Here is a 126,289-nt window from a genome sequence, read left to right as displayed (position 1 = left end):
AAATTGTTGCTGGTACTATGTAGTTCCAGCAAGAGTCCCAGCAATCTGCCATGGAAAAACTTGCTGTAACTACATGACAGCTGCAATAAATTTGAATTTTTGTCAACCAGGTTGTTATCATACTTCATACTTTACTTTCTTGGCTTATTGGATTGCCTACGTATGGATATAGAGTGTGTTGACGGATCCCATCGAATTCTTTACTATCACTGGTAGTATGAGTAAGATTTGAAAATGAAACAGCATTTAACGAATTATGAGTCGTAGATGACTTTTGCTGGGCTATATACAAATTCTTTGGTCTACGAATTTTGTTTTCTACCGTCAAGGTACTTGTATGTGGTTGCATTTTAAACGGGGAAGATATCGATCCTGCCCACGCAACATTTCAATTAATTACATGTTCTTTTGTATTTTGCTTACTATCGTAAAATCGATTAAAATACGAAAAACTCGCTGATTTGTTTGATCAGTGTGAGCAACTAACTTTTTCATCAAATCGTTATTTTGCTATTTATTTATCAAATTTACATTATTATTTTTAGAAGATATACAAAACGTGTCCCAGATGAGCCGTTCCAAATAGGTCATTTTGAATGAACATGCTTTGTCATCCTTGGCTGTGTAGTTCTGCATTATTGCCGCCTTTGTTTTAACAGCTGAACGCATATAGTTCCACTCCCGGTTGACAGAAATTGACATTGTTGCTGGTACTATGTAGTTCCAGCAAGAGTCCCAGCAATCTGCCATGGAAAAACTTGCTGGTACTACATGACAGCTGCAAAAAATTTGAATTTTTGTCAACCGGGCTGCTATCAGAAAACGTAAAGAAACGTATTAATTTATTAACGAACATATCGAAAAATCATTAAATTACCTACTTTCTGCCATAAAGCTGCTGACTGCATTGGAGGGCCCAGACGGTATATCGAAGAAGCTATTATTTCCCACACATCTGATCGCCTCCTGTTGTACTTAGGCACAGAACTTTTGCCCTTAATGAACAAAAAGTTAGTTTTCACGAGACGACCTAACTCACATTTTTGAATGTTTTTTATTCGAATCTTAAAACTTTTCCGATTGCTTTTGGTAAACTTTTTAGTATCTACACTTGGTTCAGTGGAATCTACTATTTGCACCGAGCTGTTCATGTTAGAATTAGAATTTGAAATAACCATTTAGTAGTAGCTGTTCCTGAATCAGATGCTTTGAACGTTAACAAAAGACTGACTAGGTTTTCATGGTCTACTTATACTTAAATCAATATACGAGGAAGTTGCAAAAATACAAAAGGAACAAAAATCACGCATCAGCAATCCGTTGTTTTCTACAGATTGGCAACTGGTTTGTTTTTGCCATGCATATCAACATTTATATACAATTGCCCATTTTTTGTGAACGTAATTATAAATACAGACATTTCTTAGGATTAGACAGGAAATGGTCACATTATCACATTTGAAAAACCATTCAAATTCTACATCAACAATCCACCCTTTTGTATTATTTTAGTTAACCATCCATGATTTATACTAGTTAAACCCGGTCCACATGCTCCGCTTTTTTATGTGGCACGACATCCCCTAGTGGGACAAGGCCTCTCTTTGAAGAGAATTTCGGAGACCGAAAGACGATATATTATAGATCGATGGTCAGCCGTTCATAATACCGGAAGGTGCCAGACTCGATCCAACACCTGTGGCTCGGTTGTGTATTATCTCAGTTGGTAAAAGAGTAAATGAGGCCCCGGTCTTCGTTTGTTCGGTCGTGGCTACACCTCTTGTGCGGCGATATACCTAAACGTATGCAATTGGTGATAAATAAATTCGTTAAATTCAACCTACGAGTATTTGAACCGTAGTGTACAGGAACTTTATTTTACATATTTTTAATTCAAAACATCAATATTCAAGAAGACGAAATAGAAAATGTTTTCAACGGGACGGCTTTGTTAGGTAAAAAAAGCTGTTGTGGTTATCTGCCGACAGTAAAAATAAATAAAATGCATTTCGGAAAAATGTTTTGTTTTTCCAACAAAAGTTCCAATATATGATGCTGGTGGCTCTCCAATCCCAGTTGCGCGAAGCCACCGGCCCATTTTGCCGGTCACACTCCACAGCATTTACCGCTGCATCGCGAACCAGCTTTTGCCCAACAGTCGTCATACACTTTTACTTTGGCTTGTGGATTCTGTCAACCCAGTATATATTTTTTGTAAATATTGTTTCATCTAAAAGATGTTTCGTAATTTGCTGATAAAAATACTTCAACTGATGATATTTTTATTTCAAAACATCAGTATTCAAGGAGGCGATGCGTCCAAAAAGTAAGGTGACTTTGGTGCTCAAACTGGGCGCGTCAAAGGTATTGGTGGATTGTTATTTTTTTTATTGTTAATATAATTATATTATAATTATATAATTATATTAACAATAAAAAAAATAACAATAATTATATAATTCAAACGGTGGATCGTCTCATAAAAATAGATATACAAAAGTGTTTCAGCTTCAATTTTCTCCCATATCACAGAATAAATAGACCTACATGAACTTTTGCAAAGTACCTGGGACTTCTTTGTAGAAATATTGAATATAAATACCGTAAAACCGGTTATACATTGGTGTTGAAAAATAAAAAACCACACCCGAGCATGCGCTCATAGAAGTCACGGAAAATATTCAAGGTTTCAGATTATTCAAGGTTCAAAACAGCAAAAGCAATCGTTGACCCTCATACAATTAAAAAAAACATCTCAAAGGCGAAAACATGTTAAAGCATGTGTTAATGTGACGTAAAGCGTATTAAATTTTGTCTGGAGCTGATTGTGTATGGATTATGATTATAAAAAGTGTCTTTGAAGTTCCAGAAAAGGCCGGTTTGAGCACGACCAGTGACACGTCGATTTGCAGAGCTGTCAATCATGGAGCCACTTTTGGTGCATGCAATAAAATACAGAATTAGTATCAGCACTTTAGAACCAACTGTGGCGTGCAAATGTTGTTGATGGATTCAACTGTGCGAAGCGTTAATGCTGGTGTTCAAAGTGACATTGGTGAAAGACGTACTAAAAACCGTACCAGACATGTTCAGAAAATTAAACTAGTTAGTCTAATCCGCTATACAAACTCCAGTAACTGAGTGGTTCCATTAGACAGTACGATTGAGTGAAGCGAGCACGTAAGCGAGATGTAGACAATTTCGACAATTTCTACCTTGAGCTTAGATAGCAATAGCGAAGGTGAACGAGCGAAGCGAGCGTGAAAGTGAGATGCACAATTTCTACGCTCCGGTTTTCCCACACACTTTACGGTTTCCCCAGGCGCTATGCTGATGCTAAGGATGCTAGGATGCACGATGGAAGGGGAAATTTTTCTTGCGCTGAACGAGTTTTTTGGTAATCGATGGTTACTTCGCCGAAATAAAATAAAGTAAAGCATGAACGTGCTACGCAGTTTCATTAAAAGTTTGCAGTACGAAGGAAATGAAACGTTTTCGAGATTTAAGGGACAATTTTTTCGAAAATTGCATTTACTCTTGGGAAAAGTGGTGCTGCAACGTGATGGAAATAACCAACGCAGAATAAAATTAAGTATAAAACTAAATCCATAAGATTAGGCCCTATAAACGGGTCCTGTAACCGGGAGCTGTCAACAGGCCTACTTACCGGGCCTTAAAAACGGGCCGTATTACCGGGCCATGTAAATTGGCCGTGCTATCGGGCCCTGTAACCTGGCCCTATAAACGGGCACTGTAACCGGGTACTGTAAAATGGGTCCTGTAACTGGGCCGTGTAACCGGGCCGTTTTACCTAGTCCGGTATACAAACTCCAGTAACTGAGTGGTTCCATTAGACAGTACGATTGAGTGAAGCGAGCACGTAAGCGAGATGTAGACAATTTCGACAATTTCTACCTTGAGCTTAGATAGCAATAGCGAAGGTGAACGAGCGAAGCGAGCGTGAAAGTGAGATGCACAATTTCGACGCTCCGGTTTTCCCACGCACTTTACGGTTTCCCCAGGCGCTATACTTTTGCTAAGGATACTATAGATGCAGGATGGTAGGGAAAATCTTTCTTGCGCTGAACGAGTTTTTGGCAGTCTATGGTTACTTTGGCGAAATAAAACAAATCAACACGTGAACGTGCTACATAGTTTCATTCAAAGTTTGCAGTACGAAGGAAATGAAACGATTTCGAGATTTAAGGGACAATTTTTTCGAAAATTGCATTTACTCTTGGGAAAAGTGGTGCTGCAACGTGATGGAAATAACCAACGCAGAATAAAATTAAGTATAAAACTAAATCAATAAGGTTAGGCCCTGTAAACGAGTCCTGTAACCGGGACCTGTCAACGGACCTGCTTACCGGGCCCTAAAAACGGGCTGTATTACCGGGCCATGTAAACGGGTCCTGTAACTGGGCCATGTAAATTGGTCGTGTTACAGGGCCCTGTATCCGGGATCTGTCAATGGGACCACTTACCGGGACCTGTAAATTGGCCGTGTTACCGGGCCCTGTAACCGGGACCACTCAACGGGTCCTGTAACCGGGACCTGTAAACGGGTCCACTTACCGGGCCCTGTAAATTGGCCGTGTTGCCGGGCCCTGTAAACAGGCACTGTAACCTGGCCCTGTAAACGGATCCTATAAACGGGCCCTGTAATGGCCTTAAAAGGGCCATCGATGTAATGTAATGGCCCATCGATGGGTAGCACGTTCATGAATCCCTGTACCGGTTGGGTCCTGCCATTGTATGGCTGCAGACTCTGTAAGTGCAACACGACGATTTTTGATCAGCGGTAGCTCATATCAAATTTACATTTTGAAACGGCTATATCCCAACCCTTCTGTTGTGAAATAGTTCCAGAAACATGCCAGGCGATTATGAACGTGCTCAAAAGATACATTAAAATAAAGTGCACACGAATTTAAATGTTCAACTATTCCTTGTTGACATGTACGCATTAATATTTTATCTTTAATTTGAGGATTGTAACAAATCATTCCCACCAGCGTACAACGTATTTTCAAGGAATGAAATAAATTTATTCTGTATGCACCTACATTTTCAATACGAATTACGATCATTACAGATAACATCATACATTTTATGCAACCGTTGAAATATTTCTTCGTTTTGTTTCAATGCCAAGTCCGAATGGTTTTGTATTTCTTGCACTAGGCTATTATCAGCTATCATATCAAATGAGAAAGTTAGCTGTAATGGTAAAAAACAGTTATAATTAGAAAGAAACATATATTGTTTAGTAATATGTAAAGAATAGCCATAAACTACTTACCTCACTTTTTGGATACATTATTGTACCAAACTCCTTGTAAACATTGCAATATATACACTCTTTACGGTCTGAAGTTGAACTTGAATTAGACGCAAAAACATTTTGCGAATTCGTATTTAGAGTATTAAACGTCAAACCACCTTGCCAATGAAAATCAACAGAAGAAGGGAGTGACATTGCTGCGGTATTTGAAAGGAACGACGTTGATTCTGCATAAGTTTGTTGATGACCAAAGTCATTCACAAGCGAAAAATTGTTAATTTTCTGCATATGACGATCCAACAGTTTCGTAATGTTCTTCGAATTCGCACGAAATGTGTCCCAGATGAGCTGTTCAACCAAACTCATCTTGTGCGGGCACTCCTCTCCATGCTCATTAATGTAGTTTTGAATTTTTGCCGCCTTTTTTTTAGTAGCGAAGCGCATATCGTTCCAACGCTGAAACAAACAAAAGAGATCACAAAAAATAAGATAAACTTTTAAATATTTAACCGTCTAAACTTACTTTTTGCCAAGTATCTGCTGTCTGCACCGGAGGTCCTAATTTGTTCAACTGGGAGGCAATTATTTCCCAAACCTCTGATCGTTTCTTCTCATACTTAGGAATAGAATGTTTACCATGAAGGAAGATAAAATTCGTCTTAATGAGACTAATTAATTTAAATTTCTGTACATGTCTCATACGTTTTTTGGTACGCTTTTCACCAATTTCACTTTGAATGCTTGCATCAATGCTTCGCACAGCTAAATCCATCGACAACAGTTGCACGCCACAGTTCGTTGTAAAGTGCTGATACTAATGCGGTATTTTGTTGCATTCACTGAAAGTGGTTCCATAACTGATAGCTCTGCAAACCAACGTACCCGCTGCCCTATGCAAATCCGCCTTTTCTGGATCTTTTTAGCTTTTTTTATATATTTTAATCCATGATTATCAGAAAAGGCCAGACAAATTTGAAAACGCTTCACTGCCGATTAGCGCATGCTTAAAAAAATTGCCCCTTTTGTGTAGCAGCTTCCTTCTTTTTTGCTACTTTCTTGTACCAATTGCATACTTGCGTAAAGATTGCATATGTTATTTCAAACCATGAATAATCGAATGTTTTCCGTGAACTCTATGACTGCGTGCACGGGTATGTTTTTCGTTTGTCGAACCCAATGTATAGAACCGATAAGCTAACCCAACGAACATCAGCTCGTTCCATATTAATTATACGCTAATATTGAAAAAACAAAGCATTATAACTGAAGGGCTGCCCCATAGATTCGGTGCATGACGATGTCGACACATATCTATAACATCTTTAAGTCGCAGCATATCAGGAAAATCCAAAGAATTTTGAAATTCCCCTAAACAATTCACGGCTTAGTCGTCATTTTAAACACAATAAAATAATTTATAAGAACGCAATGATCCAATGATTAACATCGATATTTTAGGCAGCTAAATTTGTACGTGCACTCTACCAATCGTTGTTTCGATACTATAGATTAACATATGTGATGTATTCAATTTTCGTTGAAGCGCATTGCAAATAGCATGAAAAATTTGGCCATTTCTAATTCTTAGCTGTTCATTAGAAAAAAACTGTTACGACTCCGAGGAATACTCTGAAATAGTCTATTTTTCAATATTTCAAAAGCTCACGCTACAATTCACGACCAGCACAGCTCTAAATCGACAATACGGTACTGGATTATGATTTTAAGTCAAGCGATGAAGAGAAACCGAGTGGCCAGGCTGAATGGCTTCCTACCGATTAACTTAAAGTTAACTGTTACGAACGAAGAGAACTTCCAAACGGCGGACAACGGACTTTCAAATTAAACTCAACAACGATCTGTTCTTGATGTTCCTGGCACATTCAGGTCAAAACTGCCGGCCAAACTCAAAGCCAGACTGCAAGCCAAACTGAGCCGAACTGGGAGCCAAACTCCCTTTATTCCAACGTAACGGATCCTTACATAATATGTTGCTAATCCCGCTGGGCCGATACCCTTCGTCAATCTCCCGTTGTTGCCGACGCAACACGCCACGCGCAAGCGAAGATCGCGATCGACCAGAAAGTCTCATATTTGCGCCTCCACGCGCAACGGCGGACCAGAACGAAGGGCTGCGATCGGCCAACACATGATGCCTCCACGCGCAACGGCCGCGATCATCGAGCGCGTGGAGCTACGCGCATGTAACGAATGGCAGCTGCCACTGCCCCATTCGGAATTCCATCCAGACCCGGAGCATTCCGTGGGTTCAGCCGTGACGCGGTAGCAAACAGCTCCTCATTGGTGATGGGGTGAACCGTTTCTTCGTTGGCCTCCTCTGGTTCGAGCCATTCCATGGGGGGGTGGAGGGGGGGGGGGGGGGAAGAGCTAGTCCACGATGCCTCCCCAGAGCTCGGGGTCACGCTCCTGTGGCAACCGGTCTCCCTTCACCCACGTTTGGACGATTTTGTAAGTGTTCCCCCACGGATTATCCTCGATGGAGCCTGCCCACACAACACGAAGTCGTATTAAGTTGAATAAATTGAATCTGATATTAGTATATTTCAAATCGGAATCGCATTATGCATAGACAATGTACGAGCAATGTATATTCTTTGTTGCATATGATGCCGATTAACAATGTAATACGATTTTCTTTATGCATACGTATAGATATACGAGCAATGTACGGCTGATGTATATCGTAAGTCGTATATGATGCCGACTTAGAAAATATATGACTAAACATATACATTTTGAACAATGTACGGTTAGCGCCTCCACTTTTGTCCGTATAGGCATTATTTTAGCATCATTTACGATTCAATCATATTGCATAGAAGTACGATTATTTCAAGTTGATATTCGATTTACATGCATATGTGTTGTGTGGGTGCCAGCTCTTCGGCAATGTGTCGGCGCGCAGAGATCGTAGTGTCCGATCCCGGGTCCGACGAAGCACCGCTTGGGCGCGCTTACACGCCGCTCGCAACCCCACGATCTCGTCGGTCCACCAGTACACATGCGTCCTGTTTATAGCACCGGTCAGCCGTGGCATGGTCTCGTCACACGCGCGCCGCATCGTCGAGACCAATGAAGCCGGGTCCAGCGCCACCTCCTCGAACCGAAGCACTCGCAGAGCTGTGACATACAGCTCCGCGGAGAACAGCGTTGTGTCCCACCGACGACCCGACGGTGGTGGCCTCCTTGCTGTCCTTAGCACCTGCTGTGACGTGGTTCGCACCTGGTTGACGGTCGCTCGTTGGATTCTCTTCGGAGATTCTTCCTCCGACCCATTCTTACTCATCATAGCGCGGGTTGGGGGCGGGAGGTGGATCTATCAGCGTCTCCAGGATGTGCGTCAACGTCACTACCCACTAGCTAATCCTAGCGCTCCCTGGATATTGGCTCCTGCGGTTACCGTTGAATCCCTACATGTTTCGGCCCGCAAGACTCCGTTTACCCACGACAATGCCCCTGGAAGTTGATTGCACGCAGTGCCTTCCGGCGCCACGCCTGTGGGGCAGGCAGTAGAACTCGCAGCAGCAGCGCTCGCTCAGACGTCGGACCTCCCCGCGGGAAATTGCGCTCACCTCCCCTTAATTTCCACCCGTTTCACCTACCTCTACCATTTCTTTAACCACTCTGACGTTTTTTACGTTTTTAATTTACGTTTGGCTGACAAAATTTAGGTAAAATCCCAAATGAAGCCCCCCCGGCGCCGCATCGTCATCATTTTTTCCACGTTTACGCCTGAAAGTTATGCAATAGGTGGCACATCAATTCAGTTTGAATATTTGAACCGTTGATTTTCCGTTAGAAGCTGTAATGATTTGAACTAATCGGTTAAACTGAGCAAGATGGACATCATAAACCAATGAGTTACTGAAGAAATGAGTTTGAAACGGCGGCGCGCCCGCAGCGAGCGCAGCGAGCGGACTGCGCTAGGTCTACCGAAAAAGGGAGTTTGTTATAAATTTGTGAAATAAGGGGGGCCCATGGGCCATCATACCGCACCCCTAGGTTGATTGCGTAGCCGAATTTTCATAAACTCATGCAAGTAATGCATGAGGGAGTTTATGTTGTACATCCTTTCCAGTATAATCATCATCTTTAATTTAACAAGAATTCAATTCAAACGGTTCACAACGGCATTTGTTTCACCAATTGCATACCTTTAAGGTACATCCGCTCACAAATGGTGCAGCCACGACAGCGATTTTGGCTGGGAGGGCTTCATTTGGGATTTTACCAAAATTTATACTTTTTGCACTTTTTCGATCATTGCGCCGCTTGATGACCGATTTTTACTCTCTCTTCATGCATATGCTTCGTAGAAAGATAGACAAAGAAGATGTGATAAGCGAAATTCATTGTTATCAATTCTAAGTACCCTAAAATTGATCGCAAAACCAGACAAGTGTTCTTTTTTCGACCGTCCCACTTACCGATTGGCACACTGTAATTGTATATAATCCCCAGCAAATTTTGATAACATGCATGAATAGTAGAGTTGTGTAAATCGGATTCAGATTCATGAATCTGAATGAATCTCTGCCTTATAAGGGATTCATGAATCTTTCGCCGCGAGATTCATGAATCCCAAAGACACACCAAATGATGTAAAGTCACCAACCAAAAGTCGGTTGAGGGACCACCTTTTTTTTTTTTTTTGGTCTCATTGTCCACGCCTATGACAGAATCGGGGAGATTCATGACAGAACCATGAAAGATTCATGAAGATTCATTAAGGTTTCGAAAAATTCATTAAGCTTTGAATATTCGAATCCGCAAAGATTCATGAATCCATCTGAATGAATCTTAGGTAAAAGATTCATATGAATGAATCTCGCCAAAAGATTCATTAAGCACAACACTAATGAATAGGTCTTTCAATTGGTAGGTGCATAGTTCCATAATAGCAGTCGTAATGGATGTTGCTTCACAGCTCCTTTGTTCGTTGATCAAAAATAATACCCTGGATTTTTCAGTATTTTGTTCGTGTTCGTTCGTCTACAGTTCTGGGAAGTTTTGAGATAAAATAATTTGTAACATGTACAGAATATGCTCCTCTAGAGAGGGAGCTAAAATTATTCACCATGTTCACATTTATGCTACAGTCTGCTCGGACGTGCATTGCATAAAGTGAATTGTGTTAGAAACTTATGATAAAAAATCATTTTCAACTAAATTTTAACCAAAACATTACAAATAATCCACAGTGAAATAGTAACAATCTTTGCTTGCATTCTCGTCAGCTTATCGTTTTTTTAGGGTTTTTTTTATGATAATTTGGGTACCTATAAATCTAGTACAAAGAACAATAGTGGCCAACTAATAAATGTGCAGGTACAACGACATGCGGCCACTTGAAGTGCGCCAAACGGCAAAGAAACCTACCTGTCCGATTTTACTTGCGTGTCCGCTTTTCGGGTCTTCGCGCACATTTTGAGCCGTATCTCAGTAAAACAATCGATTTCGTTTTCAATTTTCTTACATAGTGAAAGAGTTAATGAAAAGAAATGTATACGTTGAAGGCCAATATTCGGTTCCGGGAATGCTGTAGGCTTGCGGAAAGACAGCAGACCGGCTCATTTTTTGAGCGTCCGATTTTACTTGCAGCAGACTGTATATTGCTATTCCTGCCGTACTACTTGGATTGGATTTGCCGATCAACTGACACGCCCAAAATGCGCTAAAAACCGCCCGCCATTTTTTTGGCATATCGCAATTCAATCGCGGTAATTCTATCGCCATTGCTTTCTGATGATAAGGCCCCCCCCCCCCTCCTCACCCCCCCCCCCTCCTCACCCCCCCCCCCCCCCACCACCGGTTACAGCATCCCATGATCGTGCCAAATGTTATCGCCCTGTCGATCACAAGTCAAACTTCTCATCTAAAGTTCACCCATTGGGAACGGTAGCGGAATGGTGGTTGAATTAATTAGTAACCGATAACCCGGCGGAGCGGTCAGCAATCAACGTCAGCCGCTCGGGCGACAGTTCCAAGCGGTGGCCGATTTCATTCAATCCCTGACCGTCGTCGGGTGAAACGTTCGCCTCTCGGCCTACTGCGGTACCGCTTATCGGGTTCAGTGATTGTGTGAACGTCCGCCGCAGCGGATACGGTAGATTTGCGCGCGAAAACAAGCGAAGAACCGGCTCACGGGGGTCGGCCGAGTACGAGTGGATTAAGTCGGTGCAATTGCTCGTTGGACGAACTCGATGTTGTCACCGATGGACTCGACGGTGAACAGCAGTGGGGTCGGTGCCGGCAGCACCAGCCCCGGCAGTGCCGAGTATCGTAAGAAGCGCATAAAGAACGTCCAGAAGCTCGAGCTGGTGCGGCTGATGAAGGCCAACTTCCTGTTTATTCGCGGCAAGCACGCGGTGGCGCGCTGCGAGAAGAGCCGAGGGGATGTCTGGAAGATGATTACGGCACGGCTAAACAACCTGGGACCCCCGGTACAGTCGGCGGAAGCGTGGCAGCGGGTGAGTGAGTGTTCCATGTGTGGCTTTACAGGGCTAAAGCTGGTGTCCTTTCTGCTGACCTGACTATTTCCCCGACAGCGGTGGAACGATATGCGCTCGGCGACCAAAAGCAAGATGGCCAAGATCCAGAACTACATCCGCGAGCACGGCGACGAGTGCCCGTACAAGCTGAACCTGGTGGAGCGGCTCATCTGGGACACGTTCAGCGTCAAGCCGGAGGAGTACATAAAGGATCTGAATATGAAGTTGTGGCGCGAGAAACATCAGCTGGGGCTCGGTCAACCTTCCCCTATGATGGCGATCGATAGTGAATCGGGAAGCTCGGCGGACGTGTCTCTTGTGCATGGGTTTGAGCCGACGGGCAGGAGTAGCAACGCCTTGGAGTCCATCACGAGCAGCGCGGCCAGCTCCCCGTGGCAAGATTCGATGTCGTTCGCAACGGGACCCATGTCGAATCAGACCTGCTCGAGGGTGGACGCTAATCAACCGATGGAACCGATCAATCCATCGCTCCCAGGCTGTAGTGTCAACCAGGACAGCTTTTACCCTCAATCTACATCCGGAATGAGTTACGGCACGTACCTGGGAGTGAGTGCCAATACCCAAACGTCCACGCTCGGCCGAAATACGAACGAGGCTGGCCAGTGGCATAATTCCGTCTCTTCTTCAGAATTACGGGTGGATGGTGCTGCGACCCAGAGCAAGGTAACGACTGATCGTTGATAGTATAAACATGTCGATAATCACCTAACCGGTTCTCTCTTCCCCAACAGACGTCCGTGCCACCGGATATGGTGTCCGCAAATAAAGTGTTGCGAGATTTGAACAAACTGTTCGACTTGGTCCTGAGGCAAAATGAAGAAATTTTGAATCTTTTACGCCAATCGTGTAGTGAAAATTGAGTGGATTTAAATCGTGGCTCCAGTTAATTTAACAGTTAATTCAACGCCATTAGTTTTCGGAGTTGTTTCTAAATCAGTGAACGTGCCGCAGTAATGTATCGCATTGATTAAAGAGGTATTACATGAAGCAGTGAATGTTATAAGTGTGAATTAATAATTTATAATGTATCTACAAAAATAAATGTTTAATCGAAATATTTTAATAACCTTATAAAGTTGAGTAATTTGTGGGAGTACTTAATGGATGAATGTTCAAAACGGATATTTTTGTATAAGGATTAACTAAACGTAACTGAAATCTCAGTGGCGCCTTACAAGTAATATGTTGAAACAAATATTGATTTTACAAAACAAATGTCAGGTTCTTTGTGGGAAGGATAGACGGTAAAAAATGTACAAAATTAACTTAACGCCCATAAATTCTTCTTCCAATATTACATTCGATGTCATATTCATACTGAGAAACTACCCGTTGTTGATGTTCTAGAAAGCTTAGGTTACGACGTGGCAAGTTATATAACTAGGGACTGCTTAACAAATGGTTCATTCGTCATTAAAAAAGTAAAAGGATTAGTGGATAATTGATAACCCTTTGTGAGTTATCAGTGGATAATTGATAACCCTTTGTGGGTATATCAGTGGAAATTATTGAGCTGTCTATTGTTTTTTTAAACTACCGCCATCTTCAGGTTTTGAGTTTCTTGAATATGCAGATTCTAAAACTTTAATGTCGTTTAACTCAATTCTATTTTTCTTTTTCTGTGGTATTACAACTGCCTTCGATCATGTTTGACCATTAAAAGAGCACTGTCGAGTTTTTCTTTTTGCGTTTGATGATAGTCAGTCTTCTCGGTCAGATTCGAACCTACGACACAGAGGAGGCGCCTTAGTGCTAATGGCGTTACCGCACGATCTTCCCGGATCCTTTTACTCATCGCAATTATAATCATCTCATTTTATTGCTTATGGCCTCCAATTGAGTCCTTACATTTATGTTTATAAGCATTCAGATTCTTTAAAAGCTTTTTAATTCGATAAGATTCGGGGGTCCGCGTATCGTAGGATGCAAATGCAAATTTTTATTGAACAATACTAGTATGGCTAGCCCATTTTAACCAAAAAATATATTTAAAAAATGAATGAACATTTCAAATAGTTCTTTGATACATTTTTCATTAAATAAAATCAATAATAAAAAAAAATAAATTTCAAATCAAGGTATCGAAAAATTAAACTTAATTAAACTATTAATATTGCATCAAACCTTTCTAAATTGTTTAATTGAGTTTGACAAACAGATCGGATGCTCTTAGGCAGCGGTCGGCAAAGTTCGACCCGCGGGCCAAATCAGGCCCGCCAACAAATTTTATCCGGCCAGCTAGAAAATGTTTGCATAACTTAGAAGAAATCCCAAAGATATTGGAAGAGAAAATAGTAGCAAACAAGAAATGCTAGTACATTTCCGTTACATCTGTAGTATACCGTAGATGTACCATATTTGGCGCAGTTAAGGAAATTCTGCATAAAAAGTTGAATAACAAAATCAATGTTCGGTCAAATCATACCATTTTTTGCACAGTGCTAGCCTAACTACCATAGAATATAAGAAAAATAAGTGAGAAACTCTTAAATTGCTATTTCTTCAAGTTTCAGAAACTCTTTGTGTGGCACATTATGTTCCTAACTTGGCGCATGGTTTTTGCAATGTTCCTTACTTGGCGCGATGTGTTCCTAATTTGGCGCACTTAAAACAAAATGGATGTTGTTCATTGAATTCAACAGCTATATTCAAAAGTCAACTTAAAACAATAGAAACACTTTTCAACAGCAATTCAAAAAACAATTTAGCTTCTCTCGTGGAAATAAAACTATCTCATCGCTAACTTTTATAATCTCATTCATCAAAGCCTTCTATGATTCAAAAATATCTAGCAGCGCAAACAGTCATATTCTCCACGGTGAATAATTAGGAACACTGTGAGCCAAACTTGGCGCGAAATTGTTCGCTTCAAAATTAGCATAAAAATCTCAAAAAGCGCCGACCACGATTCATTGAAAATACTTACTTTTTAACAGTTTCTGATAAATAAAATCCCTAATAATTTTTCCTTTGCGTATAAATTATTGGAAACAGTTGAACCCACTCCTTAGCAGCGTTGCTAATGCGAGTAAAAATTGGCGCACTTGTGAGATGGAATTTTTCATTTAATTATATATACATTCAATAACTAAAAACCAATAACATGTTTTGATGCGGATGTATTGTACAAGCATAAACAAATATTTACCTCCATATTTTAGGATTAAATTATTTGGAAATAGTCTAATAGCCAAGAAAATATTAGAAAGTGCGCCAAGTTTGGACCCGCGCCAAGTATGGTGCTTCTACGGTATCTGTTTAAAAGATTATTCTTGGCTTTCGAGAAATGTGTGCTCTAAGGTGACAATCCTTAACAAATAAAATATTATAATTACAAGCTGAAACTTTTGCAATTGTTTAAAACAGCTACATTCTTGATCTGCAGCATTGGAGCCCTGAAATCCAAACTATTCTTTTGTTATTTGCACCGGCTACAAAAAGATCGTCTCTTTCCGCGCTTCAAGGTTTCAACATTAAAATTGGTACCATTCGGTCCGCGTCACATAATTTCCTTCAAATGTCTTCCGTTTGAGAGAAACAAAACAGAAAAAGTAACAGACGACCTATTTGTGAGGAATCTATAAATCATCTCGCGTAGAATGCGTGTTGATACAATCAATAAGAAGCGGCACTCTTTGACACCATTTAAATTTAACATCACTTATGCACTAACGACAAAAAATCTGCTTGAGAGATAATTCATGGTTCACTGATGACTCAAATGCACTCACGTTAGTAAAAAAAAGTTAAACTAAGCCATTCCATATGGTAGATTGAGCAATGAACGCATAGGCAGCAAGAACTATGTTGCTGTATGTAATGATAGGAGCATTTACACGGATCAGTCTTATTTTAGACAAAAAATCAACGATTTTTGTTAAATGAAGTTAATTTTTAAACTCCATAGGCTGGGTATGTTAAATTCGATGCAATTTATATATGTAAATTATACATAATTTTGGGTTCCCTCCAGAATTCATTCACTTTGTCCCTGTACATCACTAATTCGATCATAATTTAATTACTGTTCTTTCCCACATGCGGAACACTGATAGGGTGGTTTGCTTTCGGGTTGAAATGTTTATTGTTTATTGCTTGTTGTGTACTCGATTTACATGATCACACAAAAAAGCACACAATAGTAACACTAAAAAGATTTGTAGCATTTTGTCCCAACCGTAATCGGGCGGCGTGGCAAAGTAGGCGGTAAGCAAACACTTCAAAGGCACCACATTGGTTGATTTGTCAAACGGAAGGGAAAAAAACGTGATTGTTCCGGGGTTTTTTTTTTGTATAATTAATATTAGTATTATTGCCCCCGTTTTCGAGCACCGAATCGCCATGATGTAACCTGTCATCATTGCTTAAAGTGTCGGCTGCAGCTGTGGCGTCTTTGAAGTGTTTTATGCCGTCCGTTTAATCACGTTGACCGAGTTGGTAGTAGAAAAAAAATCACTTAAAATGTCGTTCAAAAAATAACACCGCTAAACGGTAGCGGAAGCCGCTCGGTCTACGGTTGCTGGTGATTTTTCATAAATCGTTCTCAAATAGTTATGCCCGTAACGGTTGCGATAAGAAAGGTTTAGTTGTTGTTTTATTTCAATAAACGCATGGCCACGCAGCTCGTGATGCTCGTGTGCACGAAGCAATCGTAACTCAAACCAATGATTGAAATTATAATTTGCTCACGAAAACAACTGCCCAGTATCCTGCCGGTTATGGTTTTGAATATGAAATATATAACGAAGATTCGCATGGCTGACTTATTAGTTTTATTTATATGCTCATGATGACGAGGCCATTGCGGTTCTGGCGTATAAACGTAAAAAGGATTCCTCCACCGGCCATTGATTGCGATGAAGTTTTGGTTATTTTTTGCACCACAAGGAAATAGATTGGATCACTCAGGGGCCAGTTGGCATGCTGCGAACCAGAACTGTATGAGCTAGCTCGGTAGATGAGCACAGAAGAGTGATCTGGCCACCACTACTCGACCAGGCCTACTTTCGGCCTGCCAAAACGGGCGTATCAAAACGTTGTAGTTTTGTTCCTTTTTGTTTTTGTTTTCCTCGTGGATCGTTACGTTCTGGCAAAAAAAAAGAGGAAAAAACCAGTTCAAGGAGTTCGCCTGGTAATTGGATGCGCTTGGACATCGCAAAGTGGCAACATTTTGACAACCCGGCTCGGGTCACCTGGCTAGGCTGCTGGCATTGTTTCGCAACCCATCGTTGGCCCTGTTTTTTGTTGAACCCATAATTAAATGATCTCCGAGGGCTAGGGAGTTATGGCACAACTGAAATATTTCATGCCCACAAGACCATCGCGAAGCGAAGAAGTTCAAGTGTCTGATGGCACACTTATGATTAATGTTAACGTCCATTAACGTCCTTTCCAGTTGTGAAGGAGACCATAAAAATTCACTGGTTCTGTAAATCTTGATCTAACGACGAATTAATATTAATTTTCCCAGCTTTGGCCAACAGAGTACGTACAGAGAATCAATCGAACCAGCCTCAATGCATAGCGACGCAAAACTTTTTACTCTTCAATTTATGTTTCAACGAGCTGACCCAACGAATTTTGCCTCGTCCAATATTAATAATACGCTAATTTTGACATATTTATACTAGTATGAGTGCAATGGTCCAATGGAATCAGTTTTTTAAGGCAGAAATTTTAAAAAAGGCATTTAAATTTAAAATTTTAAAGGCAGAACCACCACCAGAACCACCAGAAAACTTCATTGGGATAAGTTTAGTCGTTTTTTAGTTTTCGTTAAAGATGGTAAATTAAATTGTCTTTTTTATAAGGAAAAGAGTCGTTGTTACGAATTTTCGGGCTTTTCCTTGGAAATTTTCAAATTCTCTTTTTTCCTAAACTAGTTAAAAAGGAACAAATCATACGAAGACATCATCAAGATTAGTCCAACCAGTTTTTAGTTTTAGCATCACAAACAAACAAACATTCCTTTTTATAGATATAGATTTCAGTTGTGATTCTTATTCCTGTGGAATTCTTTGGGAAATGTAAGGGTTAATAATAATTTACAAAGAACTACATTTCTTAATTTATATATTTGTTTAAGGTTAACCAAGCTGAAGTGAATTGTATTGTGAAGTTAGCCGGCCTTACGGTGCTTGGCCGAAACTTTAGCCATAATCGATAAAACAAATCGTATAACGATGTTTTTCAGTTGTGTGGCATTCATGACCAAATGCTACTCCGTCTGGATTTCCCACCATGTTTTCGCTTTTTTCAAAGTGTTCTTTACCTTTTGTATGGGATAGCGTCGAGTAAACTTACAGGTACCCTTATATGTAAGTACTTCTGGCGAGGATAAGTATATTATAATAGTGAAATCGTGATCAAATCAGACAAGTATAGAGTCATTTTTATACGGGCGGAATAAAATTAGCCAGATTTGACCCACGGGTCAAACTCTGCCGACCTCTGATCTAGGTGATTGCTTTCTAAAATTTCATATCAAACCACGACGCAGGGAATACAATTTGTTTAATTATGTTTTTTTCTTGTCAACCAGAAAACAACAAATAAAAAAGGACTTTGTCAGCGAAAACAAACGGCAACACCGAGTGATTTCACCACAATGTTAAACCCCGGGGCTACTTCCGATCGCATATCAACACTTCCGTGGCTCGATGCGTCGTCGTTCCCGTGATGGCGTGTCCCCTGGCAGAAATGGCCCTGACGGCCTTTCTCGTACGGTTCGCCGAGGCCGATAAGTTTCAGGAATGTGTCCGGTGTGGCGAAGGCCCTCCCCGATCGAATGTACGTACCACGCGGCAATGGTCCCATGTTTGGCAGCCTCCCGAACCCGACCGGTTGACGTAGGACAGGATGCGGGCTGGGCAATAAAACAAGCGGCATAATTCGACACGGCAGCTCCACTTGGCGGATGCCTGTGCAATAGCAGCGATCCGTGTGGCGATCTCAAGAGCGTGAGCCATTGTAAAATTGATGCTGATGATCACGAAGCCATATGCAAGCTATAGCAAGCGCAACCATTTGTTATCACCTCAGCGAAGCGCAACGCACTGTTTACGGAACGGAGCGTTTGACGACGTCCTGCAATCGGTGGGGCTTCGGTGCGTTCAGCGATAGGAGGAGCGTTGACGTTATACTATCGGTCCACGATCGTGCGCTCGGATCAGCGCCATTTTGTTCGGATTCACCGCCGCCTTCGGTAACCGACAGGGTTCGGGCACAGATAAAGGGTTCAGGCGATCGTTTAGTCACTCCGTTGCAACGTCTCAGATCGGTTGACATTCGGTGGAGCATTTTGCCGCATCCTGTAGGACAGTAGTGCGTTCTAGTGCAGGGATCGTGACGTAAAAGATGGCGAGCTGGCAGGCCGGTGGTGAAGATTATGGTGGTGGTGCTTACGGTTACCAACCCTACGGTGGAATTTCGGCCTCGTCTCACGGTTCACTCACGGACGGAACGCCACGGATGCATCCGTCGTACGAAACCCAGCAACAGCTTCAGCAACAGCAGCAACAACAGCACGTGGCCTGGAGCGGGCCCGAGACGGGTAGTTCCGAAATTCCGCTCCTGAACGACGACCACGAGAAGGCGATCCTCAGCGACCTGTGCGATCAGGCCGTCGGCGAGAGTACGCCACTGTCCACGTTCAGCTACATCAGCGAGTACATCTGCTCGAACAACATCGACATTTGGCCAGGCGAGACGCCCGGGATGGGCTGTGGTGTGCCGTCGGCGTTAGGCAACTCCACCGGCGATCCGAAAATATCCGACGATCAGGTGCGGTGCTCGAAGCTTATAAGTGCAATGGTGTGCAATTTGTCCAATATGTTGTTGTGTTTCTCCGCAGCGATCGTCGGCAGCGATGTCGAGTTGCATGCACCAGCAGTTGTTTACCCGTTGCAAGAGTGTCCTCGAGTCGATCATCGCCCGGAACGAGCAGATACTGGAGCTGCTGCGTCAGAGACAGCATCAGCAACAGGGTGCGTGCAAACCAAGGCGACAGTAGATGTGTGGTGGGTTGTTTGGTAACGTTACGCTAATTGTACCTTATCCATTTCTAGTAGTTTCATGAGGTTAACTTGTTGTTGTTTCGAAACAAGATGTTGACCAAATAAAGTTAGGGGTTTCTCGTTTGTTTGTCACCCAACCTAAATAATTACTAACATGTCCTGTACGATTTCATACTTTAGCTTAAAACGTAAAGTTAACATATGTTTTGGAAATTTAAATCTAAATAAGACATCATAATTAACTAGACAACGGATTAGACATGTTCTATTTACTGTCGGCTAAACTTACTTCATTAGACGAGTTATTGACACACTTAATGAAACATGTTGCGAAGGATAAAAATAGACATCATTAATAAATCTTACAAAGTCAACAAGGGTAGGGTTTGGTCAACATGGTGTGTAGTGACTTAAGTACATCTTTCGTATCCTTCAAGTTAGTAGTAATATAGGCTAATAATGGTAAAGATGGAATGGAACGCACACCTAGGCAGGGGCATGAAATAAGGTTATGTTTCCAGATAGCAGACTAAGTTAATCGTTAAGGAAAGCGGATCATTTCATTCATATGACACCATAACGCTCCACCGTATTCTGAAGAAGCTCTAAATTAGAAACGGCGGTATGGTCACGATATTCAGTAAACATTCATTAATAAAGAAACGAATATTATTAAAATAAAACGATAATGTGTGATTCAAACAGTGAACTTTCTAAAAGGTAGTGGACAACCATTTTTAAGTTACAGATTTAACCGTTCCATGCAATTAAGTTGTCTTGTAATTAAAAAATCAGCTTTATTACAAATGCTTCGGGTTGACTGGTTGCTCAACAACTAACTAACATATTCGAGGTGTGCTTCTTTTATATGCGCTATCTAGACTACTTCGTTACTCTTGTAACGTCATCTTATGTTCATCCGTTTCAACGCCATCAAAATCTTCATTTGATACTGGTTCGACAACTGTAATCGCTTCTTCATCCGGTATCGGTCCCACAACTGAAACCCCTCTTGCTTCGATGATGTTGGGTTTCTTCCGGCAACTATATTTGGCTTATCTCGGAACCAGCTTTGTTTCTTCCGGTAAAGCTATTAAACTACAGTTCATTAAATATAACGCCGTTGCTGCTGCTTAATAGCACATTAATTTAGCCATCGAAGCATCAATCATCATCACTTTTTCCAATGTTCGATTGAATCGCTCAGGTGTATATGCAACGGTGGACTCAACTTCTGTCTGTCCTTTTGCTTATAACATTTCCTTTGCGCAATTGAACCATATTCACCTTTTCCGGGTTCAAATTTTACACCTGTTGCCAAATGCTTGCGTAAAATTTTCTTCGTTCTATCTTGGCTTAGATGCCCAAGATGACGATGACATACATTAATTTCTGGTTTGTTACATATTTTTGCAGTATGGCTATCCACTTCGATTATCAATTCAAACATATTTACTTTTACTGGTGCTGTAGCGATAATTTCACCACTCATCATGAGTACAGCATACTTTTTGAGGAACCAAACCTGTGCTCCTGCATCTGTAAACTTTTTTACTGATATTAAATTCTCTCGAAGGTTTTTTACATACAGCACTTCTCGTAAGTACAATGGTATACCTTTGTTACTGATTCCGTTGTTTTCGCCTATTTCATCTGCTATTATTTCTGTTTTCTCCTTTGCTACACTCAGAAATATTGGCGACGACAACTTCTTTATCACGTCGAAGAATATCTTTCGGTTCACCAAATGGTCACTCACTCCGTCCAATTTGAATCTGATAAAGTTCTTTCCTTTCGACTGAGTAGGCAAATCTTTTTCTACTTTGAAGCTGTAACCTGTCTGACGAGAAGCAGCATGGCTTTCATTCTTTCGGCAATCCTTTTTCAAATGTCCAACTTGACCACAATTGTGACATTTTCCGCTAAATTTTCCAGCACGTTTGCTTCTAAACACGATTGGTTTAACCTCGTCCACATCCATCTAACGATCCGAACGTTTCTGTTCTTCAGCTAGCAGGCGTTGCTTCACCATATCCAAATTCAGATTCTCTTCTGATTCAGATTTCGTATGAGTCTGGCAGACTCAAAAAAAGCTGAGACACTAGATCGCATTGTTCTAAATTCGCACCGGTCGTTTTAAGTTGCGTGACTAGGTCATCAAGCGCCAACAAATGAGACCGCATCGACGTTTCCTCCTTCATGCGCAGAATTACAAGCTGTTTTCGCAAAAGCGTTTGACTAGCCACAGATTTTCTAGCAAATGTATAGCTTTTTTTTGCGGTGCTCTGGTCCTGGGCCACTTCTATAACTTCATCCGCGAGAAAACCGACGATGTAATTTTTGGCTTTACGATCCGCTTCGGTGAACGATTTCGCACCAGCCGCCTCTGATGGGACATCATTATGATGGGACTCGCCGAAGTGAGTGTGACCAGCCGCATCCAAAAACATTTTTACTCGGAAACTCCAGTTTCCAAACCCGGGTCCACCGGAATACTGTGGAATCCCGTGCGCAGCTTCCTTTCCTTCTTCCCATAACCTCTTGTAATTAAGGAATCTGCTTTATTACAAATGCTTCGGGTTGATTGGTTGCTCAACAACTAACTAACTTATTCGAGGTGTGCTTCTTTTTTATGCGCTTTATAGACTACTTCGATATCAAGTTGTTAAGAGAAAATGGAGGAGTATCTGTACCTTAAATAAATTCAGTTCGGTGCAATCACAAATAATATCACCATTTTTCCCATCTGTCTTGCAAAGTTAATTATTCCAAACTATCACCTTCGATCATCAAATCAATGTTACCGAGGTCAAAGGATATAGAAAGAATGAAAAGAATGTTCCAGCTAATATTGGCGTATCCTGTTAACCCTTGATTGCGTTGTTGCATTTTTATATATTTATGGGGCAATAACTTTTTAAAACTTATGACAGCTTCTATGCAATGATAGCCATGATAGGCAACAATTTAAGAAAAATTAAAAACGCTACAAACATTTCGCGCATTTTGTTGATAAAACTGATCTCTCGCTTGCTACGATACCAGGCACCTATCGGATGATGGATACAATAGAAGATGTCCCAAGCCGCCGGGGGACAACACCAACCAATCGGCTTCGATCGACGCTAGCAACTTTCTGTTAACAACAAAATAAAGAGTAGTATTTCTTTTAAATTTAGAACAAGTTTGACAACTGTATCATTTAAATGGAATCCGCCGTGGCCAAAACATCAAACCATCTACGTTTGATTGTGTGTTAAAACATCTAGCTTTATCGCGGACTATACGACCAAAGATTATTTAAAGCCAGACGGCGACAAGTAGTAAAAAAATCCTGATACTTTGTGTTGCTTTTGAAGCTTGTTATAATATATTTAAAATGTGTTGGGGTGCCTTAACTCCCCTAGAATCGTGGCTGAAACCCAGCGAGAAGGATTTGCACAAAGCAAAGAAGCAAAGAAGTGTATAGTGTGCAGTGTCTGCAGTGACAACAGCTGAAAAACATCGTTATATGGTTGGTTTTGTCGGCTATGGCTGAAGTTTCGGCCAATGCCGGCTTATTGGCCGTCGGAATATGTTTAAAAGATGTAACTTTATAATACAATTTACTGCATTCAATTAGCTTGGTTAGCATTTTTCTTAACACCGGTGAAAATTTGTCTATTTTTAGTAATGCAAACGTTACTGAATTTATGAGAAATGATTAAATATTCCTTACGTTTAAACCACTAACCATTACAGAAAAAATTAACAACAAAATTGAATTACTTCAAGTTGATAGGTTCAACAGATGAAAAATTCTATCCACTCGTCTGGATTTGGAAGCTTCAATCACCCATTTTCTCCATAGTTCGCACGATGTCATCATCATAGATTGCTCGAATATATTCCATAGGTTAACAAACGCATTGTCAGAATAAAATATTCATTTCTACATCGATTCCTATTAAAATATTTATTTTATTCTCTTTAAAACGTACACTACTAAAAGGCGATAGTAAAGCCACTACAATAATCACTACATTTGTTCGAAGAATGTAACAGTAAGGGCGTTTCACGGCGAAACCGAATGTTATAAAACCATTAAAATGCACTAATTCTGACTAAGCTCTTCGTTTAACGTCTATTCTCCCTCTTGTCTCTCCCTTTTTTTCCCTCATTGCTTGTCCGGAATTATTATTTGCGTGGTCGAAACGGAAAGTGGATCGATTGAGCCGTCCTGGTCGTCCTCGTCTTCGCTGCTGCTGACCGCACTATCGTCATGGCCGTACGCTCCGTCCTCCTCGTTGGTTTGCACGCGATCGTATCGAATCCTGGCATGGCCAACCGCATCGCCTCCGCCCACCGATCCACCCAACTCATCCATGCCGGGCGTGCCCTGAAAGCAGCGCAACCACAGCACGTAGATTACACCGAACGCGCCCACCAGGACGAGCCCGAGGAAGAACAGGGGCAGCAGGTAGTCCGACCAGGTGGAATGGCCCGCTGGAAGTGCCGGCGCTGCGGGTGGCATCTTCGGACTGGGTCGGCCTGTCACTTTAGCGTCCGCTAGCGAGCCCTTCGTCGTCTGCTGCTGCTGACGTTTGTCGTTGATGGACACGCAGATGCGTTGGCGGCCGCCGGCACTCGCCTCGGATGCGGTTGGTAGTAATGGTTCGAAGCGAAACGCGGCCTGACACTGGGTACAGTCGGTTGGCTCGGGACCGGTACAGCGCAGGCAGGTCGTATGGCACTGAAGACAGCGCGGACGCTGGTCCGGTTCGGTGCCGTTCTCCGGCTGACGTCGTCGCCGAAGCGATGACGCCGGAAGTGGCTTCTGGTCGACCGACGCGATGTCGTCCAGATCGGCCTGCGGGCCTTTGACGTCCGACGCAAGCGGTGTGGATGGATATGTCCCCGGCGGGCATTGTAGGTAGCAGCGTCCCTTGTAGAAGTACGACGTGGGTTTGCAGACTGAAAGTACAAAAATACGTACGAATAAGCGAACAAGTTTTACTGACACGAACGTGAGCATATTTAATATTGTTTATCATGCGCTAAGTAGGTATTAAAAAACATGCTTATATTTTGAGATTCACTTTAAATAAACACCAGATGAAGTTTCGTTCGTGCTGATTACCAATTGAGTGAATGAATAAAATAATATATGTACAATTGTAGTCGGTAAATCGGGGTGTTAACGCGACTGTGTGCAGAATTGTTAAAACGATATCAAGCGATGATTAATTTTTAAATATCGGGGAATAACTTTAATTCGATTTGTAGCCACTTCATGCATTTATTTTTTTTGTTATTTACGATCCAATCCAGCGAGGTTAAAAAGACACTCATATTTGGTGTTTGTTTCAATGTTTCTTATGTTTCCGATGTTAGCATATATTTTTGTTTAGGTTAATAAACATACCATTTACCAACTACCTCTAAATGAGTGATAAAAAGGTAAAATCAGTTAGCGAAACAAAAAAAAACAAAAAAAAACAAAGTAAACAATCTTAACCTAAGAAGTTAATTCAACTCTGACGACAAGTAAGGTTCAATCTCTGTGTCAAAAGTAGGAGGAACAAAGAAACTCAATATAACATAAGGAGCAGTCAAAACTTGTTGTGCTAAATTTCGAAACGAATAGTTAGGAGGGGGTGTTCTACACAAGTATCAACGCAAGTTGTTACAAAACATAAAAACCAAGGGCATAATCAAAGGTTTCGACGTTTGTTCCGAAGTTGTGTGCCTGGCCGGATGGTGGGCCGGCTGGAGGTTTCTTATGTTGTTTTGTACGTTTGTTTTTTGTGGGTGTATGTGTGTGTTGAACATTCTAAGTTTCCTTGAGGTCGTTAGCTTTCGTTCGTGTGTTAAGCGATTGGAAGTAGTGAAACAAACGGAAAAGAAAGATCATTCCTGTTATACATACTGAAAAACCAACATAAATATGGGTAGGATTCAGAAAAAAAAATTGTTTACTAAACTATTGCGCTAATCATAACGTTATAATCGAACGGTCCAAAGATGAACAATAAAATACAAATAGATGCTTGATTACCAGCTAAAAAGTAATATTTGATGTATTATAACCTTTGCCGGACGAAGCGCGCAGTGTACCGATGTGATGCCGCGGTGCCATTTTATCTGTCCCTTTGGCCGATTTGAAGACACCTGTTTCCGTGCCCCCTTTGCGGAACAGCAGTCCCACAAAACATGGACGACGCCTGTGAAATGCTAAAAGAACGAAACAAACGAAACAAGCCCTCGACCCACCGACCGCAAACTCGGATACCTCGGATTTCAAACTACGCTCGCGTTTAGTTTTGCACAAAAATATGATGTCGAATAATGGGTGGACCAAATATGAAACGTGGGATATGTTGTTGTTGTTTTGAGTTTTTTTCGTTTTCTTCTTTTTGTCAGTTTTGTTCTGAAGTTTCATCCGCGATTTATTTCGCAATCGTAGCCTGTGTTGTTGTGCACTTTTGCCTTTCGCTACAACACATTTGCCCCCATCGATGCTTTCCTTTAATGTTGGTTTTGTGCCTTTTCTCGTAGCGCATCTCGTGAACGCTAAAAGAATCGAAACAAAAACCGAAATCGAACCGAGAAAACGGTGGATTTTTTGTTGGCGCGTCAAATGGTGTTCTCTTTGGGGGTTTAAATATATTGTGCTGTACGGACGATTAGGTTCCTTGGTGCGGGATCGATTTTTTATTATCAATTGGCGATCAAGTCTAACGACGCTCTACAAGTCCGTAGGCTCGGAGAAGGCAACCGAACCGAAACAAAAACTTCCTGAAACTGTTATAAATACACCCTTTTTTGTTTGTTTGTTTGTTTGTTTGTTTCTAAACCCCTCACTTTGCTTCTCTTTTACACCTATCTACGTTGGATGCAGCGTGTGCAGCGAAAAGGGGGTGTTGTGTGTGGCACCCCACCAGCGAACACACACCGGAACTGAACATTTGGGTGACTTCTGGCATGCTTGTTTTGCTCGCAAGCCGGCTCGCTTCGACCGGCCAATATTTTGTTGCTGTTTCCTAATGATTTTGGTTTTTGTTATTAAAAAGTTCGCAATTTGTTAGTTTGTTCCTAATTTTCGCATTTTCAAATGTGTGTGTGTGTTCCTTTGTTTTTTCTCTAACTCGTCCGCTCAAGATTAAGATTTTGTTCTATTTGGTTTATGTTCGTTTTTGCTCTCGTGTTTATGAGTTTATTTTTATCTTTTTTCTATCTCTTAATTTATCTATTGTTTTTTTTACCGTTTTGCTTCTTCCCTTTTTTTTTTGCTTACGGCCTCTGTTGGCCAAGATCACCTATTTATTTTCTTATTATTATAGTACTCGATTCGCTATTTAGCCCTTCGGTCCTACCAACCTACCATATTTACTCCTTCCCGCGGGCTACACATCGGGCTCGTGCCGCATCGGGTGGAAAACAGCGGGGGGTTTTCGAACGTCACAATTACACGTTTGACCGACTGCTTGCATAAACCCACCACTTCTTCTTCCTTCGCGCTTACCCTTTACGCTTTATGATACAAAAATTATTTTACGTGTATTTGGATTTAATTTTTAAATAGCTTCTGATGTTTTGCGTCCGCTGTGCACGCCATTTCAGCTCGACCGATTAAATGGGAAATGTCCAGCGACGGATTGAGTTTGTTTAGGTTTTTTGTTTTTTTTTTTGTATCTCTAATCCTACCTTTAAACTTATCAAAGAATGTTGCGCCCTGTCCGTCAATTGCGGCGCTCACAATTTCAAATGTTTGCTACTAAATGTTCGATTCCGAGTCATATGCAGGAGCACAGTCGTTCCGATCAGATCGCGCGGGTTTTTTTTCCTTTATCGCATCCTTTTTTTTCCCCCGCATATCATACGTATTTAGAACGATACTTTCACTTTACTTACCCTCTCTGGCTAATTAATAATTTGTATTTATACATATAGTCCGTCGAATAATTGCTCCAGGATAATCGAAACGCTTGCCGGCTATTTCTACGTTCCGTACGTGTAGTAAACCACTCGGATCATTTTGCTATAGCGTTTTACTCTAACATAAGGTGTGAATGTGTGTTCCAGGATCCTGTTTTCACTCTCGCTGAGCTAGGACTTTCGTTTATTTCCGTTCCAAAGTGCACGCCACAAGGCAATGCCTTTCGCATGAGGACATGCTTTTGGGAAAGTATTTATCCTGCAGCAGTAGGATGATGTATAACCGCCTTCCTCGCATCGATTTGGCTCAAGTTTCAACACAATTAACTCGAACCGCACTCCGCTAAAGCCTCTTATATCTTTTCTCCTACACTTTCAGTGCCACCTCTTGAGGCAGTGTGTGATGCTACCCTGGCGAATGATTTATAAGCTTAACGGCGAGTGTTGGGTGGGCGTTGAGCATTCATTTTTTTTTGTTTTTTACATTTAATACAAATTTAGGATATTCCACGCTACCGCTAAGTACACAACATTTTGGCAAAGTGGCGGGGTAGCTGGAGATTGCCGTGAATGAGAAGAGAGAGTTTCCTACTAGCAAACCCTGCAGTTAAACACAGTTGAAGCGATATGTTGAGAGTGAAGAAAAATCGAAGAGAGTTACAATAGAAAAGGGGCGCGCGGAGCGTACGAAAATAAACCGATGCGCAACACGAGCATTAACGGCAAAAAGTTTCACTAAGTTATACGCTAACGATTGCTGATTGTGGTAAATATTTGGCAGATATGTGAGTATATGTCGAGAAAACTTAATATAACAAGTGCCCTCCTGCGAGAGGCGGGACGCGGCTATGCTAAACGCTTAAAAGAATGATATGAATTGTTCTGAGCGATTGAGCAAACGAAGGTATAGAGAAGGGTACATACAATGTTGGTACATTTGATGTTTCCGAACACACTTTGTAGTTTTTCGCTGGTGATTGCACAAACAAGAAAGGTATGATTTTTTTTGTTAAGTTGAAGAACACAAGATATTTTGTGTAGTAAATCATTGACATTCGTGAAGAACTTTTTTCAAAGTAACAAAATAAAATTAAAAAAACACTCGAACGTGACCGAGAGCTGAAGATACACACTCAGAAAATATTGAAAATGAAAATTATAAGCCACTTGCGAGTTGCAACGGTCAAATACAACACTTGATAAGTGACCACATAAAATGTAAATTTTTTGTAACCCTTGCCCAGCCACATGCACAGCCGAACTGAACGGATCAAAACAGGCACCACATCCGCAGAAAAACGACCACTGTAAAAATGTCCGTGGATAAGTGGTGCTCAGTAATCAGTTAAATTAACACGTAATGCGCTAACATTCCCAGTGTGGTTTGGAAATAGCAATCGAATTGCTCGGATTTCCCATTGGAGGGTGACAGGGGAAAAACCACAGAAGTCGGCCGCAAACCAGCATCGATCGTGGAATATCGACCGTGAAACGATTGGTACACTCAATCGAAAATGTCGACAAATCGGTTAACGCTGACGGTCAATTTATGTTGATAGAGTAATTATTTCACGCGTTACTACTTCCCTAGCAGCGCTCCAGTGGGTTTTTTCTCGTGTCCTTATGTCTCTCTTTAGGCATTCGTAGTTCCATATCTAACGTTAATTTTCCTTTGGAAATTACTCTCTCACGTCTTGATCTTTTCCGTTCTTGTCACTAGCAAAACATTTCCTTTCCCGATCACACGACTGTGACGGTAATCTTTAATCTTTCGATCCTGAAGCTTACTTTGCCACCAATTAGCCTAATGGAACCTTGGCGCTGCACTCGCTTCGCTCGACATTTGCCTTTTATTAGCACTTAACTGTATCTTTGTACTGCAACTTCAGCGGCCCGTTTCGGGTTGTCCTTTATACGCGGTGCCGGCAAAGCAAGTGACCGACAATCGAGGACCTTCGGCATCCCCCACCATCATCATCAAGTGTCAACTTATCGTTGCGTTTTCGCTTCGTCGCACAATCGTTGCCCCGTTCGACACCCCCATTCCTTTTTATACGCCGATCGAAGGGCCGAGAAAGAGTCGAATCCGGCACTGTACCGGATCCGCTACCAACCAGCCAGCCAGCATTTGCATAATGGAGGAGCGGCCTCGATATTGCTTGCGATTAAAAGCTCGGCGAGAGGGAATAAATTGGTGTCCTGCTTTCAATTGACTGCACAAGCACGAGGGTTGCGACGGTCCGGCGCGACTAAACGGGGGGGGGTAGGAAAGGGTCTGTGCAAGACCATTATCCGGTCTTTTTCCCCCAACATTGATTGCAAAAAAGAAAAGGAAAATAGTTGTGTACCGTTTTGTTTTGCCTCATAGGACGAATTCGTGAGCGCGAGCGCTCGACACAAATGGTTGTGGCGTTCGAAATAGCTGCCCGAAGGGCAAACCAATTGAGCTTGCGGGTGTTAAATTTTCCTCCCAAGATGGGAGGATTTGTAAAACAGAGAAGGAACCATTTTCTTTTTTATTCGCCCCGTGTCGAACAATCTATTTCCCTTTCGTCCCGGTTGGGTGTTCCGTTGACTGATTGAAGGAGGGAAGTTAATAAATGGTTTTTGCTGTCAAGGAATTTCCCGATCATCAATCCGGGACGTTGCCGGGAGACGGAAAACGCTTCTCAGCCAGGGTACTGCAGTTGGTGCAATATAGCTCCGTCCGACATTAATTGGACGATGAATCTTTTATTGCCCGGCTGATTGTTCCGAACCGACTCGCCGAAGATGCAGCTGGAGAGGTGTGGTTTTCTTGGTCCGAAACGAGAAGCATAAAAGATATCCTCTATCTTTTCGACCGTGCATCCGTGTAGCGTAGTCGATTGAGCTGATCCGTGGTGGTTTATTTTCCTGGTTCCCTTGGTTTCAGACGAAACCCGAACTTTACTGGAATCCATCGATATTGAACCGGGGACTAGATGGATTGATTTTTGGAAGGAAGTTTGTTTTTGTTCTACAGTCGCTCGGGTCAGCAACTAGAAAACCTTTGTCCGCCACGGAAATTGGGTCAACGTGGGGATGACAGCGTAAGGTTCGCTTCACGCCGTGTTTCCATTCAGCAATCCCGAGCGGTGAAGCTTCACATCCTGCCATCCGTTATTAACTTCCTGTTAACAAAAAAAAAAAAAATGAATAACTTATCAGGGGAGCGATATCTCCCGAAATAGAGGAAGAAGCAAAACACCGGAAGAGAGGTCCAGGAGCTAATATCCAATGGCTCCGGGGAGCACTTTGTGGCCGTCGTCGAGCCATCCATCGGTCGTCCGGATTGAGTTTATTTTTTCCCCCTCATCCATCCGGGGAGGGACGTTTAAAATAAATGTATCCATCAATCTTGCCATCAGTTCGATCCCCCGTTTCGGTTGTACGTGAAAACGACGTACTCTCGAACCCCTCCACAGCGCGCCTCCTCACTTGCCACCGGCGGATGCTATCAATTTCCAAATTACTCCCCTCCCCGTTCCCCACTTGTTCAATAATAAATTATGATGGACAATCGGATCGATTTCCCCCGATCGACACCTTTCGGAAGGTGGGCAACTTTGAGTACGCGGAAGCAGATAATTGAGCCCATAGTCGGTCAACGTGCGGAGGTATAAAGCCCCCAGCCGTTTGATGAGGTGGGTGGGGGGTTTAAGGCTTGGGGGAACGCCGTCCCGGAAAATCCTTCCGAATCGATAATGAGGCACGCTCGGGCAACAACACCACCACCGGGTGCTAGCTTTTGCATAATAATACCAAAAACCCGCCGCCTTACCCATGGACGGGGGTGGCCGACCCCATCCTGTCCCCATCACCGACGCCTGTCGAACGGGGCGGCTCGTTACTCGGCGACCTTTTACTCTGTTTACTTTTGTTAAGTGTCCCGGAGACGGCTCGACCCGCATCACGCTCGTGAAGGAGACTGCGACGACATATTTTCAGAAAACGGTTCGGGAGAAAGGCAAGAAAGACAATAAAGGTGATACCGGTCGGTTTCCGTCACCGGGCCGGGGGTCTTCTGTGTACCGTAGGTCTTACGCAGAGTCTTCATTATTAGTATCCTTTCCGTCATGAGCGTTCGGCGAGGATAGAGCAATCATGGTAAGTAATCACCATTTTATGGCAGTACTTGACGTGACTTCGTTACGAGATAAGTCTTCTGGAAAGAAAGTTGATGATTATAATTTAGGTTAACAGTTGGTGCCGGTTGTTTATTTGCTAAAGCAAAACTCGGTTATTATTAAAAGATGTGCTCCAATTTAAATTTATGTTGAAAAAACAATTTACGATACTGCAATGAATTGTTCTTGTCTGCGTTATCGCTGTGCAATGTGTTCATTATCTCATCGTGTTCTATCGGCGCTTGCGGCCACAATGTTTCACTTATTTTGCAAAATCGAACGCACCAGTCATTCGGAATGGGGAATAGAAGAAGAAATCACTGCGTAAAGCATCGGACAAAAGCATGAAGGGGAGGAAAAGTAAACAACTTTGAACGATTTCAAACCGGCAATAGATTCGTTCTGATCGAACGCTACGCACCCTCATCGGCGCTTTATTTGTGTGCCATTTGCAGTTGAATGCTGCGCAAAAAAAAACAATAACTTTTCACATCGAGTGGCACGAACAAGGCACGGGCTCTCCCCATCAGTCCGTTTGTTTTGCCTCTTGGCAGGAATCAATTTCGCATCACATCTTCTCACGGAATGCAGGCAGATATGGGATAGAAAGAAAAAAAATCAACCCTCACCAACAACCAGTGGATGTGTCGAGTGCAAATCCTTCCGAACTTTGTCGGCAGTCATCCGGAGGTCGACGAGTCGATTTGAAGGCTGGCACTTTTGCTCATTCGTACTCTTCGGCTGGGGATGATATCTTACCGAGCGGTTCAATCGACCATCGCTGGTCGGTAGAGTGAAACAGTTGGCTCGCCGAAGTAAACGATCAATAGTCGATCGATCGATGGAACACACTCCATTCGAGTGAGACCATCGGCAAAGGGCGTTCGTTGGTGATGCCGACTTTCCAAAGGGGAGGGAGTGAAATCTGCCCTTATTACATCCAACAATCGTGCGCAATCAGAAAACAATAGTCGTTAGAGGATGCGAACCGAACCGACACACTGGCAGCAGCATCGTCCAGAGTGTCGTACTTCCTGGCGAGATTGGAATCTGGTGGGATTGATTTACGTCCCCTCACTTTTACGTGGAACTACTTCGACAATTAAATGAAAGGGGGAAAAAAACGGAATTGCAAATCGCAATCACCGATGGATTAAACCCTATGGCGGCGAAGAGTCAATATGAATTTATTTTTAGTTCCACGAATACGCCTCTGCCTCTGCGTTGCAATTTAGTGCAAAAAGTATGTGTCTGTCAACTTTTCTTTTTCACTATCCATTTGCAACATTCACATGCAAATGTACCCTGTCTCTCTCCAACGAGCAACGCCTCCCTTTCCTTGTTGCAAAGCGATATTGTGACCTCTTCATTACAAACAACCAGTTTTTATCGGCTCAACCGAAACACTACCCTTGTCCGTGCCTTACTCTGGTGGTATATTTTTTCGTGTTTTCCCTCACTCGCAATTTACACAGTTTCATTTCTCGTGTCTGTGTGTGTGTGTGTGTGTGTGTGATAGCCCTTCACGTTACCCTTTTCCCTGCGAAAAAGATTACATCGTTGCGCGTCTCACTTCATTTCTGTTTGCTAACGGTTCAGCTTTATGAGGGTCGGAGGGCTATAGCGCGCGCTTTCACATTTCTATTGACTTTCGACAAATGAATTTTAATGAGGGACAACATCGTCCTAGCATCCGTTCCTCCCCCCCACGTTGCCGCTAGTGGACACACCGGGCTAGACAGAGGGAGAAGGAGTGTAGTGGAAAAAGCACACTCGTGGCCGTAGCTTCGTAGCGCGTTGTTTCCCCACGCGCTAGGTTCAGGGCGGTTCTGCAATTGGCGCAGCAATGGATGGAAAATGGAGTGTGACTAGAGGACACACTTGGTGCTCCCCCATCCGAATTTGAGCTGACGATTACGGTCCAGTTTACGGGTAGAAAAAAAAGAAGGGAAACACGAGACCCGGTCGAAAGGCAAGTGAAAGAAGTAGAATCCCCCCATCCCCGTTTCTGATGAAAAAGGCTTCGACGACTCTCCGGGAAATCGAAATCCGTATCAAAAATATTCCTGAGAAAGTGCCGGGTGGAAAGTGCTTGGCATGGAAAAGAAATCGGTAGGAAGGAAAAAGAATAACTAAATGCAACCTAAGGCACAAGACGGAACGTGCCGAGGATGAGCTCCAAATCAGCGCTTGGTAACAGACACGCTTGAGCAAGCCCCCGTTAAGGGGTGGGCGAGACTGGCTTGTGGCAGGAGGGAACCGATAGCGGGGCGCACTATGCAAATTGAGTTCGGGAAAACTGGATCAGTGTGAGTCGTGCCGGCGTGCTGCAAAAGAGCTTAGCCGTTTTGCCACCGATGGAGAAGGGGAGGAGCTGACGGTGGAGGGGTGGTGGATTCACGTGGCCCCAGGGCTGACCCTGTTTGCATATTGAGCAGGGTATACACAGCATAATAATGTCATCGTTCGGGTGTACCAATTTCGCATCCGTGATATTCCGGTAACCCCGGGTACGAATGGTCGGGTCGGCAGCGAATGGAAGGAAATAGAAGGGGGTAAACGTGAGGCAAGTGAGAAGGAAGGACGGCACCGAATTAGGATGTGGCTGCTTGGCGCATGGGGCGCATTTTTCAACCGAACGTTTACCAATAACGCTGGCCGGATTGTGGCCCATTAATTTAGCGACTTTGGGGCTGCTGCTGGCAAATGTTTCAATCGCATCGCAACCGACGGTGCGCCAAGGGAAGGGAAGCGAAGGGCGCCGAAGAGATTCGCAAGATTATTTTGTTACAAATTGAAACTCCAAGTTGCTTCCAATTTGATTACGTCAGAGCAAAATCCAAAGTGATCCGAATGCCAAGCGAAAAGGTGTGAATTGAATGTTTTACATGTTTGAAATGCAACCCGGGGACGGTTGGCAAACGTTCAAAGCCATATGGAGGCGCCCGGTACTTTATAAACGCTACCCGAAGGGTTGGCGACAATTGTGTAAGGCGAAACTTTGAGCAAATAAACGTAATATGAGAGTGGGTCATTTCTAGTAGATTGTGCAATCACCAGCAAGTTTTATAATTGTTCATGTTTGGAAACAGAGTGCCATATTTCGTCCATTGGAAATGTACCTTCAACATAATTTGATATATGAGATTTGACATCTGATATTCTTTGAATAAAAATAGAAATGTTTCAAAGTTCGCAGCAAATGTTATTTTGCAGTTTTTCCCCTCGATTACAAATGAGAAATGAAACTAAAGAATGTAACATTATTTTATAACAGTCGACTGATGGATCGAGTGGCGGCACGCCTTGGAACCATTGGGTATTTTTCTTCGCAGTTTTCATCGGAGCTTAATCGTATAAAAATAATCAAGAACTTATGAGCAATGCGTATATATATGCGTGTACGAAGGTAAAAAATATACTACAACGATGAAAAGTAACGAATGGAAGGATTGATGATTGCTATTTGGGTTTTGATTTCGCGCTCTACTTATCAACTTAACTCCTCTCGCCTTCTCCGTGATGCAATGTTGGTGATTGATTAATTTCGCATTTTCACTAGTGATGTTTTCGTTTCTCTGTTTGTTTTTGTTTTTTTTTGTCTTTACGTTGGAGGATGGAACTGGTTGCTTCTTGCCGCGTATGTGTTTATGGTTGCAGAACAGATCGAAAATAGAAACCTAACAAAATCTGAACCATTTCCGCCGAATACGCAAAACCGCCGAATATGTTTGCCGCGCACGTCACGAGACGAAAAGTTCACCCGTGCGGCTGCCAAAAAGTTTGGACGGAGGAAATAAATTGAACAAAAATAATCCACTCCGCGAAGCCACGGCTCACGGCGTTGCCGAGCGGCTGGTGCTTCCAACATCAATATGCCCCACAACAGATTTGCGGATTAAATTCGCACTAATTACCGCACCAGCAGCTCGAACGTAAAGTAGAACGAACGTTCGCGCGCGCCGGAAAAGCTGCTTTCAATTGTTGTTAATTTGTTGGGCATGTTCGCGCTAACCTACGCACCCAGAGTGCGAGCGTCGGATTGAGTAAGTGGGCGTCCTGTGGCGGTCCATGGTTTATACGCTACAGGGCCCTTTTCACAGGACGTTTCCGATCCATGGTTTTGTGCGAGCCAACGCTCCGTTGTATCGCGCTTCTTCTGTGGGCGCTTATTTTCCTCGTCGATTTGTTCGATTTACGTTACTTGTATGTTTTGGCGTTTGGTTTTTTTTGTTATTTCTTCTCTGACGCTTGTTACGGTTTAGTTTGTTTTTTTTTTTGCATTGTTTAGCTGTCTGTCGGACGACGCTGGTTGGACGATTTGCTTAACGCCTTCTAACGATTACCTTCGACCGATTGAGCTTACTTGTCTGTCGGAGTAAAACTGTGATAGGAACATTACGAGCAAGGACAAACCTATGCAGCTGGCGACATCGAAGCGCGCACAGGAAACTGCCGTCACGTCGTTCGACGCTGTCCGCTGGACCTCACCGTGTCCTTCGCCAATCTGTGGATGGGGGTAGGAAAAACGAAAGAAGAATCAGTCAGTGTCAGCGCGGACAAGGGCGCGGAAGAGAAGAAATGCAAACCAGTGCGCGGAGCCAAAGAAGAGGGGAAAAAAGGAAAAACATTTATCAAACGAATCCTACCACCGTGTGACGGACCAGTAGTGTTGGTGCTGCTGGTGCTGCTTCTTCGTTCGGATAAATCATAATAAAAAATGGCCATTTCGTTTATGGGAAGCATAAAAATTAAGGATCATAAATTGTAGCCCACATCCATTAGGGCGAGTTCGCACGCTCGTCCGAAGATTGTGGAAACCGAGCGAGTGGCGAAAATTTGGAAGACGTGCTAAGCAAAGCACCATTGCCTGGAGGGGCAAAGTGTTGTGGTGCGGTGGAAAAAGGAATGGGAGCGCTTGGACTGGTAATTTAAATTTGTTAGCGTTCCAATGACAAATGCGTGTTGCCTAATGGAATCGCCTAGAGTAAGATCCTAAAAGTCTTTTGTTTTGAATCCATTAACCAGACACACGCCCCATATGTTAGTTGTCCGGTGTTGATTTCTATTCGAAAGGGCGTATGTTTTAATTTAACAAAAAAAAAAAAACAAATTGAAAATTATCTACCTGGGCGCTCCCCTTCGACTCACCTGTTGCATATCGCGCCACTGGTCGCTCGTAACGCCACTGTCAAACTCGAGCGCATTATGTTCCATCTCGCCACCGTAGTTGCTGTCGTAGCCCGGCTTGCCGAAGCGCACCGGATCGTTCGGCTGGGCAGGTGTTTCGGTGCCGTAGAAAATGAGATCCCACTGCGTTATTTGTGCTGTACACGGTGGAGAGAGAGCAAAGTTTCAACACATTTATTAACGATTCTTAAACACGATAAGAAAGGAAGAGCGGAGTCGGGGGGCAGGACGCGGAAGAAATAAAAATAATTCCAATGCACTTGGTGGAAGATAGTAGTAGGGGGTCTGGGGGGAAAATAAACAATCTGAAACAAATGTCGAAGCCAACTGAACTTAAAACAATTAAAATCCAAGACATAAGAGATGGTCTCAGTTACATGGCAATAAGAAAAAATAGTTTAAAAAAATCAAATGTAAAACATAACTGCAAGCGAACAGTTACAACACGTGCGTTGGAAGAAAATTGTACTAGAAACAGTTTAAATATTTGAAAAAATGAAAACTTCATCGCAAAACATTACCCAATGGAGAATATTGTTACGCTGAAGTTAAAAATACATTCACTTTAAATTTGCATGAACAGGAAAAACAGGATTGGAACAAGCGAACTTTAATAAAACCTGCTAATATTATCTAACATACAGTAAGAAATTTAAATAAAGTTCCTCGGCCAAGCTGCTTTCTACTATTTATAAATGGATTACATGAAAGTCGAATAAAAAAGTTAAGTATACATTGAGCGCCACTTTCCTTGCACAACATAAACATAAGCCCAGGGATTCACCATCCGCTTAATGAAATCTCGTTTAGACAGAGAAACACAGAGTAAAACAAACAACAACAACAAAAAACCAAGCACTGAAAACTCTCATTTTATCTATCAACCGAAAGTCTCCATATTACGTACCGCATGACTGTGGTACAGAAAGTTTTTCCGTAAATTTACGACACGGTTTCGCCATCATTCGGCGACCACCCCTCCACCCCACCCCCAACCCGGTGCAGGTGTGATGGTGGGCGTTCGAACGAAAGTATCTCCTAAGCACGCCATAATTAGCTAATTTAGTTAATGTCTTGCGAAAATATGCGAAATCTTTGCCACTGCGAAGAGGCAAGAAATCACACCGCTTTGGTAACGAAAATTTTCCGTCGCTTTCCCGGCGTAACCGAACGAATGAACGAACGAGCGAACGAACGTGGGGCTTCGTAAAACGACCATCATGGCATGGGCGATGGTGCGAGTGGAAGAGTGGAGGCGTTGGACATCGCCCAAGCCACGTGTAAACGCTTGTGTGGGGTGAGGAGGGAGAGGTTTGTACAGGAGATCACGCTAACGTATGAAGGTGTGAGAGTGTCTGTGTTCAGGAAAACTTCATCGTCACCGAGCACTTGGGTGTCCACAGCAATGGCACAAGAGTTATCACCTCCGCACACCTGAGTCGTATGTTTGGGTCTCCTGCACCAGGGAGGATATCTTGCGGTGTGAAGCGGCACCTGATTTGGAATCGTTCGCTGGGATAACATTGTGCGAAGCACTCACACGAATGGAGTTGACCGCATTCTTCATCCTTTTCGTTTTTCTCGATGATGTTTGTTGCGTTGTAAAAAACAAAAGAGACACCAAAACTCAGGAGCATCACCACGACACTACCGGTAGACTACACCGGGCATTAGTCGTTCCTGCAGAGAGTTCAGGAGCGCACGAGTGTTCGTGAAAATATTGCGATGATTTGGGACAGGGTAAGTTGGCCAAAGGTTTGGCCGGTTTGAAGACGGAAGGAACCGCCCCCGCACACGGTACGGAAAACATCCGCTTGTTTGCTCGCTCGCGTCCCGAAAGCGGCTGCTTTCGGCGTCACTAGAGAGTTCCCTACAACGGCACACACCGAGAGCGTGTAGTACCGGGGAAATACGAGAAACTTTCCTCCTACTACCACTGAACCGGGCTTTGGTAGTTGGGACCGGGAAAAGTTTTAACCCACCGGGTGTGTTCTGGGACGGACCCCTCTGTGCGGAATCGAGAGAAAGTTTCCCTTCCTTTCCGGAATGGAATTGGTAGAAGAGAGTGAAAAGCCATGCCACAAAACCGCAGGCCTTCCAACTAGCAAGGGAAGCGAAAATTCAACCGTGGAACGACAAGGGACAATGCGGAGACTCGGTGGTGTTTGGCACGTTCGACTAGTGCTCCCTGTGCGTGGTGCAAAACAAGCAAAGGGCAAACAACCACGCGTCGGTGAGTTGGTACAATGTGTTTACCTGTTGTGCGGCACAACACAACCGTCCGGGAGTTCGGCGGTCCCGGAAGCCAGCGAGCCACGAGTGGCAACGCGCACTCCAGACAGCACCGACTCGTCGTGTCGTGATGACATGGCGAGATAAATTTCCCAGCGGTTTTTCTCGGGCTGGCAGCGGTTTGAGCACGGCCGTCAAAAACTTTATCATTTCCCTCGATGGCGGCTCGCGAACACAATCCATTTTATATGAGCGTATGTGTGTGTGTGTGGCGCGCTTACTCTGACGCGTGTCCCGGGCCACGATTCACCTGCAGGGCAACACCGGGCCCTAGGCTTTCCTTAACCCGATGCGGGTGGATGGCGGGCGCGAAAGATTTATCTTCCATCGGTGGTTCCGGTGTCGGCGTGCCGGCGGAGGAAACTGTCGATAAATCAGTGTTTGATATCGAGCCCGTCGAGGTCCACCGGGCCCCGTAAGAAAAACAAAGCCCGTACCATCGGTAAGTAGATTAAGCGATGAAGTGATGAAGGAGTTTTTACACCTCTTCACCCTATTTAGGAAACTGTCAGCACCGTACGTAAAAGCCATTCGACGGTGGGAAGGAAAATTGGAATTTATTATTCATCGGCGCGCACCTGGGGGGAGGTGGGAGGTGAGGTGGGGCGTGCTTCCGGCTATACTTGTATTGTGATTTACGATCATTTAAAATTATGATGTTCTTCAACACCTTCCCTACTGGTTTATAAGAAAGTAAAATATATTAACATGACAGTATAAATGGTTTACATGCTAAAAGTTCATAATGCAAGTAAATTGTTGATTGAAAAATAAATTCATAAACCCCGGCTCTGGTGAAAAATTGTAAAGCATCGGAAGAAAGTAGAAGGATCAAGTTAAAATGTGCTCAAAGCAATAAATAATAGAACCCGAATGAGAACTCATCCTATGAACAGACTTCGAAGGGAAAAAGTTTTGGGCAAGAACAAAATTGTGAAACATTTTTACTACCAACAGGAATATTCAACCCAGGAATCAAGAAACCGCAAAGTGAAATGTAAAGTTAGCAAAGAAAATTGTATAACAATACGAGGAAATTTGAACATAACGCTGCCAACAAAAGGAAGGAGAAAAACACAGCCATCCTACATGCGCAATGTTTGCCACTAAAACACTATAGAAAAGGACACTGCAAGTACAAATAAACCAACCAAAGGTTTACGGAAGAGAAATAAATCAACTTCTACGAAGCAAAACGAAAGAAAATGCCCGAGCAAACGGGTGGAAATGAGGAGTTCTATGTTTTTGGCTTGGTTTGTGTACCCTTTCCGTGCTTCTGATCGTTGGAAGACGAAATGAAGGAGCTCTGCGTGCGGCTGTAGTACGGCGAGGACACGTACGACGGTGGCATCGGCTGCAGGCTGGACGAGATCTTGCGCGGTATCGCGTCGATGATGTCGGAGTCTGGGAAGAAAATTTTGGCATTTGCACGCGACGGTTTGCCGAGCGAAGGCGCGGCCGATAGGAGGGTGCTACTGCCACCGGCCGTCATTCCGGGTGGGCCGGGCAGTTTGGCGGCCGTTGCAGTCGTTTTGCTACTACCGCTACTGGCGGATTGGGTTTGGAAGGTGGTTCCGGCAGAACCGGAACCGGTGGGAAGCTTCACGACGGGTGGCGGCAAAGGTGGCGACGCTTGGTTGTTGGTGGCACCGGGTGGAAGTTGGGGACCTCCAGCGAGCAGCAGGTGATGATCGTGCTCGTCCCGGATGGACGAGTAGGGCTGCAGTTCCGGGTAGAACTGCTGTATTTTGTCGTACTGCTGAAAGACCTTCGGTATGCGTGCGTTGATGGAGGATGCGGCCGGGTAGCGGTCGTGATAGGTGGGGCTTGCGGTCACTGTGGTACCGCCGTAGCCGGCGAGCGAAACCGTGGATGCTCCCCCGGAACCTATACTGGATGACGATGATGACGACGATGATGAGGAAGATGACGATAATGTCGATACGATCGAGGAAGATGACAGCGTTGTTGATGTACCGAGACCCCCGACGGTGACCGTTGTGCCGGGGGATGCGGTTTTCCGACCACCGGTCATCAGTGAGGTGGACGACGAGGAGGAGGACGCCGAGGTGGACTTCGGAGGCGATTGGAAACCGTTTTGCTTGACCTGCTTGGGTGCCTTTATTGCAATCTGCTTGTCCTGGATGTTCGATGTGGCCGCGTGGTACTTGTCTCCTTTACCGTAATTAATAGTTTGCAGCGGTGGCGGTGGTTTCTGTTTAGAGGAGGGATTTTTTCGACCACCCCCACCACCACCGGAACTGGAGCTTCCGCTACCGTAGTTGCTGAGATACAGGTTCACCGTGGTCTGCGGTGGGCTGTTGAGCGAGGTAGGCCTTGCGGTTGTGGTTTTCGATGAGTTCTTGTTCGGTTTATTTTTGTTGGTTTTGCTCTTCCCTCGCTGCCCGCCGTTGCCGCCCGTGCCACTGGTGTAGGCCGGCGTCATGCCGTACTGCACCGAAACCGACGAGCCGGTCTGGTGGTATTGGGTCTGATACTGGAGCTGTTGTTGCTGTTTGCGGTTCGGTTTCGTACCCGACGACGATGAGGAAGACGGCGACGGAACGGAGGCGACGCCAGTGGAAGAGGCCCCCGCCGCCGACGATGACGACGACGAAGAAGATGCGGGGGAGTAGTAATTCTTTGATCCTCCACTGACCGTGTAGCCGTTGAAGCCGGTAGCCGGCAGGATCGGTGGTAGGGGCGGTGGCGGCGTCGAGAACGTTTTCGGTACGTTTGGCGGATCGTTCGGGTCGGGCGGGATGCTCGTACCGTACAGCAGCAGCGACCAGCCCCGTATCACCGAGTACCCTGGGGTGTTCCAATTCCGAACCGGAAGCAGCGTGCAGATAAATTGATTCGATAGAATGATTGAGGAGTACGCAAACCGAGGCAATACCAGCATCGACACACGGGGACACACGGTACCATGTTAGTTTTAATTAAAATCGACCCAATGCTTATTAACAGACAGCATCAAACAAAAGGGATATGCAGCAATTTACTCTCCCGTCATGTGCACTTACTCGACGACTCGGGTTTCGGACACCAAACGCATCCAAAACGCTGCGAAGAGCGTGCGAGACACGAGGGAACAAAGCAATTTCCGTGCGGACCAATTCATAAGGCATGATATGATTAATAGGCCAACGCAATCAATGGGTCATTATAGCTGTACCCGGTGGACGCATTCCAGTCACGGCAGCATTTCGATTTTCTTGACCTAATTAGGTGCGCACCGGATTCGCTTTAATGTCTACAATTTCTCTACACTCAAAATGTCACCATAAGATTAACTTGTTAATTGCAGAGCAACAGAACGGCATGGGAAGACCACTGTCAGATGAGTTATGATTTCAATTGCGCATGTTGCATAAATCGTTGACCGTCGAACGGAAGACTTCCGTGGACAACAAACCACAACACGGCAGAAATGGATCCCTTTTCGGAAGGAAATGGGTGCACCTGAACGGTCTAAATCAACTCGTGGAACAATTAGGCCGAATTTATGCACACATTATACCCAAACGAAGCGGATACTGTGTCATGACTAAACGGATAGAGTGAGGACCGGCGCACACACTGGGTTCCCGGTTACGTTCCCGGGAAGAAACACATTCGAATGTCCAGGAACAGAGAGTTACTGTTTTTTTTTTGCCTTTTTTTCTGGTGGACCTACGTTGCGCTGAGCCACGCATTTAGAACGACGCTCACCGGAAGCACCGTTACGGACCTGGGTTTTCGCTAGTGTCGTTGAGGTATGTGTGCCGACGGAAACTTACCTAACAAACGGCCTTCATTATGAATCTCCAGCTGCCAGGTACCGTGGGGTGCCTCGCCCCAAGTGTGCACCGACATGAACGGCCACTGATTGAACCCGGAGCGTGACAAATCGTGGGATCTAACGTCGTTCGCGTGCGTGGTCGTACCCCGGAAAAGGAAAAAAAAAGCAAACCGAACATGAAAGTCAACACACAAACGGTGCAAAAATGCTACGGCTATGGCGCGGGAATGGCGAAAGTTTTTGCATTTTTTTTCCTCCATTCCCGGACCGTGCCAAACATTTACCTCGGCGTCAGCAGAGTGACTCGCGTCCCGGATGGCGAGGTTAGGAATATTTTGATGTCCCCCCGGCGCTGCGAGGTGAGGGTGATTTTGGCCTGTACGTGCTCGAGATAGTTCACGCCCATACAGTGCTCCACGTTGAGCTGCAGCGTGACTTTGGTGCGAGGCGGTATTTGTCTGCAAAACGAAAAACAGATTGAAAAATAAGTAAGCTTATGTGGGCGTGCGCAAATGTGAAGAGAAAAGAACAGGGCAAACCAAACAACGCTAACAGCGCGTTTAAACAACACGGGTGCGAGTGCATACGGCACCGGGAAAGTCCATGTTCCGGTGACTTACTTGTCCAGATGACGGCCATTGATTTCGCAGAGCTGCTGCTCCGGGACGGTCTTCCAGGTGCGAGCCAATCGGACCATGGCCGCGGCATCCATTAGGCCGTAGCCGAACGAATGTGACACCTTGCGACCGACGCCGTTTACGGACCAGTTGGGGTCGTTCAGGTTTCCGGGCTTCGCCGTCCGGACGACTGTGTTCGGGAAGGATGAGATCCAGGCGGGAAAAAAATAGAAACGCATGAAAAAAGAAATCGGAATTCGTAAACGAAGGGCGTTGGGAACACAGAATAGAACAGCGTTTCGTTGTGCAACGGTCCTAATGGTAACCACCTGACGGTCCTGAAAGATACCGATTCCGACGGTACTGACTTACCGATATGCTGTAGATCACGCCAGGTTAGATTACGGTTGGCTTCCAGGACAAGGGCCGCAATACCGGCCGCCAGCGGGGCCGAAGCCGAGGTTCCCGTGTGGGACGAGGTGCAGGTGTGATGGAGATCCGTCGTGATTACCTGCTTTTCGTTCGTATTGCCACTGCTGTACGTCGTGGCCAGCGTGGAGCTGCACATCTCCGAAAACCTAAAATGCAGAAAAAACAGGGTGAAAGGTCAACCAAATGTAGAGACGCAAAGTTAAGCTCCACCATTCCAGCTCGCCATTCTCGAAAGCTGAAAAGAGAGCTGGAACGTTAGAACCGCATTGCTTACCAAGGCACTCGGCCCTCCTGCGAAGCGGACGATATCGAAAGCGTCCAGATGGAGTTGGTGTAGCCATCACAGTTACAGTTGTCGTGCTCCCGGCCCCCGTTGCCCGACGCCCAGATGAATATCGAGCCCTTGCCGCCGCGCCCGTTGCGCACACCCTCGATGAAGGCACGCGTCGCCAGCTCGCCCGGCCCGTCCACCGTTTTGCCGTCATCGTCCGGGCCCCAGGACGCACTGTAGATGTCGATGTGCTGCGAGTTGTGACCGAGCGAGCGCGCCTCCACAATGTCCGTCACGTCACCGTCCAGCATCCGTACTCCGCCGACCCGCGCCCCGTACGCGATGCCGACGGCGCACTTGGAGTTGTTGGCCGTGGCCGCGACCTCTCCGGCGCATCGGGTCCCGTGGCGATTGGAATCGGTGAGGTCGTAGTGCGGCATCGGGTCGTTGTCGGAGCTGTTTACGTCGTACGACGCTTTCGGGTCCTGTTAAGTAGATACAAAATCGTTAGTCATCCGAAGGATTAAATGATCGTTCGAACTAAGGAAATTCCTCTGAACCGTGATTAATAACTTGTCTGGTTTTTATTTCATAATATGTGTCTGTGCTATTTAGAGCAAGAGTCCTGGCTATATTTTTTCACGGTACAATAAACAATTATTAGTTCTTAGCTTTCATGAAAGATTTACAGGAGGTCACAACAGCGCCTTGTTGTAGCTCAACATATTTGCGTTGCATTTACCCAACATTGATGGTTCGGATGTTAACGACAACCTCTTCTGAATCGATCATACGACTGTGCATGCAAAAGAATATCATTTCGAGCCTTCCAGAGTGCTTTTGTTACCCTTTCAAACTATTCACGTGCGAGATACTTTTGAAACGTTCTTTTCCATTCGACACGTTTGATCGATGAGAGCTTATTTTTATTCATGCATACCATTCCTTGGCGCTGAAATATTCACAACAAACTACACCGCGCCTCGAAGCAGTTTTGGGGGTTTTACCGTTCCAACCTTGGGCGAGGACAGAACGGGGTTTCACGGTAGGGTCACAACGTATCTACTTAATTGCATTGAAAAGTTGAAAGGATCTTTTAGACTAGATTTGTGTAACCAGCAAAAATGCGCCCGGAAACCATTTTTGAATCGGGTAGAGTGCTACATTTAAACCTTACCAGAAAGGTTTTTAACTAATCCGGACATGGTTTCCCCGTACGGTAGAAGGTATGTAACATGTGGGAAGAACTTCCAAAACTTTAGTTACAGTAAAACCGGATAATCTGCCAGCCAACCAACCGCTCTGTCAAACGAGCCTACACCGCTGAAGAGTAGTATAAATATTCATAGGCACGGAAACATCCCCAGGACGGCCTCCCTACATAGATCCCCATCTCACATACACACACACACACAAATCCATATTGCATCCCCCAAGTGCTGATCAAACAGTGGCTCTTTTGCTCCGGGCGTGCTCACGCTTGGCGCCCAGGTAACAACACCCGGTTTTCCCGGTCCTGGCCACGGGGAAGAGTGTGCAATTAAAAATTCTGCACACGACATGTTACATCGTTCGTTGAGGCTACGGCGCGAACGACCGGATGGGTGCGCTTTGGGCTGTCATGCCATTTACACACACACACACACACAGAGCGGCAGCGTCACCAAAACTCGCATTCAAACTCATCGCAGCTGAAATCCGCTGGGAAAAAAGGCCTTTCAGTTCAGAGACCGCACAAATGAGTACATACAAAAAAAAAACCTTGGTCGAGAGGGGAAAAAAGTGACTAGCACCTCCTACGTGGTGAACAATCGGACCGGAAGTGGTGCAACATTGCTCGGCAGCCATGACAGGTGGGATTTTTTGAGCTCCCCCATTTTAATCCTCTTGTGTCCTGTTTGATTAGAGTTGGGCGATGATTCTAGCGGTGATTCTGGTACGAGGATGATGCTCCAACTGCACCGTTTGGGAGCATCAGCGTAGATGTGTAATTGCATTCATATGCAGGCGGCTGCTACCTTTCGCTTCTCGATGATGCCCTACCGAGAATTATTACGGAACAATTGTGTCACATTAGCGAAGTTAAAGCCCTTTATAAGAGCTACGATAAAGCCTGCAAATATAGTTCAAAATCCTGATCTAGTGTAGGTAAAAAAACAAATTAATTCTTCAATCTGCGGTTATTGAATATGTGTTTATTGCTGCAACCTGATTGTTTATTTTTATGATACTACTTTAAAGCATCAGTATATTTTTCTAACCATCTCAGTTTTTAGGTAAGCATTGCTAAACAAGTATCGTTTCGTATCGTATCGTAAAAAAGTATTTTTAACGTCATAATAAAATTGTCTTCTTCTTCTTCTTTCACTATGCGAGTCGGGGTATAACAAATAAAATTGTCAGACTGAAGACTGGTTTGTTTTGGTATGTTTAAATGGTAATCTGCATTTATAAAAAGGCAAAACAACCCGGTCTTCAATTCGATAATTTGCAGATGAGGTTTAACAATTCCTCATCAGCATCGGCATTTATCGACTCGGCAACGAAGCTTAACGATGCCTCGTTTGCTCTATCCATATAAAAACCCTGTGAACTAATCTTTCCGACACTTTCACCGGTTAAACAAACTTCTATAAACTTGCTTAGGCGTAACATAAAATTACGATGGCCGACTGATTGTGCTCTCTTGATTCGACATCGTCACTTTTTCTACTCCTTTTTTAATTTTTTTATGACAAGAATCTTTCCCTTGCTGTAAGATTTATCCAAACATTGTAACGCAAACATGAGAAATATGTTGTTTTTTAATTTACTGCAAAAATTTATCGCTCATCAAATATTTGTCAGTTCTGTTTTAGCGAGGAGTTCCGTTAGAAAAACAACAAATACAAATATAGGACTACTCTTTACAACATTTTGCACTGCGAGGATGTCAAAAGCAACTTCACTATTACGTGATACTGGTTTTAAATACCCGCGAGCAAATAGATATTCGTTACCGTTCAAGAATCGTACACATTAAGATTTCAGATTTTTAGTTAACCATAACTTACGTAGTTGTGCTCCAGATCGGGATGGTCCGATTCGAGGCCATCGTCGAGAATCGTCACGACTACGCCCGTCCCCGTGACGCCCTCTCTCCACGCCGGAATCACGTTCATGTCGAGCCCGGGGCCACGATTCTGCAAGGCGGAACGAGCAAATACACACATAAATAAACTGTTCATAGTAGTGGGGAGCTGTAGTGGTGCACTTACCAGATACCACATGTCGGGCCATTTGGGATCGTTCAGCTGAATGGGCACCTGATACTTTTCCAGCGGGCGAAAGTCGCGCTTCTGTCGCGATTTCGCGCGCTGCTGCTTGGCCCATCGTACCCGACTGTCCGCCTCCAGCCGTTGCTGGTGCGGATTTGAAGGACTCAGCGACCGCTTGTGCAGACGGCTGTGCTCGAAGTGATAGTGATCGTGGAAAATCTGGAAAAGAAAATAGAGTAAAACGAAATGAGAACATTGAAGTATGACCGCATACAAATACTGAACTATAAAAGATGTATAAAATTTAGACCAAATACCGCATACCATTACTAATCAGAAAAACCTCCCGCATGCGGTTCGAGTACGAAATATAAAAGAAAAAGTCCCATTACAGAGTTTAGAATGATAAAGATAACATCCCATTTAGAAACTTTTCAAATTTCCTCAAGACTAAGTAATTCCAAACACAAGAAAAATAACAGTGGACGGAAATTAGCAGAGGGTCGAAGTAACTTTTACCCAGAACATGAGAAAAACGCCAACACTGCTTTTCTGTTTAATTGTGCTACGTACACCGAAAAGCAAAAAGCAGTTCCATCTAGTCCCATCGGTGCGGTCCGGCGTTGATTCCGAAAAGGTTTACTTTTAATGTTTGTTGTACATTGTCCACATTTTCCACTTCCTAGACATTTCCCAACCGGGCAGATTAAGAAGTAAAGTACTCCTTTTTTGTTGCTTTTGTTGCTCGGCAAGTTTAAATAAACGCACCGATACGGTTCACTTGTCATAATACGACCCGGAGAGTTTTAAAAAATAAATAAAAACATCTGGGACTGGGAGTATTTTTTAATGCCTTATTTCGGTACGCTACGGTAGGTGAAGTTTGAAAGAAAAACAGTCATATGAGTTTGGAGTTTTCAAATTAATTTTTATAATTGAAAAATTCCTCCCAACCCCAATATCAGCAGAAAAACATATTTAATCACCGATACATGTGTTCAAATATAAACATGAATAAACGCAGGTTGGACACGCAAGTTTCATAGGAGTTAGCATTCTATGTACACTAAATGACACACACTAAAAGAATCTCAGCAGCTCCATACAACTTCAAACAAAATTGCGATGAGAAAGCCACATAGAAAACAAATGTAAAAACCTTTTTTTTTGCAAAATAATTTTCAGTACTTTCGAGGACTAAATTCTTCGGTGTGAAAATCATGCAGCACCGTTGCACATTCTTCATTACATTTCCCTACCGCACCTTTCATTCATCCCCACACTTTGTGCCGTGTGCTGCTAATGAATTTAATTTAAAAGCAATGTTTCTAGAATTTGTTTCCTCCCCGGAAATGCTCCACTTCCTCGCCGTAGGGGAGCTTTTTTGATCCCCATGTTTCGTGGTGTATGGAGAAAGTTTGTCGTCCGTCCGGGTGAGAGTCGTTGGTAGCAAGGTGTTGGGGAGGATATTACTACCGGTTTCCCATACAGTCCCGGAGTTATTCGCTGTAACCCTGACGCAGCACCACTTTTGCCGGAAATAAAAAGCTCTCCAGCACTCGATTGGTGAATTTCTCGGAATTTTCACATCACACCCATTTGAACCCTTTAGTCGGCCAGCAAACAACAAATGCGTATTAGAAGGCGGTGGGTGTGGATGTGTTTATGCAAGTTTTGCTGGTGTGTTACCCGTAATGAAGCTCTAACCGTTCGGACGGTCTCGGTAGGGATAAGGGCAGTTAACGTGTACAACACAAGAACAAATTAGATGTTTGGACCCCTTTCAACCGAAGTCATCTCGGAGGCACGTTTGAGCTAACACGGGTTGTACTGTAAGCGTAGTCGTCTTGAACAATAAAGCACTTTGTCATCGAGTAAGCCCTTCACAGGGTAATAAAGTTTGAATAAAAGGGAAAGTGAATTCACAGGGGCGAAATATGTTATCGTAGCCAAACTATGAGTTGAAACATGAACGATGATTAAAGTTGAACAGGATTTTCACACCTCATCGATTACGATATAAGATTCAACAAATTAATGTGTACGTTCCTACTGGTATTTTATTGATGATTTCATTTTCAAGATCGAAGAAAAACTCTTATCTTGGACAGAGTAATCTAGGAAAATTCATTTTTCTCATACAGCAATGCATTCCTTTGGAATGTGCGTACCTGAACTTTTCCAACTTTTGCTATCAAGTGAAAGATGGTTCGTTTCTACCTTCATTTTGCCTTGTTGATCCCATTCCAAGACTGATGAAAAACGTTGCCCGTCTGTCGATGTGAGCTGCAGTTGAAAGGTTTAATACTTCAAAGCATGTAGAAAATATCACACTCTCGTGGTTGTGTCATTTATAAAGACCTTAGAGCTTAGGGCTCCCGGGAATGTTGCGAGGTATGGTAAACAACAACAGATTGAAACAACGATACATGTTCATTCATCTTCATTTCATACGTTCACAGCTGTTGTAAAGTGTAAAATGTCTGACTTTCGAGGGAAAGAGACTGAAAAAAATGGTAAAATAAACACTATCAATAATGTTCTTGATTCTCTGACCAGAGACAACTGCAATTGAAATCAATGTTTTTCCAACACTACAATCTAACGACATGAACTCATTCAATTACAAAACACAAAATCAAGGATACAGACGAGCATGGGATTTTATGTTCCGTTGGTTCAGAAACCACAGCCACTACCCGGCATTCGGGTAGAACTGATGTTAAATAACTCACCCCGGACAAAAATTAGGCAGCACAACGGATGATTGATGCTTAAGGGAAGCATAAAACCAACGCCGGCAGTTAGCATGTGGTCCGGGTAGAAAGGAAAATTAATTACTTCAACTTAAAAAAGTACACTCAGTCTTGAAACAAATAAAAGCCAGCCTCCTAAAGTGAGCACACATGCACACCATTACCCTTACGTTGCTAGGAGACTTCTCTTTGTGGTTTTCCATCAGCCATTTAGCAACACTGCTATTGTGCTCTTTTAGGAGTTTCAAGTCCCAGCTCGGCGGTGGGAGGAAGTCTCAGTGAATACTTTCTTGCTAAAAGAACCCTCTGTTTCGGAAGAGCTGACAGAAGTGTTGAGCATGGAAGTAATTTTGCTCGCCATTTCGGAAGGATGTGATACCTACGGCTCTCCACTTACTACAAGGATGCACATTGCCAGTGCAATGTCGGAGGCGGATGCACGACATGACAAAGATCAAGTTAGGTCGTGTTTGTTGTCTTCTCTTCGAAGATAATCATCATCATTGTCATCATCATCTTCAACGCCCTTTTATATCGTCGCTACATTTGATTGCTCTCGGAGGCATTAAGACGGCGACGTTTTTATGCAGATCGTAACTTGAGAAAGTTTTATGCATTGGGGAGAATATTTTTCCTTTTTTCCAACAGCTCAAGTAGAGAACTTCCCGCCGGATGGAGACGCATGGTGGTTCACACTCGGTGCTAGGTGAATGTATGTGTGCTTCGGTTTTTTGGTGGTGGTTTTTTGCTGCCATTTTCGCCTGTCTCTGCGTCAGTTTCAACATGACTAATGATCGACCGACCCCGGGAGAGAGGTTGGGGTCGCTGTGCGGGTCGGGTTTGGTTTCCAAAAGGTGACACATCTGCAGCAATTGTGTTGCCGGCATCCTTATCATGGCTAAGCAGAAAAGAAATACGACCAAAGGAACGTCTATACGGGGCGACACAGCATCGACGGTGCCATTGTGGATAATGTACACGAATTAACTGCATCGGTAGTGCACGAACGTTGTGTGCAGCCCCCCTTCGCCCGGAGCGTGTGTTTGTAGGAAGATGATTGATTATACGTGCGTTCCTTCCCCCGTTGCCAGCCACCAAAGCAGCAGCTGCTCGTCCAACATCGGGAGCCAAAAAGGTAAGCGGTTATTCAATATTGACTCTGGTAGTATGTGGTGTACCACCATTTGCACACCACATCCGGGTGCTTTCGCAAATTGTTCCTGTTTCTCTGCTCTGCTTTGCAGCCGTACGAGTAGTTTCAATGAAAACGTTAGTCATGAAGGATGAAAGAAGCAATGTGGGATGGTTGTTGCTGTGCGGTTTTCTGATTCGGAAGCATTCGGTGCCTAAATTGTTTGCGTATTTAGCCCTGTCAATTTGCACCACCGCTTGGTTTGTTTATGGAAGAATATTTTAGCGTTGTAATATGTTTGCAAAGCCATGATAAGAGGATGATAATGATTGAAGGATATGAATGAAGCGTATTTTAAGAGGATCATGTTCGCAAAAGATCTTACAAGTGAAAGAGAAATATTTCCATTTCATTTCGGCTTTCAAATAAAACAGGGCTGTTGCCACTTTCAACTCTCTACTTAAACATAAAACACCACAATAAACACATAATAAAACAGAATTCTACCATAAATGCAAGCATTGATCATAGTCTTAGCGAGACGGTAATTTACATTACACCATGACTTGTGCGAGTGGATCTTGTGTTGCTGGGGGTTATATTTTTTTCTTACAAGGCCATCACTAATTAATGCAACATCACGCTTCAACCTTCGCTGGTACTTTCCAAGCAAAATCTGCCAACGAGTAGTTTGATGTTCTCCGCCGGCAACAGGGGCTTTCCCACTGCCCTTTTCGTACCATTTTCTTGCCCAGTAATGGAGCACAAGACAAAGAACTCTCTTTAAACAAGATGCACTTAACAACACATTTGCGTTTTTCCCGAGCTTTTATATACGGTTGCTATAACAAAGTGAAGTTTGATGTAGCTCAACTCATCACAGGAACAACGCCGCTGTTAATGCGTCATGACAGTTTTTAATCCAAGGGCTTCTTTACAGCTTTTAAAAAGAGCACGGCTGAAGAGGCTATCCGAAAATTGCACCATTTAATTTATGCTATCTTGTTGATGGTGTATGCTACCTGATTTTGTAGAGCTTATAATCTTAAGTATTGTTAAAGATCGATTTATTGTTAAACGCAGTGATTATTGTTGACAAGATGAGACCTATACCTAAAATAAATACTAAATATTACGAAGCCACGTTATAGTAACGTTTACCTTAAGAAAAGTATACTATAATAATAATGATACATTTTCTATACGTCTTCTATTTTAGGCCCAACACAACCCCTAATAATAAAACGGAAATGTGTCAAAAATTTGCCAACTTACTGTCCCTATTATTCGCACCGAAGAAGAATATTAACGACATTCATTAATTCCGCTGTCAAGGATCATTATTACCATCGTGACTCCGTTCATTCCAGGAATTTTTTGTGGGACTTATATTTCATCAGCAGCTTTTCCTTTTTATGACGGTGGATTCACCCTGATGAAATATTAAAAAAGGATCACCAAAGGGGTGGGAAAAAATTCACCGTTTTTCTTCCCGAAGGTCAAACTTTTCCAATTAATTAACCATTATGATGTTGGCCAAAGTTGCGCTCGCAAGCAAGCGGATGGATGGTGACTGCAGCTCAATTAATACCCGCTGCTAGATAGTGCCGCCGTTACCATCCCAAAAAACCCACCAGGATCCTTTTCGGAACTGTTCGAACCCGAATTTGAAAGGCTGTCGTCTGAATAGTACTGGCCAAAAGGAATTTAGTCCCCCAAAATGACAATCCTAATGAAGTTTCTCGTTTGTTTTTTCTATGACGCGGCGGGCCTTTGAAGGTTACTATGAAGGGAAAGCAGAATTCTTAGCACACCATAAACATCACCATGACAAGACCCATTATCGAACGAACCACCTTCAACCTTAAGCCCGGGTTTTCGGTTTTTTTCCTTCCGCAGTTTTCCGCAACAGTCGCGTGTCGATCGATCGAGCACTTGCCGGGAGGAATGTTAGCGTTTCGCGTGGTGGAAAAATATTTCCCTTTGCCCATAAATTAAACATACAAAGCTAGATCCGGGATCCATCCATCCAAAGGCAGTCGTAACTAGGTTACTCCAGATAGGATGAACATTCTTTTACTCTAGATTACTCTAGATAGGAGAAAAACACATTCCAAAGGCTGTAGGGAGAGAAGCATAAAGTAATGAACACGGGGGCAGAGAAGGATTGCAATAAAAATGTTTCAAAGAAAATTAAATGGACTGCCGTGCCTCACAAATCATGACCATGGCTGTGGGGGGGGGGGGGGGGGGGGGGAGGAAGTGAAGGGTCATCCAATTCGTGAGCAACTTAATTTTGATGGGTAGCTACGGAATGGAAGCATCCTGGAGGGGAGAGGGTCCTGGTGGAAAACGGTTCAGAAAGTGTTGATGAAATGGAACAGCAAATTTGCTGGCATCGTTATAATTTTTCTCTCGTGCAGCGGAAAAGATAGAGTCGGGTGGTGAAATTATACAATATAAAAAAAGCGAAGTGTGCAATAGTTTGGTTGTCCACACCATTTGCTTTTCAACAACGCACTGGGTCTTCTTCTTGTGGCGAAAACGTTGGGGGGTAAAAAAAAATGGGTAAAATGGTTGAAGCGAATTTTTTGCTGCTGCTCATTCGGAAAATCTTTTTCTCTTCAGGACGTGCAATATAAATGTGGGTTTTTTTAACTGAATCCATTTGTCCCGACGGCTGTAGCTTTTCTACTCAATCCGTTTTTCTCTTTCGACTGCCAGATGGAAAAAGGGAGTGAAAAGAATTTGCAGTTCGCTGACCGCCTGACCGGCCGCCGGCTGGGGTTCGTTGATTGCTGCGTTGCCACTCGCCACTGCTGACGCTGCAGCGTCTCGAGAGGAAAAGACCTTGTGAAAAACAAACGAGAGGCGATTTTCGGCGTCTGGCCGAAACGGGTCCGGCGGTGGTGATGCCGGTCCAATTGGAGTCTGGGAAAAATTTTAAAATAATGACATGATAACAATTTTTGGCAACTGCTTCGCTTGTACGACGACGTTGCGTCGTCTCGGAGCCTCGACTGCCTCTTGGCAGCCGGAGTAGCTTGTTGGTTCGCTGAACGGGTAGCAGGACTATGGGTTTTTTTTTGTGCTTCCCTTTGATAACGTCATCTATGCGGGATAAGGTTCAGACTCTCTACCACTACCAATGGCGCTGCAGCAAAAGGGAGCCAACCAACATTTCCACGGAAGCGGAAGCGGGCTGAACAACGGAACATTTGGTACTTCATCATCGGAGAGGGAAGCAGATATGCTTACCCCCATCCCCATATGCAAGCAAGCCCGGCACTTAATGTGTATCTGTTTCGGGCAGGCCGCAACAACCCTTTCGAAGCAGTGAAATTCTTGGGTCATTGACTCCTGGAGTTGGGAACAACAGAGGGGGGGGGGGGGGGGGGGGACAACGGAGCAATCGGTGCGCAAAGTTACTGCATCTGCAACAGACACCGACGACGAATGGGATGCCCCTTGCCGCGTCTGCTACCTTTCCCCCCATGGCGTGTTTTTCGACGCCGTAACGAAACCGAAAGGGATTTTTCCTTTCCACCTAAAGGACCGCACAGCGAAAAGACATTAAATGCTGCTACCGAGTGCCGTAAGTCGTAAAACTTCACGACGAAACAATCCTCCCTGCCGCAACATCGCCGGCCGGGTATTGTTCCTTGCCACGTGGGTCAGGGGTGGGGGATGGGATAGGAAAATTTACACTCCGGCACCAGCGAGCAAGGTCCGCTGTTTTCCCTCCCGGGAACGGGTTGCGGCGAGGAAAAAAAGGCGCATAATTGTGAGGATTTCTGGCGTTAAGGGTTGATGCTGGAGCCTCGCCGTTTCAGTCGGAGACTGGCTGGTTCGAGAGGGCGCATTAAGACAATCGCAAGTGGGAAGGTTGCCAGCACCAGAAAAACCAAGGCGAGGGAATTGAGTGCGACGGAAAACCAGACGACAAGCAGGATCATACACGCCAGGGGTGGTGGGTTAAACGCATGGTTGCATTATCCCATTTCTTAGCATATCCTTTTCGCCCTCCATGCTGTTGATAGGCCTGTTGCAAATAAAACACAAGCCTACCGCAAAAAGGGTTTATTTTAATCTCCGACCCCTCCGGAGCATGGGATGGAGAAATAAACAGCTCACGTCCTAAACTGCAGTGATTCACGACAATAACTCACAACGCACGATAAAATTATCTGACGATCTCGAATGGTTTTGTGAAGTGAACAGAGAAGGGGATAATTTAAATTTTCCCTATTGCAAAGTAAATTTAAAAAAAAAACCGAATCTCATAAGGTGGCTACAAACTTTAGGTCAAGGAAAAACTCAAATAAATATCTTCAAATCCAATCCATGCGAAATGAACGATTATTTCCTCGTGAGTTAGTTTCCATCAAGTTTCCCAAAACGATAGTATTAAAATATAATCGAAACAATAACCAGCAGTCTTCAAACAATATGGCTTCATCATCAATGGCCCCACTCGTCAAAGATTATTCCTGCTTCAGGCACGAAGAAAAAAAAAACAGAAACACGGTGAAGATAAAACCAAAATCAATAACTCCACCCGGGCATGAGAACGAACGAACGAACCGGGGCTTCCGGGCAGGACGGCAAATTCCCGACCATCTGTGCGCAGCCAAGGAGAACGATTTCCAATCCTCATCATCCACTAAACCGATTCCTATGAATAATTTATGCTTTTTGTCTTTAGTCTCTTCCGGGCCGTCGTCTCCCAGGGGGCGCACCGTTTTATGCTGCCATTTTTGTTTTATCAATCTTCATAAAACTTTCGGCCCGAAGTCGGCATCCGGAGCCTGGAAAAACGCCGCCTGTCGGTCTGTCTGTCTGCCTTGTCTTGGGAGTTCGTACCGTGCACTCCCGGGCGTCAACGTCAATTGAAAACCGATTGATTGGTATCAATCGGCTGTCAAATTCAGGTGTCGTTCTTCCGCAAACCGCAAATTTACATCTTGCTTCACAGCAAACAGGCCACCCTCCGAAGCTCAACGTAGCTTTTCCGAAAAATGTACATGGTGGGGGGACGGCATTAGTAATGGAGGTGGATTCGGTTTGGTGGACTTTATCGAATAAAGAAAGAAACTTGAAATGGGTCAAGCGATGGGAAGCGAAACACTATGCGAAACAATCGGCTCTACCCAAAACGTCCGGAGCAGCCGGTTTTTAGAGTGGCTTGGGACGATCTGGAGAGGGCTACTCATGTGGGTGTTACGAACGCCTGTTGCCAAATCTAGTTAAGATATCGCATCGGAATGCTTTCGAGCGCTTCCGTCCATCATTTATCGGCCATCTGCACTTAACTGGTGGTTAGGCGTTGGGGTGTTTTGGGGAGGAGAGGATTTAAGCCGCCCGGCATCGCCTAATGCCGTTGGGATTTTCAATCCGATCCGAACCGATGAGCCACATCGATAACAGGATCCGGCGCGCCCCCTGCCATGTCGAGCTATTGTCAGTAACAGCATGGGAGTAACTTTCCGGCGGGAAAGTGGAGAGTGGATTTTAAGGAACTTCGAAAGTTTCATCTCCACCATGGGCTAAGGTTCACCGGTGTGGAGCGTTGATGGCATACATCGTTAGGCCATTCCCTGCCTGTTCATTGGGGGTATCTTCGTCGAGGCGTAGGTTAAATCTGAGCCGGAATGTTAATCCTACCGGGAACTGATGGACTTGATATAAACTTTGAACCATTGAGCGAAGGTGCCAAACTAACATTTGAGCTGTTTATCAAGACCGGATCAGGTAGAACATCAATCGACCAGCTCAAGTAGACAATAAATGTTTGGAAAATAGGCTGAATCAGATTATCTTACCACCCGAGAGATAATCGAAACCAAAAAAATAAAGTAATTACATAAGGATTTCTTGGCATTTTTACATCTGGTAGGACATAAAAGACTAAAGCATTTACATTTCAGGCATTTAACAATTCAATTAACACAGGTTGTACTTTTACAACATTCACATTTCATCAGTTCATGTATTTTCAAGAAAAAGATCGAAAATCCAACACGTATCCCTTCTCCTTTAAACTACCTATCATGGTCTATTTCATGGTCTTTAAAACGTCGTTAAAACAAATTGAATTTTACCAGCCCCACTTCCCCCCTCGCCCACTAGGCTGCCAGTTCAAAAGGGAAGAGCTTCGCCGTGTGTTAAGCCGTGCATTACATTCAGATTGAATTTTGTTTTGGTAATACGTTTTTTCCTTCTTGTTGTTCCATCCGCACGGTAACCATTAGCTACAAAAAAACGCAATATGTAAAAAACAAGCTAAACATTAGTCCACGCTACATGGGAGGGAAAGTAACCAAAGGCTGCATTCTGTCGTGCAGAAAAAAAACGGAGGACGCAAAAAAGATTAGTTAAATTCCGGCGCCACAAGCATTTAGTTTGCAATTCATTTTTGTTGCCTCTTTTTGTGAACATGGTAACGCCCGTTCGTTGTCAGAGTTTTACAGGTGAAGCTGTAAAACAAAAAAGAAGAAAACGAGGAGTGCGAACGGAGCGCGCAGAGAAAGATTCTTGACATACAGTTTGAAGAGGAGATGAAAAACAAGCATGCATGAACCGATAAAAGAGCGGAAAAGCAAAGGAACCACCGGTAAGCTTCAGCCTCACCGTATGGTTGTTCACCTGAACACCGAGCCGTACAATGTAACGATGTATGCTGGAGATTGAAAAAAATGGTGAACTTGTGAAAACGGAGCTGGTAGAAGGAAAATTTAATTTTCGCTTTTCACATCGCAACGAGCGAGCCCATCATCACGTTATTCATCATCGCTCGAAGTATCCGGCCGCGGGGCAAATGAATGCTTTCAGAAAGCGTACTCCGGCGGAGGGTTGATTTGTTACTTTGTTGTATGTTTAAAAAAAAATCACAAATATACGCCGAATTTTCCATACCAGTGCTTGCAAGAATTTTTAGTCTATTTTCATGTTTTTTAAGTTGGAGTTCTGTAATACACTTATGTTTTGTGGAATTGTTTTTCATATTAAGATTTATTTTTTATGGTTTCGAAGAGAGCTTTAAACGATATTTAGATTGTTAAATCAGATTATCTCTCAATTTTCATTCAAAAGACTCTTTGGACTGGGAGAAATGATACGTCTTTTGAAAACAATCAATATCATATTATAGATACAATTAGACAATAAAAACAATTTGCTTAGAGGAAAAAATATTTTCCGAATTAGGTTTTCTAAAAACATAAATATTCTCTTCACTTCACTCACGGTTTATGCTTTATTGGTCAAATAATAAAATGAACATTTCATGACAGAGGATGTATATTCATATCATTTTATTGATATATGTACATTTTAATTTGTTACTATCAATAATCCCTAATTTTGTAACACGAGCCAGAGCAAATTGAAGTAAACGTTGCTGCAAGCAAATAAGATTTTGATTTCTACAAGCACAGATTCAAGATCATCTGTGCGAATCGTAGATTTTCAGATGCTCGGTTCCTTATGAGGGTATTCGGAAGTATTTGGAAGGATTAATTTGTTTCTAAGCTGCTTGTCTGTTGCTTTTTATGTCCGGCACGTGCACTACCATGCCTGTTGTCTTGTGACACGCTAAGCTTCTTTCGGTAAACATTTGTCCGAGAGCACAGAAGCCACCGCTTTTCAAAGTTAAAGAATGAAAACAGGGTCTAGCGCTAGGAATTGTAACGTTAACCGGGACGGAAGCTGAAATATTTCGCGCCACAAACCACCAACACACACACACGCTGTTAGTAGCTAGTGGTAGAATTTGACTGTCCAAGAGCCAACGAGATTTATGGGAGGAATATATTCTGGCTGGCATGGTGTTTTTGTTTTTGTTAACTTTTCTTCCGCTTTATTCTTATTTGCACTCTGACTTTTCGTGAGCTTGCGGCTTCGCGCCCGGCTGTGAAAAATGTACCGAGCGAGGCAAATGATGCCTTTATCAAGGCGGCTGCACTACGTTTGAGAGCGCTGGAGCCACAGCGGAGCGAACGTTGATTATGCTTCAGTGCGAGAAATTATGAGACGGATCCATCATTTACGAGACGACCGCCATCAGGGTGGCGTTGTAAAATGGCGCCTGCAGCAGGAGGAGCCCTAGGCTCTCCGTGCACGTAGCAGGATGATGTTACGGCAAAATTATTGCCTATAAATTGGGTCATAATTTGACTTCGTTCTCGGCCACGGGATCCGAACGAAGGTTTAGGTGTGGTGATGCTTCGGTAGTTTTCCTTCGATTTTGGCGGGTTTTTTTTATCGCCGAGGTCAACAACGACGCCATCGAGGTTATCGAGCGAAACGAGAAAATTACTTCGAACGATTGATTTTCCTTGCACATAAATTGCAAGCGATAAACGTAAATAGGGGGAAATAGGTGTAATCGGTTGTGCATCGGAATGGAACACGGCACTGATTGATTTGCGGTTGGATGAATTTATTTTTCATAGTGTGAAGGAATCCAGATGAATTTGCATAAACTAGATTATTTAGCGAATTTTAACTGTTCTTAAAAGCGATAAGAAACTATGCCAACCTATCAGACGGATGCGTTTGGAAGTTGTCGATGAAAAGTTAATTAAATTGAAGTAAATTGGAGAGAAAATCTAATACCAAAGAGGACCTGCAGTATTGATTAATTCAAACACTGGTCTCAACACTGTTGACACTCAATGCCGATCGTTACGTAAGGAAAAAATATATACGTATTTGCACACCAGGTGCCAGATAGTGAAGTGTTTCGTGAAAAGCTTATGCACACCAGGCGCCTCCACCGTGCTGCTGCAGGCGGTAAAAGCTTCCGTGTTGCAAGTAAGACGGGCATGTGTTTTTCCACTTCCGGCCCGGACGGGTGTGTTCGACAAGTATGCCAATGATAATGGATCCTTCATGCCGATCTGCAGCCGCTCACCTTCGCTCCTTATCGAGGCACCATTCGACTGTGGCACAAACGGAGGTGGGAAATCGTTGACTGCGTTGTATCGGAACAACTAATGAAATTAACATTTAATCTGCTCACGGCAGGAGAGATACGGCATACGACCGAGATCTTTCGACATCGAGCGGCTGACAAACAAGAAGCACCGTACCCCGATGCAAGATGCACCACCGCTACATGCAAGCGAGGGGGCAGTTGGTGAGGCAGGCAGGGAAGGAAATGCGCAGATTGAACAGATTTTGCAGGCACTCTCGTGCCGGAAACGGGGTGTCAATACCACTTAAAAGGGCAGTGGTTGAAACGACACACGAAACGAAACATACACGCCAGAGAGTGTGCGGGTGACTCCGAGCCCCCTGGGGGGGAGAGGATGTGGTTTCTTCTGCTAATGCAGAAGACTGCTCGGCGTGTCTAAGAACTTGCCAGAAGATGGCCCATGAAGATGAACTTGCCCGCCCACACGATGTAGAGAAAATGAATCGGTGGCAAACATCATTACCAGCAGCCACTTTGCAGCGGAAACTAGCAGTTCGTACCCGCTTGCATGTTATGTCCTTTTGTACCACACACTAACACACACACACACACATGCTGTCACCGGTGGCGTGTTCTGGGGTGTTCGGTTGATTTGTCTGATAGGTACATTTCCTGGTTTGGAAGGAAGGATATTTACGATGGTTTATTAAAATTGCAGACGTCCTCTAGGAAGGAAAGTGGTCTGAAATGTCCTCTTAACTTGAAATACTGGAGTAGACATTGCTTAAGAGGAGAAATTGCTTTACATAAAAATTTGATTAGCAATTTGATATCACATTTCCTCTGTTATAAATTACTTTAATCAAGTTATTTAAACAGTCGTAAGTTATAGGAGTTTGATATGTTTTATGTTTGAGTGTTAGAAAATAGAACTTTATCGTAATTGGCAACAGTGAGTAAATGTCGGTTGAAAATAACTGATGCATTTAGAACTTGAGATAATCTGTAACCGAATAAACCTTAATGAGCCTCTTGCGCTTCTTTATTATTTTCCCTTCACCCTGTGCAAGCGAGGGCACACTTGAACTAAAGTGAAGTCATTAACATCCTGGTATTTCCAATTGTCTTTCTCCAACGTACGCTGCAAACCAGGCCAGTCGAGGCAGGTTAAAATCGAAGAAACTTTTCCAGAACAAGTTTTTGATGTTGCAACGGCAAGAAGCTTCGCACGTAAAGTTTTCCTATAAATCGGTCACCTGATAAGCTTCCGCAAGAAACTTTACGTCGAACGAAGGAGTTTGCCCTGTCGAGAGAATGACACTGGTCCGTGACGTGCTTGCTTGCTGACCGGTCGGGAGGAAAAGAGAAACAGTGACACTAGAAGCGGCCATCTTATGCAACTTGGTTTAAATTCTTTCATCGCCATTAGCTTGTTTGATGACGTGATGAAAGAGGTGAAAGCTTCGAATTGGCTTTAATAGTTTTACAACCACTGAAAATCGTTTTTAACATGACAAAAAGATTTTAAGAACCTTTAGACAAGTTAAGTTGAAAAAAAAAATACATGTTGACTGGCACGCAATGCTCATCAAACCTTTATGTCTCTTATAAGCCAGAGATTCATTAGTAGTAAGCTATAAAAATAACTAAAATGTGTTCTTTGCGAAACCTAGTTTTCCGAAAACCGTTGGTTCACTAAATTAATTAACCAAATCTTAACAAAACGATTGTACCAAAAACAGTACGAACAAAGCGTGGTAATCAATGTGTTAATCTAAAATTAAGTTAGTTTAAGCTGAATGAAGTTAATAGAAGATGATAACAAACTTTTGTTTCAGTATGAACTTAAAAAATGATGAACATACCGTATGAACTTAAAAGAATAAGTGAATTATTTTCCCAGGAGTGGAGGAAAACAAGCCACCGATTTAAATGGAGGAATAATGATGCTAACACAGAGCAAAATAAAGAAACTACAGAAATGGAAAGAAATCAGGTAAAAAACCGAAAGAAATCACTTTCACTCTTTATCCGGCCTGGGTGTCTTTCCAGTGAAATCAGCGCGCACGCGACAAGTCGCAGGTTCTCCTCCACTTTTCCCACCCGACACATTTCGTTCCTATTTTGCCCATGGCAGATGTTTGCGTAACCGGCACCATAAAATCCAATAATGTTATCGTTAAGGGATGCGACGCCAAGCCGCAACCTAAGTGAACCGTCCCGACGGAACAAGCTGGGAATGCCCTTGCCCGTGATGTGCTGTTGTTTTGGGGGGGGGGGGGGCTCATTTTCCTCCATTCGCTTGCACGGAGAGACAATAATGCGGTGCTTTTCCTTCGGTTGCCGTTATTTTTACAACATTCCTTTTTTCTTTCTGTTGCTTTCCGCAAGGTCGTTAAAAGCATTCAAGGATGGTTTCTTAGTAGCTGCCGAGTGGTGGTGGAACACTAAGGTGCGCCATTGGGGTTAAGTGTGATTCTAATTTCACGACCCAGCGATACGAAAAAAAATTGAAGCGAATATGAGAAAGAAACTTACAACTAAATTGAATAGAATTTTATATAGGGCAGTCCGATCGGAATCGGAATGTTTTTCATTTGGCATTATGATTTGTTGATAAATATAAACAAGATTTCAAACAGGTTCAGGATGGTAGCTAGAAGCTGCTCCAAACACTCTTCATGCAAGCTCTACTTGGGAGGGGAATCGAATTAAGAAAGGAGATTATTCCACCTCCCCTGCCCACGATGAAGTACAATGGAAAACTCTTGATCTTAATTATAATAAAATGACTTTAATGTTCCGCATTTTAATGGGTACTTCGTCATCACCCGAAAACACCAGGAGCCATGATGCCCGAGTCTGACGTCACTAAGCGGGTAATTAATTCTCCATCGTCCACATTCTAATCCGGATCGTAATCTCACGCTACGAGCTACCGCATCCCACCACCACCACCCGCCCAAATCTTGACCAGCAAACGAGAAAAAGAACTTTCCCCTATAGCAAAAGCGAAGCAGCACAACCGGGTGGCGGTTCGCTTAACCTTCCATGACACATTAACGAGTAGCACAAGGTGGATGATGGAACAGCTTCGGGGTGCCGGCCAGGAGTCACCCGGTGCAAAAGTTTCACCTTTTCGTCAGCGCAGGATTACGTGCAACGCCGCTGCTACGATGTGCTGTGGATTAGCATCAACGCAGAACGCTTCCGCTCCGGCAGCCAAACCAGCCAACGGTAAGGTTAGGGTGGCACGGGGAACGTGAGCGAAACGGGCGACCAGACTCCAGACTAGACCGTCGGCAGCTTGCAGCTACCAGCATACTCACTCTCCGCGTGAACTCACTTCCTCCGGCGGCACACTACTCAGGCGAAAGTAATTCCCTATATAATGATCCTTCTTCCAAGCTAATACATTCAGTGGAGCGTCGTTTGCCGTCAGTCCGGCACCTGCTTCCCCCGCTTTCGGTCGCTCCATTCCTGAGCCACACTATGTGTGTGTGTGTGTGTGTGGGTAGCTTTAAACATCCAGAAGAACCAGCGGATATGCAATCGTTTAACGTTTTTCTTCCCGCAAGCCCGCTGGTTGCACAATTTCCCACAGAACTGCATCGGTGCTGGGGAGAAGCAGGGAGGGGGAATGGTGATAAATCTGGTTCAAGAAAGTTTTGCTTGCTCGCACCGTTAACTCGTACGGAATTGGCGAACGAGATCAGCAACGGAATCCCGTCCCACTAGGAAGCTTTTGACAGGTGAATTCATTTCTTTTGCCATCGCCGTCAATTTCGATCCGGCGCCACCGGTTTATGATGGGAAAGACGAGAAGAAAATTGGTTTTTCAGTGAAAATATTATATATGACCGTAACGTTATGAGCTGCCCGGACGAAGAGTTGACATTCATTTTGTTTATTGTAACGTCAAACAATTAGGGTACTTAAGACACATTATTTTACACTATCTTTCTTGAGTCTTGAGTGCGTTTATTAGAATTTCAAATGATAAACAATCGTGTGTCAACATGATGCGCTTCTGGCGGGGTCTAAAAATTTGAAAACGTAAAAATATAATCACTCCAGGTAATGACCGTAGTTCGCTGCAAGGTCTAGATGACCGGCTGCTTCATCCTCGGATTACATTCCTAGAAAATTCAATTACATTAATTTCCCTCACGGAACACAACGATTTCCTTTGTACAAAAATAAGAACCAAATAAAAGCGCGCACATTCCGGGGATCCCAAAGACTGGTCTAATAAATTTACAATTATTTTGATTCGTTTGCGTTTCTGCGAAACCGTCATGTCCGGATGGAGGCCTTCCGGTCTCGCCCTGGTGAAGAGTAGACGAAAGCCACAACACCCATCTCTTCATTCGCAATTCCTTTCGGCCTTCTTATGCTCATTACGCCCGGTAGGGTCGATGAGGGCGAGGGTTGGATGGGCGGGGGTGCGTCGCGGCTCAATTGACATTCCGTTTTACTTAATCTCCCCGAGCCAAGTGATTCCATTTTCAATTTTCAAGAGCTCACTTGACTGTTTATGACATTTGTCTTCCCCGACTTTGCCCCGGTGTGCTTCTTTGCACGAAATATATGCAGAGCGCGTCCTTATTTGGCTTGACTCGGTTGGCACGGTGGGGGGCACTCGCGGTAGGTAGGGAAGGCAGGCCCGATGGCAACCGTACAGCTTTGACTTGACTTTTGCGAACTGAAGCATAAGTTTATGTTTTGCTTTTTTCCTCACGACACTCAAACAACGGCGTCGTGCCGAAGTAACCGGAGGCAGCATAAACGCAAAACGCGGAAGCTCACCCGTAATCTGCGGGGAAAACTCCGGAAACCTTGCCAAAGCAGGTCTGGTGCGTCCTTCGCCAGCTGGCCGGATATTCCCAAAACCCACCAACATACACGACCCGGGCGGGAAGGGCATGTAAGCGTGTGGTTCATTCGTTACGTAACCCATATCCGTGCCTGGTGTCATTGGGAATGGAAAAACTTGTGAAGATTTGCTCTCAAGCTGGAAGGCAACCGGGCTTCCTTGAGGTTGGGAGATTTTTCTCTCTTCTTTAATTGTACCATTTCGTGGCATTTACAGCTTGGCGGAGTTGTCAACGTTCGGCAGGAAATTATTTTGAGCTGGTTGTTTTTTCTTACTTGAGCCAACGTGAAGAAATACGTACGTGCACGTATGGGAATGTTATTCTTGAGAGTTGCGCACTCTTCCGCCTCTCTCTCTTGCTCACTCCAAAAGGGTACGGTTTTACAGGCTTTTGATGGGTTAATTAAGATGCCCTCTTTCCGTGAGGGCGCACTGCATATGGCCGAGATTTCCGTCGCAAACGTTTTAATCGTAGGAGCTGCACGGTTCCTGCACATAATTGCTGCACAGAAAGGCAATCTTCATAAATGTTGACATTAGGGAAGTTAAGTTTGAGTTAAATAAATTAACATGGGAAGGAGTAGATTTCTCTATTTTCCACACCAACGGTGCCCAATTTTATGAAAATGTTTTTAAGAAGAATATTCTAATTTGTTCGCAGCTCTAGGATTCAGAATTTAAAAAAGAATCATTCATCTTAAAATTGTTGCAAAGAGTCATTCAAATTAATGAACATGAATCCGAATAACCCAACTCTAAAGAGACCCGATAAGTTATTACCAAAATAATAAGAAACAGGCGAGAAGATGGATAAAGATAATTCCACGCGTCTTCTCGCTCCTATCTGCGGCTCTTTCGAGTCAGTTTATCAAAACCGTATGCGAAACCTTGCACCCTGCCGCGCATTCCGAGTGTTTCCATGAATCAATTTTAACGACATACATTAGGGAGAAATTTATTGACGAGCTTGATCCTGTCGCGATCGCCAGTGCGGCATGGTGGCAGTCTGCACTGTGCGACACGACATGGGAATCGGCGACAAAGGCGAAAGGAAAAAGAAACATGCGGGAAAGCAGCAGCGGAAACAGCGGGCAATGTAGGGAAGGAGGGAGTGTTGTATCCGGTGCTTTATCACCTGTCCGTTAGCAGACGGAACTGTGAACAATTTGGACGCGTACATTCACCGGAATATGAGTTAGCGCCACACTTTTAACAAAGCCTCGTGTAATCGGATATTTAATGAAATATAATAAGCATAATATAATAATCAGAGAAGCCTAAAATAGCTTGAAGAGTTATTGCTTCGATAATTTTTTGACTTAAAACTCGAACAATTAATATAATATGGTTGTTTAAACAAAAATAATTAAATATACAACATCCTGGGCTTAAGACATCCAAACTAGAGTAGTGAAATTCTGATTCAGATTCATTCAGACTCTTTGCTTTGTTTTCGTCATTAAGGGTTCATGAATTCCAAAGATTCAAAACACAGTAAAAATTCGAATCCCAAAAGATTCATGAATCAATCTGAATGAATCTTAGCTGAAAGATTTATATAAATGAATTTCGTTTAAAGATTCATAAGGTACAACACTAATGCAGACGCATGTGAAGCATATACCCATCATCTTTTCAAATATGTCAACGATGGAGTTTACCTCCATCTCCAATTCAAAATATTCTCACAATTTAAATCATATTACACACACACACACACACATACACACACGCAACCACAGTTGTTCCCGAGAAGCCCGGTTAGTTTCAAACCATCGCCTGCGCTAAGCTGCCGCAAAACCGGAAGCAAACAGCGCCACAAATGTGCCCCTAATTTGAGAATTTACATGTAAATGCAGTGCCATGCAGCTGATGCGTTTTCTACTGTCTAAATCAATTGTCTCAGATTACCACTCTTCTTACCTTGTGAGCTAAGGTTCGGGGGTTGTAAACGATCAAACTAACGATATGCAACCCCTGCGTTTGAAGGGTCGTGCATTCGATTCCCACAGCGTGCAACAGTTTCCGACGGCACGAGCTTCAACGATGCAGCAGGGGGGTTGGTTTTAAGGGAAAATTCTCTTCCAAGCGAAGAAACCGATACCCGGGAGTCACCCTTTCAAATCATTTCTCACGTAACCCCTCCGTCCTTTCCCCTCAGGACACGTGAATGACACGTGTTGATTTATCGCTAGAGGAAATTGGATTATGTTAATTGAGAAGGGCATGAACATGAATAAATATATGCAACCCTTAAGCGACGCAGACATTATTTGCGGTGACGGGATATATGGTGCGTGCAGGTGCGAAGGGGGTGGTGGCATCAGTCCAACCGGGACGCGACACCTCTAGGGGGACACATCAGCAACATCAGGGGAAAACGACAAAACGGTGTCCATTTCGTTTTCCACGGCGATGGTGAGCGCTTTTTTACTCGCAATCAATTAACATCGAGAGTACACCTCGTAAAATATAGTAAAGCTGTTTTACATCCCAGTCCATACGTTCACCGAAGTGGGGCATAAATCCATTTCACTGGCTGCTGTGAGGAATATATGCATTAAATCCACACACTTAAACACACTGGAAAAATGAGTGTATGGCAGAGGCTGCGGTTTAAAATGCAGCTCGTTTACAATTCAATTAAATGCAGCACATTGCGTGCGACCACCGCGTCGAATGTAATTTCTCTGTATGGACCTTTTTTTTCCTCTATACAATTCGGAAAACGTGTCCTGTGCATCCTTTGTGCGCACACAAACACGGCCGGTGCGATGATAATTACGAGTCCATAATGCAATGTAGCTCTAATTAAGGTAAATAATTAGGTCTAGTTTAAAGCTTGCTCGACGCGCACGACTGTTCATAATAACATCAGCAAATTAGTTCCAGGCATAGATAAAAATAAATTGTGGTATGAGTACGAAACAACAACGATGATATGTTTGCTTCACGAGAATATTGACAATAACTATGCATCTATTTGATTGAATAATTTTTCCTCGTCTACCTAGAACTTCTATTCTTTTGATAAAATCATGTTGATGTTGTCGGTATTTATTGACAGAATCAATAGAGGTTGCTGCAAAAAATGATTGAGCAGATAGTTATATTCCAAACAGAGAATATCAAATGTGCTATTCAATTAATCATCGAGCGAATGTTCCACAAAAATAATCACACAACCAGAAAGTACTGCATGAATGTATTTGTTGCAATAAAACAGTCATTTTCCAACAATCATACAACAAAAACCCTGATAATAAATAATAAAATATCTTTAATAACAATCTGAATTGATCAGTGTTTTGATAACAGGAGCTCAAAGAGATACATCAGAGACAACATTGACAAAGTCTTCGAAATTGCCTACGGAGAGATAAATCGCACATATTTACGGTCTTGTCCCCATGCGGACCCAACTGGTCCCTATCTGTTCATGTTTTCTAAAATTTACAATATCATAAATCACTCCAAAATTGATGAGTTTTGTCCATTTCCGAGCACCACAAATAGCGTTTACTTAAAGTCCACTAGCTACCTCCTAGGTACCGTTTATCCGATACTGCAACGATGTGGCCGGAAGCACGTCATACTTCGAAATGTAGCCGGAGGCATTTTCCGACCTTTCTCGGCACGCCCTCCGAGGGCCCAGCTGTTTGATTCACATCGTCCCATCTGGGGAACGATGATTCGTTATTAACGAACCGATAATGGGTGTGATTTATCAAGTGAGATGATTCATTTTCATTACTGCCACTCGGTTTCGTTTCGAGTCGAAGGAGCTGCTGGTTGTAGAAACTGTAGCTTTTGCTGCCCGAACGCTTCGACTCTCGGGAGCCCTTTCCTCGCCCGGGCGGGCAAATAAAGCACACATTTGAGAGCTTCACAAGCTCGAATAAATCGTCTCGTGTTGCGTGCGGCTGCCCCATTTCGGAGGCGTATTTACCCTGCGAACACTTTACCTCTAGTGCGGTTCTATGTATCCAGCTCGAAATAATGGAAAACCGGATTACAGCACTCGGAGCGAAGAAACATCTGCACACAGCCCGGGCTATGCAAGGCTGGAAAATCCGATGGTGAAATCCGAGCACGGTAAGAACATCATTTCGTACGCAAAAAACATTCCTATAAGCATCGTTTTCCGATAGGACTGCCTGTTTTTTTTTTTGTGTCGTTCGTCGCTTCGAAAAAGGGTTTCCTCGTGTTTTGGGGTTTCCATTTTTAGATGAAAATCACATCATCACGCATTAACGATGTTGTGTCTTCAGCGGCGAGTGGCACGCAAATAATTCAAATCGAACACGCCAGAAAAGCGCCGTCGTAGATGATTTGATTTTAAACGAACACACACACACAGACACAGAACGTAATGTGGTATCACATCTTCCTCCATATCGGATGGTTTGCTTATCAGTGGAATGGAAAATGTCGGCTCGGCTGCGGTACAGAAACCGAACGTAATGACATTCCGGCGTGTGTGAAAATCGGCGTTTGGTAAATTCTCCCCATTCGAGTGGAAGAGAAGTGAAATTTCATCTGATTGCTATGTCACCGTCCCGGTAAACTGCACGACAACGGGACGTTGATGATGGTATCAGCATTGTGCTGAGGACATTATTTTCCTCGCTTTTATGTTTTGCCATGTTTACAGAGGAACAAACGTTCGCTGCTAACGACATTTTATGAGCGTTCGATTCTTTCTCGAGCAACCGCCGACGATTCCGTCGATTCTAATTTACTAGCGGAACAGCATATTGTGGGCTGCAGCGGTTCTGGGAAGCGAAAATCTATTCGCCGGAAAATGTAACCAAAAAAGCTATCCATACACACACACACGCGCGAGCGCGCTCGCACAAGGACAATCGCACCAACGACACATATTTTAACAATCAGGCTCTGTGCTGCATGTGTTTGATCACCATTCACAAGCGGACAACGGAATTTCGCCCGAATGACAAATTAAATTTTCAAAAGGACCAAATATTTCAACAGCCGAAAATTGTCGAACATGAAGCAAAACGCTTTGCACAAAGCGGGGGATTTTGATTTAACCGTACAAAAAACGGAGGTGGGAAAAGTATAGCGATTTGAGCTCCGGGGGTGCAACATTTTGCTCGCGTAGATTTCAATATTGAATGCAAATCAATTCCATTCGATTTGCATTTAGTATGCGAACGATAGGCGGCTGAGTGTGTGCGTTGGGAAAGTGGCGAATCAATTCGGTTTAACGCTGCCCAATCGAAAGTATTCATAGCTTCATCTAATAAAATTGTGATTTGAATGTATTTCCGCCAGGCTGTTGACTACAATATTTTCAGCTTGAAGCTACCATATACTTTAGTTAAACCGTGTTGTTTTCGTTGGTTGAGGTGTGCATACAGTTTATCGCCGAAGGTTATGAGAAAAGAATTGCATACCATAAAATCAGACATTACTTCCAACTTTACTATGCAAATAAATTAAAAACTAAACCCCAAGTGAGCAAATAAAGTACCATCCGTGCAGACTGAACAACCTTTTAAGTGACCAATTAAAAAGTAGTTAAACTGTAAATAGCACCCGATGTCATTTGGTTACAATGCCGCCCCGCAAACAACCGCGGCCGGTGCTCTGTTACGAGGTTGGCCCCGCTCTGCGCCGCGCGACATAAAATATGCAGCGAATTCCTAACACATTTTCAAACCGCTTTGCAGGAACAATTTCGCACGCGGGCGAGATCCCCCCACCTCCCCCCAGTCTCCTATTCTCACGCGGCATTTTAAACGCACATGCATATGTTTGCAAATTATTCTCCAATTTTCAATGCACACCGAAAACATGTTTGTGGCAGCGCGTCGAAACGGCTTTCGCACGAACCGTGCCGGGTTTTCCACCCCCCACCCAGCCACCCACGGTGGGCGCTTTGAAGATCCTGACCACACCAACGACAAACACATTTGCAACCCTAGAGCAAGCAAAGGGCAGCAGTGTGTGGAGTGGTTTTGAAAATTGCTAGGACAAATAGGAGGTTGATTGTTCGTAGGTACCAAATTGAAACCGAGTCACCCTGCGACTGTGGAATAGTTCAATTCGATAAACAAGCTTGCAACAGCTGCGGACTGTCCCCGTATTCACCTTCCACAGCGGGGAATACGGTGGCCACAGGCGAGTGGTGGTGGCAATAGCTTTGTTTTCCCTGTGGCACCTGCTGCAAGCTATCATTGTTGCTGCATCAGAAGAAGATGGTGGAAATTAGCAAATTCATAGGTGATTGCGTTTTGATAGGGCTCGTTCACTGCTGAATATTTAAATGTGTGGAGTGGTAAGATTTTTTAATGTAACTTTCCACAGCGTGTCTTATAAAAAGATGGACGAATGAAATAGAGTACTTTACTATATTGAGAAATGATGAAATTGTTAACCATCCAGCTTTTGACCTCATGGTAGAATTACCTGAAACGAAATGAGGGAAATGGAAAAAGTCAATATTAGTACTCAAGTCCCCTTAGTATTCAAGTGATATACTATGTAATTAAATATCTTAAACGACGTAAATAAAACAAAAATCCTCAATTCAAACTATGAGCTCATACTTCAAAAATCATCTCAAAAAACAAAAATACAGTTTTATGCTCTTTTGCTGGGTAAAATAACTTTTCCTACCCCATTTCATTCACTTTCTTGATCATCTAACGGTTTATCTGCGAAAATTCCATCACCGCGTTCAATACACCAACTCTGAGAACGTTGATTGATCGAAAGTTTGCCAAAACTGTCTGGCAATACAATTACGAATTTGTTCTGAACTTTGAGTAGAATCATATAAAAAAAAAAACCCCGCAGTACGTTCAAGATGAGGGCTTCAAGGAAAGCTGGCGGTGCCCGTGGATAATAAGTTTCAAAATTGAGAAAACTTCATTTTGCTGTGTGTGTCGAATAATGTTCAATCTCCGAGAGCTCGGAACGTGCTCATAGTTCGTTCATCTCACGGTTCTGCATAGTGACGGCAACGGTGGGTAATATTATCGCGACATACAAGAGCGGGCACACACACACACACACAGTTTACACGCCCACAGTAAAAGTTTTGCGATCGGGTTTCGATGTTCGTTGGTGCCGGATTGGAGGCCAAACCCGCTGCAAACACCGTGCAAGACTATGGAAATGACTGAGAAATGGTAGGATGTGGAAGATGAAAAAAGTTTACCGTGTAAGAGGTTTTCGAAGATGCATAACTAATAGTATGTTATGGATTCTTTTTTGTATGTGCGGGCTTCCAAATCCTTCGTGTTCGTTTGGTTTTTGCTGGGAAAGTCTTCCGCGCGAAGTTTCCGAGAAGAAAATCAAACTAACGAACGAACACCTGAGATATGCTGAGGTAGCAAACATTTACCCCTACCGTATCAAGAAAGCTCTCGATCGTAAGACGTGTGAGAAGAACCCATTGCCATAAATATATAAAATTAGAGCACTCACATTTCTTAGCACCAATTTTCCTGTCGCATGGTAAATAAATGTGCAAATTCCGATTCGAAGAATGTTATAGCAGTAATAAACCGAAATCCTATGTGTTTTATGACGCCATCAAACGCAAAGGCGGTCGTTACTCTCGCCGACCAAGCCGTTGGGCGTTTGCTTTATGGTAGCACAGTTTCGCCACATAAATTTGCTTCCCATCAACAGTGCCAGTGCCACTTGGTGGTGGTTGTGGTGTTGTTTGGACCGTTGCATTCCAGTGCATCACCAACTCAAGATCGTTGCTGGCGAAGGATGCGCATCCGGCAGGAGCTGCTGTGGTAATTAATCTACCTCAAGTGAAGAACAATTAGCGAACGGCGTTGCCGACGACGGAGACTGCCCATGGAGCATTGCCCAGGCCGTAGTTGTTGGTAGCTGCTGTCACCGGGCAGTTTCTATGGCGACGTCACGCTTCACGGGTCGGAAACGGATCTGGCCGGCGTCGTGGGAACATTAAATGCACTACACAAGGCACGTCCTCATGGAAAGTAATTTTATGGCTTACGATGGGACGACGAACAGATTTTGACCGCTTTGTTAGGGAGCGAAATCTTGTGGCCACTTGGTAATGCTTTTGAATGGAATAGGATTTCCGTCATCCGGATCGTCTGATAACATTTCAACTCAATTGTCAAACTATGTGACAAAAAAAAATACTTAAGACAGAGCTTTTGGTGGCACAGAAATGCAGGTGTGCTCTCATAAAATTATAATTAAAAAGCACACCACAAGTTCCGGGACATGCTGGGATAAATCCTTGGATAACAAACAATGCAGGAAGGTTATTATGCTGCATGAATGTTGGATAATGGTAGGGAACGACAGTTTGATCATGGACCACTCCTCCCTGTTTTGTTGCAGCCAAGCGCGGTAAACTTGCAAGCTCGCCCCCTCTCCCTCTTTTCGGTGGTTGCCATACTTCCATCATTCATAATGATGCCCCAAGCAATCCTTCAGTGACAAGCACCGGGGAGAGCTCGCTATTTCGGCATGGGAAAACCGATATGAATCCGACTCCCGGGTGCAGCTGCACAAACACCGGAACGGGGTACTGCGTCCAGGGTTCCAACCTGTGGTTTAATCGGATCGTTGCGGGCGTGTGTTGGAGACGGTTCCAAAAGTAAGATTTCCCGGAAGCGCCGCACACAACAATGGTCTCCTCCGGGGCCGGAAGGAGATAACAAATAGCTTTGCTTGTCACTGCCACATCCGGCACTAGAGCTGCCATATTGCGACTCTGCTCCGTGCTGTCAAAAAGCTTTTACTGGCGCTGGTGAGCAAAAAGCCAGAAGTCGTCCTAAATATGGAAATATGGTCAATTGGCTACATGACGGTGGTTTTTCGACGCTCTGTAGTCGGACCATTTTCCAGGAATTTTGTGAAGATTTGTGATTATGCAAAAACAATTAATTAACCTTTCCCATGGTTTCTAGAGGAAAAATAACCATGTGATAAAATGGTCTATTGTTAGTGCAATAGAAAACTCTACAAAATTATTTGGTCTATTGTAATTAGTTTAATGAAGAATGCAATTATTTAACATATCAAATGAAAAACCAAACAGCACAAGTATGTTATAAAAAGAATCCATTTTAGAGCACTAGCGATTGGTTTAATGAAGAAAACAACATAAATCGTAACACTCCCGACCACGAACAACTTGCAACATTAAAGCGAACGGTTTTACGAGGCACGTTTCCGATGAAAATATTTCCTCAGCACAGTTTAAAATGCTACGACTTTGCACATCTCGGGTTGGTGGAGGGGGAGAAAAAATCATAAACACAACTTCCAAAAAAGATGGAGTGCCAAAAGATGGATGGTATACACTTGCCCTGCCATCAGGAGGCATTACGTCGAGAGTTAATACCCGCACGTCAACGTCAAAGCCGTCGTGTGGCTTGCGGTTCCCTTGGAGGCGGCAGTCTGCTGGCCAACTTGTGAAGCCCGCTGCACAAGACAGCCATAGGAAAAATGGCGACCCACTCCTTTCGCGCGGGCTTGCGGGAAGGAACGGAATGTCCTTGTCTTTGTGACGCTGGCGCCGAAGTAAGAAAGTAGAGCTTTCGGCGAAGCTGTGTCCCTCCGCCAAAGATGCTTCCCAGCGTCTCGGAACTTTGGCCGTATGTGCTTGCGGTGGGAGGGAGTGGGAGGGTAGGGCTGTGTGAGAAAACAGATGAGATAGAGTTTCCGTCCGGCTCCGCCAGGCTGCCGAAAATGCAGCGCTCAAATGGAGGCGACGAGGACATTTTCCCCGCGGTGGAGACTTCCAAGCGCTTTCAGCGGTCCTTTCCACCCTGCGCCGTCACACACACACACACACACATACACACGTACATATTTGGCAGTATTCACAGACGATATTGTTCCGTTTCGGTGGTGGCTTTCGGATCGGCGGTAGTGGGCGCTGCCCTCGGCTGTCTGACGGTCCTTTGATGGATGTCCCATTTAGCGAGCGCCATATCGACCGAAACGCAGCGGTTGGCCAAAATCCACCGGCGACCAACAGCCTCGGAGGAAGGAACAGTTTTCCCAAGACTAACCGCACACAAAGACGAGCGAAAAAAAAGAAGTACGCACACACAAAAAACGACCGCTCTGGACATTTTGACTGAAGCGAAAGTTTCTTTGCTCCGTTCTGGCGGCGTATGGACCAACTTTTTTCCTGGGAGTCTTCTGACGAACGTTGGCCCGTGTGTCCGAGACAACTTACCGATTTGCTTTGCCTTCCGCGTCAGGCAACGAACACAATAATAATCGTGGCTTCCTGCAACGCGTTCATCTTTTCCGATTATGCTAACTCGCTCGAGTCAACAAAATAAGGTAGAGCTTCCCGATTTTTCGCTTACCGTTCCGCACCGGAAAGGAAGTAATACTGCACTGCACGTCAGCATGTGCAGTAGGTAGTTAGGAGTTGGGGCACCATGAATGAATTTCTGGAAGAATACACTTCACATCAAAGAAGTACGGTAGGGATTATCTTGCTTTTATGTCAGATTTGCACCGCAATCAAACTTCGTCAAATGCAGTAACGATTTTGAGAAAAGAATCGGAAGATTTCTCTTCCAACATTCATGGAAGCAGGTCGCTATTTGATTTGTAAAGGACACTGTTAAAGACAGATGGTCTTTAACAGCGCTCTAATTGACGGAATTAAAGGAAAGACAACCAGCTTTCTTTGCCTTATATTTAACAACTTTATTTTACACTAAATCTTCGTATTGTGTTTTCGTTGTGCCAAAAAATCGTCTGGCTTTTCCGTTTTCCGTATTTAAAAAGAGACCGAAGGCGCATCCTTTGATCCTTTTTATACCTCTTGAAAACATCGCCGTCGCGGCGACGTTTAGGTTCGGCTAGCTTCGTTGGACCGAATCGTTTCCAACATTCTCCCTCCTAGTGTGACAACGGCTTAAATTTAATTTACACATCAATCAGGTGCCCAAGTGTAGACGCATCTTAATCACCTGTCATAGGGTCCTGTCACCTGCCACCGTTGTCTCACTCTACCTAGCTGCCGAACTGATTTGTTTTGATCAGCGTCCAAACACGTGTATTTTTGACCTACTTAGTTTCTATGTTCGCAGGTAAGTTTATATGTTGCTTCTGCTAAATCTACTTCCCTCTACACATGCAGATCGCGTTTTTTTCTAAATAATCGACCGCCAACTATCACAACCCGCGCTAGCGAAGTTTACCCTGCCCTTTGGTCAGCCGTGCCTAGTTGACGACCGCCAGATGTTATATCACTTTCCGACGCATCGGCTGAACCACTTTGCCAGTCGAAACAAAGCTTGGTAAATATTGCGCCATCCAACTCCGCAAAGCACCGTACTCATTGTGGTTTTCCTTCTTCCAGGTTGTGTCCACTCGCGTCGAAACATCATAGCAAACGTCCGAGGTTTTCTGCTATCCAAGCTAGCGAGCAGCAAACAATTCAGGGCCGTATTCCCATCCTGCTTATTGTCTAGCGGCACGTAGGTAAGCGACCTAGAATAAAAGGTGAGTAGAAGTTCTGCGTTCGTTACCTCATCTGTTGAGCGACTCGACAGATCCAAATGCTCCACGACACGTTTCCACAAGCCTAGAGATCGCTCCAGCCGCCATCCCGACGTTACAGCAAACTTGGCCATCGTCCGTTGCTCCCGCTGAACACCGGGCCGACGCTGAACGGCTCGTGTGTCCCTGTGTGTTTTCGCAGTCTCCGAAAAAAGTGTTTCGGGATCGGGTGGTGCATAGAATGTCCCGAAATGGCCCAGTTTGTCGGCTCGTTCCGCGTACTCAAATTCTTCACCGGAACGCCGATCGCTGCTGTCGCTCATCAACTGTCCTTGTAGTTCGCTGAACCCTTGAGTCGCTTCGACGATCGCTTTAGCCGCACTAACCTCCAACCAAACGACATTTGACGGGAGCTGCTGATCCACGCAGGCAAGGGTTGACCCAGGCATTGTTTTCTCCTCTTGCAGATGCCGTGTTATGGCCCGGTGAGTGCGAAACCAGCATTGGAGACGTACTGCAGCAAGCTTCGTTCGGAGGTAGTCCTCCCGCTGCAACTTCATCATTCGCGTCGCTCGGAACCGTCGCTGGACCCAAACGGTCACTTCGATCAGCCGAGCAAACGTTTGCCGATCAACCTTCGTTGCTTCCAAACTGCATGATGACATTATTGTGATCGAGTTGGTGTAGTTTTGCGGTGAATCGAAAGTGTGTGCCGTATCGACAGTGTGTGCCGTATCGACAGTGTGTGCCGTTCGAAGCTTCATGAAGCCGGACACAGTTGGCGCCATGTAGTTCACCGGTTTCCAGGACGCCGGAAAATCATTTGGAACCACTGTGTTTTGGTTCGGAATAGTGGTGTCACAAATTTGCCAATTAGTGTTTGGCGCTACGCGTGTGTTAGTGTTGACGCAGGATGGTGTCGCGAAAATGTGCGGTGAAGTGGTGATAGTTCGACCCCATGTAGTGCCAATGTCCTTTCGGTCACCACTTCCTTGGTCGACCTCCATCGCGTAATTGAACACCCGCGATTGATGATCTTTCGCCGGGTCCATTGATCTTGCATCGGATTCCATGAAAGATTGTGCCATGGCCTGAAACCATTCGCGATACTCCTTTTCGTGCGTCCATTTATGATCGAGCTCGGCCGACGGGTTAGCCGTGCTCGCATCGAACACGGTCGCGTTACTTAACTGGGTCTTGCCGGAATAATCTTGCGTCCCAACGTACATTGCGTTAAATCGATCTTGCGCTTTTAACCTTTCGACCTCCGCTTTCCTCGCGTTGGCTATTTGGAGGTCCAGCAGCGCCAAGTCAAGGAGCATTTTTTGTCTCCTTTCTGCTATAAGAGCAATTCGACTCATCCGATCGTCCGTTCTAGCATCGGTCGTCGCGCCGCTCTTCGTAGATGTGCCGGAAGATTTGCACTGGACAGTAAACTGCTGCCAGGGCCCCGAACTCGCAGGAATCGCGTCACGCACCGTGACGCTCCCGGCGTTGCCCTCCTGTAGCTGTGAAGTTAACTGTTCAGTCGCATTCAATGGCCCCGGGCCGAATGAAGCATTACGGACGCCATCGCGCCGGATTGTTGGACTCATCGTGGGCGAAACATTCTGACCCCACGCCAAACTGTAAGCTTCTTTCACCGGAGTGTCCTGGATCATCTTCGCTAACACTTTCTCACTCGATCGCGATATCGACGTGCTAAACACGGAACTATCGTCACTCGAAAACGAACGTCGTTTTCTTTTTACGACGCGCGCGTACTTTACGAATATTGCCGCGCGCGGTCAACCAAAGATTTTTTGGAATGTTAAAGACAGATGGTCTTTAACAGCGCTCTAATTGACGGAATTAAAGGAAAGACAACCAGCTTTCTTTGCCTTATATTTAACAACTTTATTTTACACTAAATCTTCGTATTGTGTTTTCGTTGTGCCAAAAAATCGTCTGGCTTTTCCGTTTTCCGTATTTAAAAAGAGACCGAAGGCGCATCCTTCGATCCTTTTTATACCTCTTGAAAACATCGCCGTCGCGGCGACGTTTAGGTTCGGCTAGCTTCGTTGGACCGAATCGTTTCCAACAGACACTCTTATGGAATATTTTGCTAGTCTGTGGTTATTTTCTACTGAAAAAATGAACTACGTAAAATATACCACAATTTTAAATGTATTCCAAATAACACAATAAGATTTAAATCCTTAGAGTCTGTTTTTCGAATTAAACCCTTGACATGGTTACCCCCGATACAAAAAAAAAATCAATAAACAAAACATTACCATCTGTCAGTACGTACAACCTGCTTCAAATGATTCAACGTTGACGTGAGGCGTGAAATATGCAATAAAAACCCTTTCCTCCGGCAAACGAAACGGAAACGACAAAACAAAAAAGAAACGAAAAACAAAACGGAAAAATGAAAAAGGGCGAATTTGATTTTCGACTAGCAACACACGCCGCGCTACGCTCAATTGATTGTAGCGTGCAAATAAAAGTCAAAATCGGTTATTTTACAGGGTTACGGAACGAAGCAGACTGCACACAGCAGGAACAAGGACCGAACAACAACGTGACCAAAATTGTTTGCGAAAAACAAAATACGAACGGCAAAGAAACAACTGTGTTATAGTTTGTTACCCCTTCTTCCCCCATCGCTGCTTACGCTTCAAGCAGTTTGTACTTCCGGTCTCCCGTTCCGGTGGTGTTGTCCTGTGCATCTGGCTTCCCTAAGGGGTTTATTTGGGACTTTTCGTTATTTTTTTCTCTCTAGTTTTTATTTTTTTCGCAAGGGTAGCGATTTGGTTGAAGAAAAACGTGACCTTTTTCGGTATGTTCCCCTTTTGCGAAGGTGTATTTCCCACCCCTTGACGGGGTCTAGTAGGAGCACCACAGGGCCGTATCAAGCATTTACACGTGTTGTGTGCTGTTGCACGGTGGATTTGTTACCCAACTCCCGCCGCTGCGAGGTGAAAATAACGACGGGTTGACGAAAAAAAAAAAAAAGGTTGAAAAGTCACAAAGGCAGCGGGTCAAAAGGCAAAAAACAAAATACCGATAGACGTTCAACTGGTAGGAAAAGGAAAAGTCCTTCACGAAGCCGTTTAAATTGCTGTTTAGCAAGAAATTAAAAATAATACACATTTCGGGGGCATTACTTTGGCAAGCGTTTGTTTGTACGACAACTGCGAGAAGGCTTAAGATTTATATCTTTCTTGGAGGGTTCAGCAACTTTGGCAGCGCAGCAGGGGTTTTTTTTCGAAACCCATTTTACGCGAGTAGCACCAACGTCCGCGCAAAGGGCAGACCCCTTTGGTCCGTGGGTAAATAAAGTAAACAGTCATCCGGAACCAAACCGGCTCAAATCGGTGCTCGGTGGAAGGCGTAAGAAAAAAACCCCCCGAACCGCGATAAGTAGAAAAGGACTCCTTTGGTCGATTCTGTGAATCTGATTTATGTCCGATGTGTGTAGGCAGTATCAGACCGTCCCCAGGTATTATTTTCGCTCGCAATTGTTGCCTAGCGCTTTTAGCATTTCGTTTCCATTTTAGGGGAGGAAAAATAATACCTTCACCACCTCGAGTGCCGGGGTAAGGCACTTGCGACCCCTGCCCAAGCAGCGCTAAGTGCACCAAATAGAATGGTTGAAGATGATTACTATGGCGATCTGATGGTACGATGACGATTGCAAAGCGAACAAAAGAGTTTTCCCTTTATTGGTTCTCAAAATCTCCGTCCATTTGGAATAGGGATGAAGTTTCTGTCGAATGTCCAAAAAATTTGAAATGGCGAGGGTGGATTTAAGGTACGAGTAGCGGGTCTTCATTCTTAAAAGAAAGTTTGAGTTTAGGCAATCTCAAGCAATTCCTTTTATCAACATTCAAAAGAACCTTGAACGGAAAGAGTTTGCCATGCTTTTATTATATGAAAAAAAAAATTATTTGCGTAAGGACTTAAAGTAGAAGTTTGAGAATTATAGAGGCTTTGAGCCGATCGGCTTCTTTCATCTCTTAATGTATTTACAAATTGTTAAGCAACGCGCAATAATATCTCCATGATATTCGAATCAGAAGTTAATGTATTATTTGTTCATACCTAATATTGTTACACATTTTCTACAGGAAGTAAAACTGTTGTATCATAGTTGTTGCATTTCATCGTCATTTTCATGTATACAATTGTTATATTTTTGCATTACAAAAATGGTTTCTTGCCGACTATAAAACAAAACTTCTGTCAAAGTTTGAAGCATATACACAATTTGATGTTCACGAGCAAAAGGACAAATGATTCGAAGTGTCAAGATAAAAGAAATGGGTTCTCGCAAACAATGCGCAACATCATAGCAACCGGAAATGGTTACGAAAGATCGCTCAAGGCTCAACTCTAGAGATGGACCGTTCCGTTGATAATATTTATTTCGTGCAGCGACGTTCTCTTGCGAATACTATAGGGTCGCGCAAGCGTTTTCAGTGAACGCTAGTGCCGAATTTAATAAGCAATCCAAACAACAATTCCTTCCGAAGGGACGAGATAAACGCGCCCTAGAACGCTTTATATAGAGTTACGCCGTTTGGAAAGAATCGAAAGTAACAACAAAGCAGCGAAAACGAAAAAAAGGGAGTGCCGGAAATTCCGAATGTCAAACATCGTCACACCGAAAAGGCAGAACCGTGCGCCCCGACAGTAAAATGTATCCTTGACTTGATGGTACTCTTTCTTCTGTCCTGCCCGATCCCTCCGGGCGGGTCACTGGCGGATGTTGCGGACTTTTGTGACCAGCCTCGAGGCAAAGCGTAGTTGTAGCCAGCGCCGATGAAGACCTATTCGCTCCCGTTGCGGTACCGACGCTAAACCGCACACAAACATTCCGAATTCTTCGTCGAGTTCTCGTACCCGCCGACGTCCATGAAGCGCGCACAAAGTGCATTGCTATGTAAATTGACGACCACCGCCGCCGGTTTTCCCGGTCCTACCCCATTTCGACCACCAGCCAACCCCAAGAGGCAGGGCATATCGTTTCACGCTCCTGGCCCGGTTGTTTCGCCGGCAAAAATGGTTCCACCGGACAACTGGCCTTTGGAGGTGGCCGGAAGAGAATCCCCGACTGGCTAGAGCAAGCGGGTCAAACCTCCCAGACAAACATATTATACAATTTCGTTCTGTTTACTGTTACGCAGAATTTGACGACGTTTGCTGCGGGCGCTGGAACCGAAGATGGTGCGTTCCATCATCCATTTCCCGGGGCCAACTGTGTGCTTTCTCCGGGTGGACCATACATTACACATATTTGCGATTCATATCGACCGACTTGCTGGACTACGTACAGCGAAGGCCGGTCCCCCTCCGAGCAGGGGTCACTCACATGAGTGGCCATTTGTGTGGAAATTACTTCGATTCCATGGACTTCGGCGACACAAATGCGGTGGTACGGAGAAGAACCTCGTCACGGAATTATTATGTTTGTCGCAGTCGTCGGAATTATTCACAAACACTTTTTGGCTCAATTGGTTTGTTTTGTCCATTTTCTTAACTCTCCCGAACCCAAGAGGTTCACTGTGGCAAAAGGAATCAACGGGACGAAACATCTAAAACGGGCGATTTTTAACATTTTCATCTCTATCTTCCCTTTCTTCAACTTTAACCCCTAGGTTAATGGTCTTTAAAACTTGTAACGAGAACTGAACCATTTAAAACTTTCTTACAGAGGAAGCTTTGAGAAATGTTCTTAAAATACTTCCGACTCTTTGGAACAAGCTTTTGTGGTCGAGAAGAGGAGCTGGTGAATCATTCAGTGCTGAAAGTTTATTCACAAACTATTCCACTCCACCATTCAGGCCTTGAAACATTTCAGCCAACCTTTAAACTTCACCCGAAATCGGCCCCATTTTAAGCTGAACCCCAGTGTTTAACGGAGTATCTAAGCGTCCCTTCTGTCAGCATCTTTTGTCCGCATGGTTTTATTTGCTGACGTAGCGTAACAACGGTTGATGTGTGTGTGTGCGTGTTATTTTCAAATTGTGGATATTTATTTAAGAAATATAAATATTCTCCTTCCAAGCGAAAAGCAAACCATGACGTTGAAAGTGTACGACTGCACAACGCGTGTTAATCATGAGGTATCTTGTTACATTCTTCCACGGTCAACAGCGAAAACATTAGCCGAAAACTTATGCCGAGTCCAGTGATATCCGGTCGTGAGGTGAAAGCGAAACCGTATCAATGGTTTCACTATATCCTACCCAGGCCAAGCGCTTCACGTTCCCCAACGCGGTCTTGTTTTTCCGACTGGACGATATATTTAGTAAATAAACATGGATGAACTGATACGCTGCCTACCGATTCGTGCCGGCGCCCGAGACCTGAAGGCACAACAACAGCTCGAATATAAATGTCTCCCCCGGGGGACAGAAGACGACGGTCGCAAGGAACGTGAACCGTAAATGGGAAAACACAAGGGTTTCGTGGCGCTCGTTCCAAGCATACGGTGGTGGGTGGTGGGCACCGGAAAACTGTGAACGTGTCACCCGTGGGCCGACTTCGATTGTTTTTCCGGTTGGCACTCGGAAGTAGCGGACCGTGAAACCGGTGAAGCAGCAAAGGTCTGACACTTTTCGCCCGCCGTTTGCCGCTCGAGCATGCAATTCACGTGGGACGTTTGTTCCGTCGATGGGCGAGATGGGCTAATATTAGAGGGCCTATTGCTTTTATTGATCAACGCGCTCGAGTGAGGGGGGAAAACAAATGCGAAAATTGTCTGCGTTCCTTTTCCCATTTCCACGAGCCATCTACGCGCTTGGCGGGAGAATTGAAATATGCGCGGGATCAAAAGTGACCATGGGTTGCATTAATTGGGTCTGCTGGCTTGAGAAGAAAAATACATTTCGTCACCCTCTTCTCGCCCGTTGGAAGTCGGGGTGGAAAAAAAAACCCGAAGAAAGCAACCCTCACACGCTCACCCTCGCTGAGTGGCGTGATGGTAAAAGCAATAATCGAAAATTTCTCACTTCCCCTCATAGAACTGCTGGGGGAGTTTTTCCCCCTACACTATGTTTTTTTTTCATTCGGTCTTACGAACGCAACACGGTGATTGGTAAGAAGGCGTGCGATGCTTTTCTCATTCCGGACGGAACATTAACTGGATGGGTGGAAATTGCAATTCATCCCGGATGGTACACCGCTGCACATTCTGCCAAACCTTGCCGGTTTTCCGGCGTTTCAGTGAAGCCGAGCGAATGGAAGCTATTTTGGATAGATTTAGCCGAAAGTTATAGTTCACTAAAAGACCGAACCGCTCGAAGGGGGCGCGCTGGTTTGGTGCTACGGAAATAATAAAATATGACAGTGTAAACAGTGACGCTTCCAGAGCAGGGGTTCCTGCTCGAATGTACGCTTTTCTTGAACGTACCGGGAGAAAAGAAGGCCGTGATGTTTTGTTTTCTTTTTCCCCTTGGGGATATTATCGAAGGTAGGCGACTACTTTTCCCCCGTTCTTTTCGCCCTCCGTAGGTCGATATTTCCTCGTTTGTTGTAATAATATTCTGGACACATTGAGAAATAATTTATCAAAGAACAGTCTTCATTTGCTCCTGGCTGTCGATGGCGCGCGGGGGAGGAAAACAAGGACACCACATCTTATCCCGTTCCGCCGTCCTGTGGCAAAAATGTACGCAGCCCGCACGAAAAAAGGAAACGAAACATCCATCGTGCAAGGAATGTAACGACGCCTTTGCCCATCCGCCGGGCGCCTTCGAATTCGGGTGGCGTTCAAGCGAAACCGTAATTTGGGAAGCATATTTATCCTGTCGTTGTGGCCGGGACATGATCCGGCAGTATATGGCATATTGGAAACATCGTACGTGCCCGGGGAGGTTGAACGAACCATTTTTTTTTTACACACATATATCTTATATATATACACACACACACACAGGCTGCCGGCTTACTTCGTGCAATTTCCTGCTGCGACAGGATGACACATGTGCGTACAAGAGCTACAACTACCGAAGGGGAAGAGATGGTGATGCTGCATAGGCGGGAACCCATTTGTGAAAATTCATAAACCATGATCATGATAGTGGGGTTGGGGAGGGGAAAGTGAAGGCGGATGAGGGGATGGAGATCGTCGGTTGCTCTTCCAGAGATGTAGCAAATTTTTTCGCCAGCGCTGGAAAGACCAACCCCAACCAACCTATCCTGTCAATAAACGTGGGATTAGGGTTTTGTGTGATGGATTCTATATCGAACGAGTGCTGTACATGTGCACATGTTGCTATGTTGCTTGGAACCCTACTCTACGTTAAACATTGATGCTACAAATGAAAATTAAATTAACAAAGAACTTGTGTACAACGCACAGTTATTTCACGTTCAATGAATTGGTGCAATTCTTATGGCGACGATCCATAGCAGCGCATTGCTAGCGAGTTTTTCACTTGTTAAAACCCATTTTCGCCGATGCATCTCCACGCTAGCGTGCGAAGGAAAGTGGATCACATTGATTCAATTAATCGAAACCCCATGGCAGCACTAATGCGGCAGCATGAATACGTAATGAAATAACCGGGACGCACCGTACCATCGACGGAGAACGGATAAGCAAATTACTGGACGGCTGTTCGATTGATAACCGGGTACGAGAGGAAGGTCGAACCGCGGCCTCTAATTAAAACAACAAAAAGAATAAAACCATTGCATGCACAATTTCTTCGCCATTCCGGGAAGCGCCGGTATCGTTTCAATCATCCCGTTTCGGGTCAATAACGCGTCAATTAATTATGAAATGCAGTGCAGCGGAATAACTGTCAATTTTTCAGGGAAAGAAAAGTAACCAACCACGTTAAATTTAATTATCTGCCTTATTGCAAATGGAGCGTTCGATGGAAAATTGTCCCGTTTTGATGATTTATTTATATTTACGATGCATAGACACAGTTGCCAATCGATATAGACGAACAAAACTAGAAAAAGCATCTTTGAACAGTGCTTCCGTTTGTGGGGTATTTAGATGCTTCAAGTGTCCCGAAGGACGAATATTAAAAATGTATGACATAAACAACTAATCCTTCTCGAGAAACATTTAAAGGTGTAGAACATGACATGCAATGAAGCTCTCGAAACCAGACACGACGTACATAGCGGAATTCTCTTTAGTTCTTTACCGATTTAGCCTTTTTGTTGAACGCTTTTTAATAAATGCGATCACAAACCCCTGCTGTCGGTTGAATAAACATTACTTGTTCCTTATTCTACAGAATGAAGTACAAATTGTCTTCGCACTTTCAATCCCATCGTATATAGCGGCAGCAAATCGAGCAACCTTTTCTATGAAAGCCTACGATGGGAATGTTTGTTTTTTCTCTACCCGATTGAATCAAATCGCTAATCTGGTTCATGTAAACATACAGAACACAAACAGATTACCCTCGGTTGCCAGCCTTTCCTCAAGTGGTTGATCTTTGTAGCCAACTCTCTATCTGCAACGAGCATTATCTAAAGTATGACCATAACTAAATTGAACCAAAGAAAGCGCGCTACTGTGGCGCCTCTAGTGGCGTCAGCTGGAAACTAATATTTTTAGTAGTATTAGTAAACAATAACAATGAAGTTGTGAAAGTTTCAGACCTGTACTATTTTTTTTCGTGAAATGCCGAATAATGGAAATTGAACGACCAAAAATGAGCCCGCACAAATCACTGGAGCGCCGGTGGACAGATTGACAAGGCCTGGAATCCATAATAAAAGCAAAGAAAAATTAAAAGTATTTTTCTTTTGCACAGTTATACATAAAGTTAGTTTTAAAAATAGGTTTTTACTATTTACATGTTCCCTGTTCCTATAAATTCACATGAAGTATTTTGCTGATTTTTCGACCTGCCATTATTCCAAGGTGGTCTTGGAGTGGTACTGGACCAATAAGATCCACTTGGTACCAAAACCAAATTTCCCAGAGTTTCACCCCATCGAAAAACTCTGGGCAATCACAAAACTTCATTTTAGACGAAGTGTTGGAACAGTTAGAGATGTTCTTGGCAAGAAGAAGTGAACGGACGTTGCGAAAACGGTGTCCCTTTCCACGATACGAGCGCTAATGCAGGAACCAAAACACAAAATACGTAAATTTATAAGAACAGTGAACACTAGAATACTAAAAACCTATTTTTATAAACAATCGTTATGCATAATTGTACAAAAGAAAAATACTTGTCATTTTTATTGTTTTTTTTTTATGGGTTCTCGGCTTATTCAATTTGCTCAATTGCCTTTGTTTTCCAGTTATTTGTGCGGAGCTATTTTTGGTCGATCAATTTCCATTATTCGGCATTTCGCGAAAAAAAATAGTACAGGTCTGAAACTTTCACAACTTCATTGTTATTGTTTACTAATACTACTAAAAATATTAGTTTCCGGCTGACGCCACTAGAGGCGCCACAGTAGCGCGCTTTCTTTGGTTCAATTTAGTTACGGTCATACTTTATGTCTATGTTATCGGGAGTATCAACGTGCACTGCTTTCGACGTTTGGAATGTGAAGTTTTTGCAGCTTTGTTGCCCATTTTGCCCAAAGTCCTTTCGGAGCCTTCGAATTGCTCAGGTTTAGGTTTCACTCCTATACTCCTGATGTAAAAGGAAAAACATCGATGAACTACTATCGATTCTACGGTTCTTCGGTTGGTCTTCGAAAAATACATCGAATTTAAAACCGCCGATAGTTACATCCGATATTAATTAGGCTAATTTACATAACGGCAATGGTTATAACAAGAAAAGTGAGGTGTTTTCAAATTTTAATTAACAGAGCGATTAAGCTTTCAATGCATATCATCATGTCGTATGTTTTCACTGCGTCAGAATCGGTTAGTACGCGGGAAGCAAAATGGAATTAAACCAAAATTGGATTTTGACGTAATTTTTAAGTTTGATATTATTTTTTCGATAATTTGTACCTCCAGGGAATGTATGCAACACTCCATTCTGCCAGGGGCCGGTAAACTCGACCCGTAAGAACCTTTTTGGGGCAAAATTCAAAACGAACGTATCTCAGTTCTTATCGTATTTGTTCGAAATATCAACTATTTCTTCATAAAACTATTAATATTAATCGTTCTAAAATTTCCTAGACTAGAGAATGCAATTGTCGAAACCATAATGAAACAAAACATGTTTCATTATGTTCACATTTCCCTAAGATGAGTTAATTTAATAGCTGTGAAGCACCCCAGTAAAACAATGTGAATAGATGATGAATTTGAAGCAAAATAAAAGCAACCAGGAATATACAATATGTTGAAAAAGTACAAAATTCAACAAAAATAAGTCTCAAAACTAAAAATGTAATGTAAAAATTGTAAATATTTTAGCTTATTTTTATGTTATTTTCAGGCTGGAAATACAGTACTCCAACTGGTCGCGATTTCGCGCTCTTTTACATCATATGGCCCCTTTTGAGAAACGTGTGCCGATCCCTGCATCAAATGATTGCAATCTTCCTGAGCTGGATTGTATTATTCCAGTACCGATTTGAAACATTCCACCAACGGATTCAAGTGTTCCATTACACCACCTACAGGATGTTTCTGGACAGTATGTCATGGCTAGCTTTTTATAAAATCCATTAGCTAAGCATTTCGAGCACACTCTTGCGACGTGAAATCATCACCTGTTGTAGTTTAATTGAATCGACTGACTGAAAGTGTAAGCACTGTGCAACAAGCAAGATTAATCCATTCGTCGACGGGCGTATCTCCGAGCGGTGCCCTGAACAAACGCATCCCATCAACCGGCGCTGTCCGTTGCGAGCGGCAATCCATTCCACCCGATAGGCCCGTCGCTTCCATTCACACGTGAACATTGATCCTTGTGCTAGTGGATCACGATGCTTGCGGGAGCTAAAGGCTGGCAGACCGCACGTCCTTCAAATCTGCGAACGTTGGAGTTGACCCAGTGCATCCAAAAACTGCACTCCCGGAGGGTAACAGCCTGCAAGCAAACACGCCGGGAAGTGGTCGACGACATCGTTGCACATTGTGGTGCACTTTCTCCATCGCAGCAGCGCGCGGCCCCGGGCACAATCCGGCTCACCGGAGGCGGAGGAACTCTTGACAGTTTCATTAGCCTTTGGCGACAACAGTTGGCCGAAAAACCACTATCGTAGAAGCGGTGCCGTCGGCATCGTCATCGTTCCTGGCACCGCCGTGCCCAACAGATCACCGGCAAAGGGTGCAGAAGGATAACATTAGCGAGGAGTTGTAGGCGTGGAAAATCCTCGTTCGATCGCCGAACGAACGAACATGTGCGGGGGGCTCATGGTGGACAATGTTTCCAAGTGTCAGCACGTGCTGTCAGGAGCCTGTCCCGAGCCTGGCCGTTGTCGTATGTGTGAAACTGGCATCCGCAGGCGTTAATAAAAGGCCGGCACACGGCGAGCGGAAGTGCAAAGTAGAAATATAGTTTTTAATGTAATTCATTCCATTATTTTGCTGCTGGCCTGTGTTGAGAGAGAGTGAAATTAAAACATGATGAATAACAGCAAAACATTTTGTATTTAAAATCCAACACCAATCGCAATCGTAATAAAATAATTTTAAGCTGTGCAATAATCATCCCACAGGTCGGTCGGAAACACAATCTGCTCTCGTGCAATCACATTGAAAAGCGAAACAAAAAAGCTTCATATCAACCAGATTGAGCAGTAATAGCAGATATAAAATATACGGTTGCAGATTTACAGCTTAGAACGGTTATCCGGATTAAACTGAAAACCACGTTCGTTAGCTATCCCGTGCAGTGGTCGATTTTTTCATATTTTACCTCCGTCATACGCAACCGATTCGATGCTTCGAAATCCCACGCTCAAATAACGTGCACAACAATGGTGGGATGGTGTGCTTTCGTTTGCTGTACTGCTTACCCGTTTCGGTACGATATGATGGAGCCAAGAATCTCCTGCAATGCTCAAATCCCAATCAATTGCATCCCTCTCTATAAGCTGTGCAGCAGCACTTTCCCCCAAAGCTCCCCCACGCTCTGTTAGTGGGTGAAAATCCTGCCTTTGCTTCAGGAGAAAGAAATTAAATTGCTGTGTCTCGAACCATCAAAGGCTTACCATCGATAAATGGCCGGTAGTGAAATTATTCTATTGTATTGGTATTGTTTAAGCGGCTTAAATGCTTGGAGCTTCGATTAATAATAGTACATTGCATCCATGACAACGGTAATATGGTGATGTTACACAAGTAGGAATAAAATGAGTAAACACAACCATATTGCTTGCTTGCTAATCTTAAACGAACGATAACATTTATCTTCAACCTGCCACACATTTTACTAAACATCGCTCCCCTACCCAGGCTTAAGGGTAATGCGTACCATATCAAGATGAATTGTAATGACTACATTAACATTACGTACAAATAACTAGCTTAACCTCCGCCCCATAGCACGGCTTTTCATTATTCAATACTTTTCGAAAGCTAATTTATTTCCCCTGCCCGATCGAAGACACGTGCTGAGAAGGTGAGGAAGCAGCAAGCTGTCGAGATTTTTATTGCTTGCTAATATTTTAAGCACCACCACCCGCATCTCCAACGTGCAAATGAAAACCGCATTTTTCAACAACTTTTTTTTTTAAAGCGCTCCTAAAGCAGCCTTCTCTACCTACGGAACGCTCGCCCGCCCTCAGGTGAATTATAACTTTCGTTCTTTATGATAATTAATTTTCTTCGAGTAAACAAATACCGCAGAAAGGCAGCGTTTGCCATCGTTGCGTCTTCGCTCCGGGGCCGTTCAATTGGTACCCGATGCTGCTAAATTATCCTTTCGTGGTAAAATTTTTGCCATTATATTGAGCCCTTGGCCACACGCGGTGGGGGTGCGCGCGCGTTGAAGCATTTCATCGAAGCAGCCTCCCACATCCGGTCCGGGTTTTGCGGCAGGAGGAACGGCGGGGTACGGAAACCGATGGGAGCGAAATTAATGGCTCGAAGTATAATAAATTAGCACCGTGCCAATGAAGACGCCGATCGAGCGCACGGTTTCCGGATTTTCCTTCGGTACGTTATTTACAATTGCTTTCCGTTTCCGCTTCCACCCGGCTCTGGCGGCTTCACCCGAGAGGCGGAAGCAGGATTTATTATATACATACTCCGTTTGGTGCGCACGGCGAGTTCGCGAAAATCGCTCGGTATGGTGGAAAAAAAAACCTCTTGAATCATTTAATGGTTCAGAATTTGAGAAAATCGGGAGATTTCTCATATGCACACCCAGATAAGGTTGCCAATCGCTATCGCAAATGCTGCACCGGAATTCAAATTCGTCGCCCAGTCGTTTACTTTCTCCGTCTCCTGCGGTGCGCGATTGGCGTTTTGAAAGGCACACAGTGACTAACCGATCGGAATGGTGGCAAGAAACCACGCCATTTTATCGATCAACCTTATCAACGGGCGTACACCCCACTCCTGCCTCCTACCTTCTCCTCCCACTTACGGCCAGAATGTGCCAGCAAATTGCCAGACATCATCGATCGACGACCCCGATTGCCGGAGAGCGCATTAATTTCTTCGCCTTCGCCCCGTTTCCGCACATCGAAAGCTCATTAGCCTCGGATAATGAGTGTCTAATTGGGAGCCCTGTGACGCGTGGCGATGGGTTGGGCGTAATGCGAAATAAAATGGCATCCCTGCGCGCCGACAGGAACAGGTCGTTGGTCGGCGGTTTTTTTTTATAGCAGGGCACTTTCAGTCAGGGTTAGTTGTTTAACAAGGCAAAAAAAAAATATATCTGTGCACCGTATGTAGATTTTTCTGTGATCTTCCGAACGGAACATGTCACTTCCATGGTATAACCTCACCGAACCTCCCGCCGAAACCAGACACGCGCGATGTTCAATCGATAAGCCATCAATCATAATCGAACGACATAGCATCACGTCCACACAGCCCGGGAATAACGTAGCCAAATTCCACCGGGACCATACGAGCCGCTTTCATCTTCTCCCGGCAAAACGCTCCGACTCGGAGGCTAGGGAAATTCGACAATTTTCCAAACGTCAAAAGTTAATTGACTTGCAAACACACTAAAACCCATTAGGAGGAAAAACGATAGTGCAGACAGGAGTTGCGGAGGGTTGGGGGAAGGATGCAGATAGCCCTTCCACACATTATGGTGAATATTTATCAAACGTAGCGGTTTCGGCTAGTTTGCGCCCGCCCGAATGTCGATATCGCATGGCGACAAATATGTCGAGCTCGACCACACCAGACCGCAAAAGGATGTCACCGAAGTAAGGGTGGTATTGGTTTTGATTAATAGGGCCACGCAACCGTACGCCACATCATACACAACAGGTTGATTGCATCGTTCACACATCGAACCGACTCGGCAGGGTGATTTTCGTCAAATAACTATAAGCCAAAAAATAAAGCGGATACCTTTCCCAACGTTTCAATTTCACACGCTACAGCTGCACAAAACTATCAGAGAAATTAATCCTGCATGGGGTTCTGCAGTGTAATCCCCATTCAGATTCGGGGCGGTAGGCGGCAGAAGATATGTACCACAATTTAATGACCACATCTTCCCACAGCACCCGAAAAGCGTAACCGGTGCAGTGATGCAACTGGCGCGGCCTAAATATGCACCCTGGCAGCAGGCCAACCACAAGATGGTCTTCCATTAAATCATAAGCTTTGGTGGTCCTGGACACCCACACACGGGGACACACAGACAAACACACGGACAAGTGAGGGACGCGGTGAGTAATAGAGCGATAACCGCTGCCTTCAGCAGAGCCTTGGTGCGCGCGCTCTCTGCTGCAGTATGGGGTTTATTAATTTATCAGCCCAACAACATCGGCCACAGGCATCATGACCGGTGCGGCAGCAGCAACAACAGCAGCAGTAGCAGGAGCGCCCAGTCAGTGTGAGTATTTTATCACTCTTAATGCCGCATTTGCAAACCCATCTTCTCTGGTCAAGGCGCGCGGAAGACGATTCCTGCCGGTGGCAACGTGAACTGAGGATAGATACCCTAGAAGAACAGAATAGTAACAGTTGGAATCATTTTTCAGCCAGCAGGAAGTTGAATTCAGAACCCGGTGGGAATGTATAGGAGCCTCCCACGGGGAGTCCCGACGGTATGGGCCCGTTTCTCGGGAGTGTAGAAACTCCTTGAAAACGATATTTTGCATAGCAAGAAGCGTACTCCCTAAATGACCGTAAGCCGATTAGTGGAAAATTGATAGCATGCCTGCACGATAACGCCTTCACACTGCCGCTGGTGGAAGGCGCCACTATGTCTTACTCAGACCCATGCCGTTCCGCACCTCCAACGCTAGCCATGTTGTGCTTCACGACTTAACAAACTTAACAACTGCCGAAAGATTCGCAGGATGGTGGTGGGCCGGACGTCTCGGCCTAGCAGCAGCAGCAGGTCCGATGATGGACCGGAGCGTCCCGTACAAAACCACAATGCGGTGGTAAACTTTCGACCACTTTGAGCACCGTTCTTCTGGGCTGCTCATCGCCAGCCTCACCAAAGCCGCGGCCAGCTGTCGATGGATGGTAATTGAATTGTCAGAATTCATTATTCTGCACAGTTCTGGGCGTCGATCGGGAAGTTTGGAGCGGTAGTAAAAAGAAGCTTCGAGCCAAAAGTTTCCACTGCTTCTAGTATAGTCCAAGCTGCGGTTGGGCAGAGGAAGACAGGCGTGAGGCGTTCTCCAAGCGTTTATAAACTGTCCCGACATCAACCGGGGCCAATATTGGCCATCAATTAATTGGCACCGAATAGGTAAACTGAGCCCCTGGTGGTTTGCCGTGTTAACACTCGGAAAAAGTTCTCGTCAATGGGAAAGTTGCAAATGTTAGCACACTCCTTCTTTCCATCTTCTACAAGACAACATGTTTCAAAATCACAGCCTTCAGCAAGAAAAACTTTCACTCAACGAACAAGCCCATCGACAAACTTCCTGTGGATGCCGATGAGTTGGAAGAAGTACATCGGACCGCATCACAAGAACATGCTGCAAAAATTAGTCCCGTTTTTATTGACTCCTTGGCCAATTGATGCAGTCCGATAAAACCGATGCTCGGGAGAAGATGTTTACCGGGTGTCTGTTGAGCTTCTTCCAACTAGCACCCCTTGTTTGGCAACGACCAACTTTCGTGCCTTGCCGAACCCGGGCAAGGGTGAAAACAGGTAAGGTAAACAATCTAATTAGCACCGATGTCAGAAGGCATCAGAATCTGAAAGGAAAGTAGAACATCGCGGCACCACCTCCGGGACTTTGGAAGACTCTCTCGCTGTCCGTGCGCGCATAACGAACAGCCTCACTGGCGTCCCATTCTGGTGTGAGTTTGCCAGCTTCGGGCGTCGGCAACAGTACCGCCACTTCCACAGGCTCAGAATCCTTTGCACCGGTAGCCTCTATTCTTTCCTAACGCCCGAGGCGATGATGATTTGAATGCGTTCTGCATGTGCCACTCACCTGAAAGTAGAGCAAACGGAGCAAAACGAAAAACGTCAATTAGTACAGACGGGCTAAGTGGGTGCCAAGTGGCCTGAAAGGCTTTGTAATTCCGGTTGCGCGCCAACTGGGTCGCCGTACGCGGGTAACGGTAAAGGTTAGAACTTGTCTATCGAGTTAGTGAAGAGAAGATAACACATCGATGACCTTAAAGATTTGCGCAAAAAGACCTGGTACATGTTTCAAGCGAAGTGTAAATAATGTTAACTCTAATGAAAACACCAAGAACCTGTTATTTCGTGATGGAATTCTCCCTCCAAATTCGCAACATGATACGACAATGAAGCTAATCAACTGAACTGTCGAAAACAAAACATTGTATTTTCGTTAATTATCTGGGATTTCACCATTTGGTAACAACCCCCGGGCCTTGGACGAAAATATGCTGGGTGTTTAGAGAAAACATTGCGATAAGCGCACATCGCCTTTCCAAGACTCTGAGATTCTCTGTTGTACACAAAGAGCACTTACATCGAAATGTTGTTATCGCGCTCATTGTCAGCTACATTTTTATCTCCACGACAGACTTTTGTTTCAATGGGATACGAAGTAAACCTTTCTTTTCATGTGCATTAAGAATAAAATGTATGCCCACTCAGTAGATACCATAAGAGAAGAATTTAAAAGCACATCGTTGGTTTTACACAAGGACACTACTTGTCTTGTTGCTCAAGGAAAAATAACTATCGAGCACTCACTTGAAAGGTAATCAAAGTAATACTGATGTGCAATGGGACAGAGTCAACAAATATCGCCCAACTTTTCTAATTTTTAACGACAAGGAGGAGATATTGTATTTCTATTAAATTATACTCTATCAATTAAATTGCGAGCGTTTTGTTATCGTTTCGATAGTTTGGAGATAAGAACCTTTATCTAATAATCGTAAATATATGCACGACGTTTTCCTGAAAAAGTTAATGATTGAATTTGTTTGTTTAGAAATGCATGTATCACAACTTTACGTTCAATTTCCAATGGTTTTAGGATATAATTGTTCGATCTTTCCAAATAAATCTAACATGCCACATTGTGTTTGCAAATCGAAATGCTATACATCTGCTTCAGATCGAAACAAACTAAAGCAGATTTGTGTAACCATACTTTGATTGTCTCTTATCTTTCTTTATACACTTTACAGTTCTCGTTCTCATTGGTGTTATTTAGAACATTTGTGAAGAGAAGGGAAGCTGATATGACACCTTCGCGCTCAGCGTGTCACGGCTAAATTTCATTTAGAAATTTGACTTTCATGTCTGGTAGTTTCTTTGATGATCAAATTGGAAAACCCTAGACTTTAACGAATTAGCTTGAAACGTTTCTAGAAACGATTAGTTACTACTCAGATGATAACCGCGTTTGCAATTGCGATACCAGTGCCACATGATGCTGTTGAGTAAGCAGAATTATAATTATCAGATTTAGATTTTCCAAGAACTTCTCCATCTATTTAATATCAATTAGACCGAAAAACACATAAAAAAACTTGCAGGATAGGTGTGATATTTTCGAATCATCGAATTAATTAACTCGCCGACGTCTGATTTACTGAACTAACCTGCAAACGTTCTCGCATTATTTCTGTTAAATCCAAAACCAAAACCAAATTAAATCGTGCTTTGCAAAAACTGCGAGAATAAATGAAACTCCTCGCAGAAAACTCCTACCCGGGGAGTATGATAGAAACAGACCCTTATTGCTTTGATGGCCATAAACCGGGTTACATTATCCTGAGTTCGTTTTTGTGGGGCCAACCGACCAAAGGTCGATCTCAGGACACCTTCGTTTATCCGGCTAGTTTATGGTTCGCCAAGTAATAAGCACTGCGACCAGGCAGTGGTTTTAATTCTCGCTCCGAGATGGGGTGCCGTAGTTTTTATTTTCATCTTTCTTAGAAAACACGATTGGACATTATCATGACTACGACCCTCCGGCGGTCAACCATTCTTCTGTGCGGGGTTTTTTCTTTCCCCAGCTCAGTAGTGCGTCAAAATGAAAAGCAAAAAGAATGCTACCCACAATCCCAGAAAATTGGATAAAGTGCGATAAAAAGTGGGAAACGCCGAGAACACATCTCGGGCGCAGAGAACGCAGAGGATAGAAAATTCCATTTTCCAACCGCAGCCCATTGAAAAAGGCTTTCACTCTCGAAGCCTCAGCTAATCACATTGCATCGTCGTTCTACGTCGCGACCGTGCCATGCAACATCAACCCCCTTGTTCCTCGTTGGATGAAATTGAAGAGATTGGAGCTTCAATCCACACGGAGGAGAATAGCGATTGCTTGCTTGCTTGCTTGCTTCCGTGGGTTTCACCAGGGGTCGTCCAGGGTTCCAACCCTGGGCAACACTGGACTGGATTGTGGGGTTTTTAATTGAATTGCGCACCATTTGATGAAGGTGTAAGATCGCAATTGAATTGGCCCCGGACTGACCGGACGGAAGACGCTTTGTAGATTGGGTTTTCCAGTCCGACAGACGACACATTGTCCATTTTGCGCACTGTTGAAGGAGTATATTTTTAAACAATACTACTGTTCTAACAGGAAAGTAAATAAAAAGGTCTCGTTCCTGCCGGCTTGTTTATTCTTCACAAATCAGAAAAATTGCTTTGAAAAATGGGTTTGTTTGCAAACGGCATAACACATAACGGGCCGTGCGTGATTTAGCAAACCATTTAAGACTGACTGTAATAAATTTAGATCGAACGCCCGAAATGCGCACTAAATCGATGACGAATGGTTGACGGGAAAATTCAATAAATACACATCACTGGGAGAAGGAAAAAGGCACCAATTTCTACAAATACGTCACACACCAACACAGAGTTAGTTGCGAAAAAGGAACCAGAGCCTAAATTGAGCGTAAGAGCTGAGGGGCAAGCACAGGACGCCACGTTTACGTATTGAAACAAACCAGACACTAAAACGTTCCACAAGGTGAATCAGTCTGTCGCCTGTTGAACTCGCCGAACTCGCGGGATCAGTTGGAAAAATGGGGTTGGGAGAAAAATGTAACGGCACACAAAAAACTGCCATAAATTAATTGCCTGTCGCTTGTGAGCAATAGAAGAAAAAAAACACACACACACGCACAAGTATCGCAACGGGCAAGCAGCGTAAGGGCAGAAGTCAACGAGACAATCCACAACGATGGAACCTTCGTTCCGAGAACGTGCCTGCGCCGTCCATCAGCCTTTTTGCCAACGATGATTTACTATTCCATGGGCCCGTTCCAACGATGGCATCGCTTCGAAGCCCGGTGCATCCGGTGATTTCGTGCATCGCAAACATTATGCGTACGCTGCATCGCACAGTAAATCAATTGCAATCCAAACGCATGCAGACAAGAGAAAAACAAGCGCCTAAGTTTGGTTCGGTCGACGATGCTGGTGATGCATTTTAATTCTGATCCCGATAACGTGCGGGTGCGTTTCAGGCGCCCATCTTAAGACGTGAACCGTGGGTTGATACTTTGTCATCTTGCTAGCAATTAAAAGGCGACAGTGTATCACCCGCGAAGGCGCGTGGCGTTACTGGACTGCTGCTAGCAAGTGACGGAATGAATGATGGAATGAGTAATGGTGATACGTTTGTTTAACAAACCAATTCAACGAATTATAGTCACTACCAAACCATGAACAAATGAGAGAAAAGAAGAGAATGCGTATTATTGATAAGTATAAACATGAGTAAAACTAGTATTTGTATCTTTTGGAGTTCTACACAAACATTGCAATCAAAATCGAAAGGAAGAAAACAAGAGGCACCCCTAGTGACTCAGAGTCCGGTGTTTGGGTTTTACATTTCATAAAATCAATTTTTAACTTCTTTCTCCCATGTGAAGGAGGATAGATTAATAAGAAATCTCCATAACATTATTTATTTTAAGGCACAATTATGAGCGATACCGTTGTTGAAAGTTGCACAATGGGGGAAAAATAAGATATTCCTTCAAATACTTGCTTAAATTTGGGAAATCGATAACATATTTTCTCACATATAGGCAATTGTGTTGGCTATCAGGTTAATTCCTTAAGAAAGTAAATTTTAAATAAATATTAATAAATGTTTTGTTTTGGAATAAAATTCCCACAAAAAGTATAAGCTTTATTAAGTTTCGTAACCAAGATTTTGAGAACTAAGCGGAACTCTTTGGGATCATATCAGAGCATAAATATAACATCTTAAGAAGGGATCCAGAAAAACGCTCCAGGCTACGTGATCATGCGACTTCACGAGTTATAGGTACTTACAACGCATACAAAATAAGTGTACGCTATGGAACTGTTCATGGGCGCTGGATTGGCGCTTACAAAGACCACTGTGCGCCCGTAACTTGGAAATATTGGAAAAGTCGACATCTTGTGAATAATGTTTCCATATTGTCAACAAGAAAATAACAAAATCTCTAGGTGAGAGCAACAGTCAAACGTCAAGTAAAACATTTTTTCACACATCCTTCTTACGAAGCCAGTAAATGGACTAGCATCCGGTTCCTACCGTTATATTCATTTCCTCGTCCAGGCAATACTGTTTTTGTTCTAGCTCTTTTTTCAACTAAATTCTGACCCATACGGTCCATTGGACATCCCATAGAGGAGTAAGGGAAGAGGAAGTGATGTTAGTGCTGCTCGTTGATCCGCATCCGGTCCATCAGCGGGGGGCAATTCCGGGAACCTTTACGATGCAACCAATTACTCGTCGAACGTGATTCAACGCCGTTTCGGTGGTTTTGGCGCTTCGTTCGGCAGAAGTTTTCATTAACGGAAGGTGGATGTCGAACAAGAAAAACACACCCAAATACAAAAGTAAAACGATAGCCTAGCACCGACAGCGACTGATGGCTTACGCCAGAGGGCAAGGACGTAGAAAAAAGAAAGAAAACCAATAAATCTCACAATGTGTTTCCTTCGACCGCCGGCAGAAAGTAGTCGGTTTTTGGGGAATCGTACAGATTGGGGGAATTCGTCAGCAAAGACTTTGATTTGCTGTACTTTGCACTTCCAGGCGCCGCAGCAAATGGGCAGCAGCAAGCAAGAAAAATCCTTTCATCCTTTCTCACGTAGACCGGCGGAAAGTGCAGTTGCCGGAAACAGTGATGATTGGTATGGTGAGCGGGAAAGTTTTTTTTTAGCGAAGGAAATATACTTTCCATGAGCTTTTCCCACTTGAAATTACTTCAGCCTGATTTCCAGCTTCAAACAGTCAGCTTCGCCATGTAAAAAGTATAAGATTTCTGTTTGAGACGAAAAGAACGAAATTGTCAGATATACAACGAAAAGAACGATGTTGTATATAAAATTAGAAAAATGATTTAACAGAAATATGATTTTCATATTAGATGAGAATTATGTTGTGTTCAAACAACTTTTGGAACAAGCAAGAAAGTTTTTGTTTCTACCTAGCACTTTTAAAATTTCTAACGGTGGTTGAAATCATTCAATTTTTTTTTCCTCACACCTATCAAGTTATATTTTATAGAAAAGTCATTTTAAGGCAAAATCTAGTTTTTTTTAAATATTTTCCTGTTCCTGACATAATCGTCTCTTGTCTTACGTATTTGAAGAAGTTTGTCTTACAAAAAATCTGAAGCGATGGTCACTTAGGCACTTTATCAATTTTCATTTGCATTCGAGTGAACCTTCTAAGCGGTTACGTTATCATTCAACACACACACTTGCTCGTGTGCGATAAATGGCGAACCCCAAAAACGGTGTCAAAACATGTCAGCTTTCGTTGGAGTCGACATGCGAATGCATAAAACAGTAAGCACTCGAAGAGAAGTCTCGCCGTTCTCGCAGAGCATCTCTAGCTGGGGTTTCAATAGGTACGGTCACACGAGACGAACCCTGCTCGAATTTGGACGCTCGGCGAACCTTTTCTTGAATGTGTTGGTGAATCGAGCAGAGTTCGCGAACCTTTTTCGAGCAGAAAAGGTTCACCGATTTTGGTGGATAGCACGAACCTTTGCCGCGAACCTTTTTGACGTTCCGTTCGATTTCCCCATTTGTTTACAATGCTTACTTTGATTTATTCTTACCAACTATCAATGAAACTACATCAAAGATTCGTTACGTGTGAACGCTAAAAGGTTCGGCGAACCTTTTTTTGGCATTCGTTTGTAATAGTGTGTGAAAGGTTCGCCATCAAAGGTTCGTCTCGTGTGACCGTACCTAATGAATATTAATTCGTGTGATTTGTTGCCCGTTTCGGCTGGCTGCTCTTCGTTTCCGGACGATCAAAAGCATCAAAACGAGGCCAAACAAATAAATTCCGAAAACCATCGCCATAGCGAACCAATCTTAGATTCCAGGAGCCCGCTCGTCAGGTTGGGCCATCGCGTCGACAAAGGGAGAGAGGACACATTCGCGATGTCGCGTGCATGCGTGAACTTGGAGCGTGTATCGCCCCGACCTGTCATCCGTCCCGAGCTGTCACCTACCGAGACCTGGCTTTTTGATCGCAATCGATAGAGCCAGCAAGCGCCATACTTGCTACTGCAGTGTGATGGAGTCTCGCCGAAGAATGGACCGTAATTTATTCCAATTCCGGATAATTGACAGGCATTGCTCGGTTCCGAAGGGAGCTAAGAGATGAATGACGCTGTTGAGTGCACGGCGAAGTTGTTTCGAAATCGTAGATGCGCCACGCCACTTTGGCTGATTGGCATTCGATAGATTCGATCTCCGGAACACTGACACGAGCATCGATTGAGTTGAATTGTTTGCATTGTAAATAGATTACATTTAGAGGAAACTCATCTAGTATGGTTAATTTGAAGGTTTTAATCCAAGGCACTCAATAATGCAAACCATGAGCAGAAAATGGGTAAGCAGTTTTCTATTAGAAATAAAACCAAATTTATATGTTTTGGTATGACACACCATTCAGAATTACAGCGAATAAGCTCATAAATGCTATGAGCTCCGCAAACATGTGAAGTGATTGCACACACCGCAATTCGCGTTCCCTATCTCTGGTAAAGTTAAATTAACACCTTGAGTAAACAAATTGGCTCCGATTTGTGTAGTACCGTACCGTACTCGGCATTACGAAACAGTCACCACCCGGAGGAGGGTTGTTTTCTTTAGCAGAAACTTCAAAGATTGTGCCAAAATAGGACGATTGCGCCCCGCCGATGGTTGGAAACTTTTCCTAGTTCCGATCCGGTTTCCGCTACCATGAAAGCCCACCGTCAGACGTTTCCGCGGCGGAGGCCTTGAAACATTTGTTTACCTATCGTTGCTGGATTTAGCAAGGCAAGCGTAATCGCGCCTCGAGACGCAGGATTACGATTGCTCGCTTGAGGGCAATTCGTTTTGCTTCATTAGTAACCGGGTAGGGATCCGAAAGGAGTGTTCCCGTGTCACGGTCTTGCGCAAGTTCGGTGCTGTTTTCTCGCACGATAATGATTCAACGGAAATGTCTACAAAATTAACCAACTTTCGATGCCAAATTAGTTTTCGTATTTACACGAGCACACCATTGCGCTGTTAAACTGTTTGAAGTGGGTTCTTTTTCTACGAAACGAAACAGATGAAACTGAGGATACTCGCTTTGGCACTACATCAATTAAACTCGGTAACTACTAACTATTTACCATAAACCAATGTTCAAGGTAAAAAAAAACCATTGTAGTCTGTTCCAGTTATGCAAAAAAGGCGTTTTAAATATTGCCTTCCAATTATAAATTTCCAATTGGGTACATCACCATCGGAAAAAAACCAACACAAAAGCCGACAGTAATGACAAATTAATTGCTGTTATTCCTGTACATTTCAATGCTTTGCTTAAACACCACTTAACACTTCCCACGAAGCATTACGAAAGAGTATTCCTTGAAACTGATACGTTTCCCGACATCAGCGAGGAGGTTTTATGATCTGTTGACCTTACAGGAAACGCATTGGCTGAGGACGTTGTCAGCAACACTCAGTAAAATGTTCCCACAAAACGATCATACTTCCCAAGCTCTGGAGTAGAATTTCCAGGATAGTCTTTATCCCGGGCAGCTTAACATTTGCACCCAATTGATGAAGAATCATGTTACGAAACCTACTAAATGTCTGAAGTGACTAACTATGCATATTGATTCCACCACCTGTTGCAGAGAAAAAATACACCGGCGGTTCTTTTCGGTTGTAAAAGTTCAAATATATCGAACAGAATGTAACAAACAGGTCACAAACACAGAATGGACAACCAATTACTACAACAACGTAATTCGATACAGCTAATATACCGATGCCTTAAAAGAATTACTGAGCAATACAAATGGCTTCTACTAAACCGTCTAACATGTACCCCAATGAACATGTGGTATTTGAAGGAACACGAGAAGCAACACGTTGCATCAAGGCCTCATATGAGCGGGGGGGCGGCAATTTGAACGCAACAAAGCGTAGACACCGACGGGCACAAACCAACGATAAAACGATAGTGGCATGTTTGAAGGGATGTACATTTTTGCGCTTGATAAATTACCGTCTGGCACGAAATAGTTCTACTAGCAGACGTACGTAGAACGATGGAAAGAAAAAAAAATAGTGCTCCCCACTGTGACCTCCACAGGACGTGAACGGTGGAAAGTGCCTTGTAGTGGGAGGGGCGGATATTTATTTGCCGGATACAATTTCTAACGTGCCACGCCCACCTATAGCCCCAGCCCGGGCCAGGAGAGAAAACGTGGTTTCGCGTGGTAAGCAGAAAACGGTAATTAGGATTGATTTGCCTGACAAGGACGAGCCGGCCTCCTTCCTCCTGGCAGCCAACGATACAAACTGTCTGGGGAATGCCGAACTGGCACGGTAAAGCACCGGTAATGGCTTAATAGTTTGTGGTGGTAGACAGTGGAGTGGCTGGAATTATAGTGAATTAAAATCTACTTAACGTTTTCGCGCGCTATAAGTGACTCTTTCCGGCAACAGGTGGTGGAAATTATTCAATAAGGTAAAAATCGAAGTAGAAAAATAGAAATAGCTAACAATATACGATGATTATAATTGACAGACAATTAAAGTGGAATTTAATTATCCTTCAACAACAATAATCTACAAGATAAGAAGTTGAATTTATTTAACTTAAGTCGTTCTCTGGGGTATTAAGATTGAAACCGTTATTTTGAGAGTAATTTAGCATATTTCAGTTTTTAGCACCGCACTCTCCAGTCACCAAGTATCGTTTATTAACATATTTACAGTCGAATGTCTGCGGATCATGCCATGCGAGACGGCACGACTAAGATTAAAAACTTTAAACTGCTGCAAACAGAAGACCACTGCCGCTTAATCAGTGAAGCACATCGATTAAAACTAAATGAAAGAAACTGTAAGCGCATTACACGCACCGTGCCGACATCTGTTTCAATGCGAAACTTTTCCGCCAGGCGCTGCTCGTCCTTTAAAGAGGCCGCCAGTAAACGCCAACGCATCAGCCGGCAACAACCCCGCACATTGTGGAAAATGGTGGAACTTTTTTCCAAAACTTTTCCCCCTTTAAAAATCAGTCGTGCAAAATGGGACTGCCTTGCTGCGTGGGTTCTTGTATGCTTGTTCTTTGCATTTTACTTTTGTTTTAGGCAGGGAGTAGAAAACTTTCCCGAGCGAACAGCGCTACAGACTCGCCATTAGAAGAGCAGCGGTTGATCTCTTCCCGGTCGCCGTTCCGAGCCGTTTCGCCGTAATGAAGGTGCAGTAGGCAAAAGGGAAGCGGAACGCGTTGCGGGTGAGCATAAAATTTTAATTCTTTTCAACTGGCCGGTACACGAAACATGGCCCACAGCAGCTTGCTTGGGTAAGCTAAAAGATTGCCATAATTTTATTTTACTTCCTTCGCTTCAATCAGGTATTCGATGCGAGGAGCGGAAAATCCCGGAATATTAACATAAAAAAGGGTAAAATTCGGATGTAAAACCAATGGAAAAAATCAACACTGCATCATTACATTTCATTTGATGTCGACCAGAACAGCTCCGGGCTAGATTTCTTGATAAAATATATTATTAAATCGATACCGTTATTAAAAACGATTCATTTTCCGAATGTCTACTAACAAAAAAAAAACAATGAACACAACGTAAATGAACTATTTCCGAAAAACGTATTTAATGATGGAGACGCCTGGTGGCTCGTAGATTAAAGATTTATACTGAAACCCAACAAACAAACGAATCGGTGACCCACAACTACGCAATGTATACCTGTTTTCGTCAAAATTTTCAGCAAAATTAAGTTTTATGAAAAATAATATCGACCATACGAACTACGAATGAAATATTGGTAAAATGAGTGAAAATACTACAATTCACAACATTGTAGTTATGTTCGTTGGAAAGGTAGGTATAATACAGAAAATGCTTTCTTTTCCAATATACATGTGTTTCACGGCAAAACAAGGGTTTCATCAGAACCATCGATCAAACGCAGATCCATTTCATTCTGTTAAGTACAAAGCCCTTCCTTTCTGCGAATCGATCAAAAATGGGGTACACCTGTAACACCACTCGATGAGCGTTGGATGGAATTTGGCCAAAAATTGCGCTACGCTTCAGACACAAGAGCCGCACCGTTTCGAAGCTGAAACTGCGCTGCAAGAGAAGCCCCTATCATCGCACTATCAAGCAGAAGCGGTTCAACACATTTCGATGAGTTTTATGCCCCCGGCGTAACTCCAATCAGCAGCACTATCATGGCATCGCAGAGTGCGTTGGAAAAGGTTCAAATTTCCAACATTGCAAACGTTTCAACCAAGCCGGAGGGACAGGCGCAATTCATTTATGCTGCGTTAAAAAAAAGGACGATCGATGGAAAGTACCGATTGAACGGGGCAGCCGAATGTTGTACACACATACTTTAACCCAGCCCCGTGGTGGTAGACGTAGACAGGCACTGCAGGGGGTAGGATTTTGAATATTGCATCGAGCCACGACCACGAACGCTTGGGAGGATTCGCCGACGCAATTTCATATTTTGCCTACGAGAGAAAGGGGATCTATTCCACCGGAGAAAGGCATCCTTGAAACGATCATTGTGCCGTTGCCGGGTTTTATAGCTCATGTCAAACGCTTGTCAGGAGCAGCCGAGCAATGTCTCCCTTTTTTTTGGGGCCCTCAATTTTTGCCCAAAGCGGTCAAACCGAATATGAATGCCAGCCGTTCCCTTTCCACCAAATGCCGGTGAAACACGCACATTCGCTCAAGCCTATTTCCGAGCAGGCTCAAATGGCCAACGGAGAGGCTGTGTTGTAGATCGAACTTTTCTTTTTTGTGCCCTATGCCCATATAGCCACTCGGGAATTGGAGCAAAACTTCGATCCAGCTCATATATTCCGCGTAAACTGAAAACAGAAAGGCTTTGTCGAATGGTAAAGGGGGAACCGCCGAAACATTCGAAACGCAAATAAAATTCGATTTTGTCAAACCTTTTTTTAACTCTACAGGGCATGTTTATACTGCCAGCGTTTGCCATTTGGATGCAGTTGCCAAGTCTAGCGAGCGTTTTCTAAATTAAACAAACCGTTTCCAGTGTTTGCTAACCGAAATGAAGAATGTCAATCAATCAACTGCTTTGGCCAGCCGGCATTTGCCTCCAATCTTGTCAATCACTATCAGAATACCGACCCGGTGAGTGTCTAAAATAGAAAATCTGTACCGTAAAAGAGGTACACAGAAGATGATTAGAGGTGCACAGAAATGGTATCGGAATTCGAGTTGCAACTTATGAATCTTTAGATGCGATTCATCGATATGAATCTTTCATCGAAGGCTCAATAAGATTGATTCATGAACCTTTGAAGATTGAAATCTCAATTTATTGATGAATCTTTCAAAACATGCATGGATTTTGAAGAATGTGAAATCTTTTTGCGACTTTTTGGGAATAATATACATGTATATGCTCTTCAATCAATAATGAATCTCTCACTCAGAGATTCATGAATCTCAAAATCGAAGCAAATAGTCATTCTGGCGAACAATTACTGAACTCTTACCAGAATAACACAAATGTACTTTTTATTTTCAATACGTTTTCGGTTTTGACAAATGCAAAAATTTAGAGCAGCGGAAGCGAAAGAGACACTTTTTTGTTGTTTTACCAAAATGGCAACACATTTAGGTGAGAAAAATGTTAATATCAAAGCGAAACCCGCAAAGAAATATTATTGGTGGTTCTAGTAATCCAAATAACCCATCATGAGAGATTTTCGCGAAAAAAAGGGCTTTTCCCATGGTTCTAATTAACATTTCCAGCACTGAAAGGGATCAAACTGCTTATGGTTTACATTCAGAACACTTTTTTCCTACGATCCTGTTCTTGAGTCAGCCAAACCAGTATGTGTGGAAAAACCTTTAGGAAAACCCAGATACACAAAAACGGGACCGCATTATCCTAACCACAGGCACAATTATTTCACACCGAGACGAACAGCTTAACGAGGAATGAATAGGACGGATTCTGCACAAAATTCCCCATTCTGTCCTGTTCCCACCTTTGTAACAAAAAAAAACCCCTACAATCTTCAACCAACTACAGCTCTTTTTCTCGGAAGCTGTCAGAGAATTAAATTATTGCACCTTTTTCCGGTTGAGTCCGGTTGATTATGGAACCTACAAGTCCACACACCCACTTCAGAGCATATGTTCCGGTAAACGAAGTTCCGAAGCACATCCTACCACCGCCAACTCTTCTTGTGGCTCCGAGATTTTCAGAATACGCTACCCTTTCGCAGGAATGCTAGCACGTGCCCGTGTATGTTAGCGTCATTGAAGTAGTGCTAGTTGATGATGGGGGTAGAGGTGAAAACTGTAACACCATGAAAAGCTATGAAAAGCTGTGCACCTGTCAGAAAAGAGCCCCATTCCGGTTGCGCTCGTTGCATTCTGGAAACTGTTTAATTAAAATGTTAATTACTGTGGTCTCACCCATCTTCGCCCATTGTCCGGGGAAATTCAAAATTGGAAGCATTCAAAAAAAAACCACGGTGTAATCAAACACTGCGCGTCCCAGTTCCCATTTCCACCGTGGATGGATAAGGGTTTTTGAGTTAATAGGAACAGGTGGAAGCCTCAGATCAAGATTTAGAATTCACAAAATACTAAGCGAGCTATATAAGAGCAAATATTACCGCACACGCCGGTGGGTCTCGTATATGCGCAGCAACCGGAAAACTGTACCAAAATAAATACCTAATTGAAACTACCACGGTGGGGGTGGGTAGGGATGGGTTGTAATTTTACGAAACTTTTGACAAATGCAACTTTTCCAGTGGCAAAACTGATTTCAACCCTCTGCCCCATACGAAAACTCTAACCGACGCTGGCAGTTATTGGATTTCAGCGATGCAAAATCGTTCCGCCGCTTGCGGAGTGCAACGGAAAACAACCAGCGCGCGTACGGTCCAACATTTTCCACAAAGTGGGATCGTACTTGCCATTATTTAGCCTGCCACCGGGAACGGGAGAGGAAATGGTGCGCACAATGTCAGCGTCAATTGTAATTTGCTTTTTGCCCGCAGGAACTTTTCTACAGAATTTCATGAAACCAGTGTGATTCGGTTTGCAGTGGGGATTTTAAATAATCATTGAAAGCATTAATATTTTGGAAAGTCGTACAGCAAAACATTTACCCAGAGACGAAAACGGTAAGGACGAGCAAAATAAAATTAATTTTATTTTACAACAATGCAACAACAAACGCTGGATTTATTCGATTAAAAAACTGTTATATCTGAATAGGGGAATCTGAATAGGGGAAGGTGGGGCAAGACGCCCTGGTGGGGTAAGATGCCCCGGCCTGTTTTAAGCTGAATTAAGCCATTAAAAATAATTTAAGTAATAGAATATGTTCATCAACGTATCTAATACAGCGTATGTAAATTTCACTGCACGAAATAATCATTTCAAAAAGAAAACGAGAAAAAGCCAAATTGACTCTAAATGATCTAATATTTTGTCACTTGTATGTAAGGTATGGCATGCTTTGATATTATATTTTTTAAACACCCAGGCCTTCTTTTTTAACCTGATAATGGTATTTAACGAATACCGAAGAGAAACTGTTTTAAAATTCTAAAAATTTTGAATAAATTACATAAAACGGACGATCCTCAAAGTGGGGCAAGATGCACTAGCCGAGGTGGGGTAAGACGCCCTAGCATTCCAAATGTAAACAATGGGGCAGGACGCACCATTAAAACAAGAGCCAGTCGCACGGTGTCTCCATTATCCACGCATTGTTGATTTAAACTAGTCTTATATTAAACATGTCATGTGAGTTTCCACACACCACAACATTCAATCCAATGTGGGTTACTTGGGCTCAGTATCGGACTGTTTACTAGTGCCTCTGCATAGACTAACCTTTCAACAAGCAACCTTGGTCCATCTCCTGCTTGTTTTGGGTCGTCTTGCCCCATGTTTACGTAGTAGTGCGTCCTGCCCCACCGGTTGGGCCATCTTGCCCCACTATTGTCAACGGAGCAAAAACTGAAAGGCTCTTCGAAAATCTTATTTAATATGAAATTGAATAGTTTGATATAGTGTTTAATATTTTTCATACTTAAACAAGTTGTTCATTTATCTAACTATGAAAATTAGAGACTTTTTAATGAAAGGAAAGGAAGAAAATAATGTTTTTCGCTTAACGCCCCCCGTCCTGCCCCACTTTACCTTATATTTAAATTTTATACGAATTATATGATGGGATATCATTAAAAATCGCCAGGGATGACGTAATGAAATTAAAGTTTAAAGAACGCCAGTAAAAAAACATGAAGCTTGTGCGTAATTAGCACAATGAGCCCCGTAGTAACGGGAAGACTTTGGAAAACAAAAGACCAAAACATTCCAACCCTCTTTGTCGCTAGTATTTTACACGAAGAATCTTTTAGGCATTCACGTGCTCATTATCCTTCACGGGTGCGCGCGGCAGAGAAATTGTCTATAGCCACAGAAAACTTCACCGCAAGTAAAGCCGCGGCCGTGACGAAAGAAACATCCTATCTGCGTTCAGATAATGTAAACGGCTTGCGGTGGTAGTACCGCAACACAAATAAAAGGCACTGACCAAAAAAGGAAATGGTCCCAAGGTTCCCAGCCGTACTTATTATGGTGAAAGTCATAAAAAAAAATAATAACAACCTTCTGTTTCCCGGCATGAAGAAAAACTTTTCGAACGCACGCCCGCGAACGAGAACCAGAACCGTTTGGGTGATGTTTTCAAAGCCCCCCATCCGAAAACCCCTCCACCCCGGTAACCGCTGCAAATGGAATGTTTTCATTGATGGTGAAGTTTAAGATGACAGGCGAAGGATCGTTTCTGCGATCGCTTGTGGAAAAGCGGAGAGGGAAACAAGTTAACACAACGAAACAAAACGTAGCAGCGGGATGAGAAAAGTAGAAGTAACAACAACAGAAAAATACAGACAGACGGAGGACATTCCTCCCCTCTCCCGATGGTCCCATGACTTCTCCGAAACAGAAATGGTTGAATAATGTCGGTTAAATGACGAAACTCTCAAGCGCCGCGAATGATAACGGCAGCGCGACGAGGCAACAACAGGACATCATTACGCATCATCGACATCGCCCATCAGCTCGAATTGACGTTCGACTGGCTCAGACGCGGCCTTAGCCTAATGAACTGTAGCGAAGGATAAATGGCAAGATTTACAGACTCGATAGCAAATGGAGCATGAGGATCGTTTGCGCGCTCCTTCACGCGGCTTATCGGGATTCGATGCTTTCTCCCGGCGGTCGCAACGGCAAGAGGGAAGCCAAGGAGAAGCAAACGCCAGCAAAATGTTTCGAGGGAAACATAAATAAAACAACCATTTGCTCACAAGAAGAGGCTTTGCTCATTGCCGAGAATTTACGCTGCACGGTTTACAGCAGAAGAAGGCTGGTTGGGTTACCGAAGCATCCGGATTGAGCCATTTGTCGACTGTTTACATAGCGTAAAAAGTGTATCGTAAGGTTAACGATGTCTTCGGTGAAAAGTAAATGATGTAAATAAACCAAACACTTTTTTCTACTCAACGCTATTACGATTATGTTATACGAATACGATGAGATATATTGTGATACAGAACAATTTCGAATGTTGCTTTAAATACATCAATTATTCTTTCGAATCGAAACATTTCGTTTTCATTGAAACATTTGGTTAACTATTGATAACTAATAGTTTTGCATGAATTCAAACATGAAGACCGTTATTTGCATAAAGATGATTCAAAAGTAACTTTACTTATTCAAAAGTAACTAGTAACTTAAGGAATCTATACAAAATAATGAACAAAATTAAAATGACTCATTCATCGAGAATACGTGCACAATAATGTTTAGAGACAAAATTTAACAACAACGGCTGCATACTAATAATTTGACAATAAAAATGAGAGCAGCAAAACCAAATTTGATTGATGGTAAAATATTTAAGTTCTGTTTCAACTAAACATACGAAAAAAACTTTTTCTGTTTGAATGATTGAACAAAAACATTAGGTAAAAGTTGTCAAGAAATCAAAACCAAAAAGTAAATTTTGAATGATTTCAAAATCAATAATGCATATGATTTAATTTGAAGCTCATTCGACACATAGAACATATTTTATGTACAGTAAACGTTCATGAGCGAAACCTCCCATTTGCGCCGTGCTGAAAAGCGAAACCTCAGATAACATAATTTGTTCAGAAAACAAACAACAAATTACGCCACCACTGTACGGCATATTGTAATAAATATTCAATTTGAACTCCCATCCTCTCGTAACTTCCACAACCACACAGAGGGTCTCACATTCGATAACTGCGACAATTGCAGTTACCATAAACGTAAACAATACACACACACGAACAAACACACACAATGGTTCAACACTAATTATCACACTTTTCGAAGAGCAGTTCGGTTCTAGCGGTGCACGGCACATTAAATCGAACCATTAGCACACAGGCCCATCGTAACACATCACCAAACCCAAAGGGCCATCGGCCGCCTCCCGCGACTACTAATTACTACTATTATCAAATTACATTGCATTACGAGCGGTGCGCGCGCAGATGCCGTTGATTTCACTTCACGCGACTCCTATTTAGCGTCGCACTTTGCGCCGGCACAAATAAAAGCGACGATTTTTCCCAACCCCCCTTCCATCCCTCCCTGGGAGGGCCGACGATTTTTCCCGGCCACAGTATCACATGAGCCTCAAGCGAAAAATGCCGCCTAGCTCTTCCTCCCAACGGTATCGCTCAATTTCACTGCACAGGTTTTATCATATGCAAAGCAATTAGTTTAATGGGCGCCCGAATGTAAATAGGTACAGTGGATTGTCGATTCAGTTAGTCTCCAGCAGATATGCAGGCAGCGATGACCAACTGCAACCTCCTCTGTCGCTACTCCAAAGGGCATTAGAGTTTGCGCGCCACGTGGGATGTAAAAGCAACCGATGATGGAAGGGAAAAATCCTCCCGGCGGTAGCATCATAACCGTACGTCATCGCGTAGGGAGCGATATCGGTTTAGGTAGTGAGTCGCAGGTTCGCCGTTTAATGGACTCCAGAGGGTTTTACCAGACTGGTCCGATTCGATCGTACCAGCAGCTCGGTCAAAATTATCCGTACCGTTTACCCAAAATACCTAACTTTTTTGCAGCGGGTTTAAACTAGTTGAAAATACAAATTTCAAAACTTCAACAGAATTTTATATAAGGTGTACAATGTGACCTTTTGCTTGGGATCCGAGCCCTTGATGTGTAATTAACGTCATCTAATGGATCTAATTGGGTACGAGTGTGGTAGGAATGTTTCAAACCAAAATGATATCCGCTCTTATTCCGTACCACAACGATGGTCGTCCTTCTTCTGGTCAAGGATTGGCTGAAGACCCCGTATTACGAACAACAACACGACGTCGCTCCACCGGCAGTGAAACCCCTTTTTCCGTTCATTCTCCATCGAAAAACCTCACCCTGTCTCCATTTCCTGCGATTGCATGAAGTTATTACAATTACTACAATAAACTTCGACCCTGAAAATGGGAGGCGCTGGTTGAATGGCACCCGTCAATTGCACGCTCGCCCGCGAGTTTGTGACAAAGGCGCACCCACCACGCGGCGGGAAAAGGTGGTACCGAAGGGGAGGGTACGAAAAGGGGGGACGTGAAGGGATCTATCGCTTTCGAGAATCGGTTCGCAGCAGCAGTTTGTGTCCTGTCGGAGAGACCCGGCCGGAAGCCCCGGAAAGCTTTATGCACGGTTCACGTCGTAATGATGGGTCGGTCGGTCGGGGAGGAGATAAAAGAAAGGAAGAGTATAGGACGAACGGTAGGGAACAGACCACCACAATGTTCATAACCGGACGCTAGGATTCGCTTCCTCCACCCAACCAACCAACCAACCCCCGTTCAGTTTTCCCGGAACGTAGCCGGAGTGGTTCATGAATGGCAAAAGGATTTATTTTCCACCGGAGGATAATAATTATACCGTGCTCTGCGGTAGCGCCCTTCGGATGTGCGCCCATTCCCCCCCTCCGCTATTATAACCGAAGCAGGGGAAGCACACTTTGTGTCCGTGAACGTCGGGGCGGTGTTGGATTCTAATCCGCTCTGTTCCGCGGCCCATCTCGCATGGCTGGTTTTGTTTTTATTATGACGTTTTTTGGAAAACCCGGAACTGAGCTAGATGCAGCATACATATAGGTGGGTGCTGTGTGGATGGTTCGTAACATTGGTGCAAATTTAACCCCAGCCCACCAGCCACCAAACACACCACGGTACCGGTGGCGGGAGTGGATGTGAGTGTGGTGGCCGTTGAATAAGCCGATAAACGGTGTGTTTTGTTAAAGTAAACTCCTTTCGTCCGCACACACACACACACCGGAAACATTATTAACGAGGCCCCGGGTGGAGTAGTTAAGCGGTGGCGCCTATGGTTGAAGAACGTGATGGTATTTGAACAGAAAACTTTACCCTTTTAATGCCCTATAAGCTGGCTCAAACCGTCCGATGGTTTTATACAGCTTGCCCATTAATAAGCGACGGTGTAAATCCAGCGAACAATTTACCGACGAGTGCCACATTTCCATTAGCATGCTTGTTAATCACATCACATCAGGATTAAAACTAACAGCTATGTAATCCATCGAAACGAACTAATTTCACACCAATTTAAAAGAAACCTTGTATATCTGCGTACAGGTGCTATAACTCGATTCAAAGGCACGAAAACATAACAAAAATTAGAGTCGCTGTCACTGATCTTTGCCTCAAACCCACGCATGACTGTAATAGCTCATCAGGTTCTGTTTCTAACTCATCAGTTTTTGTCTCGTGTTCATCTGGTTTTGTCTCTTGATTTCCATTGTCTTCAACTAAAAATTTGGTTATTTAGAATGATTCTTAATACGAAGAGTTTTGTTTATACTATTTTTTGTACTATTATTCTGACTATTTTGTAAAGCTGCCTACAAAAATGAAATGATGCGAAATTATTACTAAATCAAAAGTTTGGTACTGACCAATAAACGGTAGCGTTTGTGTGAACAAAAAAACAAGTAACATTTAGCCGCTATGAAAATAAGTTTATATCGGAAAACACGGAGGTAGATATAGGTATATTAAAGTTTATAGTATAGAGGTGAAATAGGTGGAAGTTAATTTTAAAGCAAACACGTCTTTGGTTTGTACAGCGTAAATAACTCGGAAAACCACAATTGCCCTTTTTACTTTCATGTTTTCGGCAAGAGACAAAACCTGATCAGTTGGAGACAAAGTCAGATGTGTTAGGGACAGAAGCTGATGAGTTATTGCAACACTTTAGGGTGTTGTTTTCTGCTGCTTTCGAGATAAAATTTAGTGCCAACGGTTGTACGTTGTTATGGACTATATAAATATGTGCTATTTTTCGATTTGTTTTAACATAAATTATGCGTACAAACTAAGACTACAACCAAATTTCCCACGAGCTCAGATTGTTATGGAGTGTAGCTATGTTTACGATTTCGGTTGAACATAAATTATAGCTGCCCTGATATTGATATGCCGATAAAATGGTGAAAAGGGAAAGAAAAAGCCAATCGCAACGCAACCCAAATGTAGTGTGTATACTTCTGCAACCATCTATTTCGTTTGGACATAAGGAAATGGCATTATATCATGCACCGTGGGGAGCACTTATCCAACTCCACAAACCGCAGATAAGCCAAAGCCATTCATAAAACACACAATAGGAGCGCGGAAGTGGATCTTATCCCTCGTCGATTGATCCCAAAAAAATAAGACCCATCCGACACTCGAGGTAAAGGTTTGCGTTCGCTTTGTGGGGGGTGTTTTGCGAAGTTCAATGGTATCAAAAACGGCGATCTGGCGCTCACGGGAAAGGGTTCGCCCTATCTACCTACCTTTCCACGATTGATGAACCCGTGTTCGGCCGCCACCCGTTCGGCCAGCCCGGCCTGCTCGCCGTCCGGTATGTGCACGGCCCAGTGGTGCGTGAAGTGGCGCGCCCCGTCCAGCTCGCCGCCGTCCTCCTGCCGCTCGTTGACACTGTTGAGCGCCTCGGCGGGGACAACGACGCCGCCGCCGCCCGCCGTGGAAGAATGAAGCAGGCTACCGAGCAGCCCCCGCTGCTGTTGGCTGGCACTTGCACCGATCGTTACATTTTCATCACAGTGAACCGCGGAATCGATACCGCTAAATACTAAAACTACCGTTAACGCTAGCACTAATTGAAGCTGGAAGAGGCGACTCCACGGACCGGCTCGGTGATAGTGATAGTGGTGGTGGAGGTGCGAGTGGTTCGGTGGCGCTGCCTGGCCATTCCTCCGGTGCCTCCTCCGTCGTCGTGGCGTCGGCGTGTGGGCACTGGAGCACTCGCCGTCACTACTACTGCCACCGTGACTGCGTTCCGGTGAACGCGGTCCATACTTAAGCACGGAAAAATTCGATGCGTCAAGGGAGGACCCCCGCGGTTCGTGCAGCTGCACCGGGAATTGAGAGTCCACTCCATCCAGCATCGGATATCCGCCGGCAGCGACTCTGATGCTACTATCGCCAGGAATGTCGACCCGTCGACTGTGCGCCTCTGCTTCGGACCATCGGGACGACGACGACAACGTGGTGGAATGGTGCGCCGAGGGATTCCTACTACGGCTGCCACCGTTCCTACCGGTCACTTTGTGCTCGCACTGTTGGCTCGCGCCCGCTGCAGTCATTCTGGGGCGGAGCAGCGCTCTACACCTCGGCACTCGCGGACAACTCACACTGGCAGGCTGCTGCTGCTCGGGCGGGGATCGGATCCCGAACGCAACTGCCACCGGAACGAAGGGATAACACGCCAACAAAACAAACGGGATACGCGCTGCGCACTCCTTCGCACGGCATCAGTAGAGTGGCGCGACCTTCGGGTTGGACGAGATGTCAAGCTCAGTCCTGCACACTCCTGCGTCGCAGGGTTTTTTGGATATTACACTGGTTTTCTGGCACGTACGTATTCAGTCAAAGTTCATCGTTCGTCGGATGTTCTCGTGCAGCACCGCAAGAGTCCGTATTTCGGCACAAGCTTTTTCAGGTGAAATTCACCGGCTGCTTTCGCGTGCAAATCAGCGTCCACTTGTTCCAAGAAATCGCTCTCAAGGCCTCGTTCAAGCTGCTGTTCTTTCTCGCGAGGATAATCAAGATGATTTAATTAAAATATAATTATTATTAATTTCACCGCCTTGACGGACGACCTTCGTTCGTTGGTGCGAGCCGCTCGTTTTCAAGAGCAGAACAGGCAGCTGCTGTATTTGCCAGCATTTAGCGTGTAGATCTTGGCCTCCAGTTTAAGCTCCACCGCTTTGTCCTCTTTTGCCTTCGCAAGCACCGCGTAGGCCAGTTGGTTGCTTGCCCACCAACTCTGCCGGCGCTCCTTATGTTTGAGGTGAAATTTATACTACTGCCCCTCAGTCTTCAGGTTCTCTTCGCGGCGCTGATCCACCAATTTACGCCGCCTTAGCGACGACCTTCTCGTTTTACTCGCCAACCGATCCTTATCCTTTCTTAATCAATCAATTAAAACCGTGCCCGATGGAGTGTGGGTAGATTTTCGGCACCCATCGACGGAAGGGTTCACTTCAAACTCGCCGGTGGTTGTTGTAAGGACGAAAAACGAGGCTCGAGATTTACAGCTACTAGTTGCTTCGTCTGGGCGATGATGGGTGATGTTGAATGATAAACGGGTAACTGTCTACAAACACCGTTCTCCGTTTCTTGCGGCTGTTGCACGTTGTCGTTCCGCTAAACAAGGTAGCCACCAGGTACGCAATCGGTCCGTTTATACGATGTACGTTGTTGCTGGATGTTCTGTTTTAGAGAAATAAAAAACAAAATTGTACTTAACTGCTATAAACTAGGAACAAACTAGCAATAACTATATCATAACCGTAGCCTACTGCGGAACGTAATCAGACTCTTCTACGGATGGTCCAACACTCTTGCACAAAACCTAACAAGATAACTCTTGCTCAACCGCACACTAGAGCAACATTCATCGTCCTCCGGTAGCTTCGGTAACGGTCCTCGAGCTGGTTTAACTGAATTAACCACTGCATAATCTACTGGTGAGTCAAAGTTCCTCTACTAGTAGTTCTTCGTTTATCACAATCATCAAACAGCCAATAGAGTAATTCCGAACGGATGATGATGCTGATAAAACCCAGTCCGATCTAAAACGAGAAAAAGAGAAATAAGAAAACATATTAAAACCATGAAACTTTTTCGCAGCGAGTATTTCAGTGTGAGTGTCTGGGTGTAGATTAATTATGGTTTCCCATAGAGCTACGGCTCAGTGTGGCCTGGCATGTTAAAAAGTTTAGTTATACCGAAATGATCTACTATCGTAACGTCAAAGAAATGTATCATAACGAGCTTATTTAACCACAAACGATGATGAAAAGCTCTCAGAAGCCAACGAACTAACCGTACCGTTTCCACTTCGACATATACCCTCGAAGATAAACCCTCTCGAGCACCTGTTTACAACGGTTGTATTGGAATGTAATATATTACACCCGGAAGGTAGGAACTCGGTAGCTAACATCACCAAGCCAACTCCCGAACCCTGGCACTACCGGAAGTTTGTACTGCAGCTGCAAACAAATGGCAAACTTTTCGTCAGCTCATTTGCACCGAGCATTTCAAATACCGCCGGGAGCACAGGGTATTGCTCACATACACATTAATCCACCCTCCCACCTCCCTCACCTCACAAACTTCATCCCCCTTGGCCGTTTTTATGCCGGGGTAATTTCATTTCCCTTATCCACCCGCCAACCAAAATACAACCGGAAACGGTGTTGCATTCCATTCGTGCTTTCGGCTCCGGACTTAACATCAAACGGCCACCTAAGAACGGGCAGTATACACACACACACACACGCTTGCACTCACACCGAGCGCAGAAGTTTATTAATGAATATTGGAAAAGTTCGGGCCCCGAAATCAGTCGGGATTATTATTTATGACACATTAGGGGGCCGCTGGTTGGTGGTGCTGCTCCCCTATATGCCAGCTCCTGTGACGTTGATTGACTAGATAGAGCCTTTCGCCTGTGGTGTCCTTTCTTCCGGGAAGGGGGTTCAAATTGAAATACCGCACACACCGCGCTGTTGTTAGAGATTAGCGAGGAAAAACTAATTAGCGAACGCCATTCCGGTCATTCCTTTCCATCGCCATCCGAACACGGTGGGATTAGCGACGAGTTTCGCACGTCAGCATTTCCCGGGCGATAAGGTTTGGGAAGTGGGGTTTTGCGTTTCCATCGCGTGCTGGACACGTTTGCCACAATCTTCCAATCAATTCGATGAAATGTAAATATAGCATTCCAACACACGATCCAAATGATGTTAGGCGTGTGCTCCATCACTCTCTCTCCCTCCATTGCCGCGACCAACGTTGAGCCTCTGGATGGTGTGCGTGCCTGTTCAAATTGATACTGATATCATTTTATCTACACAAGAGCCTTTTACCCGAGCGGTAGGAAAAACAAAACAAATCACCGCCCATTAGTGAGCGTGGAAATCTCGGTCTAAACGGTGTTAAGTGGCCAGCCTGAACCATCAAACCCTTGCTCGAATGCTGACGAGCACACATCGCGCGTGCACTGCTAATCCAGTTGACCTTAATTTTAAAGTGAATTTTCAGCATCGAGCAAAGGGTGGCTTCCCTGCATAACCACCGTTGATTGTGTCTGTAAAATGACCGCGGGTGACCGAGCTAAACGGGAACACGCAGTTGATGGTACACCAGAACAGCACTTGATCGTGGCGAGCCGCGGAATTCGAGACCACTTCGGAATTGATTTCTACTCAACAAAAGAGAGAAAATGATTCTTTCGATCGAAAGGCACAACATTGGCCGGGCGGTTGAGATGGGTTGGGTTTCCCTACCAAAGGGAGCATTCAGACTAAATGTAATTAACTTGTTTCAACTTCGCAAACAGCCGAAATCCATCTAGATAAACAATTTTAATTTGATTCGATAATTGATACAAATCAAACAAGAGTATCAAGTTACTTTTTCAGCAAACTATTTGAACAAGCTGTGAAGGCAATAAAGTTGTAAATAGTAAATAAGAAGGATTTTAAATTAAGACTTATCTGCTTGATGAACAGCAAAGGATAACACTTTCCTGCATAAAATAAATTGTTGCATTTAACACCTCAACAATCATTCTTTACTTTTTTAGTTTGAAATTGATTAAAATAAGTTCTGCTAATCTGTAAAACATGTAATACATAAAAGAAAATAAAATGTATCAATGCGAACATGAATCGAATCAAAATCATTATTGTGATACAATATATCCTGCTTTGTTTCCCTATTTCGAACAAGATGTCAAAGCAGACACCAACAGCCCAAGGCGATATTTCACGGTAACCAAATTTAATCCGGAAGTAAACACCAATTTGTGTTATGTAAAGTGATGCTGTAACATCCGTTTGCCAAATGCAACGGTTGTCATGTTCCCGAAAGCGCCCGCGGACCGTGTTTTGTTTATTTCCATGCGCTAATGAAATTTTCGTCTGTTCCATTCGAGCAAACGGTCGATAAAACCAAACAAATAATTAATTTCTGCTTACTTGCGCCGATGCGCATCAAAAGCAAACAAACACAACAACATCAGCACCACCAACAAACACCACCCTTCGTTGGGGAATGAGATCGCGGATGGTGGGTAGTGGTGGTGATGGTATGATGTGTATGAAAACAATGTTGCCCATCATGCATTTGCAGATTGTTAAGCTGTATTGAATTTAAAAATCAATTTTCAAATGGCTGTCAACCCTCGCTCCTCCTCCTCCTCCTCCATCGGTTGTGTGTGTGTGTGTGTGTGTGCTCAAACTATGTAGGAGTTCGAGCAACCACCATCGACCGTTTCCTATTAGCGTAAGTGTTTTCCACCAGCGTGTGCCGCAACCCAAGGAAAAGCATGCTAGCACGTGTGGACGGTCCTGGTTTTGAGTTGGCTTTCACAATTTAAATATTGAACCTTCCCGGACCGCACGTGTCGGATGCTCGATTCTCGCATCCCTTCCCAAGGAGAGCTGCCTTTGTCTTTTCTTCTTAATAACCGTGACGTTATTATGTCAATATTAATGCTCAACTTTCCACCTTCCTCCGAACGACCCAACGAACGTTTTATACATTGGCACAGGTGGCCTATCTGAGGGGGATAGATTTTTACTTCAACTTATCATGGTCATTTGTTTGTTTCATTTGTCTTTAAATATAACGCTTAGTTTACATGAAGCGCAAAGCAACCAAAGTTTGTCAGACAACTGTCAAAATGTGCACAAATTTGTTTTTCGGTCAGCGAGTGAAAAATAGATTTGCAAAAATGTGCGCACCTAGTATAGAATGCGAGCGGATGGCAAATAGTTGTTTTTGGTGATGTACAATGTTTTTTGATGAGATTTCGATGAACAGATTACCTCTCTGTTGTGTTTTTTATAGTTAAACACTCAAATCAACATTGAATGCGCTTTCATTTAGACCGGCTCACGAATAGTGAAGTGCACAAGAAACGAAAAAAAGTGACCGCAAAACGGGTATTTTCGCGTGTATTTTCAATCTTTTGCGCCTCGTGTAAACTGAGCATAATAATACATACTTCCGGGGATTCGTGACACAGAAGGGAAAGCAGGAGCTTCGCAGACTAATTGCTAACGGACGGCAACCACATAAACCGCCAGCTGACAAATGTCAAAGATTTGAAAGTTTACCCTGGACTTTGACCAGAGTAAACAATAAGTTATCGCAACAGCGACCGTTGGTTGTCATCAAGTAGGCCCTCACTTGCTGCGTTGTGTTTGTTTATTTCCAAGCAAAATCGATTGGTCAATGAGGTCAATCGAAACCACCAAAAATGTTTATTAACGTATATTGCAAATTTAACGAACTGGGATAAACCAAGTAAAAACAAAAACCACAGAAGTGAGTATCGCGAATGGGGATTTTCTCATTCATGATAAAACGCGTTTATTTCACATCATCAACCAACCAACGGCGGACATGTTTGATAAACTAACACGAACGAGCAGATCCAACTCCTAGTGAAACAATACGTTTGATCGCGAGCGCCCGAATGTAAATATGCAATGCGCTGAAGAAAGTGAAACGAAAAAAAAATCTTCAAACGAAGGATCGCAACACCTGAGCGTCGAAATTCGCATCTGGTAACCGCAAAAGGAAAATCGACCCATCAATATGCAAACGAGGCGCGTCGAGCAAAGATACACATAAGACCATAACCTCTTCTTTTCGTCTTCGAATACCGCGGTTTGCAAATCGTACGCTTTGCATGCATTGTTATTCTTTCGCCGTTCTTCGCCTAACCGGGTTTTGTCTGGTGGATTGAGTTTTCCACGAGTCGCACATTCCTTCGCCAGCTCAGCGTCGCGACGGTGAAGATGTTGTGCGGAACATTACAAAATTCATGAAATTCAACCCCGGCTGCTTTCGCCCGCGATCACTTCATCATAGCTAATGCGTCTCTCTCGCCGCATTATCTTACGACCCGTTTACGCCAAAACGACCGTCAGATACACACATGAACACCGAACAGACAAACACACGGAACCGCGGAATCAAATTCGTTTCCATTGAAGTCGTGCCAGGTAGTCCCAGAATTTCTCCTTTAATTTCGAATCCAGCCACCAAAAACGGAAACAGGAGAATGAAAATGGTGAAAATTATGAAATGGTCCTCCCGAGGGAAGTGGGTGGTTGAGCGAAAAAAGTGCGTGCAAAATCGACGCCATCATCGAACGTTACGTTCGGCCTACAACTAACTCTTTCGAATGGTGAGTTCAGGAGGTTTGGAACGAACACAAAAAGATGTTCATACCAATGGTATGCTAGCATTTGCACTGAATTTGCAATTTATGCTAACATGCACATCAACGAGAGGGAAGGAAACGATTGTCCCGCGTTGACCCAAGGGAAATTTTTACGCACCTCCCCGGTCCAATCCATATCGTTCGTGACTAGTGTTGGGTAGTGAGTATTTGAAACTAGTTGAAAAGAGAATTTGGTAGCTCAGTGTTGCATCGAACGAGATCTGAAGCAAACTGATGGCTCCAAATGCACACCTACTCAGGAGGCTCACCACCTCTGACTTGATGGCTCAGCAAACTCTGTGGTGCTGGTGGCTCGGGAAATGTAGTTGTGATGGTGACTCGGCGAACTCAGTTGTTCTGGTGACTTAGTACACTCAATTGTACTGGTGTCTCTGTTAACTTAGTTCAATAGGTGAATCCACAAACTCAGTTTTGCTTGACGTACTGTGTTTTCTCTACTAGGTCCACTTAGCACATTACTGAGCTAGGTAGCTCACTTTTTTCACCTAATTGTGTGCAGTGGCTCCACTCTGCTCACTAAAAAAGCCACTTACCACAATTAGTAATGGATAGTAGAGCCACCTCGCTCACTCTACTTACCTAACTAAGCAATGAGCAACCGACTCGAAGCAAAAAATTTGGCTGAGCTAATTGCTCAGGTGGCACACTAAACCCAGGTGTGCTGGTGGGTCATTAATTAGCTGTGATTAGTGTTGATTCGTTTTGATCCACGAATCTAATCTTGAATCCGATTCGTGGGATTCATGTTTCTCCAAAATTAACAAATCTCCGAGATTCACAAATCTTCACGAATCTCGAAGAGTAATAAAACACCAAGATTCACGAAAGACGGCTTGGCTAGTTTGAAAATGAGAAGGCACGTTTTTTACTAGCGTTTGCACTTGAGACTGTTCTACGACCGGTGTATTATACATCGTGGCATACTTCGTATGCGAGTCTCCCACACAAACGCTAGTCAATAAACATGCCTTCTCATTCTCTTATTCCTCCTTATTCCTTATTCCTCCTTTAATAAATCTTGTATTTTCATGAATCTTAGAAATTCGTGAATCTTGGAGATTCAAGAATTCTTGGTGACTAATGAATCTGTAACATGAAAATTCACATTCATTGATTCTTATCAAAGATTCATTCAGTGGGTCAGCTCTGCTCACTGAAAAGAGCTACATACCACAACACTATTCGTGACCCTTTAATTTATTCCCTGCATCGTACCAACTAAAGGTCGTCTTTTTGGTTGAAGGAAGCATAAAATAGAAAAAAATGGTCCTAGCAGACGAGGAGGACAGAGAACACGAAAGGGGGGCTATTTATGCACTGGCCCACTAATCTTTGCTAACCTTCTTCAGCAGCGAAGAAGTAAGGTTGCGAACGATATCGTTTCGATGCAGTGCACGTTTAGGATTAAGGGTAAAAAATATTTAAATTACGTTACGCTTCGTCTTGGCTCATCTGAGTTTTCCATTTTTCAAATCTCCCCGGACCTTTGCCCCCTAGCGGAAGACACATGGTGAACTTTTTCGCACTTCCGCATCTAACGAAGCTGATTGCAGAAAGTGTCACGAGCTCCACCATCACTTTCAGTGCAGTGGCGTGGTCCATTCCACTCCTGCTTTCTCTTACGGTGCGACGCACCAGCCGGCAAAGGTACACAAACAATCTTACACGTCCCAGCTGATGAGTTGACATAGTGGAACGTGCCCTGCTTTATCTTCTTCAGGTCCTGTCCGGGCGCTTCACGTGTTTTTCTCCCTCCATCCATTTTGGCAAACGACCTTTCGAGGAACCAGCATCGAAATTGGACAAGCAATCTTTGATACTGACCACCGCACCCATCCATTCGTCCTCCTGTAGTCCTCTACCGGGGATACAAATCAGAAAAAAAGAGTCAAAGCTACACACATGTAAGCTCGCTTCGACGCTGCGCGATCATCGGAGGAGAGTTGGCCAGAAATTTGGCAACAGGAACACATATCCAGTGCGATCCTTGGCTACGGAGCTATGGCGTCGAAGCGTGTAGCTTGTCCAACTCCATTCCTTCAACATTCCCGTGTATCTCACAATTTCCTTTCTCCACTACCTTCGTTGACCCGTGACCTTTGGGGCACGTCGTCATCATGTAGGTGCAGGATCCCGTGGGGCGAGGGTCGCGGTGGCCGGTCTGTTTAGTATGCTATACAACTGCGTTCCGGCCGGTTCACGCTCTGGATGTATCTTTCGTGCAACCTTTAGCCAACGTGTCAAACTGGCCGGACCGTTTTTCCAACCCTATCCGAGATACCGGATAGTGAAGAGGGGGAGGGAGGGAAGGATTGGACATCAAAAACTGCACGCTGCGTGCTTGTCAAGACCATGCTAATGTCAAGAAGGTATTTGTAATTTTTTGCTATTTTTGCTGCGTGGTCTTTGTCGCCCCGAGACTCGTGAGCTTCTAATATGACACATGGAAAAATCCAATCTCTTAACGCCACTGGCATTGAGATGTTTGGCAGAACGGTACATGCTGGGAGATATTGCCCCGGTTAGTCTCGGGGCGAACCATGACATCAGGTGGCACGAATTACGCTGCAGCCGACTCTCTGCTCGGGAATGAACACACTTTGGGAAAACTTTTCTATCGCAATCTGAACTTGGGAGTTCTCGGTAACCGGTGCGTTTGTGATAAAGCTGTGCAATCGCAAGGCAACACTTCATGTGCGACCATATTCTGCTCTGATGGACCGAACCAACGACCGGCGACATAGCATCACTAGTTTATTTCTGCTTGAAGTTATTCCTACAAAAGCGGTAATTGCCTTATAACTAGATATGGCAGAGTTCCTAAGTAGCATTAGCCATGTTAGTATCGCATGCTCATAGTTTATATCAAAATCCGCTTGCTGAAAATTAAAGAAGTTTTTGGATGTTCTCAATCGACTCAAAATCAAAACCAAAATTAGGTACATATGTCAAAAACACGTCAAAAATAATATGATAATACTTTTTGTTCTAATTATGATAAATTATAAGACAAGAAATGGATCCGAAAAAGAAGTTAAAGTACAAAACATTGAACGCACTGATCCAATCATAAACAACAATACATTTCAAATGCATTGCTTCTTGGGTTGCTCAAGTTTAATTTCCGTGACAAATCCAAAACATTTATGAATCTTAAATTATAAAATCACTTAATTTATATTTCAAAATGGACCAATCCAAGATGTGTAGAGATACGGTAACTAGCCACACATTATCACTTGGGAAAGTAATAATTTCATTAGTACATAATTTCAGCACATATTTTTGGAATATTTCTTACTTTTTGTTAGCTTTTAAGAAATACGAAATCTAAAAACTTTCCCTTGGTTTCTATATATATTAGAATCCAAATAAGCAAGCAAGAACATATTTTAGCGATATTGGTGTAAGGTATAAGCATGCTTTAAAACGGTAAAATATGTTCATGCATTACGCCTCAAAGGGCTATTACCAAAGGGTCATCTTCTGGCGCCGTGAAAAGGGTTATTTGGGGGGTTCGTTTTCGGTCCACTTAAGCAAACTTTGAAATTCCTCAATAAGTTTGCTACCACAAAAAGGGGTTGGAAGAATTAAAAAAAAAACCATCAAGCCCACCTTCCACATGGCAAGCAAACAAAGCGGGAAAACGCCACACCCAGCGCGGCGTGACCGTTTTAATAACTTTAAAATAAACATACACACAAACAAGCCGCCTCCACACCACACCTACACCGACCACCAGGGCTGCGCTGGCGGGCGTGAAAAGCGGCTTTCAACCGCGGCGGCAACCTGTTGTGTTGCATGCCCGACGTGCGCATGGGAAAGTGACACGCAACATTTGACATTGTCGCCTCGCGCTCGCGTAACCCCACAGTCGAAGGTGCGATACAAAGTTTTCCTTCCTTTCCCCAGCTGCATTAATTCATGCGTCGTGCGACAAATCGCGTACATTAACATACAAAATGAGAGCGTACATTTAGCGTCTATTAGAAGAGATACAAACGCCTTAATGTACGCTCTCGTAACGTTTCGACCTGGCGGTTGCCTACATGTAGGGGCTAAATGTAAACGGTTTTTTCGGTTTAAAAATTGAAAATTCAAATTTGCCGTTTTATTTTTGAAATTATTTTTATTTTCCTGCCCATTTTTAAAATTATATTATTATATACAAACATTTACAAAATTTGAATATTTTTGGAAGAATACGTATCCCCTTTAACTCTCACATGTTTGAAGAGCCAGTAAAACCGAAACTGAATTATTTAAACAGTTTCAATTTGAATTAAATTGCTTACTTACATTAATAGCCGGTTCTGCACAGCAATTATTATTATTCCTGCAATTGATTCCACCAATCATCTGCTGAAAATAATCAAAAGAATATCTGTATTTCATAATGAAATGATTGATAAAGCTTTTTGTAATGAATTCAACCTACATTAAAACAATTAAGCTTCATCAAAA

The 126,289-nt window shown here is 43.9% G+C and overlaps 3 protein-coding genes across 3 annotated transcripts; 2 read left to right on the top strand and 1 right to left on the bottom strand.

Annotated features, from left to right (window-relative positions):
- The first annotated feature begins 11,508 nt into the window (after positions 1–11,508).
- Positions 11,509–12,677, top strand: LOC131284924 (uncharacterized). The gene is made up of 3 exons (XM_058313783.1): positions 11,509–11,775; positions 11,854–12,480; positions 12,549–12,677. The coding sequence occupies exons 1-3, from the start codon at positions 11,509–11,511 to the stop codon at positions 12,675–12,677; spliced, it is 1,023 nt and encodes a 340-aa protein (XP_058169766.1).
- Positions 12,678–19,173: 6,496 nt separating this feature from the next.
- LOC131284923 (uncharacterized) lies at positions 19,174–19,828 on the top strand. The gene is made up of 2 exons (XM_058313782.1): positions 19,174–19,599; positions 19,670–19,828. Exons 1-2 carry the CDS (start codon positions 19,174–19,176, stop codon positions 19,826–19,828), a joined length of 585 nt encoding a protein of 194 aa, XP_058169765.1.
- Positions 19,829–23,988: 4,160 nt separating this feature from the next.
- LOC131284922 (furin-like protease 1, isoforms 1/1-X/2) lies at positions 23,989–115,640 on the bottom strand. The gene is made up of 12 exons (XM_058313781.1): positions 114,828–115,640; positions 47,741–47,959; positions 47,537–47,665; positions 44,487–44,968; positions 44,153–44,358; positions 43,784–43,970; positions 43,448–43,621; positions 43,162–43,280; positions 40,643–42,190; positions 37,049–37,224; positions 36,314–36,404; positions 23,989–24,785 (listed from the first exon to the last, which is right to left on the bottom strand). The coding sequence occupies exons 1-12, from the start codon at positions 115,638–115,640 to the stop codon at positions 23,989–23,991; spliced, it is 4,941 nt and encodes a 1,646-aa protein (XP_058169764.1).
- Positions 115,641–126,289: the final 10,649 nt, after the last annotated feature.

The sequence above is a fragment of the Anopheles ziemanni genome, chromosome 3 (assembly GCF_943734765.1).
Source record: "Anopheles ziemanni chromosome 3, idAnoZiCoDA_A2_x.2, whole genome shotgun sequence".
Taxonomy (NCBI): Eukaryota; Metazoa; Arthropoda; class Insecta; order Diptera; family Culicidae; genus Anopheles; species Anopheles ziemanni.
The sequence above is the reverse complement of the archived record's forward strand: the minus strand, read 5'-3'. Positions and strand labels throughout refer to the sequence as shown.

Excerpts from the sequence above, each read along its gene's own strand:
- LOC131284924 (XM_058313783.1), top strand. The coding sequence starts at position 11,509 with ATGTTGTCACCGATGGACTCGACGGTGAACAGCAGTGGGGTCGGTGCC. Across the intron at positions 11,776-11,853 it reads CGGCGGAAGCGTGGCAGCGG|CGGTGGAACGATATGCGCTC; the intron begins GTGAGTGAGTGT and ends TTTCCCCGACAG. Across the intron at positions 12,481-12,548 it reads GTGCTGCGACCCAGAGCAAG|ACGTCCGTGCCACCGGATAT; the intron begins GTAACGACTGAT and ends CTTCCCCAACAG.
- LOC131284923 (XM_058313782.1), top strand. The coding sequence starts at position 19,174 with ATGGCGAGCTGGCAGGCCGGTGGTGAAGATTATGGTGGTGGTGCTTAC. Across the intron at positions 19,600-19,669 it reads CGAAAATATCCGACGATCAG|CGATCGTCGGCAGCGATGTC; the intron begins GTGCGGTGCTCG and ends GTTTCTCCGCAG.
- LOC131284922 (XM_058313781.1), bottom strand. The coding sequence starts at position 115,640 with ATGACTGCAGCGGGCGCGAGCCAACAGTGCGAGCACAAAGTGACCGGT. Across the intron at positions 43,622-43,783 it reads AATGGCCGTCATCTGGACAA|ACAAATACCGCCTCGCACCA; the intron begins GTAAGTCACCGG and ends TTCGTTTTGCAG. Across the intron at positions 43,281-43,447 it reads GTCACTCTGCTGACGCCGAG|ATCCCACGATTTGTCACGCT; the intron begins GTAAATGTTTGG and ends GAACGACGTTAG.